We start from the raw sequence: 144,179 nt of genomic DNA, 5'->3' as shown, positions 1-144,179 counted from the left end.
GCGGGGGGGTTGTTGGATGGGGGGGTGTTGGGTGGGGGGGTTGTTGGGTGGGGGGAGTTGGGTTGGGGGGGTGTTGGGCGGGGGGGTTGTTGGATGGGGGGGTGTTGGGTGGGGGGTTATTGGATGGGGGGAGTTGGGTGGGGGGAGTTGGGTGGGTGGGAGTTTGGTGGTTCGCACTACTGCCTCACAGTGCCAGAGACTCGGGTTCAATTCCCGGCTTGGGGCACTGTCTGTGTGGAGTCTGCACGTTCTCCCCGTGTCTCCGTGGGTTTCCTCCGCGTGCTCCGGTTTCTTCCAAAGTCCAAAGATGTGGGGGGCGATTCTCCCAAAAAAATTCTAAGTGCCAAAGTTGTGTAAAAACTGGAGTAAATCCTGCTGGTTTTTCCAGCAGGATTTTCAGAATGAATCTCCTACATTCTGTGCACTGTAGAGCGCCCTAGCGTGAATCACGCTGAAAATCAGTGGACGGGGCCTATATCCGCTGGAGAGGCCTGCAGCATAGCCACTGCGGGCAACTGCGCATGCGCTGATCTGTCAGCACCCAGCCCCGCACTGCCGGCTTCCCACATCACTGGCCCCCCGAACATGTCCAGGTCAGCCTCCATACCCTCCCCGTTCCCAGCATGTCCCGATCCCCCCAGCAGCCCGATCTTCTCCCCTCCTCCCCTCCACCCGATGCCCAGCCTGATCACTGGGCTCCCTCCCTCTGTCACCAAGCCCAAATGCAGAGTTGCAGCGGGACCCCCCAGCCCCACCTATCGCCCCCACCTCCACCCAGAGGCCCTACCACCCCATTAGGTCCCATTCCCTTGGCACTGCCTGATGCCCAGTGGGCCTTGCCAAGATGCCCCTTGGGCAGTGCCAGGGGAGCAGGCTGGCACTGCCAAGGTGGCAATGTCCAATGTCCCTTCCCTTATCCGTGACCTCCTGGGGGGGCCTCGATGGCCTCCCTGCACTCCGGTGAAGTTGGGTCGCCAGCTCCCAGCAAGTGGGGGGCTGTTATAAACCCTGCTGGAGTGGAACACTCCCAGCAGAGGGGGTAGATTCGAACGGGCCGGTGATTTCAGTCCCGGGCCCACTAATCACATTGAAAATACAGTCAAACAAGAATTTAAGTAATTTATGCAGCTCCGTGCCGATTTCTGGCGTGGACCTGACAGTGCCGGAAATCTGGCTGACGGAGACTCATGGAGGCAGTCGCGCCCAGTGGGAAGCCCGCCAAATGGCTTCCGTTTGAGTCACCGCCCACTGCACTGCCTTTGCAGCACTGCATGCTGGGAGAATCACCCCCCCCCCGTGCAGGTTAGGTGGAGTGGCCATGGGAAATGCATGGGATTACGGGGATGGGTGGGGGTAAGATGCTTTTTCGGAGAGTCAGTGCAGACTCAATGGACACTGTGGGGAATCTATGCTGAAACTGTTGACGTGACTATAGCCATGCTTTCTTTGACTTTTTGATCTGATTGGGTTTCCAGCCTCTGGCTCTGTTGTTCTCTGTTTCTAAATGTCTTTTTAATCTTATAAATGAGCTGTCCTTGGAGAATACAACTGCTTCTTCCCAAGTTTCTTTATTTTTAAAAAAGCCTTTTGGATATTTAACCACCTCCCCTGCTTGTTCCATGTTCTCTGTGAACCCAGTAATCTTTCTGCATATGTGTGGATTGGAGAAGGTAACTTGTCCAATGCACTCACTATTCCTTTGGGATTTGCGGTTGTCTGTAACTCAGTCCTGGCCAAACTCATCCAGAAACCACACTTTCTTTGAAATTTGTCACCTTTCGCACAGGAATCATAGAATCCCTACAGCACAGAAGGAGGCCATTTGGCCCGTCAAGGCTGCACCGATAACAATCCCACCCAGGCCCTGTCTCCATAATCCCACGTATTCCCCCTGCTAGTCTCCCTGACGCTAAGCGCCAATTTAGCATGGCCAATCCACCTAACCTGCATATCTTTGGACTGTGGAGGGGAAACCGGAAGAAACCCACACAGGCACGGGGAGAATGTGCAAAAACCACACAGACATTGACCCAAGACTGGAATTGAACCCGGATCCCTGGCGCTGTGAGGCAGCAGTGCTAACCACTGTGCCACCGTGCCGCCACAAGTCTAGTTGATTGTCTGCACTGTTTACCTTGTGAATTGTGTGATGAATAGTTCAAAAAGAAACTTATTACAGAGACCGTGTATTTATTACTGAGTGAAACTAGTCTAGTCAGTTTATTTACTTTAGACAATATCTCGCCCAAGCTTCGGTTATTGCGATGCAGTGTCCAAAAACCAAAATGATCTAAAATCCAAAATCTCCAAGGGTTTCAGGTACTTGAACCTGAGAGCTGACTAACTCAGGGTCAAAACTTGGCCAAACTATCCAACCATCTCACTTTCTACAGGAGGTGTTAGCTCGTTTCTTGGTGGTTGCTTTCACAACAAATAATTGTTAGTCCGGTAACCATAACTCCACTGATCATCCCAAACGTTGTTCTAATTATGGCTTCATTACATTGTCTGGAGGATGTTAGAAGAGTTTAGGATAACCTGGACTAAAAAGACTAATCGATCAAGATAGACTAATTTAGAGTGAATATAGTATAGAAAAAGTACAAAGTACCTGCAGTTACAGGGGTACAGTTTACATAGAACATAGAAAAACTACAGCACAAACAAGCCCTTCGGCCCACAAGTTGCGCCGGTCGTGTCCCTACCTACCTAGGCTTATAAATAGACTTACCTATAACCCTCAATCCTATTAAGTCCCATGTACTCATCCAGAAGTCTCTCAAAAGACCCTATCGAGTTTGCCTCCACCACCACTGACGTCAGCCGATTCCACTCACCACCACCCTCTGAGTGAAAAACTTATCCCGACATCTCCTCTGTACCTACTCCCCAGCACCTTAAACCTGTGTCCTCTCGTAGCAACCATTTCAGCCCTGGGAAAAAGCCTCTGAGAATCCACCTGATCTATACCTCTCAACATCTTGTAAACCTCTATCAGGTCATCTCTCATCCTTCGTCTCTCCAAGGAGAAAAGACCGAGCTCCCTCAACCTATCCTCATAAGGCATGCCACCCAATCCAGGCAACATCCTTGTAAATCTCCTCTGTACCCTTTCTATGGCTTCCACATCCTTTCTGTAATGAGGCGACCAGAACTGGGCACAGTACTCCAGGTGGGGTCTGACAAGGGTCTTATAAAGCTGCATCATTATCCCCCGACTCCGAAACTCAATCCCTCGCACATATAACCACTGTTAGAGAATTTAAACATGCATTTTTTGAAAAACATTATATTCTGTATTAACAGTATACACCTTGGCTAATGACACTTGAAGGCATGATGTGATAGAGCTGAGCGAGAAGAATCACATTCCTTCAGTTACTGAGTGAAGCAAAAAGAACTCGCTTATCAGTGTGGGCTATAGAAAGTACAAGCTTCCCAGACAGTAGAATGAGTAGAATAATTCAATTTTCCTGATAAGGGGTTGCTAAGCAGACAGTGGGAAAAGAACTTTTGAACTCTATGGATCTATGTATAGGGGTTGCTAAGGAGACAGTGGGATGAACTTTAAAATTCTCATGCTGCCAGAGAGTAAAATGTCATTGGCCAAGGTAAATGATTCATACTAAAATGATTGGCTCACGACCGGCTAGGATGAACAAAAGAGGTGGGCAAATTATTTTTGAAAACTATAATTGTACTACTGATAACAATGCAATTTAGAATGATTTGGACTGCCCCAAATTGTTCTCCTATGTGCTTGGACCAGGCCTATGCAACAATAAAGTACATCTTCAACCACAATTACAGGCCGGAATTTTACCGCCTCACCCGCCCCAGAATCGGGATAGGCGAGGCTCGCAGAATGGAAATCTCCGTGGGCCTCGGGTGGGATTTTACAATCTCGCCCGAGTGAGGCCACAAACTCCCGCCCACTGTCTCCGTGAGTTCTTTGCATTTGCTGAGCTGTAATTAATAAAGAGAATCTTTCACATGAAAGCCAGCGCAGGTCAATGAAAAGCTCCAACAGGGGAGCAGAACAAAACCCTCTGAAAGGTCCACTCTCCACACCCTGTGTTTGCACAACCCCCACCCCAACCCACAATGCACTAAATTCAAATCCATTCCATAAATGAATCAAAGTGTGAATTCAGTTTCTCTCTCCATTGATGCTGCCAGTTCTGCAGTGCTTTACCAACAGTTTCTGTCTGTGTAACAGAGGCTATCAAGCAGCACTTACACACCAATAACCAGCTCTCTTTGGGTTCCACCATCGCCACTCAGCTCCTTGGTCTCATTAAGGCATTGACTTAAACATGGAGAAAAGAGGGGCGGCACGGTAGCACAGTGGTTAGCACTGTTGCTTCACAGCTCCAGGGACCTGGGTTCGATTCCCAGCTTGGGTCACTGTCTGTGTGGAGTTTGCACATTCTCCTCGTGTCTGCATGGGTTTCCTCCGGGTGCTCCGGTTTCCTCCCACAGGCCAAAGATGTGCGGGTTAGGTTGATTGGCCATGTTAAAATTGTCCCTTTGTGTCCTGAGATGCGTAGGTTAGAGAGATTAGCGGGTAAAATATGTAGGGATAAGGGGGTAGGGCCTGGGTGGGATTGTGGTCGGTGCAGACTCGATGGGCCAAATGGCCTCTTTCTGCACTGTAGGGTTTCTATGATTCCAGTGGTGAGGTGACAGTAATTACCCTTGACATCAAGACAGGATCTGACCAAGGTGGAGCCCTGGCAAATTGGAGTCAATGGGGATTAGGGGGAAACTCTCCACAAACTGGAGTCATAACTGGCACTAAGGAAGATGGTTTCAGTGGTCGGAGATCTCAAGTCCAGGACATCCCTGCAGAGGTTCCTCAGGGTAGTGTCCTAGGCCCAAAGATCTTCAACTGTTTCATCAATGACCTTTTTTCCATTCCAGCATCAGAAGTGGGGATTTTTAAAAATTAAATCATGGGACATGAGCATCATTGGCTGGCCAGCATTTATTGCCCATCCCTAGTTGCCCTTGAGAAGGTGGTGGTGAGCTGCCATCTTGAATCGCTGCAGTCCACATGCTGTGGGTTGACCCACAATGCCGTTAGGGACGGAATCCCAGAATTTTGACCCAGCGACTGCGAAGAAACAGCAATATATTTCCAAGTCAGGATGGTGAGTGGCTTGGAGGGGAACTTGAGGTGGTGGTGTTCCTATTTATCTGCTGCTCTTGTCCTTCTAGATGCAAGTGATCATGGGTTTAGAAGGTGCTGTCTAAGCATCTTTGATGAATTGTAGTTTGCTCAATGTTCAGACCCACTCACAACGCCTCAGAGGATGAAACAGACTGAGCCTGCATGCAGCAAGATCTGATTAACATTCAGACATGGATTGGTTTATATTAAATTATATTAAATAGTTTATATTAAACACATACCAGAACATGTCCATCTCCAATTCAGTGGCAAGCATCATTGAATCTCTCACCATTAACATCCTGGGGCTATTGTTGATTGGAAACTGCTGGATTGGCCAGTATAAATACTGAGACTACAAACCCAGTCAAAAGTTGGGAATTTTGTGGTAAGTAACTCATCTCCTGACATCCCAAAGCCTGTCCACTATCTCCAAGGCACAAGTCAGGAGTGTGATGGAATACTCCCCACTTGCCTGGGTGAGTGTGATCCATCAACACTCAAGGAGCTCAACCCCATCCAGGACAAAGCAGCCTGCTTGATTGGCACCCCATCCACAAACATTCACTCCCTCCACCACCAACGTACAATGGCAGTCGTGTGTACCATCTACAAATTATCAAGGTTCCTTTGACAATCCCTCCAAAACCTGCAACCGCCTGCATGGGAACACCACCACCTGCAAGCTCCCTCCCCAAGCCACTCACCATCCCGACTTGGAGCTTTATCCTTCACTGTCACTGGGTCAAAGCCCTGGAACTCTCTCCTGAACAGCACTGTGCCAACACCACATGGACTACAGGGGTTCAAGAAGCAGCTCACCACCACTTTCTCAAGGGCAGTTAGTGATAGGCAATGAACGCTGGGCGTTTCTTCTCCATGGTCAATTGTTCCATCTCCCCGGACATCTCCACCCTCACCTCCAACATCAATTGTGAGAAACTCATGGATTTTTTCATCGCGAAGATTGAGACCACGCATTCAGCTGCCTCTTCTGTTTCACTTCTTTCCCTTAACCGTCCAGGCCAAACTTCTCCCCCGCCATAATCCTGAACTCACATCTTTGTCTCATTTCTCTCCTTTTCTTTCTTATAGGGGCGGCGAGGTGGCACAGTGGTTAGCACTGCTGCCTCACAGTGTCAGGGAACCAGGTTCGATTCTGGCCTCGGGTCACTGTCTGTGTGGAGTTTGCACGTTCTCCTCGTGTCTGCATGGGTTTCCTCCAGGTGCTCCGGTTTCCTCCCATACTCCAAATATGTGCAGATTAGGTGGATTGGCCATTCTGTATTGTCCCTAAGTGTCCAAAGATGTGCAGTTAGGTGGATTGGCCATGCTAAATTGTCCCTTAGTGTCCAAAGATGTGCAGTTAGGTGGACTGGCCATGCTAAATTGCCCCTTGGTGTCCCATGATACGTGGGTTAGTAGGTTACATGGGATTATAGGGATAGGGCCTGGGTAAGATGCTCTGTCGGAGAGCTGGTGCAGACCTGATATGCTGAATGGCCTTCTGCACTGTTGGGGTTCTATGATTCCATGATTCTATGTCCTCCCTGAGGGCATTTTGACCATGAGACCCACTCCCTTACCCAATTTGCCTGCTGGCCTCCACATTAACAGTTTTCTCTCCTGAGCTACCCTCTCCACCCCCATTTAGTTCTGCCATCATCTTCTCACCTGCAGCAACTCACCAAGCTTGAGTTGCATCTTCTTTGACCACTCTGTGCTTTCAAACTACTGCCCCCTGTGCAACAGCCTTACCCTCCCCGAAGGCAGCTTTCCACCTTCATGTCCATCCCTCCTGGAAGTCCATGTGTGAGCCTCTCCATTCAAGTTTCTGCCCATGCGACAGCACTGAAAAGATTCTTCTCAAAGTCACAAATGACATTCCCTGTGACTGTCTGCATGGAAGAATCCATCCCTTCCCATCATCCTCAATCCATCTCTGTCCATTGACATGGGTTAACCCAGCATCCTCCTCCAAATAGTCTCCGTTGTTCACCTGGTGCCAGAGTCAGAGGACATTCTGCAATGGCTTATTCACCTGCTCCCACTCCATTTATTTTCATTCTTTCAGGGGACGTGGGCACTGCTGGCAGTCCAGCATTTGTTGTCCACCACTAATTACCCTTGACATAGGTCATTTCAGAGGGCAGATGAGAGTCAACCACATTGCTGTGGCTCTGCAGTCACATGTAGGCCAGACCAGATGAGGATGGCAGATTTCCTTCCCGAAAGGGCTTTAGTGAACCAAAATTGGTTTTTACAACAATCAATTTTTAATTCCAGATTTTTATTGAATTGGAATTCTACCATCTGCCGTGGTGGGATTTGAGCCTGGGTTCCCAAAGCTTTACCCTGGGGTCTCTGGATTACTGGTCCAGCTGCAATACCACTACGCCACCGCCTCTCCTATTTACCGCTGGAGTCTCCAAGGATCTATCTTTGCCCCCTTTCCTAGTTCTCATTTACATGCTGCTCCTCAGCGATATCATCCATAAATAAAACATCAGATTCCACATGTACACTGATGACACCCAACTCTACCTGATCGTGCTACACTCAACTCCTCCATTGTTTTGTCAGATTGCTTCATGGACGCGGAGTCTGAGATCAGTCACAATTTCCTCCAATTTTGGACATTGGGAAAATCAAAATCATCGTCTTCCTTCCCCATCACGAATTCCATTCCCTCGCTGATTCTACCCGACTCCACGGTGGATATTTCAAAATAAACCAAATAGTTCTCAACCTCAACATTCGATTTGGCCCCAAGATTTCAAATCCTTATCCTCCCCTTCACAAAGTTTACCTACTGCCTCCTTTGTAACAGCGCCCATCTCTGTCCCTACCTCTGCATAGCTGCTGCTGAAACCCTCCTTCATGTTTCTGTTAACCCCTGAATCGATGATACAGATGCTCCTCTGGCCAGCCTCCCTGCTTCCAGCCCTGTGACTTCGAGCTGATCCAAAATTCTTCCCCATATCCTAACTCTTTCATTCACTAGCTTGGTAAGGGGAGGTGGTGGTGTAGTGGTATTGTCATTGGGCTAGTAATCCAGAGACCTAGGATAAGGCTCTGATGACACCCAACTCTACTTGATCGTGCTACACTCAACTCCTCCATTGTTTCGTCAGATTGCTTCATGGACACAGAGTCCGAGATCAGTCACAATCTCCTCCACTTTTAGACATTGGGAATCTGACCACAGCAGATGGTGAACTCTGAGTTCAATAAAAAAAAGTCTGGAATTAAAAACCTAATGAAACCATTGTTGTAAAAACCCCATCTGGTTCACTAATGTTCCTTCGGGAAGGAAATCTGCTGTCCTTACCCGGTCTGACCTACATGTGACTCCAGAGCCACAGCAATGTGGTTGACTATGAAACATTCTCAGTTCAATAGCAATTAGGGACGGGCAATAAATACTGCCCCAGCCAGTGACGCCCACATCCCATTAATGATTTTTATTAAACAAGTGCTCACATTGGCTCCTGGTCTACCAACACTTTGGTTTAAAATTCTCATCCTTGTGTTCAAATCCCTCTATGGCCTCACCGCTCCCTATCTCTGTACTCTCCAGTGTTACAAAAGTGCAAATGTTTTTCCAGTCATGTCCTCTTGTTCACCCAACCCTTCCTTTACTGCACCATTGGCTCTTCGTGCAATCTGTTTTAAAGTTTAAAGTTTATTAGTGTCACAAGTAGGCTTACATTAACAGTGTAATGAAGTTACTGTGAAAATCCTAGTCACCACACTCCGGTGCCTGTTCGGGAACACTAAGGGAGAATTTAGCATGGCCAATGCACCTAACCTGCGCGTCTTTCGGACTGTGGGAGAAACCGGAGCACCCGGAGGAAACCCACGCAGACATGGGGAGAACGTGCAGACTCCACACAGACAGTGACCCAAGGCGGGCATTGAACCCGAACTTTACAGAAGTGATTCACCATGATGTTGCCTGGGCTGCAGTGTTTTAGCTATGAAGAGAGGCTGGAATAGAGAAGGCTGTGAGGCAGCAGTGCTAACCAATGTGCCACCATGGCACCCTATTGAAACATATCTCTCTAATGCTGTAACTCCCCTTGAAGACTGTCCCTCTGATACTGGAAAACACCAATTGAAACCTCCTTCTCTAATATTGTAACTCATCATTCAAACTAATCTGTCTTAGACTGTAACTCCCCCACTGAATTCCAGACTGTGGAAGGAAACCGGAGGAAACCTATGCAGACACGGAAAGAACATGCAGACTCTGCACAGACAATGACCCAAGCCAGGAATTGAACCTGGGTCTCTGGCGCTGTGAGGCAGTAGTGCGAACCACTGTGCCACCATACCGCCAAGGGTCCGTAATCCTGAAAATCACCCCCTCAACCTCCACCTCTCTCTACGTCTTAAAGCTACCCTTGCTGACTAAGCTCTTAGCCACCAATTCTAACATCACAGTCTCAGAATAGTTGAAGGCACAAGATAAATGTTGTATGTTCCTGTCAGGATTAAAGGCAAAGTAAATCGGAATAAGGAACCTTGGTTCTCGAGGGAGATTGTAACACTGATTAAGAGGAAGAGAGAGTTGCATGAAATGTACAGGCAGCAAGGAACAGATTAGATGCTCGAGGAGTATAAAAAGTGCAAGAAGCTACTTAAGAGGGAAATCAGGAGGGCTAAAAGAAGACATGAGGTTGCTTTGGCAGACAGAGTGAAGGAAAATCCAAAGAGCTTCTATAGGTATGTTAGGAGCAAAAGGATAGTGAGGGATAAAATTGGTCCTCTTGAAGACCAGAGTGGTAGACTGTGTATGGAACCAAAAGAGATGGGGGAGATACTAAATGGTTTTTTTGCATCCGTATTTACTGAGGAAACGGGCATGGAGTCTACGGAAATAGGGCAAACAGGTAGGGAGGTCATGGAACCGTTACAGATTAAAGGGGAGGAGGTGCTCGCTGTCTTGAGGCAAATCAGAGTGGATAAATCCCCAGGACCGGACAGGGTATTCCCACGGACCTTGAGGGAAGCTAGTGTTGAACTTGCAGGGGCCCTGGCAGACATATTTAAAATGTCAGTATTCACGGGGGAGGTGCCGGATGATTGGAGGGTGGCTCATGTTGTTCCGTTGTTTAAAAAAGGTTCCAAAAGAAATCCGGGAAATTATAGGCCAGTAAGTTTGACGTCGGTGGTGGGCAAGTTATTGGAAGGTGTGATAAGGGATAGGATCTACAAATATTTGAATAGACAGGGACTTATTAGGGAGCGTCAACATGGCTTTGTGCGTGGTAGGTCATGTTTGACCAATCTATTAGAGTTTTTCGAGGAGGTTACCAGGAAAGTGGATGAAGGGAAGGCGGTGGATGTTGTCTACCTGGATTTCAGCAAGGCCTTTGACAAGGTCCCTCATGGGAGGTTAGTTAGGAAGGTTCAGTCGCTAGGTATACATGGGGAGGTAGTAAATTGGATTAGACACTGGCTTAATGGAAGAAGCCAGAGAGTGGTTGTGGAGGATTGCTTCTCTGAGTGGAGGCCTGTGACTAGTGGTGTGCCGCAGGGATCGGTGTTGGGTCCATTGTTGTTTGTCATCTATATCAATGATCTGGATGATAATGTGGTAAATTGGATCAGCAAGTTTGCTGATGATACAAAGATTGGAGGTGTAGTGGACAGTGAGGAAGGTTTTCAAAGCTTGCAGAGGGATTTGGACCAACTTGAAAAATGGGCTCAAAAATGGCAAATGGAATTTAACGCAGACAAGTGTGAGATATTGCACTTTGGAAGGACAAACCAAAGTAGAACGTACAGGGTAAATGGTAGGACTCTGAAGAGTGCAGTTGAACAGAGGGATCTGGGAATACAGGTACAGAATTCCCTAAAAGTGACGTCACAGGTGGATAGGGTCGTAAAGAGTGCCTTTGTACATTGGCCTTTATAAATCGGAGTATCGAGTATAAAAGTTGGAGTGTTATGGTAAGGTTATATAAGGCATTGGTGAGGCCGAATTTGGAGTATTGTGTACAGTTTTGGTCACCTAGTTACAGGAAGGATGTAAATAAGGTTGAAAGAGTGCAGAGAAGGTTCACAAGGATGTTGCCAGGACTTGAGAAGCTGAGTTACAGAGAGAGATTGAATAGGTTGGGACTTTATTCCCTGGAGCGTAGAAGATTGAGGGAAGATTTGATAGAGGTGTATTAGATTTTGATGGGTATAGATAGAGTGAATGCAAGCAGGCTTTTTCCGCTGAGGCTAGGGGAGAAAAAAACCAGAGGGCATGGATTAAGGGTGAAAGGAGAAAAGTTTAAAGGGAATATTAGGGGAGGCTTCTTCATGCAGAGAGTGGTGGGAGTATGGAATGAGCTGCCGGATAAAGTGGTAAATGCGGGGTCACTTTTAACATTGAAGAAAAACTTGGACGGGTTCATGGATGAGAGGGGTGTGGAGGAATATGGTCCAAGTGCAGGTCAGTGGGACTAGGCAAAAAATGGTTCGGCACAGACAAGAAGGGCCAAAAGGCCTGTTTCTGAGCTGTAATTTTCTATGGTTCTATGGTTCTAAATGCAAGTTCTCATTGTGTTTGAATAAATTGAATCATTTGTAAAAGCTACAATGTATTTACTTCCATTCGGGAGCCATTTAGTCTTTTGGTTAATCAAAGTCTCATACCACCCCCGCCCCCCCCCCCCCCACCCCCCTGCCAAACCCCCCCCGACCTCTTTGTTTTGCTGAGTACAAAGCAATGAACCTGATTTCCAAAAGAATATTGGGCAATTGTCAATTCAAATAAAATCTGCACTTAGGAATCTCCGGGGAAGATGAGATCCCAACTTTGAACATGTTTTCCTAAGGAGCTGAGCTGCAGGAAAACAGCCGACGATGCCCAGGCAGCTTAGCCTTGCTCTCCAGAGGGACTCATGCCAGCATGTCATATGCCACACTGCATTGCCCGATCTGAAGTTGCAGCTTTGTTGGTCGATAAATCTTACTAACAGATTACAATCAAGAAAAGGCAAAATCTCATAGGATATTCTATCAAGGAAGTTCTCACTTACCTCGGTTCAATTTCATTATTTACAGAGTCACAGAGTCGTACAATGCAGAAAAGGCCCTTTGGCCCATCGAGCCGCCGCTAACAACCACTAAAGTCATGCTAATCCCATTTCTCTTGAATGTTATGATGTTTCAAGTGCTCTTCCAAATACTTTTTAAAGGTTGTACAGTTTTTGGCTTCCACTACCTTCCCAGGCAGTGCATTCCAGATTCCCACTACCCTCTGAGTTTTTTCTCAAATCCCCTCTGAATCTCCTGCCCCGCACCCTAAAATTGTGCCCCCTCGTGATTGACCCCTCAACCAAGGGGAACAGCTGCTTCCTATTCACCCTGTCCATACCCCTCATAATCTTATACACCTCAATCATGTCCCCCCTCAGCCTTCTCTGCTCTAGAAAAAACAATCCAAGCCTTTCCAGTCTCTCCGTATAGAAAAAATGTTCCGTCCCAGGCAACATGCTGGTGAATCTCCTCTGTACTCTCCCCAGTGCTATCACATCCTTCCTTATGGACAAAGAGATAAGGCAAAAAGAGAAATGAGGATGAGACTGACGCAATTAAAAAAACACAAAGAAACCTGATTTTATTGAGTGTCCTTTGTGACTTCAGAATGTCCCAAAGTGCTTTACAACCAGTTAAGTACTTTTGAAGTGTGCTCACTGCTGTATTGTGAAAACATAACACCCAGTTTAACACAGCAAACTCTTCCAGACAGCAGCGTGATAATGGCCAAAGGGTTTTCTTAATGCTGGCTGTGGGTTCCATATTGACCAGGGAGAACTCCCCCATCCTGCTTTGCAATGACGGGATTACTTGCATCCACCAGCCCACTATTAATAGGTTAATATCTCATCAAAAATATGTCACTTTCAGCAGTGTAGCACACCTTCAGTACTGCACTGAAACATCAGCTCAGGTCTTTTTCGTGTGAATCCAGAACAGTCTGACTCTGAGACAAGAATTGTGATACCTTATATATGAGAGAGGGAGAGAGAGCACATGAGAAAGAGAAATAGGGAGGGGGATAGGAGAGGGGTAGGGAGGTAGGCAGGCAGACAGACAGAGAGATAAGATAGACTGGCAGACAGACAGAGATAAGATAGACTGGCAGACAGACAGACAGTTAGTACATAGAAAGATAGATAGAGAAAGAGTGAAACATGGAGCTTTCTGTCAGTGATGAACTGTGGATATCTGGGGAATAATTTATACCCAATCTGTCCATCATTTATTTTCCATTTGCAGAAAGTTATGAGTGAAACAACAACAGAAAATGCTGGAAAATCTCAGCAGCTCTGATGGTATCTGTGGAGAGAGAACAGAGCCAACGTTTCGAGTCTGGATGACTCTCAGAGCTGATGAAGAGTCATCCAGGCTGGTTCTCTCTCCACAGATGCTGTCAGGCCTGCTGAGATTTTGCAGCATTTTCTGTTTTTGTTTCAGATTCCAACGCGCGCAGTAATTTGCTTTTAAGTTGTGAGTGAAAGTTGGTTAAGTTGCACAGCGTATTTACATTATGATGATCTGAGCTTGTTAAGATCATAGATGCATCATAGGGTAGACATTGCATTTAGCTTCACTGATTGAACAGGTGCGGAATTACCGCACATTTAATGAATCTACCTCATTAAAACTCCGGAACTCACATAAAATATTTAAATTAAAGACGTAACAAAACTTCCCAGCATCTAAGCTGACATTGTGCGTTCCGAGCCCATGTTCCATCATTTTTCGGGATGTTTCATTTCTGACAAAGTTTTTAAAGGGAGTTACATTTCTGTTTTTGTTAGTGTGATATTTTGCATATTTTTAGGACTGTGCTGTTCATATCGAGTGTTTCCAAAACTTTCACGTTTTTACCAATGTGCAGTTTTCGGATAATTTTTAATTCACTCACAAACAAAGCTTGTTTTTTTTTTACAGATCTGAAAATGTAGTTTATTGTTGCTCGGTGCCAGCACTGACTCACTCACGCCACTGAATCAGAAGTCACGAGTTCAAGTTCCCCTCCGGAGACTTTGGTACATAATCTAGGGTGACAGTTCAGTACCGAGGGAGTGCTGTGGGGTTGGAGTTGTTGTCTTTCATGCTAACGTACATGGAATTTTAAAGGGCTGCAAGACATAAGATCAGAGAAATGAATAGGCCACTCAGCTCCTCGGGGCAGCTCTGCTATTCAATGAGGTGATGACAAATCTATACCTGGCTCCATTTCCCTGCTTCTATTCCATACCATAGAATCCCGACAGTGCAGAAGGAGGACATCGGTCCATCAAGTCTGCACCGACCACAAACCCACCCAGGCCCTATCCCCCTAACCCCACATATTTTACCCTGCCACATATTTACCCTGCCAGTAAGACACTAAGGGCAATTTAGCATGGCCAATCAATCTAAACCGCACATCTTTGGACTGTGGGAGGAAGCCAGAGCACCCGGAGGAAACCCACGCAGACACGGGGAGAGTGTGCAAACTCCACACAGACACCCAAGGCCAGAATCAAACCCGGATCCTTGGCACCGTGAGGCAGCAGCGCTAATCACTGTGCCACTGTGCCACCCTTTGATAATCTCACCTAACAAAAGTTCATAAATCTCAGGTCTGAACGTTCTAATTCTCCTATCATCCACAGCTTTTTGCAGGGGAGGAGGAGGGAAGAGTTCTATAATATGTCCTGTGACAAAGTAGTTCCTAATTGGTTCCTAATTTTGCCCACCAAGGTTCCTTAGGCATTACCTTCCAGATCCATGACCGCTACCATCTAGAAGACAAGAGTAGCAGACACATGGGAACACCACCACCCAGAGGTTTCCCTCCAAATCACTCACCATCCTGACTTGGAAATATATCGCCGTTCCTTCACTGTCACTGGGTCAAAATCCTGGAACTCCCTCCCCAATAGCACTGTGGGTGCACCTACATCTCAGGGACTGCAGCGGTTCAAGAAGGCAGCCCACCACCTTCTCAAGGGCAAATGGGAATGGGCAATAAATGCTGGCCAGCCAGTGACGCCCACATCCTGTAAATTAATTTAAGAAAATATTGAGCAGCCTAGCTCTGATTTTAAGATTATTCACCACCCCCGGTTCTTCATTTCCCTCACAGAGGAAATATTTTCTACCCTGTCAAATCCTTTTACTATTTTGCACATCCCAATCAAACCACCCCTCAATCTCCTGTACTCAAAGGATTCCAAACTAAGCTCATGCAACCAATCCTCATAATTTAACCCTCAAACACTCTCAGCATCATTCCGGTGTATCTGTGCTGCACCCATTCCAAGGCCAATATACCCTTAATAAAGTTCAGCATCCCACTCTCAGTGTGGTAGCCGAGATCTCTGTCCAACTGAAAGACATTTGGGTGCAAGTTACAGTCTCCAGGGCAGATGAGAAATGAAGGTAAGGTTGATGATGGGGATTGGTTTGAATGTGCTTCAAGACAGCGGGATAGGACGAAACAAGGCAGGTCACTCACCATTACACCAACTCTCTTTAGTACACCAGGCTCCCACTGAATCAATAGGCTGCCCCCATAACCCCCTGATCAGGAGTCAACTGCAAAGCTTTGCCAACTCCTGCAAGGATGCCGCCAGTCAAAGTGAAAAGTCTGTCCCCATTTCAGCCTCTGGCTCATTCCATGTTGGCAAGATGGCATCAGTGCAAGTCCTGGCCACATGTCCATCAAACAATGGATGCAGAGCGCCATCAGGTCCTGACTGTAGCACATTGGGTTTACTGTTGTAGCTATGACTACCTGGAAAAGGCACAGATGTGCCTAGGGAGGCTAACACATAGCAAGGGGAGGCTGTGACAAAGTTGTTCCATCTCCATCAGGAACAGACAAAATTGCGTACCGCACTCCCAGTGCCTGTAATGTCGCCACTGCATCAATCGTTACATATTGGGTCCCTCCTTAGACCAGCACTGGGGTCACCTGCACTATAAGCATGTTCGGTTGGTGCTTATAGATGTACCAAGGAGATACGCACATCATGGAACAGGCCCAACACTGTGACTAAGAGGAGCAATGTACAGGGACAACACAATTCCAAAAAACAAGCAGACTCCCAGACAGTCATTGGCTGTACCTGTGTTGCATTTAACCCCCCAGTGCACACCATTGCGGTCCATGTGAGATAAAGGGGATTTTATTCATACAGCGGTCAGCTCTGGGTAACAGACTCAAGTTCCACGTTTGGGTCCCACAAGGATTGGGCTGACACTCCAGTGCAGTACTGAGGAAGTGCTACCCTCGCAGCGATATTGTCTTTCAGATGAGATGCTAAATCAAAAGACAAGCAGAGAAATTCTCCTCAGGGTCCATGTCGAACCCTTCCCCGGCAGCACAGTTCGGTTTATGGGACATTGACCAATGTAAGAAATGGTAGTTCTGAGAATATTATAGAATTACAAGAAAGGCTGGGCTGGGACTTTTAGCAATATGTTTCTCTCTCTCTCCCTCTCTCCCGCTTCAAGGAACTCCCCAGTACTCTGCGAGAGGCAGAAAAGACGCAGCATGTTCAAGATAGGTTTTGTAAGTCAAAGAAATGAGCACAAGTCTTGGTCACAAATACTCTGAAACCTGATAAGGTGGATCTCATTCTCAATATCTAAACAAAATGTCTTGCGTAAGGTTGACTTGATGTTCTAACAAGAGAGTAGGGTGACCCCCGTGGGCTAAGGCCTGGGATTGGAGAAGGTGAGACCCTCTGAGTATATAAACAGGCACTCAGAAAGAAAAAGGTACATCAGAATGGCGAGTTCTCCGAGTCGGATCCATGTTGGGGGTTTTGTTCTAACATCCTGGTTAACTCAAGAATGTCGAGAGCAGAAGAGACTGGCAGCTGAGGAGATCAGCTTACGGATGCACCAGAGAAAGCATCCTTTCCAGTTGTATCACAGCTTGGTGTGGCTCCTGCTCTGTCCAAAACCACAAGAAACTACAAAGGGTTATGAATGTAGCCCCGTCCATCACATTAACCAGACTCCCATCCATTGACTCCGTCTACACTTCCCGCTGCCTCGAAAAGCAGCCGGCATAATCAAGGACCCCACGCACCCCGGACATACTCTCTTCCGCCTTCTTCTGTCGGGAGAAAGATACAAAGGTCTGAGGTCACGTACCAACCGACTCAAGAACAACTTCTTCCCTGCTGCCGTCAGAATGGATCTACCTTATATTAAGTTGATCTTTCTCTACACCCTAGCTATGACTGTAACACAACATTCTCCACTCTATCCTCTCCTCCTCCCCTCCCCCCCCCCCCCCCCCCCCCCAATGTACTCTGAGAACAGTAAGTTTTCTCTGTATAGCATGCAGGAAACAATACTTTTCACTGTATCCCAATACATGTGACAATAATAAATCAAATCAAATCTATCCGCTCGTCTGAGCTAGGACTGGGAAACTATTCTCCCGTGTACTGGCTGGAGGTCAATTTTGCCTTTTCAGCTTTTTTTTATTGTATTTAAACAGTTGCTTCTGAACAAACTGCTTTAAACCACTTGTGATCTCAAAACCACCCCACCTTCCCAAACAGACAACCCCCCATGATCCCCAACCCAAATTGGACACACTAAATTGCAACAATGATGACAATGGTGCAGTGGGATTGTCACTGGGCTAGCAATCCAGAGACTCAGGGCAATGCTCTGAGGACCTGGGCTCGAATCCCACCACAGCAGATGGTGAAATTTGAATTCAGTAAAAAGTCTAGTGATGACCACAAAACCATTGTCGATTGTCGGGAAAACCCATCTGATTCACTAACATCCTTTTGGGAAGGAAATCTGCCGTCCTTACCTGGTCTGGCCTGCATGAGACTCTAGAGGCACAGCAATGTGGTTGACTCTTAACTACCCTCTGAAATGGCCTAGCAAGCCCCTCAGTCCAGGGCAATAAGAGATGGGCAATAAATGCTGGCCAGACAGTGATACCCATATCCTATGAATGAATAAAAAAATCTTCAGATGTACCCGATTGTCTGTAAAGTGATTTGCAATGTTCTGAAGGGGCTTTGAAAGCCTTCTTGTTTGCTCAATAATCAACTATGTAATTATGAGCAGCTTGTAAGATACATGAATGTCTCCTTCACATAGTGTTCTCACAATGCCCATTAAAGTCAATTATTTGACGTTTGGGAAAGTTGTACAAAGGCTTCAGAAATTTCAAGGCAATCCTTTTCAGCTATAACTCATAGCAACCACATAGCAATCACTAAACAAAAGCAGAGTGCAGCTAAGTGATGCTCAAACTACAGCCAGAATTATTACCCAATGTCTGAATCCTTCCAATCAGGTTTCCATTGGGTTGCAGCACCAAACTAGCTCTCATCCAAGTCACAAATTATACCCTCTGACTGTGACTATCATTCCTCATCCTTCTCAACCTGCCTGCAAGCTGCCCGACCTCTCCATTGTTGACCAGCTGGGTGGAACTGCATTCACCTGGTTCCATTCTTATCCTTCATGGAGAGTCTGACATTACGCTTTAAAATGATGTCGGGGTCGGGGCCGGGGGTGGGGGGGGGGGGGGGGGACAACACACAGATGACAAATAGGAGGGGTGCTGAGGACAGATCCTTGGGGGTCACTAAAGTCAATGATGTGAGAGTGGGGAGAAAAGCCAATGGAGGTGATTCCTTGGTTACAACGTTGACTCCATCCCTCTCTTCAGCAATGTCTGCGGCTCAACCAAACCATTCACAACTTTGATTTTGGATCTGAGTCAGAGAGGAGCATTGTCCATTTTAACTTTCGTTACATTGCCCGACTCTGTCCCTACCTCTGCCCATCAGCTGCTGAAACCTTCACCATGCCTTTGTTACCTCGAGACTTGATAATATTGCACTTCTGCTTGTACTTTAATCTTACACCCTTCGGCTTAACAGTTGTCCAATTCCTAAATTCCACCGAGACCCATTCACCTATCACCCCTGAGCTTGCTAAGCTACACTGGCGGTGCAGAAACCCTCCACATTAAAATTCTCATCCTGGTTTTCAAACCTCTGCAAGGCCTTGTCCCTCCTAATCTCTGTAAACTCCCCTAACCCCACAACCCTTCGAGATACAATTACCATCGAATCCTGGCCCCTTGTACACCCCCAATTTCAATCCCTCCGTCACCGGCAGCTCTGTCTTCAGCTGCAGAGTACCAAAGCTCTGAAATTTCCTCCCCAAAATCTCCACCTCTTTCCTTCTCTTTCCTTCTTTAAGATGGTCAGTAAAGCCAGCTCACATACCAACCTTTAGGTATCGCCTCGAAACATAGAATCATAGAATTCCTACAGTGTAAAAGGAAGCCATTCAACCCATCGAGCCTGCAGCAACAACAATCCTATCCAGGCCCCACGATCATACACTCACGTATTTAGCCTGCTAGTATTCCGAACACTAAGGGACAATTTAGCATGGCCAATCCACCTAACCTACACATCTTTGGACACTAAGGGGCAATTTACCATGGCCAATCCATCTAACCTACACATCTTTGAACACTAAGGGGCAATTTAGCATGGCCAATCCATCTAACCTACACATCTTTGGACACTAAGGGGCAATTTAGCATGGCCAATCCATCTAACCTACACATCTTTGAACACTAAGGGGCAATTTAGCATGGCCAATCCACCTAGTCTATACATCTTTGGACACTAAGGCGCAATTTAACATGGTCAATCCACTTAACCTACACATCTTTGGGCACTAAGGGGCAACTTAGCATGGCCAATCCACCTAACCAGCATGTTTTTCGGACTGTGGGAGGAAACCGGAGCACCCGGAGGAAACCCACGCAGACACGGGGAGAACATCCAAACTCCACACAGTCACCCAAGGCCGGGATCGAACCTGGGTCCCTGGCACTGTGAGGCAGCAGTGCTAACCACTGTGCCACTGTGCCACCCTCAATATAATACCTGCCTCAGAAGCACAGTTTCAAATCCTGTTTGATAACACTCCTGTAATGCACCTTGGGAACTTTTACTGTTCCAAAGGTGTTATATAAAGGCAAATTGTTGCTGTTGTTGTTGTTGTTGAAGTAGTTCTTCCGATATCTTAAACAATCAGGGAGTTTTACAGTACAAACAACTTCCCCCTTTCCCTGGCTTTATGATATGAAGCAGCCCATGTCTATATGCAGCAAGACCTGGACAACATTCAGATTTGGGCTGGTAAGTGGCAAATAATATTCACGTCACACAAGTGCCAATCAATGATCATCTCCAACAAGAGAGAATCTAACCATCTCACTTTGACATTCAATGGCATTACCATCACTGAATCCCCCACTATCAACGTATTGGGGGGTTACCATTGACCAGAACTGGACCAGTCACATAAATACTATGGCCACTAGAGCAAGGCAGAGGCTGGGAATCCTGTGAAGAATTCACCACCTGATTCCCCGAAGCCTGTCCACCATCTACAATGAACACATCAGGAGTGTGATGGAATACTCTCCAGTTGCCTGGATGGGTGCAGCTCCAACAACACTCAAGAAGCTCAACACCATCCAGGACAAAGCAGCTCATTTGATTGGTATCCCACTCACCATCACATTCACTCCCTCCACCACCGATGCACGTTGGCAGCCGTGTGTACCATCTACAAGATGCACTGCAGAAACTCACCAAGGTTCCTTCGACAGCACTTTCCAAACCCACGACCACTACCATCTAGAAAGACAAGAGCAGCAGATACCTGGGAACACCACCACCTGCAAGTTCCGTTCCAAGCCACCCACCATCCTAACTTGGAAATATATCAACCGTTCCTTCACTGTCGCTGGGCCAAAATTCTGGAACCCCCTCCCTAACAGCACTGTGGGTGTACCTACACCATAGGGACTGCAGTGGTTTAAGGAGACACTTCAGCACCACCTGCTCAAGGACAATTAGTCATGAGTAATAAATGCCAGCCTAGCCAGTAACGCTCACAACCCGTGAACAAGTTTTAAATAAAGGATCATCTGCTCTGTCTTCTTTCGATGAGGTGTACAAAGAGGGAGCAATGACTGGAAAGGAGAGGACTTAGCCAGGGAAGGGAGTGAAACTGGGATTAGGTATTTGCTTTTGCAGCAAGGAGGACTAACCGTCAGCCATTGATTCATGCTACCAAGTAATTCTGTCAGCTGAATGGGAAATCGTGCCTCAGGCCTCTGCCAACAAGGTCATGTTCCCAGTCAACACGGGCCAGTCTGTGGACACTCACCTTTGTGATTTGGATAGAAGGCACATTTGGAAGGAACTGAAAATGGTGACAGGTGTATCAACAGATAAGCGATAGGAGCATTAATAAACAGAACATGGAAAAACAAGAGAAAAACACAGATCGTTGAGGAGGGGCAGAAAGACTTGCATTTATATATCTCCTTTCACAACCTCAGGGCAGCCCATCGCACTTTACAGCCAATGAGGTATTTTCAAAGCGATGGTCACCATGTTAATGCAGCACAACAAGAATTCAAAAACAGCAACACAACCAGATCGCATGCTTTTGTAATGTCAATTGAGGAATAAATATTGGAGAGGACACCAGAGAGAGTTCCGGACCCCTCCTTCACAATCATGCCATGGGAACCTTTACAACCACTTCATAAACAGACTGAGTATATATACACACACACACATATATTTAATTTATACCTTTACAACCACTTCATAAACAGACTGAGCCTTGGTCTAACCAGGGAGGGAAGAGCTAGTCACATTGGAGGAACAGAGAGATCTTGGGGTCCATATCCACAGATCTCTAAAGGTTGCAGTCAAGTGGATAGAGCTGTGAAGAAGGCCAATAGTGTGTTAGCTTTTATTAACAGGGGGTTGGTGTTTAAGAGCCGTGGGGTTATGCTGCAACTGTACAGGACCTTGGTGTGACCACATTTGGAATATTGTGTGCAGTTCTGGTCACCTCACTATAAGAAGGATGTGGAAGCGCTGGAAAGAGTGCAGAGGAGATTTACCAGGATGCTGCCTGGTTTGGAGGGTAGGTCTTATGATGAAAGGTTGAGGGAGCTAGGGATGTTCTCTCTGGAGCGGAGGAGGCTGAGGGGAGACTTAATAGAGGTTTATAAAATGATGAAGGGGATAGATAGACTGAACGTTCAAAGACTATTTCCTCGGGTGGATAGAGCTCTTACAAGGGGGCATAACTATAGGGTTCGTGGTGGGAGATATAGGAAGGATATCAGAGGTAGGTTCTTTACGCAGAGAGTGGTTGGGGTGTGGAATGGACTGCCTGCAGTGATAGTGGAGTCAGACACTTTAGGAAAATTTAAGCGGTTATTGGATAGGCACATGGAGCACACCAAGATGATAGGGAGTGGGATAGCTTGATCTTGGTTTCAGATAAAGCTCGGCACAACATCGTGGGCTGAAGGGCCTGTTCTGTGCTGTACTGTTCTATTGACACAAAGTGAATAAGTGGTGCCATCCCTTTAAAGAATCAGCACCTCCAACAATGAAGCTCTCCCTCAGTACCTCAGTGGAGAGTCAGCCTAGATTATGTGTGATTCTCTATGAAATAGCCTTTGAACTCATAACCTGCCAATTGTGCACCTAGACAACTATCCAGTGAGATATAAATTAAATATATGTGTGTGTGTGTATATATACACAGCCCAGGTAAATACAACAAAACACATGGAACAAATAAACAGAGTGCTTAGATTGACAATGAGTACAAGTAGGTTTAGACAGTTCCCTAAACAGAGAAACACTTATATAGAGTAAAGGACAGATAGGCACCAAGAAAGTAAAGCATTACACGCATAGCTAAATGAGCTATTTTGATAATTAAGATGTTGAGTCCTATTTAACTCATTTGTCGATGTGCAGAAACTGAAAAGAATCATAGATTCACAGGTTGATGTAGGATAGAAGGAGGTGATTCAGCCCATCGTGACTGTCCCTGCACTTCCGTAGAGCTATCCATAGAATCATACAGTGCAGAAGAGGCCCTTCAGCCCATCGAGTCCACACCGAAACATTAGAAACACCTGAACTTCCACCTAATCCCATCTGCCAGCGCTTGGCCCATAGCCCTGAATGTTATGATGTGCCTAGTGCTCATCCAGACACTTTTTAAAGGATGTGAGGCATTCCGCCTCTACCATCCTCCCAGGCAGTGCATTCCAGACCGTCACCACCCTCTAGGTAAAAAAGCTTTTCCTCACATCCTTAACCTCCTGCCCCTCACGTTGAACCCATAGCCCCTTGTGAATGACCCTTCAACCAAGGGGAACAGCTGCTCCTTACCCACGCTGTCATAATCTTGTACACTTCGATCAAGTCACCCCTCAGTCTTCTCTGCTCCGATGAAAACAACCGAAGTCTACACAACCTCTCTTCAGAACTTAAATGTTCCACCCCAGGCAGCATCCTGGTGAATCTCCTCTGCACCCCCTCCAGTGCAATCACATTCTTCTGATGATGTGGTGACCAGAACTGCACACAGTACTCTAGCTGTGGCCTCTCCAAAGTTCTATGCAAATCCAACATGACTTCCCTGCTTTTCATAGAATCATAGAATTTCTACAGTGCAGAAGGAGGCCATTCGGCCCACCATGTATGCACTGACCACAATCCCATCCAGCCCCTATCCCTGCAGCCCCACGCATTTACCCTGCTAGGCCCCCTGACACTAAGGGGCAATTTAGCATGGCCAATGCACATAACCAGCACGTCTTTCAGACTGTGGGAGGAAACTGGAGCACCCGGAGGAAACCATGCAGACACGGGGAGAACATGCAAACTCCACACAGTGACCCAAGCCAGGAATCGAACCCGGGTCCCTGGCACTGTGAGGCAGCAGTGCTAACCACTGTGCTACCGTGCCACCCCAACATTAACGACACATTATTAGCTTTAAGCTGCTTTTAATGTCTTGATGTGGTGAAAGGTGGCATATATCCCATATTATCCATAGGATGGCGGTGAAACGTGGTACATAGAATCCCTACAGTGCAGGAGGCCAATCGGCCAGGAGGCCAATCGGCCCATCGAGTCTGCACCGACAACAAACCCACCCAGGCCCCATCCCCACAACCCCATGCATTTACCCTACTGGTCCCCCTGACACTAAGGAGCAATTTAGCATGGCCAATGCACCTAACCTGCACGTCTTTCAGACTGTGGGAGGAAACCGGAGCACATGGGGAGAATGTACAAACTCCACACAGGCAGTGACCGATGCCGGGAATCAAACCCGGGTCCCTGGCGCTGTGAGGCAGCAGTGCTAACCACTGTGCCACCCAGATTTTGTAATCTATGCCTTGATTGATAAAGGCAGGTGTCCCATATGCCTTTTACACCACCCTACAAACATGCCCTTCCGCTTTCTGAGATTTGTGGACAAACACACCAAGATCCCTTTGTTCCACAGAACTTCCTTGTGTCCTACCATTCATTGAGTACTTTCTTGTTAAATTACTCCTTCCAAAGTGTATCACCTCACACTTTTTAGGGTTAAATTCCATCTACCACTTATCTGCCATCCCATCTATACCTTCTTGTAGCCCAAGTCACTCCACCTCACTATTCACCACCCATCCAATCATTGTGTCATCTGCAAACTTACTAATCCTTCACCTCACATCGTCATCAATGTCATTTATATAAATGATGAATAATAGGGGGCCCAACACAGATCCCTGTGGTACGCCACTGGACACTGGCTTCCAATCACTATGTGGAGATGCCGGCGTTGGACTGGGGTAAACACAGTAAGAAGTTTAACAACACTAAAGCAGCCTCTGTCATCACCCTCTGTCTCCTACAACTGAGCCAATTTCGAATCCATTTTATAAAATTAGCCTGTATCCCATGTGAATTTACCTTCTTTACAAGTCTCCCATGTGGTACCTTGTCAAAGGCTTTGCTAAAATCTATATAAACTACATCGATCGCACTACCCTCATCTACTGACCTGGTCACCTCCTCAAAACGTTCAATCAAATTTGTTAGGCACGACCTTCCTCTGATGAAGCCATGCTGACTATCCCTGATCAAGGTTTGTCTCTCCAAGTAGAGATAGATGCTCTCCTTCAGCAGTTTCTCTAATAGTTTCCCTACCACTGACGTGAGACTCACTGGTGTGTAGTTCCTTGGTTTATCTCTACAACCCTTCTTAAATAGCGGACCCACGTTAGCTGTTCTCCAGTCATTTGGCACCTCCCCCATGGCCAGAGAGGAATTGAAAATTTGGGTCAGAGCTCCTGCAATCTCCTTCTTTACCTCCCACAGCAGCCTGAGACACAATTCATCTGGACCTGGAGATTTATCCACTTTTAAGGCTTCCAACACCTCGTCTTTCCCTATGTCAATTTGCTCCTCCCAGTGTTGTACATTTTTGGCCCCCATGTCTATCAAATTCTCTTTTGATTGTTAACACTGAGTACCTTCAGGCAGTGCATTCCAGATCACAACTCTCTGTGTAATAAGAATTGGTTCCTCATGTCATCGCTGGTTCTTTTGCCAATGATCTTAACTCTGAGTTCCACTCGAAACACTTCGGTATTTACCCAGTCAAAAGCATTCCAAATTTTGACCATCTCTATCAAATCTCCTCTTAACCATCTCTGCGTTATGGAGAATAATCCCAGCTTCTCCAAGAGGTGTGAACCTGCAGAATTCTTTAAATGCGCTCGGGAAAATTTCTTTTAGCTAGTACTTAGCAAGCAAGAGAAGGGGCAGCTCTGAATTTAGTTTGAGGGAGTTAAGATGGGCAGGGGGAGGCAGTGGCGCAGTGGTATTGTCACCGGATTAGCAATCCAGGATAACGCAGTTTCAAATCACACTATGGTTGATGGTAAATTTGAATTCACGAAAAAAATCTGCAAGGAAAAATCTAACAATGACCACGTGAATTATTACAATGGCCCCGGGGGATCATCAATAGATCTCCCCTTGGGCCACGTGGAATATGAGCTCCCCTATTAGGCGAGTGAAGGCTCACTCAACAGGGAAGGGGCAGCGAAGGAGTTTGAAACCAGCTGGTTTCACTCAGTCGTGATCGTGATTAGTGTTGTTAAGGCAAAAGGATAAAGTTCTAAATTGCGAGGGGTGGGGGGGGGGGGGGGTAACTTGGCAAAAGTGGACTGGAAACAGGTCAGAGCAGTGGGAGGCACTCTAGGAGGAGTTAAGCAAGGTTCAGAACAAAGAAAAAGAGTGGGACTCATGGATTTCAAAGGATAAGGCAAAAACGAAGCCGTTTCTCAGATGCCAAGGCCTCAGTACTGCAAAAAGCCTGAAATGGCACTGAAAGTGCAAAGGTGAAATTAACAAGGGAATTGGGGGAAGTAATGAGAAAGCACGAAAACAATTGGCAAAAATAATCAGGGAGGAACCCTGTTTTATCAATACACAAAAAGCAAGATGATGACGAAGGGAAGAATTGGGTTCATTAGAGGTCAGAAATGCAACTTGTGCGTGGAATCAGATGATGTGAGCATGGCTCTTAATGAATAACTTTCATCTGCCTCCACAAAAGAGAGGAGCAAAGCAGAAATTGCAGATAAGGTGGAGAGGAATGTGAAATATTGGATGGGATAAATGTAGTGAGAGGGGAAATATTGAACTGTTTGGTATCTTTGAAAGTGGACAAGCCGCCAGGCCCAGATTAAAATGTATCCCCGGCTGCCATGGGAAGGGAAGGAAGAAATAGCAGAGATTCTGACCATCATTCTCCAATCAATCCTCCCTGGCCACAAGCAAGTTGCTGGAGGACTGCTACAATTGGGCCATCATTTAAAAATGGAGGAAGGACGGGATTGGATGTTTGCAGGCCAGTCAGCTTAACCTTAGTGGTGGGTCAATAACTGAAAAAAAATTCTGAGGGACAGCAATCATCAATTAGAAATGTCTGAATCAATCATGGACAGTCAGTATGGATTGAGGTCACTTTCCACAATGATTCCCACAGCGACGGGACCAGAAAACCTCACCTATTATCTCTGTCAGCAGTTCAGAGAAGGTTCACTACGATGATCCCCAGTGTGAAGGGATTGTTCTATAAGGGCGGCACGATGACACAGTGGTTAACACTGCAGCCTCACAGCGCCAGGGACCTGGATTCAATTCCAGACTTAGGTGACTGTCTGTGTGGAGTTTGCACATTCTCCCCGTGTCTACGTGGGTTTCCTCCGGTTTCCTCCCACAGTCCAAAGATGTGCCGATTAAGTGGATTGGCCATGGGAAAAGCACAGGGTTATGGGGATAGACGGGGGGTGGGCCTGGCTGGGATGCTCTTTCAGAAACTCGGTGCAGACTCAATGGGCTGAATGGCCTCCTTCTTCTCTGTCCAGATTCTATGGAGTGGATTCTGCTCTGTACGGATTCTATGGTTCTATGGATTGGAAGTTCTCAATATCCGACAGCACACACTACAGTTTAACAACTCACGCACTCAGCTTGATCCAAAAGCCGTTACAAACACATTCAGGAGAATGTTTGCCTTTTGTGAATGGACAAGATCCCGGCACATTATAGCCCAGTGCCTGTTTAATGTGGCCACTCCCCCCTCCCCACCTTTCACTCTTCACTGTGAGCCAATGTGACTGGCTCTTCCCTCTCTCCCTTTCTCAAGCCAAAAAGGGGGGAAAAAAACTTTGTAGGAAATAATCAGCCAACTGTGTCACTGGCCAGGAACCCCTCCTCCCTCAGCGGTGCTGCTGCCTCTTGGTTTTGTACAACGTGAGGCAGGGAACTAAGTGCTGGAGGATGAGACCACAGTGTCAGGAGACCGGCTGCCTGTCAACAGGACCTCGATTGCACCGGGAGCGAGGGATCCATGGCTTCCTCGAATGAACCTGGAGTGATCGACCTGCCCCACCTCACAGTCACGGTAGGAATCCAGTCCTCCCCTCTTCACTGCTGTCCCCTTCATTCTAATGTAAATTCGACATTCCTCCCCCCCCATTCCTTGCGTGTTTTCAAACTGTAACTTGTGTAGCATCTGGAATGTGCATCTATACAAGAGATCTCTCTCTCTGTACAGTTCTTCACCCACCTGTCGATGATTATCCACTCATGTTAACATATGTCTTCACTGCTTTTCCACTGTGTTTCCAGTGTCATTTCCTTCTGGGGTTCTTCCTGCAGGCACTTTATTCAAACCAGACTTTGGTGCCTTACTTTAACACCCAAGCGAACTGCCAATGTTAGCAATCGGAGTGAGGCGCATCTAACAATCTGCTCACACCGCTTACTGAACTGACCTCTTTCATTTACAGATACCCGGGAATCTGATTTGTACATTTCCTACTCCCTGAATCCACCCTTTCACAACCTTCACACAACTTTGAACACTTTTTAAAATAATCTGACATTTCTCTTTATCCGCCCGTTACCTGCGAATGTTTTAAACATTTGAATCCACTTACTTGTTCAATTCCTGCGTTTTTCGTTTCCAGTTTATTTTCCATCCAGCGAGCATTTTTGTGCTTTTCTGTTCATCCTCAAGTCTCCCTTACCGCCTTCACTCCATAATTCTCTTAATTTCTGCTCGTCTGTGACTGCCTCATCACCTCAGTGACTCAAGGTGCCCCCACTCCTCCCACATACACACATTCCTTTGAACACCTCAGTTTCCCCCCTCCGCTCCCTTAACGCAGTCACAGAGAGTACAATCGACTAGTGGGGATTTCTAGTGCAAAACCATTCTGCACACTCTCTTTTCCTTCTCTGTGAACGGTATGCTTTGTCTGTATAGCTCACAAGAAACAATACTTTTCACTGTATCCCAATACGTGACAATAATAAATCAAATCAAATTAAATCAAATATTAAGCTGATCTTTCTCTACACTTTGCCTGTAACTGTAACACTACATTCTGCACCCTCTCCTTTCCTTCTCCCCTATGTACTTTTGTCTGTACAGCGCGCAAGAAACAATACTTTTCACTGTATACTAATACATGTGACAATAACAAATCAAATCAATGTAACAAAAATAAATCAAATCAAATCAAATATTGACTTTCTGCTCCCGCAAGCCCTCCCAGTATTTTACAATAGGCTCACAAACATAGTTAGTGAATTGGCTCCCAGTTTCTGGAATTCCAACACCGTCCACAAATGCACACATCTCTCTGAAAGCAGCTACAAGGTGAGGCAAACTCCTCTCCCCCACTCTGCAAATTTCAATCACTTTTCTAGACCAGAAACTGAAAACGTAAAACTGGGAGTTTTAAAACTTAAAGTGGATCTTACAAAGAAGTTTTAACTAATTTGGGAATTGATAAATCTATGGAGTAATTGACCAGATAGAAAAAGAGGAGCAAAATATTCGTGCATTTGAAATAACGGCAGACTGGTTGATTATCAACGGTTTGGGATTTGATCGGAGGATTAGAGAAATTGAATTTTTTTTATAGAAACCTTACAGTGCTGAAAGAGGCCATTTGGCCCATCGAGTCTGCACCGACCACAATCACACCCAGTTCCTACCCCCATATCCCTACATATTTACCCATTAACCCACGCATCTCAGGACACTAAGGGGCAATTTAGCATGGCCAAGCAACCTAACCCGCACATCTTTGGACTGTGGGAGGAAACCGGAGCACCCGGAGGAAACCCAGACACGAGGAGAATGTGCAAACTCCACACAGACAGTGACCCAAGCCGGGAATCGAACCCAGATCCCTGAAGCTGTGAAGCAGCAGTGCTAACCACTGTGCCACCGTGCCGCCCACGGCGCGGTACTTGGACTTCAATAGAAGAGTTAGAATATTAGAGGCGGGGACTTTGTTCCGGGGGGTGAGGAATGGTTATGGTATCAGAGAGATTGATTTCAATGGGAGGGTTTCAGTATTAGATGCTTCAGTCAGAGAAATACTGTATTGGAAAGATGAGTTCCAACGGGAGATTAACAGTATTAAAGAGAAGGGTTTCAATGAGTATTAGAGAGGTGGGCTTCATTGGGACAGTGATAGGATTAGAGCGATAGTTTTCAATGAGAGAATTACAATATAAGAGAGATTGATTTCCGTGGGAGAGTTAAAGGATTAGGAAGATGGGTTTCAACAGGAGAGTTATAGGATAAGAGAGATGGGGTTCAAAGGGAAAACTACAATATTACGATGGGATTCAGTGGGGTAGTTACAGTATAAAACAGATTTGTTTGAATAGATGAGTGACATTATTAGAGGAGGTTTCAATTGGTGATTTCCAGTATCAGAGGGACAGTCTTCAATGGGGGAGTTACAGCATTAGAAAGATATGTTTCAATAAGGTGGCATGGTGGCACAATGGCTAGCACTGCTGCCTCACAGCACCAGGAGCCCGGGTTCAGTTCCCACCTTGGGCCACAGTCTGTGCAGAGTCTGCACGTTCTCCCCGTGTCTGCGTGTGTTTCCTCCAGGTGCTCCGGTTTCCTCCCACAGTCCGAAAGGTCAGGTCCAGTGGCCATGCTAAATTCTCCCTCAGTGTACCCGAACAGGCGCTGAAGTGTGGCGACGAGGGGATTTTCACAGTAACTTCATTGCAGTGTTAATGTAAGCCTACTTGTGACACTAATAAACTTTAAACTGAGAGTTACAGTATTCATGTGTTGGGATCCAATGGGGGAGTTACTGTATGAGAGAAATGGGTTTCAATCAGTGATTTACAGCATTAGGGAGATCAGTTTCAATGGGAAAATCACAGGATTAGAACAGTTGTTTTCAATGTGGGAGTTAAAGTATTAAATGGATGGGTTTCACTGTGATAGTCTTAGTATTAAAGAGATGGATCTCAGTGTGAGAGTTACAGTATTCGAGTGATGTGTTTCAAAGGGACAATTTTTTTTACATCATTAGAGTGATGAGTTTAATGGGAGAGTTACAGTATTAGAAATATTGGTTGCAACAGAAGATTTATATTATTAAAGACATGGGTTTCAATGGAACATTTACAGTATTCGAGAGATGTGTTGCAATATGTGTGTTACAATATTAGGGAGATAGGTTTCAATGAAAGAGCCACACCTGGAATATTGTGAGCAGTTTTGGTGATCTTATCTGAGGAAGGATGTTCTTGGTATAGAGGGAGTACAGCGAAGGTTTACCAGACCGATTCCTGGATGGCAGGTCTGTCATATGAGGAGAGACTAAGTCAGTTAGGATTATATTCACAGCAGTTTAGAAGACTGAGTGGGGATCTCATAAAAACTTATAAAATTCTAACAGGATTAGACAGGGTAGATTCAGAAAGAATGTTCCCAATGGTGGGAGAGTCCAGAACTAGGGGTCATAGTTTGAGGATTAGGGGTAAACTTTTAGGACGGAGGTGAGGGTTCTTCACCCAGAGAGTGGTGAATGTGTGGAATTCACTACCACAGAAAGTAGTTGAGGCCAAAACTTTGTGTGATTTCAAGAAGAAATTAGATATAGCTCTTGGAGCTAAAGGCATCAAAGGATATGGGGGAAGGGGGGATCAGGATATTGAATTTGATGATCAGCCATGATCAAAATGAATGGGAAAACAGGCTCTAAGGGCTGAATGGCTTCTAGTTTCTATGTTTCTAAGTTACAGTATTTGTCAGATGGGTTTCAATGGGAGAGTTTCAGTATCAGTGAGAAGGGTTTCAATGGACAACTGAAGTATGCTAGATACTTGGGTTTCACTGGGAGAGTTACGGTATCTGATAGATGGATTTCACTGGGAGACTTACAGTAATAGCGAGATGGGATTCAATCGAAGGTTTATAGTATTAGTGAGATGTGTTTCTATGGATGAGTTACAGTATTCGAGAGATGGGATTCAAACTGAGAAATACAGTGTTAGAGAGATGAGTTACAATGAAAGATTAACTTTATTAAAGAGAAGGTTTCAATGAGAGTCACAATATTAGGGAGATGGCTTTCAATAGGTGTGTTACAGGAATACAGTGATGATCTTACAATATAGAAAGACGGGTTTCAATGGGACAGTCACAAAATTAGAGAGATGGTTCTGAATGGGAGAGTTACAGTATGAACAAAGAACAATACAGCACAGGAACAGGCCCTTCGGCCCTCCAAGCCTGTGCCGCTCCCTGGTCCAAACTAGACCATTCTTTTGTATCCCTCCATTCCCACTCCGTTCATGTGGCTATCTAGATAAGTCTTAAACGTTCCCAGTGTGACAGCCTCCACCACCTTGCCTGGCAGCGCATTCCAGGCCCCCACCACCCTCTGTTTAAAATATGTCCTTCTGATATCTGTGTTAAACCTCCCCCCCTTCACCTTGAACCTATGACTCCTCGTGAACGTCACCACCGACCTGGGGAAAAGCTTCCCACCGTTCGCCCTATCTATGCCTTTCATAATTTTATACACCTCTATTAAGTCTCCCCTCATCCTCCGTCTTTCCAGGGAGAACAACCCCAGTTTACCCAATCTCTCCTCATAACTAAGCCCCTCCATACCAGGCAACATCCTGGTAAACCTCCTCTGTTCTCTCTCCAAAGCTTCCACATCCTTCTGGTAGTGTGGCGACCAGAACTGGACGCAGTATTCCAAATGCGGCCGAACCAACGTTCTATACATCTGCAACATCAGACCCCAACTTTTATACTCTATGCCCCGTCCTATAAAGGCAAGCATGCCATATGCCTTCTTCACCACCTTCTCCACCTGTGACGTCACCTTCAAGGATCTGTGGACTTGCACACCCAGGTCCCTCTGCGTATCTACACCCTTTATGGTTCTGCCATTTATCATATAGCTCCTCCCTACATTATTTCTACCAAAATGCATCACTTCGCATTTATCAGGATTGAACTCCATCTGCCATTTCTTTGCCCAAATTTCCAGCCTATCTATATCATTCTGTAGCCTCTGACAATGCTCCTCACTATCTGCAAGTCCCGCCAATTTTGTGTCGTCCACAAACTTACTGATCACCCCAGTTACACCTTCTTCCAGATCGTTTATATAAATCACAAACAGTGACATTGGTTTCAATGGGCGTGTTACAGTATTAGAGAGATGGGATTCAATGGGCGAGTTTCAGTATTAGGAGGGTGAGTTTCATTGGAAGATTGTCAGTATTAAAGAGAAGGATTTAAATGAGGATTTGTGTATTTGAGAGATGTGTTTCATTGGGAGAGTTTCAATATTAGAGAGATGCGTTTCACTTTGAGAGTTACTGTATTCCAGGGATGGGTATAAAAGGGAAAATTACAGGATTAGAATGCGGGGTTTCAATGGGGAGTCACAGTATTCGGGAGATGAGTTTCCATGGCAGAATTACATTATTAGCTAAATGGATTTCAATGGGTGTGTTACAGTGTTAGACAGGTTTCAAAGGGAAAATTAGGATTAGCGTGATAGGTTTCAATATTGGAGTCACAATATAAGAGAGATGAGTTTCAACAGGAGATATGGTATTGGAGAGATTGGATTCAATGGATGTGTTACAGTATCAAAGTGATGGGTTTCAGTAGGGGTTTGACAGTATTACACAGATGGCTTTCAAAGGGAGAGTAACAATATAGGCAGCTTGATTTCAATGGGTGAGTTACAGGATAAGAGAGATGGGTTTCAAAGGAATAATTACAGGATTAGAACAATATTTTCAATGGGGGAATGGGGGAATGGGAGTATTAAAGGGATGGGTTTCACTGTGAGAGATTCAGTATTCAAGAGATTGGTCTCAATATGAGAGATTCGGTATTCAAAAGATGCTTCAATGTGAGAGTTACATTATTTGAGAGATGGGTTTAATGGAACATTTTACAGTATTAGAGAGATGGGTTGCAAAGGGCGACTTACAATTTTAGAGAGATTAAGTTCAATGGGTGTGTTACAATATTAGTGATATGGGGTTCAATAGGGGAGTTACAGTCTGAGAGAGATGGGTTTCTACGGCATAACTACAGTATTAGAGAAATGGGGTTCAATGGGAGAGTTACAGTATTAGTGAAATGGGTTTCAATGTGAGTGTTATAGTATTAGATAAATGGGTGTCAATGGGCAAAGTACAATGTTAGAGAGAATCGTTTCAATGGGTGAGTAAAAGTATTGGAGAAATGGGTTTCAATGGGAGAGTTACAGTCTGAGAGAGATGAGTTTAAATGGGAGAGTTACAGTCTGAGAGAGCTGTGTTTCAATGGGAGACTTACAGTCTGAGAGAGATGTGTTTCAATGGGGGAGTTACAGTCTGAGAGAGATGGGTTTCAATGGGAGAGTTGCAGTCTGAGAGAGATGGGTTTCAATGGGAGAGTTACAGTCTGAGAGAGATGGGTTTCAATGGGGGAGTTACAGTCTGAGAAGGATGGATTTCAATGGGGCAATTACAGCCTGAAAGAGATGGGTTTCAATGGGAGAATTACAGCCGGAAAGAGATGGGTTTCAATGGGAGAGTTACAATCTGAGAGAGATGGGTTTCAATGGGAGAGTTACAGCCTGAGAGAGATGGGTTTCAATGGGAGAGTTACAGCCTGAGAGAGATGGGTTTCAATGGGAGAGTTATAGCCTGAGAGAGATGAGTTTCAATGGGAGAGTTACAGCCTGAGAGAGATGGGTTTCAATGGGAGAGTTACAGTCTGAGAGATAATGCTGGAAAATCTCAGCAGTTCTGACAGCATCTGTAAAGAGAGAAGAGAGCTGACGTTTCGAGTCCAGATGACCCTTTGTCAAAGCTTTGTCCAGATGACAAAGGGTCATCTGGACTCGAAACATCAGTTCTTTTCTTTCCTTACAGATGCTGCCAGAACTGCTGAGATTTTCCAGCATTATCTCTCAGACTGTAACTGGTTGGTCCACCTGGTTGGTTAATTACCAATCCCCAGGGAGCTCATATTCAACGAGTGCTACTGGGAGGCCCATCAGTGAATCCCCATGCACATCATGGGGGTTATCAATGTGAGAGTTACAGTATTAACAAGATCTGGCAGCGGCGGCACGCTAACACAGTGGTTCGCACTACTGCCTCACAGCGCCAGGGTCCCGGGTTCAATTCCGGCCTCAGGTCACTATCTGTGTGGGGGTTTGCACATTCTCCCCTTGTCCATGTGGGTTTCCTCCGGGTGCTCCGGTTTCTACCCACAGTCCAAAAGATGTGCGGGTTAAGTTGATTGGCCATGCTAAATTGACCCTAGTGTCAGGGGATTAGCAGGGTAAATATGTGGGGTTACAGGAATAGGGCCTGGGTGGTATTGTGGCCCAGACTCGATGGGCCAAATGGCCTCCTTCTGCACTGTAGAGATTCTATGATTCAAAAGGAGAGTTACAATATTAGAGAAATTCCTTTCAATGGGAGTGTTACAATCTTCTAGAAATGTGTTTCCATGTGAGAGTCACAGTTTTGGAGAGATGGGTTGCAATGTGGGAGTTTCATAGAGATGTGTTTCAATGGGTGAGTTCCAATATTGGAGGTATAGGTTTCAATGGGACAGGTCCACTGTTAGAAAGAAGACCTTCAATGGGGGAGTTACAGTATTAGAGAAATGGACAACAACACTTCCTTCACGATCATCCTCAACACTGGTACCCCACAAGGCTGTATCCTTAGCTCCTTACTATACTCCTTACACACCAATGACTGTGTGGCCAAATTCCTCTCCAACTCGATTTTCATGTTTGCTGATGACACCACCGTAGTGGGTCGGATCTCAAACAATGATGAGACGGAGTAGAGGAAAGAGACAGAAATCTGGTGAACTGGTGTGACGACAATAATTTCTCCCTCAATGTCAACAAAATATAAGACATAGTCATCGACTTCAGGAAGCATAGTGGAGAATATTCCCCTGTCTACATCAATGGGGACCAAGTGGAAATGGTCGAGAGCTTCAAGTTTCTAGGTGTTCAGATCACCAACAATCTGTCCTGGTCCCTCCACGCCGACACTATAGTCAAGAAAGCCCACAAATGCCTCTACTTTCTCAGGAAGTTACAGAAATTTGGCATGTCTGCTATGACTCTCACAAACTGTAACAGATGCCCAATAGAAAGCATTCTTTCTAGTTGCATCACACCTTGGTATGGCTCCTGCTCTGTCCAAGATCGCAAGAAAGTACAAAGGTCATGAATACTCTCTTCCACCTTCTTCTGTCGGGAAAAAGATACAAAAGTCTGAGATCACGTACCAACCGACTCAAGAACAGCTTCTTCCCTGCTGCCATCAGACTTTTGAATGGACCTACCTCGCATTAAGTTGATCTTTCTCCACACCCTAGCTGTAACTGTAACGCGACATTCTGCACCCTCTCCTCTATGAACGGTATGCTTTGTCTGTATAGCACACAAGGAACAATACTTTTCACTGTATAGTAATACATGTGACAATAATAAATCAAATCAAATCAAAAGGTGGGTTTCAATTGGGAGTTACAGTATGAGAGCGATCGGTTACAATGGCGGAGTTTACAGTATCACATACGTTTCAATTGGAGATTTACAGTGATAGAGAGATGGATTTCAATGGGAGATTTAGTGAGATGGGTTTCAATGGGAGATTTAGTGAGATGGGTTTCAATGGGAGATTTAGTGAGATGGGTTTCAAGGGGACAGTCAGATGTAGAATATATTAGATAGATGGGTTTAGAAACATAGAAACATAGAAAACTACAGCACAAAACAGGCCCTTCGGCCTCACAAGTTGTGCCGAACATATCCCTACCTTTTAGGCCTACCTATAACCCTCCATCCTATTAAGTCCCATGTACTCATCCAGGAGTCTCTTAAAAGACCCTATTGAGTTTGCCTCCACCACCACTGACGGCAGCCGATTCCACTCGCCCACCACCCTCTGTGTGAAAAACATTTTCCACTCCATCTGACGAAGGAGCAGCGCTCCGAAAGCTAATGGTGTTTGCTACCAAATAAACCTGTTGGACTTTAACCTGGTGCTGTTAAAACTCTTACTGTGAAAAACTTCCCCCTAACATTTCCCCTGTACCTACCCCCCAGCACCTTAAACCTGTGTCCTCTCGTAGCAGCCATTTCCACCCTGGGAAAAAGCCTCTGAGAGTCCACTCGATCTATGCCTCTCAACATCTTATATACCTCTATTAGGTCTCCTCTCATCCTACGTCTCTCCAAGGAGAAAAGACCGAGCTCCCTCAGCCTATCCTCATAAGGCATGCCACTCAATCCAGGCAACATCCTTGTAAATCTCCTCTGCACCCTTTCAATCTTTTCCACATCCTTCCTGTAATGAGGCGACCAGAACTGAGCACAGTACTCCAACTGGGGTCTGACGAGGGTCTTATATAGCTGCATCATAATCCCCAGACTCCTCAACTCAATCCCTCGATTGATAAAGGCCAGCACACCATATGCCTTCTTAACCACCTCCGATGCGGGGCCGATTTTAGAGTCCTATGGACCCGGACCCCAAGGTCCTTCTGATCCTCTACCGTACTAAGAGTCTTTCCCTTAATATTGTACTCCTTCATCACATTCGACCTGCCAAAATGGACCACTACGCATTTATCTGGGTTGAAGTCCATCTGCCACTTCTCCACCCAGTCTTGCATCCTATCTATGTCCCTCTGTAACTTCTGACATCCCTCCAGACTATCCACAACCCCACCAACCTTCGTGTTGTCGGCAAACTTACCAACCCATCCCTCTACTTCCTCATCCAGGTCATTTATGAAAATGACAAACAGCAAGGGTCCCAGAACAGATCCCTGGGGCACACCAATCAGAGAATTACAGGATTGGAGAGATGTGTTTCAAAGCAAGAGTTATTATTAAAGTTTTAAAGTTTATTTATTAGTGTCACAAGTAGGCTTACATTAATATTGCAATGAAGTTACTGTGAAATCCCCTAGTCGCCACACTCCAGTGTCTGTTTGGGTACACTGAGGGAGAATTTAGCATGGCCAATGCACCTAATCAGCACCTCTTTTGGACTGTGGGAGGAAACCGGAACACCCAGAGGAAAATCAGACATGGGGAGAACATGCAGACTCTGCACAGACAGTGATCGAAGCCGGGAATCGAACGTGGGCCCCTGGCGTTGTGAGGCAGCAGTGCTAACCACTTTACCACCATGCTACCCCCCATTTGGCAGATATATTAGGCAGATGTGTTTCAATAGGTGTGGTAAACCACTGTTAAGCTTATTGCCTGTGTGTGTGTGTGTGTGTGTGACATGCCTGGGCATGCCCCTGCCGGCCCTGCCTGAGACTCCTCCCCCCCGGTCCAGGTATAAAGGTGACTGCTCCCAACCCCCCTGCCTCAGTCGCCGGACCAGTTCATCAGCATGGGTGTGCTCCAAGTCTTTTGCGAGTAAAAGCCTATTTGTTCTTGCATACAAACTAGTCTTTGCTTGATTGATAGTGCATCAATAGGTGAGTTACACTATTAGAGAGATGGATTTGAATGAGAGGGTTTCATTATTAGAGAGATTGGTTTCAATGAGAGAGCTCTGGTATTAGTGAAATGGGTTTGAATGAGAGAATTATAGCATTTGCGAGATGGGTTTCAACAGGTGAGTTACAGTATTAGACAGATGGCTTTCACTGCAAAAGTTACAGTATTAAGCAGGTGCGTTTCAGTGGGTGAGTTACAGTATCAGAGAGATGGATTTCAATTGGACAAATGCAGTGTGTTTCAATGGAAGTTTAACAATATTAAAGAGAGGTGTTCCAGTCAGAGTTGCAATATTATAGAGATGTGTTTCAATGGGAAAATTACATTATTAGAGCGATGGGTTTCAAAGGCTGCAAAGAGACATAGATAGGATGCAAAACTGGGCTGAAAAATGGCAAATGGAGTTTAACCCTGATAAATGTGAGGTGATTCATTTTGGTAGGACTAATTTAAATGTGGATTACAGGGTCAAAGGTAGGGTTCTGAAGACTGTGGAGGAACAGAGAGATCTTGGGGTCCATATCCACAGATCTCTAAAGGTTGCCACTCAAGTGGATAGAGCTGTGAAGAAGGCCTATAGTGTGTTAGCTTTTATTAACGGGGGTTGGAGTTTAAGAGCCGTGGAGTTATGCTGCAACTGTACAGGACCTTGGTGAGACCACATTTGGAATATTGTGTGCAGTTCTGGTCACCTCACTATAAGAAGGATGTGGAAGCGCTGGAAAGAGTGCAGAGGAGATTTACCAGGATGCTACCTGGTTTGGAGGGTAGGTCTTATGAGGAAAGGTTGAGGGAGCTAGGGATGTTCTCTCTGGAGCGGAGGAGGCTGAGGGGAGACTCAATAGAGGTTTATAAAATGATGAAGGGGATAGATAGAGTGAACGTTCAAAGACTATTTCCTCGGGTGGATGGAGCTATTACAAGGGGGCATAACTATAGGGTTCGTGGTGGGAGATACAGGAAGGATATCAGAGGTAGGTTCTTTACGCAGAGAGTGGTTGGGGTGTGGAATGGACTACCTGCAGTGATAGTGGAGTCAGACACTTTAGGAACATTTAAGCGGTTATTGGATAGGCACATGGAGCACACCAGGATGATAGGGAGTGGGATAGCTTGATCTTGGTTTCAGATAAAGCTCGGCACAACATCGTGGGCCGAAGGGCCTGTTCTGTGCTGTACTGTTCTATGTTCTATGTTCTAAAGGAGAATTGCAATATTAGAGAGATAATTTTTAACAGGAGAGATTGGTTACAATGGGGAGTGTTAAAGCATCAGAGAGAGAGGTTTCAATAGGGGAGTTACAATATCAGAGAGAAGTGTTACAATGGAGTGTTGGGTTATTAGAGAGATGAATTTAAATGGGACAGTTACAATACGTCAGAAGATGGGTTTCAATGGGAGATTTACAGTATTCGAGAGGTGGGATTCAATGGGATAATTATGGTATTAAAGAGATGGGTTTCAGTGGGTCAGTTGCAGTATTTGAGAGATGGGTTTCAGTGTGGGAGTTACTGTATTAGAGAGACCTATTTCTAAGGGAGAGTTACAGTATTGGAGAAATGGCTTTCAGTGGGAGTGTTACTGTCTTATAGAGATGTGTTTCCATGTGAGAGTCACAGTTTTGGAGAAATGGGTTTCAAAGGGGAAGTTTCAGTATTAGAGAGTTGTGTTTCAATTGGTGAGTTACACTGTTGTGGGTGGTACAGTGGCACAGTGGTTAGCACTGCTGCCTCACAGCGCCAAGGACCTGGGTTTGATTCTAGCCTTGGGTCACTGTCTGTGTGGAGTTTGTGCATTCTCCCCGTGTCTGCACGGGTTTCCTCCAGGTGATCCGGTTACCTCCCACAGTCAAAGATATGCGGGTTGGGTGGATCGGCCATGCTACATTGCCCCATGGTCTCGGGGGGATTAGCAGGGTAAATACGTGGGGTTGCTGGGAATAGGGCCCAGGAAGGATTGTGGTTTGTGCAGACTCGATGGACCAAATGGCCTCTTTCTACACTGTAGGGATGCTATGATTCTTCTATGATATTGGAGAGATAGGATACAATGGAAGATTTCCACTATTATAGAGATGGTTTTCAATGGGGGAGTTTCAGTATTAGAGAGACCTGCTCAATAGGTGAGTTACAGTATTAGAAAGATTGGTTTAAATGGGTGTGTTACAGTATTAAAGAGATTATATTTGGTGGGAGAGTTAAAAGTTAAAGTTTGTTCGTCACAAGTAAGGTTTACATTAACACTGCAATGAAGTTACTGTGAAATTCCCCTAGTTGCCATTGTTCGGGTCAATGCACCTAACCAGCACGTCTTTCAGACTGTGGGATGAAACTGGAGCACCCGGAGGAAACCCACGCAGACACAAGGAGAACGTGCAAACTCCACACAGACAGTGACCCAAGCCGGGAATCGAACCAGGATCCTTGGCGTTGTGAGGCAGCAGTGCTAACCACTGTGCCACCATGCCGTCCGGTTACAGTATTAGGATGGGTTTTAATTGGAGAGTTTTGGTATTAGGGAGATGGGTTTCAAAGGGAAAGTTACAGTTTTAGAGAGATTGGTTTCAATGTGTGAGTAACAATATTAGAAAGATGGGTTTTGATGGAAGAGTTACAGTATTAGAGAATTAAAGAGGTGGGTTTTAACGGTTGGGTTATAGTATGGAGATATGGATTCAATAGGGGAGTTACAGTATTAGAGAGATGGGTTTCAATGGGACAGTTACAGTGTTAGAATGATGGGTTTCCATGGGGGAGCGTCAATATTAAAGAGGTGTGTTTCAATAGGATAATTATAGTATTAGAGAGAATGGTTCGAATAGGAGAGTTACAGTATTCAATAGAAGGGTTGCAATGAGGGAGTTATTGTGTTAGAAAGAGTTGCTTCAATGTGAGATTTACAGAATTAGAAAAATGGGTTTCCACGAGTGATATCCAGTATGACAGATATGGGTTTCAATGGGTCAGTTACAATATTAAAGAGATGAGTTTCCATTTGGGAAATAAGTTTCAATGGGAGAGTTACAGTTTTAGAGTAATGGCTTTCAGTGGGGAAGTTAATCTGAGAGATATGGTTTTCAATGGGGACTTACAGTATTGGCTTGCTGGGTTTCAATGGGAGAATTACAGTATTGCGGAGAACATCTTTTCCAACAAACCTTGTTGTTACTTTGAATCCATGTGTGCAAGCCACATTATTTTCTTTTTGTTAATTGTTAAAACCCACAACCCTTAACATAGTTGGAACATTACAAAATGAAAATTGGCAACGAGTTGGGTGTTTTTCACCGCGAACATCAAGAAAAGATCCAAATTGAAGAGAAAGACATTGTGGGTCTTCACACTGAATATTGGAAAGTTAGTGAGAAGCAACAACACAATTACACATTGAAATGCCAGTGCAAGAAGACAAGACAAAGCTCTCTGCTTGGTTTTAAAAGAGGGGTTTCTTTCTAATCAGAGAAGGGTGAGGTTTCAGGCAGTAACTGGTATATTTGAAAAGAGTGGATGCTTTGCTGTATGGCTGGAGTCATGTGAAAATAATACATCAAATCAATCATCTCCAGAGTAAAAAGGGGATTACTGGGAGGCAGTAACAAAACATTTACTGAGCAATCTTGATTACTAGTGCCTGCAAGATGAATGACAGGTCGATTAATAGAATCATAGAATCATAGAAACCCTACAGTGCAGAAGGAAGCCATTCGGCCCATCGAGTCTGCACTGACCACAATCCCACCCAGGCCCTACCCCCACATATTTTACCCACTAATCCCTCTAACCTACACATCCCAGGACTCTAAGGGGCAATTTTTTAACCTGGCCAATCAACCTAACCCGCACATCTTTGGACTGTGGGAGGAAACCGGAGCACCCTGAGGAAACCCACACAGACACGAGGAGAATGTGCAAACTCCACACAGACAGTGACCCGAGTCGGGAATCGAACCCGGGACCCTGGAGCTGTGAAGCTGCAGTGCTAACCACTGTGCTACCGTGCCGCCCTAGATTAGGATCCGTTGGGTCCATTAGCAGTAGAAATTGCAGTGTCAATGGAACTGGCTGCTAAAGAGGCTTCACAATTTGGTGTACAAATGAAGATCCACAAGTTGGGAACTGCCCATAATAAGTCAAAACAGCAACAGTCCTTTCACAGATATGCCAAAATGGGCCATTCAGTGAGTGAATGCTGGAGCAAGGATACTCAATGCAAGAATAGTGGCAAAATGGGTCACACTGCAAAAGCTTGTTGCGCTAAACCAGCTTCCCCTGAGAAGAATATTCAGAAGAAGAATCTGGGTACTTTCAAGAAGAACAAGTTGCATTCTACAAAAATAATTTACAACATGTAAGAAAAGAATTATGACAGTGAAGAGGAGAATGTTCAGAAAGATGATGAAAAACTCTGACTGAATGTCTTATCCATACTGGATTAATCACATAGATTCTGGGTGATTCCAAAGTTAAGTGGACAGCCTATTAAGATGGAGGTTGATACCGGTGCTGCTATATTTTTAATTTCTGAGACTTCACATCAACAAAAGCTGAAGCATCTTCCTTTAAAGCCAACTGATGTGATTTTAAGGACATACACAAAGAGATTGTGAAGGTTACATCATGGTCAACGTAGAATGGAGTGGACAAGCAGTGGAGTTGCCTCTCCATGTGATCCATGGTAATTTTTCAGCTCTGTTTGGGAGATCATGGTTGGAGAAGATCAAACTTAACTGGAGTGCTGTCAACAGACTGGTCAATGTCAAAACAGACTTACAGCACCTTCTGGATAAATACAAGAGTGTATTCGAAGATACACTTGGCTCAATGAAGAGAATTCAAGTGAAATGCAAAATAAAGCCTAATAGTTAATCAAAACGTCTCAAAGCAAGAGCGGGGCCATATGCAATTCAGCCCAAGGTCAAAGAAGAATTCGTACGACTTGTTAACACTGGTGTGTTAAAACCGGTTACAATGAGTGACTGGACTACCCCCATCGTACCTGTCATGAAACCTAGCTAATTCCATTTCCTTACTTCTCGAAATAATGGATCTAGCTAACCTGACTCGTGTACTTAGATGCATTGCTATGCTTTCAGTTACCCTCAGCCTTCTATGGCTAAGACTACTCCCATTTTATCACTTTGCCAATTTCATTACTTTGGTTTTAGCACAATTTTCAAACTTACTGCAGCTATAATGTATACCTCCAGAAAGATCAAGCGAGATAAAGAGCCTTTTTTTGCAGCTGCCTTACCTTGAATAACATGTTCTCACTTATTTCCATGTGTCTTCACTCTCATTAAATTAAAAAAGTCAAAAGTCCCCTCAGCCCAAGGAACTAATCTATTTAGGATCTAGGGCTCGAGTCACCAATTTTCTGTCATGAAGCATGCTGATGTCACCTGAGAAGCCGTCCTCACTTGAAACACCAGTTCGTGGTGGTGTATAGTTCTATTTTTGGAATGGTGTGAGGAGTCTTGTGAGACCCCAGTAAGAATAACAGTCCAGTCATTGTATAACAATTTTTAAAGACTTTTTATTAAACTGAAGAAAAGACAAAACACACAAAAAGCCTACAGTACTCTAAAACAATTAAGTATATGAATCACTAAACACACAGTTTATGTAGAAATTACCCCAAAATATATCTATGATCCCTGAAGTGCTTAAGACTTCCCCTTTCCCAAACAACATTCAAATTAAATAAGTCCACAAGTCTAATCGAGTTTATAGTTACCACACAATACATCAAGCATCAAGTCTGGGAAACATATTTTCCTGGTCCAGTAAAGATATTTAAACTGCCTTTATGAACAGTAAGAAGTCTCACAACACCAGTAAAGTCCAAAAGTGACTCCGCACTCACCTGAGGAAGGAGCAGCACACCGAAAACTTGTCATTCCAAATAAACCTGTTGGACTTTAAACTGGTGTTGTGAGACTTCTTACTGTGCCCATCCAAGTCCAATGCCGGCATCTCCACATCATGCCTTTATGAAGGGAGTGAGTTGTGGCTATGAGTTGTGGACTGGCCTCTCAGGCTGTTAGATATGAACTAGACTCTCAGCTATTAGATGTAAACTGGCCTGCTTGCTTCTGAGGGTGTTGGCAATTATATCATTTTTCCTCTTTCATTCTTCATTCTGCGCATTTGGCTGTTTGCATGTCTCAAATTCCTGGACTCTAGAAACGAGCATGTGTATGCCTCCAATGAGCTCTCAGTCATCTAGGTAAGCTGTTTCCCTAATAATAGGGCAATTTACACCTGCTTCTATCTAGATGCATGATAATGGCATTACTGGTAAAATCACATAATTAGACTGCTGGCTCCTGCTGTTGCGAGGCAGATTACTACTTGTTGCTACTACTTGGCAGACCATACCCTATCATGCCTTGTTAAATGTTTGTTGTTACTAGGCAGATCTTTGACAGAGTTACATTACTAGAGAGATGGGTTTCAATGGGAAAGTTAGGGCATTCAAGAAATGGGATTCAATCGGGGGAGTTACGGTATTTGAGAGAAGGATTTCAATGGGAGAGTTACAGAATTAGAGAGATGGGTTTCAATGGGAGAGTTACAGAATTGGAGGGATGGTCTCTGATTTGAGACTTACAGTGTTAGAGAGATGGTTTCTGACGTGAAGGTTTCAATATTAGACAGATGGGCTCTGAATGACCGGAAGGCCATTTCTGCTTCCTAACATTTCAATCACATTCAATCCTTTTTCTGATTTCAGGGTCAGAATCTTATTTGTTCACTTCTATTTTTGGTTAACATCTGCTTTTCATTATAAATTGGTGGACTTCATGTTTTCATTCTTTATTTTACAGCTAATTCCAATCTAATGTGTAAGGCTGTCTCTTTTCAGTTTTTTTCTAATTATCACTGGAAAATTCCCAGAACTGGAAATCAACTGTAATCAACCATTATGGATTTTCACCCTGAAGATTACTCATACCTCAGACTTGTCATCCCATGTGAACTCATGGAGACTTCTGGTTTCTGCGTACTATGTTTGGTACAGTTGGTACTTGTCTCCTCGGGAATAGAAGTATGTGATTTCTGAGCTCTGTTTTAACCTTGGCTAACACCTCAATGCAGTACTAAGAGAGATGCAATGTTAGGGATGAAGTCTTTCAGACAGTATGGTCAATGGCTTGTTCAGGTGGACATAAAACGTACTGCGTCATTGAAGTGCCAGGAATTTTTCTGGTGTCCTGATCAACAATCTACCATCAAGGGAGCTTCCTGTGCACTGATAGGCTGCTCTGATGGCAGGCATAATGTGGGCATGGGAGAGGGGATGGTGTGCAAAGTGGTCATGAGTGGAGGAGGGTCAAGGAAGTAATCCAACATGGCCTTAACTGGTGGTTGAGGCAGTAGGGTTAGGGAGGTTAGATCAAGAAAAGACAGTCATTGATGTGGTCTGTCGTGTTTACTGTTACCTACCTTTCAGAACTAGCATCAAAATGAGGATTAAAATATCTGTTTACATTTAAAGTAGAAAACTTTGTTTTAAAAAAAGCTATAAAACTGACAAAATTGGACAGATGGAGGCATAGTTGTAATGTCACCGGCCTAGTAATTCAGAAGCCCAGGTTTATGCTCTACGTGAGAGCTAGGAGCAGAAGTAGGCAATTCATCCACTCGCATTTGCCCTGCCAGTCAATGCTCTGGGGACATTAGGTTCAAATCCCACCATGGCAGCTGGTGGAATTTAAATTCAATTAATAAATCTGGAATTAAAAGCTAGTCTCGGTGATGGTGAGCATGGAAACTATCATTGATTGTTGTATAAAAAAAAACATCTGGCCCTAATGTCCCTTTAGGGAAGGAAACCTGCCATCCTCACCTGGTCTGGCCTACGTGTGACTCCAGAGCCACTCTTAAATGCCCCTCTGAAATGGCCGAGCGAGTCACTCAGTTGAAGATCAATTAGGGATGGGCAACAAATGCTGACTTTGAGAGAGAGAGAGAGACAACCACATCCCATGAAAGAATAAATATAAATAAATGTGACTTCAGATGCCGTGCTAGCCTTTTCCTGGTAAATTAATTTCCACACAAGGGATAATATTTTGTCTTTAAAAATAGAAATTGGTAAATTATCAAGAAATTATCAACTGGGAGTGAAGAGCCTTCTTTGCACTTTTATGTGACATTTATATCTGTCTATCCAGATCTTCCTGCATTGAAGAAAGATTAAACTCTTGATATTTTTGGGGTGTCCGTATAATTTATTTTCTTTGTCTCCATTTATAGGAGGCGTCGGTGACTGATGTCCATTACAATCAAGTCTTTCCTACGGTGGATGTACCGGATCATGCCCACTACACTATAGGGGCATTCATTCTAGCAGTGGGCATCACTGGCATGGTGGGCAACTTCCTGGTCATCTATGCATTCTCCAGGTACAAGCGCAATGGACCCTGAGGTTCATGTTCTTCTGCTATGCGATCGCGAGCTCCCCAACATGCCCGGGACACAGGCAAGGTTCTCCATTGTCAAGATTATACCCTGAAAATAATGAGTAGCATTTAATGGAGACGATGGGAGGGGTTTGTCCACCAATTGGAGAGCAGGCAAGAGTTCCACATTGCCCATCTTACAAAAGGTCAGCCAAATTAAATGCCACTCAGGCACTTAACTGGGCTGCAGCGGGTCTTCTCTGGGATCAATGACCTGGGCCGGGGTGGTGTTATGGATCTCTCGCCCAATACAGCTCTATTGAATAGCAGCTCCACAGCAGACACGATGGGCCGAAATGCCTCTCTCTGAGCCGGAACGATTCCCAAACAGGAAAGTTTATGAAAAGGAGGTTGATTTCAGCTGTAGTGTCAGTGCGAGCCTTTGGAACAACTTTCTCAGGTCAGAAGCAGTACGCACCTGTGAGCCAGAGGTTGTGATTCAAGCTTCATTTGGAAATTTGAGCAAATAATCCATGCCTATCCATCCAAAGCAGTACTGAGACTAGAGGAGCGTCCTGGCCTCTGTCACATGGAATGCTAAATTGATTTCCCTTCTGCCCTCTCAAGGATCCCATATTCAAAGAAGAATATTCTTCCAGGTGTATTGCCCAATATATTTCCATGAAGGAACATCACTATAAAACTGACTATCTGATCACTTTAATTCTTTGTTTTTTGTAGCACCTGGCTGTGTGAACATTCCTGCATTTCCTTTTTTCAACATTTATTTGTTCATGGGACATGGGTGTCAATGACTAGGCCAGTATTTATTGCCCATCCCTCATTGCCCTTGAAAAGGTGGTGGTGAGCTGCCTTCTTGAATCGCAGCAGTGCATCTAGTGTAGGCACACACCCACCGTGCTGTTAGGGATGGAGCTCCAGGATTATGACTCAGTGACGGTGGGGGGAACAGCGATGTATTTCCAAATCAGGATGGTGAGTAACTTGGAGGGGAACATCCAGGCGGTGGTGTTCCCATGTGTCTGCTGCCCTTGCCTTTTTAGATAGTAAAGATTACTGTTTGAAAGGTGCTGTCGGAGGAGCCTTGGTGAGTTGCTGCAGTGCACCTTGTAGATGGTACACACTGCTGTCTCTATGAGTTATGGGTGAAAGGAGAGAATGTACAAGGTGGTGGAAGGGGTGCCAATCAAGTGGGCTGCTTTATCTTGGGTGGTTGAGGGAGGGCTAACCACTGCCACCCTGCCGCTCCAATGCAGGTTTATTTTTCTTTTTTAAGCTTCGGCAGAACTGGGGTTTTGTGGATTCGTTGGGAGCTGTTGAGCTAAAGGGAAATGGAAACCAGACTTCTTCAAACCAGGTTTAGTACTGGAGGAAATGTGAGAGTTCAGCTTGAGATGAAAGATCATGTGCCTAAGCAAATCAATCGATGTATGGAAGGAAACGAGACCTATTGATGGACTTGCCAAAGGCAAGAAAGAAACAGGGTTTTGAACTGACTTGTTGAAGACAGGAAGGAGAGCAAGATGTTATGTCACATCGCTTCAGCTTGCACATAATCCTTGAAGCCATTTAGCAAAACAGAGCATGTATTTGGCTTTATTTCTGGAATTAAAAAGTAGGCAAGTTACGTTAATTCTTGGTGAGGGTATAGTGTGCAGTTCTATGAGATATGGGCATCGCTGTCTGGGCTGGCATTTATTGCACATCCTTAATTGTCCCTAAATTGAGTAGCTTGCTGGGCCATTTCAGAGGGTAGTTAAGAGTCAACCACATTGCTGTGGATCTGGAGTCACATGTAGGCCAGGCCAGGTAAAGATGGCAGATTTCCTTCCCTAAAGGTCATTAGTTCTGCTCAGCTCATTACGAAAAGGGTACAGAAACAATGGAGAGAATATTTGCAAGGATGATACCAGGATTGCGTGGGTCTACATTTCAGACAAGGCAGGACAGGCTGGTTCTTGTTTCTCTTGGGCGAGGGTGACCGAACGGAGGTCTTTAAAGTTAGGAAAAGTTTTGATTGGGTGGCTATAGAGGGAATGCTTGCTCTAGTGGCTATCAATATAAGATCATCAGCAAGGAATCCAGTTGGAAATTCAGAAGGAACTTCTTTAACCAGAGAGTGCTGAGAGCATGGAAGTCACTCCCACAGGGAATGGTTCGAGTGATTAATGTAGATGTATTTAAGGGGAAACTAGACAAGGGCATGAAGAAGGAAGGGAACAGCAGGTAGACACAGATGAGGAAAGATGGGAGGAGGTGCGAGTGGTGTATAAATACCATCACAGACTGAATGGGCCGAATGGCCTGTTTGTGTGCCGTATATCCTATCTGCAATCCCATATAATCCCATGATATATAAATCACCAGCACCAATACAAAAATACAAAAAAGGAAAAGGGTTATGGGCAGCAGAGTGGCCAGGTTAGAATGAGTGATTTTGAGCAGGTATTAGGGTTGTAAATGTGTGGAAGATAATTCCATCATACACTCAGCGCTGTTAAATGTTTTGTCGCCTGAGTTTTTAACTAAATTTAAAATTTAAAAAAGAACTTGTTTGAAAAATGATGTTCATTTTTATTTCTTAAACTCTCATCTTCTCCCCGTTCTCTCCCTCCTTCCCCACAGAAGTAAGAGTCTGCGGAGTCCGTCTAACACTTTCATTATCAATCTAGCCATCAGCGACTTCCTGATGTCAGTCACACAGGCTCCCATCTTCTTCGTCGCAAGCCTGCACAAGCGCTGGATCTTTGGCGAGAAAGGTGAATTTCATCTTTCTTCCTTTCTGTCTTGCCTTTCAGGTTGCCCTCGGATACCTGTCCAAGCATCAGCCTGCAATGCCCAAACTGTACCTTCCCATTCAGTGAAAACTCAGGCTGTGGACCCAGTTCATCATGAGGACATTGTCGTTGTTGGAGTGTTTTGATCTTTTCATGATTGCTTCACTGCGTTAACTGATGAAGTGGTGGAATGAATCCTGTTTTTAAACCGATTGTATTTGCATTGCGTCTGATCTTACTCCCAGGGCACTTCACAACTGAACAACAAATTCATCCAATTCTTTTGAAATGTTGTCATGCTCTGCAGGATTCCACAAACAGCAAATGCGATGAACATAAGGACATAAGAAATAGGAGCAGGGGTAGGCCATTTGGCCCTTCAACCACCTTCGCCATTCAATGAGATCATGGCTAATCTTCTACTTCAATGCCATTGAGATGCAAGAAGGATTTTGCCAATGGTGGAGGTGTCCAGAACCAGGGGTCACAGTCTGAGGATACAGGGTAGATCGTTTAGGACAGAGATGAGGAGAAATGTCTTCCCCCAGAGAGTGGTCAGCCTGTGGAATTCATTACCACAGAAAATAGTTGAGGCTAACATGTATGTTTTCAAGAAGCAGTTAGATATAGCACTTGGGATGAAGAGAATCAAAGGATATGGGGGAAAGGCGGGATCAGGCATTTGAGTTGGATAATTAGCCATGATCATAATGAACGGTAGAGCCAGCTTGAAAGGCCGAATAGCCTCCCCCTGCTCCTATTTTCTATGTTTCTATTTTCCTGCACTGTTCCTCTGTCCCTTGATGTTTTTAATGAGTAGAAATATAACGACCTCAGAACACACTCAATGACTGAGCCTCTAAGGCAGAGAATTCCAAAGATTCACCACTCTCTGCGGGAAGAAATTCCTCCTCATCTCAGTCCTAAATGGCCTGCCCCTTACTTCTGAGACTGTGTCCCTGTTTCTAGACCCTCCCCAGCCAGGGGAAAGATCCTTCCTGTATCTACCCTGTAGAGACCTGTAAGAATTCCAGGTATTAATTTAGTAAACTTTCATCGCACTCCCTATATCTTTCCTAGGTAAGGAGACACCTGGGGAAAGATATAGGGAGTGCTAAATTAATTCCTACAGATACTCCAGGTGTAGTCTCACCCAGGTTCTATGTAATGGCGGTGGGACATCTTTACTCCTATCCTCTTGTAATAAAGACAATATATCTTCCTTGTTAACGACTTGCAGTACAGGCATGTTAGCTTGCAACGTGTGATCTTTTACATCCACCCAAAAAGGCAGACAGGGCCTGAGATTAACATCTCATTTGATAAACAGGACTGTCAACCCTGCAGCACTCCCTCAGTGGGTGCCAGCTGCAGAATGGTCAATTAGCAGCCGTCTGGTGAGTAGGAGACCAATCAGAGGTGCAAACAGGTGGACGGGGAGGCTCCACACCCAATCAGGAGTCTAGGCCGGGGCTTCAGCTGGCAAAGGGGTCATGCTAGAAACTGCCAGTTGACCATAGCTGTAGATTTAAAGGTCCCTTGCTCTCTGAATCCTCTTTAGTTTGTATTGATGACTTTAAGAAGTCAAAAAACGGACTCAGAAATCATACAGATGCTACACAATCTGCTGCTACCAACAGCCATGGGCCCACTGAAGGCCTTTTCTTCCACGCTTGTGCTGCCTCGTTACAGATGCCCCAAAGCACTCCAAAACATTTCCCTGTCGATGCTCAGAAAATGCAGCATGCATTTACAGTCTACAGTTTGCAGTCTACATTGCATAGAGACGGTTCTTTAAGAGGCTCAATAGTTTGTTAATTGGTGATTTAAAATGGTGGTTGGGTAGGCTTCTGATTTCGACACCACTCGTCTTTTGTGATGATTCCATGCTAAACCAAGACCCTCTTTGGTGGACATAAAAGGTCCCATGGCACTCTTTCGAAGAAGAACAGGGGAGTTATCCTCGATGTCCCAGCCAATGTTTCACCCCCAATCAACATAATGACTAAACATTATCATATCACTGTTTGTGGGAGCTTGTTGTGCCCAAAATGGCTGCTGCATTTCCCATAAGACAACAATGACCTCAGCCAAGGCTTTTAAGATTGGTGGAATTTCCCTCCCCCCCCCACCCGCCCAATCGCAGGAATTGGTGGCAGACTCACTCAGGAAGAAGTCCTACCTCACAGAGCTGCTGGCCAATCTGATTGGCCAGTAGCTCTCTCATCACAGAGGCTGCAGTGGACAGGACTGGGACTGCAAGTCTCAGGAGTCTGGGACCAGGAAGATTTTGGGATGCATCTCAGGGTGGGGAGGGGAGGTGAGGCCCATGGTGGTGGGCTTGAGGATGCTGGTGGAGACCAAGGTGGGTTGAAGGGAAGGCCTGACCTGGTGGGGGGGGTTTGGCTGGGGGGGGGTGCCCGGTGTTAAAGGAGGCTGCTGATAGAATTTTCCTCCCCTCAACACCACTTCCTGCCCAAGGCCCTAACCTGGTTAAATGTCAGACATCTCCCCTGCCCTAGACCTCCTCATAGAATCAAAGAATCCCCACAGTGCAGAAGGAGACCATTCGGTCCACAAAGATTGCACTGACAATAATCCCACCCAGGCCCCATCCTTGCAACCCCATGCATCTACCCTGCCAATCTCCCTGACACCAAGGGCCAATTTAGCACAGCCAATCAACCTAACCTGCACATCTTTGGACATCCTCCTGCCAGTCTGAAAAATGAGGTTGGTTGGTTAAGGAGCTCAAATCGGGTAAGGTTTGAGCCATGCAAACGTAAAATTGCTGAGAGGTCGGAGCAAGCGGGAATCTGCTGGAAGACCATTGGAGAAATTTTACCCTCATCCTACAAATATCTACAAACCCGCCAGCGAGGGAGCATAACATTCTACCCAACATTTCAAAAGTTCAGAAGCATTTCATTGGCTATAAAATGCTCCGAAACATCCAGTGATGGTGAAAGGCACTATATAAATTCAAGTCTTCCTTTCTGATAAATCAGCAATTGCCTTATCTTTCCTTATGTTTGAAAAGTTACAATTCTTGACTTTTACACGAAAGGGGTTATATTTTCCGGGCCATCGCGCCGCAGGAATCATCGCAGGTGGGATGGACAATTTGACGGACCATTGAAAGGTCATTGAGCTCGGGAGATAATTTCTGGTCTCGGGACAGGTGAAGCCAGAAAATACCACCCTAAATCTCTAGACTGGTTTCCCCTGATTTATGAGATGGTGGGATTGACGTGCCTGATTTCAGACTCCCCCAGAACCTACAGCATCAAAAAACCAAATCGTTCCTGGTTGTAGGTGCCCCCACTTTGTACCAATTTTCTTTGTAGGATTTGGTTTTCCTCTTATTTTCCTCCTGTTTTGCTTTTGGGCAACAACTGTTCATTCATCCTGCACCTTCTCTAGGCACATATTTTCTTTCTTGTTTCATTAACCCTCCCTCTGACCCCGCACCACTAACTCTTTTGTCATTTAATCTCCCATCTTCCACCTGGTCACACACTTTCCTTTGTGTCCTTGCTCCCACCCTTCCCACTTTTCCTTGCTTTCAGACCAATTACTTTTCCCAGTTCTGATGGAAGGTCAATTCTGTTTCTCTCTTCACAGGCGCAGCCAGACCTGCTGGGTATTTCTGGAACTTTCTGTTTTTATTGTCATTATCAGTTATAACCTGTGCCCACCACCGACCCAAAGGGCAAAATTTTACAGTCCCAGCTGGAAAATACGGCGAGCCATTTGAAAGTCCATTGACTTCAGCGGGACCGGAATATTCCGCTAGTGGGAAGCGCTGGAAAATTCCTGCCTTTCTGTGGGGATTCACGAGAGCAACCTTCACTGATGTTCAATGGCTGCCTCCGTTGTAATATTCCAAGCACTCACATACATTGTTAAATTAACCCAACGTGAATCAGGTCTGAAACTGAACATGAACCTTGAAATAGATGTAAATTCTTCAGTATCTGATGCTGCCCTTTCCCCCCACCCCCTCCTCTTCTTGCAGGTTGTGAGCTGTATGCTTTCTGTGGCGCTCTCTTTGGAATCTCCTCGATGATTACGCTGGTTGTCATTGCGGCCGACAGGTATTTCGTGATCACTCGGCCTCTGGCCTCCATCGGAATGCTGTCCAAGAAGCGAGCTGTCTTCATTCTGCTGGGAGTCTGGTTGTATTCTTTGGCCTGGAGCCTCCCTCCTTTCTTTGGCTGGAGTAAGTCTCACTGAGAGATGTTGTGAGGGAAATACCGACATTCAAATGTTTTCTAGGATATGTGATGACATTCCCACACTCTGTTACACTCTAGCATGTTAGGCCTCTGCACTGGACAGATATCTTAGGCCTCATTTTCAACTAACCAGAGTGCCAGGATACCATGAGGGTAACCCTCTGACTGGAACATTTCTATAACAGGATAGCTGGCCCACGATGCAAGTTGTCCACTCCAGTGATCAACCGAAAATGAGCCTCTTTAAATCCAGGATAGGTTCTCTTTCTCTTTCCCCAGGGGCTGAATTTTAACATTGGGGCTGGGAATCAAAATCTGCAACTGTTTCTGGGTCCAAAATGTCCCTGAATGGGGAAGGGGGGGGGCTCACTCTTTGGGATTAAACCAGGGATCTCCCTTAATTGACCTGGAGACAGTTTTCCTGTTCAATTCAGTGCTGTTGGTGGGCTCTCGAATCTGCAGCGTCAGTCAGAGACCTCCCAGCCTGGTTTGTAATCTTAATCACTAATGGACTGATCATCTCCCAGTCCGAGTCTCACAGTAGGTTGCAGAGTTAAAGGGAAATTTTGCAAGACACAGCGCCTGTCATTGCCCCAGTTGTTCCAAAGTGTTTCATGGTCAAATGAATCATTTTGAAGAATAGTCACTGTTGTTGTGCAGGTGAAACAATAACCAGTTTTTACACAGCAATGTTCCATAAATAGTGTTACACTGCTTTAGCTTGGACAATGCACCCTAACCAGCCTGTGGGAGGAAACCGGAGCACCCGGAGGAAACCCACGCAGACACAGGGAGAATGTGCAGACTCTGCACAGACAGTGACCCAAACCAGGAATCAAACCTATCTACTCCCGGTTGGTGGTTAGCAGTGCGCTGTGAGGCAGTAGTGACTGTGCTGCCCTAGTACAGAAGGCTGTGCTTACCAGGGTGATCCTCCCAGCCTGCTCCCTGATTGGTTCCCTGGGTCATGTGATCCTTACTCTGCAGATTGATCCTTAAAGGGACAATCACCACATGGTGCAGGGCCAGCATTTGTTGTCCATCCCTAATTCTCCTTAAAGTAAGTAGCTGATGAGGCCATTTCAGAGGGCATTAAGAATCAACCACATTACTCTTGATCTGGATTCACGTGTAGGCCAGACCAGGTAAGGACGGCAGGTTTCCTTCCCTAAAGGACATGAGTCAACCAGATGGGTTTTAAAAAATAGTTTCATGCTCACCATTACTGAGATTCGCTTTCAATTCAAGAATTATTAATTGAATTTCAATCCTACCAGCTGCCGTGGTGTGATTTGAGCACATCCACCTCCCTCCCACCCACCACCCACCTCCCAGGACATTATTGTGGACCTCAGGGTTACTAGTCCAGTGACACTACCACGATACCACCCAACTCCCTCCACTATTTTAAGAACTATACTAGAATTTACTAGAACTATACCACAAGACTACACATTTGTAAACAAAAACAAACTTCAATGTGTGAGAAAGACTTGAATAAAAGAAGCACCATTAACTTAACAACAGTATGAATCATGAGGTTAAACTTTACTCACATTCTACACAATGTATAATGAAGTTACTCTGCTTACAGTACCGGCCGGACTAATTGTCATTACTTTGGCTATCTTGTTTCAGTGAGCCCACTACACACAAATTCCAAACTGCAACTAAAAAAGCTCTCTCAGCAAATGCCCAAATAAATTGAAACCATAAAATCTCTCTAATTAACACTGATGTCCACGACAATGTGGCATGTTCTAGGATGTCCTCAAATGGATCTTTAGATTAAAGGGGCGGCACGGTAGCACAGTGGTTAGCACCGCTGCCTCACAGCGCCAGGGACCTGTGTTCGATTTCCAGCTTGGGTCACTGTCTGTGTGGAGTTTGCACATTCTCCCCGCGTCTGCGTGGATTTCCTCCCACAGTCCAAAGATGTGCGGGTTAGGTTGATTGGCCATGCTAAATTGCCCGTTAGAGTCAGGGGGACTAGCTAGGGTAAATGCATGTGGTTGTGGGGATAGGGCCTGGATGGATTGTGGTCGGTGCAGACTCGATGGGCCAAATGGCCTCCTTCTGCACTGTAGGGATTCTATGATTAAGTTCCTCAATTAAAATTCCAAGTTTGGTTTGAAGAAATACATTGATTTTACAAAGCTTCAGGGTTTACTGCTTGCTGTTGAACTAATTTTAGCTCTGACTCCTAAAAGGAAGCCACCTTTCTGGGTTTCTCTTATTACAAAAAGTGCTGATGTCATGTCTCCAGTTCTTTAACTAAGTAAGCCCGTACACTGTTTTATGATCTTACCTTTCTAAGTGGTAATATCTTAAGTCAATATGACCCCACGTTTTAAGTGTTGTAAACTTCATGCTTGTTTGAGTTGCATTTGCTGTCGAGTTGCTCATCAATCCCCAATCAGATGCTCCTTTCACTCCAGTCGAAACTTCAATTCCTGAAACCATAAGTCGAATTCTAAACCACAGGAACCATGAACTAAACAGTCATGTACTTAATCTGTTTAATTGGCAAAATAATTGAAGGCTCGATATTGACCAGAGCACAGAAGAATTCCCAGCACTTTCTTGAATAGTGTTTTATATCCGAACAGACAGAGGAGACATCAGTTTTTCATCTAAATACAGAACCTTTAATAATGTAACATTACTGCATCGTTGCACTAGATATCCGACTAGATTATATGCTCAAGTCTCTGGAGTTGGGCTTGAACCAACAAACCTCTGACTTAGAGCGAGTTGCGGTTGTATAGATGGGCAAGGCTTTTGCCCACATATTTCTGTTTGTTTATTTATTAATGTCACAGGTAGGCTTACGTTAACACTGCAATGAAGTTACTGTGAAAATCCCCTACTCGCCACACTCCTGGGCCTATTCAGTTACACCGAGGGAGAATTTAGCATGGCCAATGCACCTAACCAGCACATCTTTTGGACTGTGGGAGGAAACTGGAGCACCATGAGGAAACCTTTTACAGACACAGGGAGAACATGCAGAATTCGCACAGATAGTGACCCGAGCCGGGAATCGAACCCGGGTTCCTGGTGCTGTGAGGCAGTAGTGATAACCACTGTGCCACCGTGCCGCCCGGAAGACGTGATTGGTGGCAGTCGGGCTACTCACTACAAGCAGTGGGTGGCGAATTAAGGAAGTTAATGGTCTATTAAGGCCAATTGTGAGAGGCTGTTGCTGCCCTTTCCCCCTCTCCTAACAGACTCTGAACTATGGAGCTTTCTGAGGTGCTCTCTTTGGAACCTCCTCACTAATCACAGAGGTTGCAAATTGGTATCTGGAACCTCCTATCACCCCCAGCTCGCCTACACAACAACTGAATTTCAAGGACGAGTTCACTTACCTGGAGGGAGCCTCTCAGCAGCCAGAAGTCCAGGCAGGCCTACCCTAACGGCCTGACCACTGCTGCAGATACAAGCTGCCCTGTGGAGGGATTCCTCCTCCACACTGGTGGCTCTGCTGCAGGGGCCATCTTTAAATTTATTCTTAAAACCTGCCAAGGGAGCACCTCAAAATGGAGAACTCCCCTCCATGCCCCCCCCTCCCCCCCCCCTCCCCCCCCCGCCCTTTCCCAAATCGCAGACTGCAGCTCCTTCAGGGTAGGTGGGCCCCTGGTTGGCTCTCTGACTTTGAGAGCCCTCTCTACCATTCTTAACTGTATGTGAAACCCACCCTCTGGCCATGAATTAATTCAGGAAAAATCACTGACGGGTGACTGTTCTTCACACAGTGTGGGGTCACAAACCCCATTTGACCGCAACAACAGGGTCCTACCTCAGAGCCTTAAATCCTCTCCTTTGTTTCTAATGAATCGCTTGGGGGAACTAGAGGTCACACAATCTGAAGTTATGTAAGATTAGATATAAGGACATGATTCTTTTCGCAGTTAGTAGTGGATCGAACACTGATTCACTGAATGTTTTTCAAGCAAGAGTTAGGCTGGTTTCTAACTCTCGAGAAAATCATACAGACAAGAGACAAATACCATGAATCAGGGCAGAGTACTCTCCTCAGCTGGTCTGAATGGTCCGAGCGGCTCAGGAAGGATTCCCAAGTATTCTTTTTGGCCTAGGAATTTTACCTGGGCCGGGATTCTCCAACCTCGTTCGCCCACCACTGCTGCCGGTGAAAACGGAGAATTTGGCACTCAGCCAAAACTCCATTCACTGCAGCGCGACTGAAGAATCCCAGCGTGAGCGAGATCCGAGAATTGCAGCCCTGGCTTTTCGACATGGTTTTCAGCTGGGGGTGGGAGTAGTGTTAGTGATGGAGGCGGCAGTGTGGGATAGACTGTCCATCATTGTTCATATGAACCAATGAGAACATCCACTGAACCAAGCTGGCACTTTGTTTAGGCAATCAAATGGTCCTATAAGTTGTTTAATTCTTGGCCATGTTTAGATGTAGAAAGATGCCACAGAACACAAGCAAATTACAGACATTATTACAACAAGCGGTAAAGATGATGGCTAGTGACACTGTAGGGCACATTGCAATGTACTGAAACTCCGCCAAAAGAGGCACACTAGTGTTCTTAGAAGTGCCATCAGGCACCCAAATTGCCAGATAGTGTTATTTTTAGGAACTGCTGTTTTTGCAAAGTGTCTGAAAGTACTGTGGAGTGTTTCTGGAGGTATTGTGGTGAGTTTCTGGATTTTCCAGAGAGCGATGAAAAGAGGGTATAGAGAATTAGGGAGACAGCTGAGAAGGAGGAAAGCAAAAGTAGTAATCTCAGGATTGCTGCCTGTGCCACGGGAAGGTGAGGGCAGGAATGGAGTAAGGTGGAGAATGAATGTGTGGCTGAGGGACTGGTGCAGGGGGCAGGGATTCAGGTTCCTGGACCATTGGGACCTCTTTAGGGGCAGGTGTGACCTGTACACAAAAAACGGGTGGCACTTGAATCCCAGGGGGACCAATATCCTGGCGGGAAGGTTGGCTAAAGATACTGGGGAGAGTTTAAACTAGATAGGTTGGGGGGAGGGGATCGAGACGAGGTGACTGGGAGTGAGGAAGTTAGCTCGCAAACAGAGAAGGGTTATAGACAGTGCAAGAGGGAGGATGGACGGGGGATAGAGAAGGAGAGAGCTCAGACCAAAGGATTGAGATGTGTTTACTTTAATGCCAGGAGTATAGTGAAGAAAGGGGATGAGCTCAGAGCGTGGATCGATGCCTGGAAGTGTGATGTGGTGGCCATTACGGAGACTTGGATGTCTCAGGGACAGGACTGGATACTCCAGGTGCCGGGATTCAGATGTTTCAGGAAGGACAGGGAGGGAGGCAAGAGAGGGGGTGGAGTGGCACTGCTGATCAGGGATAGTGTCACAGCTGTAGAGAAGGTGTATGCTGTGGAGGGATTGTCTACAGAGTCTCTCTGGGTGGAAGTTCGGAGTGGGAAGGGGTCGATCACTTTGCTGGGAGTTTTCTATAGGCCACCCAATAGTAACAGGGAGGTGGAGGAGCAGATAGGGAAACAGATCCTGGAGAGTTGCAATAATAGCAGAGTTGTTGTGATGGGAGACTTTAATTTCCCAAACATAGATTAGAATATCCCTAGGGTAAGGGGATTGGATGGGGAGGAGTTCGTTAGGTGTATTCTGGAGGGTTTCCTGACACAGCATGTGGACAAACCTACAAGAGGAGAGGCTGTACTTGATCTGATACTGACCAATGAACCTGGACAGGTGTCAGATCTCTCAGTGAGAGAGCATCTTGGGGATAACGATCATAACTCTATCTCCTTTATGCTTGCATTGGAAAAAGAGAGGATCAGGCAAGCTAGGAAAGCGTTTATATGGAGTAAGGGGAAATATGAAGACTTAAGGCAGCAAATTAGAGGAGTAAATTGGAAGGAGGTATTCTCGGGGAAATGTACTAAAGAGAGGTGGCAGTTTTTGAAGGAATGTCTGTCTAGAGTTCTACAGGTCTATGTTCCGAGCAGACAGGGAGGAGTTGGTAGGTTAAAGGAACCGTGGTGCACGAAAGCTGTGCGGGACCTAGTCGAGAAGAAAAGGAAAGCGTACAAAAGGTTCCGAGAGCTTGGCGAAGATAGGGATCTAGATGAGTATACGGCTTGTAGGAAGGGACTAAAGAAGGAAATTAGGAGAGCCAGAAGGGGTCACGAGAAGGCCTTGGCAGGTAGGATTAAGGCAAACCCTAAGGCGTTCTATAAATATGTGAAGAGTAAAAGGATGAGACATGAAGGAATAGGGCCTATAAAAGGTGAAGGCGGGAAAATCTGTACAGAACCAGTAGAAATGGCAGAGGTGCTTAATGAGTATTTTGCCTCGGTTTTCACAGAGGAGAAGGACTTGGGTGGATGTACTGCGGGCTTGCGGTGGACTGAAAAGATTGAGCATGTGGACTTTAACAAAGAGGTTGTACTGGAATCTTTGAATGGCATCAAGATAGCTAAGTCGCCGGGTCTGGATGGGATCTACCCCAGGTTAGCAACAGGACACAATGTCAGCGGTTGTCCGGTTAGCAATAGGACACAATGTCAGCGGTTGTCCGGTTAGCAATAGGACACAATGTCAGCGGTTGAGTTGTAGTCTGTTCAAGCAATGTGCCTATCATAGCTGAATAGCTGGAGTTGTGTGAAGAGGTGGGTTTGAGGCTGGCAGCATTGGTAGTTGGGTGCAGTGGAATCTCTGGATGTTTGCAATAAGTCCTGAGTGCCAGGGAGTGCTGTTGGACAAGTGATGGGGAAAAGAGTTCAATTAATAGCAATTGGAAGCTTAATTGTGGTGGGTATTAATTGGGACTCTATATGCGGGGGGGGGGGGGGGGGGGGGGGGGGGCGGGGGGGGGGGGGGGGGGCGGGGGGAGAGAGGTGGGCAGGGGGAAGGTGGGGGCAAGGGGCAGTAAAAAGAGGGTTTGAAGCAGGAGGTGTCAGAAACGTTAGCACAGGGATAACTGGCTTGTGGCAGCCAAATGGTCATAGCGACATCGCTTTTGGATCCTTCGATGTCGGCTCTGCCTATCATTGTGAAGCAGAATCCACCAAGCCTTGGATTGTTGACTCACCAGTAGGGAACGCGAACTGGCTTTAGATCATCGTGAGCTAGGTTAGTCTTTCAAGGCTGAGATCGCTGAGCAAAGGTGAGTAAATGGAGTCGAGAGTGCGTGATCTAATTGAAATGGCGGATCGAGTTCGAAGGGCTGGACGGGACTTCCTCCTTACTCCGGTTCCAAACTCTTTCACAAACCATGGGTTGCAAACGTATAATTCCAAAGTCTCGATTACCCCTATTAAGTGTAATTATCCACAGATCACTGGTGACCTTTCTGAGAGAATGAGAATGCTGCCAGTAGTGTCCCTGTTCCTGGGAGGTCCTGACAACTCGGCACAATAGGCCAATCATTGCAAAATCTCAAATGTGCTTCCTGCAGTATTTAAATCCTACCCCCTCACGGGGTGAGTTTTAACTTTCTCTGTGCCCTTGGACATGGGCTCACCTCATTTCAAATAAAATATTTACAAGCTCAGCATGTCAGCCACCAGCCCCTCCGCTGTCCTCAAGTAGTTTGCTGTGGTGAGGGGGGCCGGGGGGGACGGGGGGGGGGCGGGAATGACGATTAGTTCAAGTCAACGACCCAGCGCTCAATCTCAGTATTTTTGTGTAGAAATTTTGAGATGCATTTGGTGGAACAGAAACACTCTGAGAATTGGAGCCAATTTGGAGGCACTGGCAGCCATGTGTACCATCTACAAGATGCACTGAAGGAGCTCACCAAGGCTCCTTCGTCAGCATTTTCCAAACCCTCGACCTTTACCATCTAGAAGGACAAGGGCAGCAGAAACCTGGGAACACCACGACCTGGAGGTTCCCCGCCAAGTCACTCACTATCCTGACTGGGAAATATTTCAGCCATTTTTTCACTGTCGCTGGGTCAAAATCTCTCCTTACACCCCAGGGACTGCAGCAGTTCAGGAAGGCAGCTCACCACCACCTTCTGAAGGTAACTAGAGATGGGTAATAAATGCTGGCCAGCCAGTGATACCTATGTCCCATAAATGAAAAGAAAATGAAGTTTCCAAGTTACAGAGAATTGTGAGTTACTGACGATATTGAGGGAAGGAGAGAGGGAGTAAAGGCTAAAGGGAGTAAAGCGATTAAGAAAGAAAAGATAGATTATGAAACTAAACTAGCTCAAAATACAAAAAATGATAGTAAAAGTTTTTACAAGTATATAAAAAGGAATAGAGTGGCAAGAGTGAATGTTGGACCCTTGGAAGATGAGAGGGGGGATTTAATAGTGGAAAACGAGGAAATGGCTGAGACTTTAAATAAGTTCTTTGTGTCGGTCTTCACGGTGGAAGACACAAATAGTTTGCCGAATATTAGAGATCGAGAGTTGGTGGGAGGGGAGGTCCTTAATACAATTATTGTTACTAAGGAGGTGGTGCTTGGTAGACTAATAGGACTGAAGGTAGACAAGTCCCTGGGCCCGGATGGAATGCATCCCAGGGTACTGAAAGAAATGGCTGAGGTAATAGCAGATGCGTTAGTAGTAATTTATCAAAATTCGCTGGACTCTGGGGTAGTGCCGGCTGACTGGAAAACAGCTACTGTTACGCCGCTGTTTAAAAAAGGAAGTAGACAAAAGGCGGGTAACTACAGGCCGGTTAGCTTAATGTCCGTAGTTGGGAAGATGCTAGAGTCCATTATTAAAGAGGAAATAACAGAGCACCTGAATAAGAATGGTTCGATCAAGCAGACGCAGCATGGATTCATGAAGGGAAAGTCGTGTTTGACGAATCTACTGGACTTTTATGAAGATGTCACTAGTGCGGTTGACAGAGGGGAACTGGTGGATGTGGTGTTTTTAGATTTCCAGAAGGCGTTCGATAAGGTGCCTCACAAAAGGTTGCTGCAGAAGATTGGGGTACACGGAGTTAGGGGTAAGGTGTTGGCGTGGATTGGGGATTGGCTATCTAACAGGAAGCAGAGAGTTGGGATAAATGGGTGCTTTTTTGGTTGGCAGTTGGTGACCAGTGGCGTGCCGCAGGGATCGGTGCTGGGGCCTCAATTGTTTACCATTTACATAGATGATCTGGAGGAGGGGACTGAATGTAGGGTATTCAAGTTTGCTGATGACACGAAGGTGAGTGGGAAAGCGAATTGCGTGGAGGACGCGGAAAGTCTGCAGAGAGATTTGGATAGGCTGAGCGAGTGGGCGAGGATCTGGCAGATGGAATATAACGTTAGCAAATGTGAGGTTATCCACTTTGGAAGAAATAATAGTAAATTGGAATATTATTTAAATGGAGAAAAATTACATCGTGCGACTGTGCAGAGGGACCTGGAGGTCCTTGTGCACGAATCGCAAAAACTCAGTCTGCAGGTGCAGCAGGTGATCAAGAAGGCGAATGGAATGTTGGCCTTTATCGCGAGGGGGATAGAATATAAAAGCAGGGAGGTCTTGCTGCAACTGTACAAGGCACTGGTGAGGCCGCAACTGGAGTACTGTGTGCAGTTTTGGTCCCCTTATTTGCGAAAGGATATATTGGCCTTGGAGGGAGTGCAGAGAAGGTTCACCAGGTTGATACTGGAGATGAGGGGTGTGGCTTATGAGGAGAGATTAAACAGATTGGGTCTGTACTCGTTGGAGTTTAGAAGGATGAGGGGTGATCTTATAGAGACATATGAGATAATGATGGGGCTGGATAGGGTAAAGGTGGAGAGATTCTTTCCACTTAGAAGGGAAACCAGAACTAGAGGGCACAGCCTCAAAATAAGGGGGGGCCGGTTCAGAACAGAGTTGAGGGGGAACTTCTTCTCTCAGAGGGTAGTGAATCTCTGGAATTCTCTGCCCATTGAAGTGGTGGAGGCTTCCTCGTTGAATATGTTTAAATCACGGGTAGATAGTTTTCTGATCGATAAGGGAATTAGGGGTTATGGGGAGCAGGCGGGTAAGTGGAACTGATTCGCTTCAGATCAGCCATGATCTTGTTGAATGGCGGGGCAGGCTCGAAGGGCCAGATGGCCTACTCCTGCTCCTATTTCTTATGTTCTTATGTAAAGTGATTGTTCCCATCCGAATTGATGCTCCTGTTGGTTAATAACAGTCCTTATTGGAACATCTATATAACAGTTGACCCTACCCTTTGTTGGAGGGCATTTCTGGCAGGAAATATTAGAACATAACATAAGAAATAAGAGCAGGAGTAGGCCATCTAGCCCCTCGAGCCTGCCCCGCCATTCAATAAGATCATGGCTGATCTGAAGTGGATCAGTTCCACTTACCCGCCTGATCCCTATAACCCCTAATTCCCTTACCGATCAGGAATCCATCTATCCGTGATTTAAACATATTCAACAAGGTAGCCTCCACCACTTCAGCGGGCAGAGAATTCCAGAGATTCACCACCCTCTGAGAGAAGAAGTTCCTCCTTAACTTAGTCCTAAACTGACCCCCCTTTATTTTGAGGCTGTGCCCTCTAGTTCTAGCTTCCTTTCTAAGTGGAAAGAATCTCTCCACCTCTACCCTATCCAGCCCCTTCATTATCTTATAGGTCTCTATAAGATCCCCCCTCAGCCTTCTAAATTCCAACGAGTACAAACCCAATCTGCTCAGTCTCTCCTCATAATCAACACCCCTCATCTCTGGTATCAACCTGGTGAACCTTCTCTGCACTCCCTCCAAGGCCAATATATCCTTCCGCAAGTAAAGGGACCAATACTGCACACAGTATTCCAGCTGCGGCCTCACCAATGCCCTGTACAGATGCAGCAAGACATCTCTGCTTTTATATTCTATCCCCCTTGCGATATAGGCCAACATCCCATTTGCCTTCTTGATCACCTGTTGCACCTGCAGACTGGGTTTTTGTGTCTCATGCACAAGGACCCCAGGTCCCTTTGCACAGCAGCGTGTTGTAATTTCTTTCCATTTAGATAATAATCCAATTTGCTATTATTTCTTCCAAAGTGAATAACCTCGCATTTGTTAACGTTATACTCCGTCTGCCAGATCCTCGCCCAATCACTCAGCCTGCCCAAATCTCTCTGCAGACCTTCTACGCCCTCCACACGATTCACTTTTCCACTTATCTTTGTGTCATCTGCAAACTTTGTTACCCTACACTCAGTCCCCTCCTCCAGATCATCTATATAAATGGTAAATAGTTGAGGCCCCAGTACCAATCCCTGCGGCACGCCACTAGTTACCATCTGCCAACCAGAAAAGCATCCATTTATTCCGACTCTCTGCTTCCTGTCAGATAGCCAATCCCCAATCCACGCTAACACCCTACCCCCAACTCCGTGTGACCCAATCTTCTTCAGCAACCTTTTGTGAGGCACCTTATCAAACGCCTTTTGGAAATCCAAAAACACCGCATCCACCGGTTCCCCTCCGTCAACAGCACTAGTCACATCTTCATAAAAATCCAACAAGTTCGTCAAGCACGACTTTCCCCTCATGAATCCATGCAGCGTCTGCTTAATCGAACCATTCTTATCCAGATGGCCTGCTATTTCTTCTTTAATGATGGATTCCAGCATTTTCCCAACTACAGACGTTAAGCTAACCGGCCTGTAGTTACCCACCTTTTGTCGATTTCCTTTTTTAAACAGCGGCGTAACATTAGCTGTTTTCCAATCCGCCGGCACTACCCCAGAATCCAACGAATTTTGATAAATTGATGAAGGGAAAGCGGTAGATGTGGTTTATATGGATTTTAGCAAGGCATTCGATAAGGTCCCCCATGCAAGGCTTCTCCAAAAAGTGAGGGGGCATGGGATCCAAGGGGCTGTTGCCCTGTGGATCCAGAACTGGCTTGCCCAAAGGAGGCAGGGAGTGTGTATAGATGGGTCTTTTTCTAACTGGAGGTCGGTCACCAGTGGTGTGCCCCAGGGATCTGTTCTGGGACCCTTGCTGTTTGTCATTTTCATAAATGACCTGGATGAGGAAGTGGAGGGATGGGTTGGTAAGTTTGCCGATGACACGAAGGTCGGTGGGGTTGTGGATAGTCTGGAGGGATGTCAGAAGTTACAGAGGGATATAGATAGGATGCAAGGCTGGGCAGAGAAGTGGCAGATGGATTTCAACCCAGATAAATGCGTAGTGGTCCATTTTGGCAGGTCAAATGGGATGAAGGAGTGCAATATAAAGGGAAAGACTCATAGTACGGTCGAGGATCAGAAGGACCTTGGGGTCCGGGTCCATAGGACTCTAAAATCAGCTCCGCAGGTGGAGGAGGTGGTTAAGAAGGCATATGGTGTGCTGGCCTTTATCAATCAAGGGATTGAGTTTAGGAGTCCGGGGATAATGATGCAGCTATATAAGACCCTTGTCAGACCCCACTTGGAGTACTGTGCTCAGTTCTGGTCGCCTCATTACAGGAAGGATGTGGAAAAGATTGAAAGGGTGCAGAGGAGATTTACAAGGATGTTGCCTGGATTGAGTGGCATGCCTTATGAGGATAGGCTGAGGGAGCTCGGTCTTTTCTCCTTGGAGAGATGTAGGATGAGAGGAGACCTAATAGAGGTATATAAGATGTTGAGAGGCATAGATCGGGTGGACTCTCAGAGGCTTTTTCCCAGTGTGGAAATGGCTGCTACGAGAGGACACAGGTTTAAGGTGCTGGGGGGGTAGGTACAGGGGAAATGTTCGGGGGAAGTTTTTCACACAGAGGGTGGTGGGCGAGTGGAATCGGCTGCCGTCAGTGGTGGTCGAGGCAAACTCAATAGGGTCTTTTAAGAGACTCCTGGATGAGTATATGGGTCTTAATAGGATGGAGGGTTATAGGCAGGCCTAAAAGGTAGGGATATGTTTGGCACAACTTGTGGGGCCGAAGGGCCTGTTTTGTGCTGTAGTTTTCTATGTTTATATGTTTCTAAATAACCACTAACGCATCCACTATTACCTCTGACATTTCTTTCAGTACCCTAGGATGCATTCCATCCGGGCCTGGGGACTTGTCCACCTTCAGTCCCGTTAGTCTACCAAGCACTGCCTCCCTGGTAACATTAATTGTATTGAGTACCTCTCCTCCTACCAACCCTCTATCGTTAATATTCGGTAAACTATTTGTGTCTTCCACCGTGAAGACCGACACAAAAATCTTATTTAAAGTTTAAGCCACTTCCTCATTTCCCACTATTAAATCCCCCCTCTCGTCCTCCAAGGGTCCAACATTCACTCTTGTCACTCTATTCCTTTTTATATATTTGTAAAAGCTTTTACTATCATTTTTTATATTTAGAGCTAGCCTAGCTTCATAACTTATCTTTCCTTTCTTTATCGCTTTCTAAGTCGTTCTTTGTTGTTTCTTAAAGTTTTCCCAATCTTCCGATTCTCCACTATTTTTGGCCACTCTGTACGCATCGGTCTTTAATTTAATACTCTCCTTAATTTCCTTCATTATCCACGGCTGGTTATCCCTTTTCTTACAGTCCTTCTTTATCACCGGAATATATTGTTGCTGAGTACTGAAAAGGATCTCCTTAAAAATCCTCCTCTGTTCCTCAGCTGTCCTAGCTACCAGTCTGCTCTCCCAGTCCACCTTAGCTAATTCAGCCCTCATCCTATCGTACTTCCCTCTGTTCAAACAGAGGACAGTGGTATGGGACCCTACTTTCTCCTTTTCCATTTGTATCAGAAATTCGACCATATTGTGATCACTTGACCCAAGTGGGTCCTTCACAAGAACATCCTTAATTCCACCTACCTCGTTACACATTACCAGATCTAAGATAACTCGTTCCCTCGTCGGTTCTGTAACATACTGTTCAAGGTAACTATCCCGACAGCATTCTAAGAATTCTTCCTCCATCCCACCCCTTCCAACTTGAGTCAGCCAATCAATATGAATATTGAATATTGAATCATGAATGATTACAGCACAGAAGGAGGTCCATTTGAACCCTAGAGTTGGCCCTAGCTCTTCCAAACAGCAACCCAGTTGGTCACACTCCCTCGCTTTTCCCCCATATCCCTACAACTATTGCTTCTAGTATTTATCCCATTCCTTCTTGACAGTGACTGAATCTGTTTTCATCATCCTATCAGGCAGTGTATTCCAAACCCTAACCATTCATTGCATATCAATTATTTTTCTCATGTTGCCTTTATTTCTTTTCTCCAACACCTGAGATCCATGCCCTCTTGTTATTGACCCTTCAAAGATTGTAGCCATGATGTGGAGATGCCAGCGTTGGACTGGAGTGGGCATAGTAAGAAGTCTCCAAAAGCTCGTGATTCCAAATAAACCTGTTAGACTTTAACCTGGTGTTGTGAGACTTCTAACTGTGCCCTTCAAAGATTGGAAACAGTTTCTCTTTATTTACTCTCTGTAACCCCCTGATGATTGTAAACAGTTCTATCAAATCCCCTCTCCCAAAGGAAGTTGGATAGATAACAGAAGGGGATGAAATTGCAGGGATACAGGGAAGAAGCGGGGAGTGTGGGACTAATTGGATAGTTCTTCAAATCTCCTCTTAACTTTCTCTGTTCAGAGAAGGGAGATATGGAGAATTATGAAGATGACAGTGTGAAAGAACATGATCATTTCTAAACAGTAGTTATATTCTATTGAATTGCCTCATGATCTAAACAATACAAAGAGCTATTGTCTGCATCTTGGTTTTTTCTTTTTAGATTGTTTGTACTTGATGACTGCTGGTTAGAGGCTGTAGAGGAGCTGTCAGTTAGTGGAGACCTTCTGAACCTGTGTCAACTTGAATACAACACCATGATGGAGGTCACTTGTCTTTTCACAATGTCACTGGAGTGAAAGATTATGGCTGGCAATATTCTCAGAGTGTTTCTGTTCCACCAATGGCAAAGGGGTTATGGGAAGTTATGGGGACAACTGCAAGGAAACATCTTGACTGCAAGGCTGGGATTTTCAATTGCCAATGGAGTTGGGAAGGAATGTGGGCATGATTTGAAAATCGGATTCTTGGAGGGTGGCCATGCTGTCTCCAGAACATGATGCAATTTTCAAAGTGAGGGTGGTGCAAGGGAATGGGGAACCCTCCCACCTTCAGTGAAAGGCCCATGAAGCTCCTTGAGTAGCTTGTTAATAGGATGGGGAGGACCAGCAGGCAATTTTCAAAGTTGAAATCGATGATCCTTTACAGTCTGGTTAGTGCACAGCTGTCAAAGTCAAAGCAGGCTGACGTTGAAGGATTTATCATGTGGAAAGATGTCAGAAGCTGAGGCATATTGTGCCAGACCATGTGCTTTACCTTCTGTTTAGCCGCTTTTGTGCTCTTTGAGGCTACTGGCCCTCCAAGGTGCTGCCTCCTCTCCTCTGCAATGGTCACTATGGTCACCTCCATCATGGTCACTATCTGACTTTGCTGCTCACGCTCTGCAGGCAGTTCCTACCTCCTGGTTATGCCCAGTGCCACTGATTAGGGGCAAAACACATTTCCTGCCCACTTAGGACATACACAGTTCAAGATGGTGATGCACCAATAACCCAGCTATGGTGAGGTGTTGGGACTCAGGAAATTACCCGTGCATCATGTCCCTGGCCTTGAAAATCACGCTTCAGTAAGAGAAATTCCATTTAGAATGGCTGCCCACAGACTGCTGCTCAATGCATTACCAAGGGGTCATTTATCTACAATTTTGGTCTCCTTACGAAGGCAATAATTACAGTGGAAGCAGTTCAGAGAATATTCTCTGGATTGATTCCTGGGATGAAGGAATTGTTTTATGAGGAAAGATTGAGGTGTTGGGCTTACACTCATTGGAGTTTAGAAGAGTAAGAGGTGGCCATATTGAAATATCTTTTTGGGCGGAGTGGGGGTCTTGACCATGTAATAGCCGGGACTGTGTTTCTCCTTTTGGGAGAATCTGGAACTCAGGGGAACAATTTACAAATAAGGGAATTGAATGTTAACTAGTGTTTGGAATTCCACAGAGAGCAGTGGAGATTGGGTTATTGAATAAATTGAAGGCTGAGTTAGATAGATTTTTGACCTAAAGGGAGCCAAGGGTTATGGAGGTCAGGCAGCAAAGTGGAGTTAAGGCCACAGTCAGATTTGCTATGATATTATTGAAAGGCAGGGCAGGTTCGATGGGCTGAAAGGCCTCCTCCTGTTCCTATTGGTTATGATCTTATGACACCAGTCAGTTTACTGATAACAATGAGGAACCATGAACCAGTTGTTGCAAGCCCAAAATGGCACAGGCTGGAGGGCAGGGAAGAAACCTGAGCAGGTTAAAGAGCAACGGCATTGTGTGTAGCACAGGGAATGGACAAGGGATTTGGGTGTAGGACGGAGGGGGGGCTAATGAACAAGGGATTTGGGTGTAAGATGGTGGCGGGGGGGAGGGAATGAACAAGGGATTTGGGTGTAGGACGGGGGGGGAGGGGGAATGAACAAGGAATTTGGGTGTAGGACGGGGGAGGGGGGAATGAACATGGGATTTGGGCGTAGGACAGGGGGAGTGAACAAGGGGTCAGATTATAGTTCTAGTTCTATTGTTCCCTTTGTTGCTGCTGAAAGCTCCAATTAAAACTGTTTAAACAATCAATCCACAACAAAAGTTAAGAGAAAAAAAGGATTTATATTGAAATAAATCTTTTAAAGCGTGGTGATATGGAGCTTGAGACTGGGGCAGGCAGAAGCTCTAAAACCAGGAGCTATGTAGGTAAATGTCAATTTGCAAGATGTGCCCTTCATTTCCACTTCGCAGTGCTGTTATCTCCCCATTTCCTCTTATGAACAGCTGATTTGCCACATTTCCACCTTATTTTATAGAGTGAGTGGTTAAGTTCTGGAATGCACTGTCCGCGAGTGAGGTGGAGGCAGATTCAGGCCTGGATTTTAAATGGGAATTGGAACATTACCAGGGAGACGACGGAGAAGTAAACTCACTGAGTTGTTATAACAGAGTGCTGGCACTGACACACTGGGCCAAATGGCCTCCTTCTGTGCTGTTACCGTTCTATAATTCCGTCATGCTTTAGAACTAGGCCCGAGTTCCCATGGTAATTTTAATCAAATACACCTAGAGGGAATAGAACCTCCTTCCCCATCTCGCCCACTGCCCGCATCCCCATGTCCCCCGCTAATTTGACTTTCTATTGATGGATGGCTGATCCAAATTGTGGCAGGTATTCAGTGGACTGATAAGTCACATTTTGTTTTGAGAGTTGGCAGTGTATTGAATCATGAGGTCAGTGCGCCTGGGCCTGGTTGAGCCCTCGGTCGTCATCTAAACACAATTGTCCAGTGATTATTATGAGGCGGAAGCATCTAAAAACAGCCATGTGAGAGTGAAAGAAAAATAACACTTCAATTATTAAACTTAAGTGAGGCGACCATTGCTCTAATTTTGGCAGAACGCTTTGTTGGAGTCTAATTATAGACTTGTGAACCCTAATGGACAATTATTCATTGACCGAATATCCTGTTGGGCATTTACGGTCAAGTTAAATATAAAATATATTAAGTGTTCCTTGAACAGAGGTGGCCTGTCACTGACTGAAGAGCTGCAGGGAAGTAACCCTCCTTTAGGAAGTGTTTATAAATAACTATATCAGATTATGCAACACAGAAGGTGGCTATTCAGTCCATTGTGTCAATGCTAGAATCATATGACTGCAATCTCATTTAGAGGCCATTTTTACACAGTTAATTGAGGTTATGTTTGGTTCTATATGCAGGTAGGTCACCCATTAAACTGATCATCATTAATAACACTGGTTAATAGATTACGCATTTTGTGCATTGGTTCTGTGACCCCTGCCTCTAACCCTGCAGGTTCAGGGGTCAAGAGCAACAAGATTTGACAATAGCCTAAGTTTGTGCAAATCTTTCCAGAACTCGACAGTATTTGTCCCAGAGCTAAAGTGTGCAGATATTGAGATAACAAACTCATATTTGGTCCCACGCAACGGCCTCGATCATGAATGTTCTTCACTCCATCGAATATCATTCAAAGTATGTATGAGTGGGTAGGGAGAGGCAGACAGTAGGAGCATTCTCAAAGCTTTGTACATCAAAGTGTTTGACATCAGATCTCCATACCAGTGAGAAAGGAGGAAACCCCATATAGAAGCCAGACTCTGAACCCAATTGGAGTATCAGAGCTTTCTCAGATGAGTGAAATTTTGAAACTTAGAACAATATTCCTTCTCCATTGGATTAGGATCCAACCTGCAGTGAGAGGATCAATCCTCCCCTTCCCTCCCTCCCTCCACCTCGGTTTCTCATGCTAAATGCACACAAACATTGTACCATGCAAAAATAATATATTCCTCTGCTGCTAAAGTGTGGTTGAGTGTCCCTTTACATTTATAAAGTGCAATTGCAGTTCGGGCTTTTGCTGCAGGTCAGAATCAAGGCTTTTTTATGGGGTGATCAATTAAAAAGCTGAGAATTTTCTGATTCCAACACTGTGCGAGGTACAAAAATTAGCATTTTGACTACATCTGGCTTCTGTAATTTTGAAATACGTTTATTGATTGACAGGCAGACAGTTTGGGAGGCAAAGAGACAGACAGAGATAGCTAGATGAACATGGAAACAGACAAACAGACAGACATATAGACAGATAGACAGGCAGGCAGATATACAGACAAATGTGGAGACAGACAGACAGATGGACAGACAGGCAGACAGATATGGAGACAGGCAGGCCGATGGGCAGACAGGCAGAAGGTAGACAGATATGGAGACAGACAGGCAGACAGACAGATAGGTAAACAGACAGACAAATAGATAGACAGATAGATTATCAGGCAGTTAAACAGACAGACAGATGGACAGAAAGGCAGACAGATGGACAGAAAGATAGACAGACAGATAGGTAGACAGATAGACGATAGGCAGACAGATAGACAAAGAGAGAGACCGATATGGAGGCAGGCAGTTAGACAGACAGACAAATAGATAGATAGATTGACAAACTGACAGACAGATATGGAGACAACCAGACGGAGAGACAAGCGAATATGAGTAGGCAAAAACCACTTTGGCATTTAGCCTGGATATAAGAATCACTGTTATAATTGCTTACCATTGTTCAACAATATTCTATTGACACCACACATTTGAAATGCAAATTAAATATAAATTCATGGTTTTTAAAAATTCCAGTTATCATGCTTTCTCTTGAGAGAACTCACGTTTGCCAATTGCCCTCTTTACATCATTCAAGCAGCCACTCTTTCTCTGTGATCCTCAGCAGTAAATGTTGGTCACTTCATTCGCTCCATCAGTTGAATCATTCCATCCAGAGATACAGGGCAGCAGGTGTTTGGAAACTTCACCCCTTTGAGGTCCCCCTCCAAGTCACACACCATCCTGACTTGGAAATATAACACCATTCCTTCACTGTCCCTGGATCAAAATCCTGGAACTCCCTCCCTAGCAGCACTGTGGGTGTACCTACACCACATGGACTGCAGCGATTTAAGGTGACTCACCTGCACCTTCCCAATGGACAATAAATGCTGGCCTTGCCAGAGACACTCAAAGCCAAGAATAAATAAAATAAATTGCCTGAAAGACAAATTACTCACAGTGTCTACAATGTTGTTTCTGCTTGCATCTAGGTGCCTATGTGCCTGAAGGATTGATGACCTCCTGTACCTGGGACTACACAACATTCACCCCATCTGTCCGGGCTTACACCATGCTTCTCTTCTGCTTTGTCTTCTTAATTCCTTTGGGAATCATCATCTACTGCTATATCTTCATCTTCCGGGCCATCCTATCCACCAACAGGTCAGACCAGCATGCTTCATAATGAGCTTCTTAATATGTTTTCAATTCATGTTGGGAGGGTATTTAACATTTTGCCAGGTATATATATTTTTTTCATTTCACTGTTTAACATCTTCAGGATTTATTTTTGGGGAATCTATATTCTCTACGTTCTCTCTGAAATGCAGTCGTCCAGTCCCCGTTACAAACAATGCTTCCAAGTTCCATTTCTTCAATTCACGGCTGGACTTCCCCAGCCGAGCATATTACTCTAGAGAAGAGCATGAGCCTGTTTTGTGCTGTAGTTTTCTATGTTTCTATCATGGGACTTAATAGGATGGAGGGTTATAGGTAGGCCTAAAAGGTAGGGATATGTTCCGCACAACTTGTGGGGCTGAAGGGCCTGTTTTGTGCTGTAGTTTTCTATGTTTCTATGTTTCTAAGAAAGTAAGTTTTAGAGTCATAGAATCCTACAGTGTAGAAGGATGCCATTCGGCCCATCGAAAAAGGAGCAGGAATAGGCTGCATAGTCCATTGAGCCTGCTCCGCTATTCAAATAAGATTGTATCTGATGTGGCCTTAACTCCACTTTTCCTGCCTGACTCCATGATCCTTGACTCCCTCTTGTCAATCAAAAGTCTGTCTAACTCAGCCTTGAATATATTCAATGACCCAGCCGCCACTGCTCTCTGGGTACGGCACGATGGCACAATGGTTATCACTGCTGCCTCACAGCACCAGTGACTTAGGTTCGATACTGGCCACACTGTCTGTGTGCAGTTTGCACATTCTCCCTGTGTTTGCATATGTTTACTTTGAGTACTCCAGTTTCCTCCAAAGATGTGCAGGTTGGATGGATTTGCCATGCTAAATTGCCCCTTAGTGACAGGGGGATTAGCAGGGTAAATAAGTGGGGTTACGGGGATAGGGCCTGGATGGGATTGCTGTCAGTGCAGGCTCGATGGGCTGAATGGCCTCCTTCTGCACTGTAGGATGTAGGACTCTATGAAGAGAATTCAAAAGATTCCCCGTGACCCTTGACTCCCCTATGGATTGAGAATCTGCCTATCTCAGCCCTAAGTGTATTCAATGTCTCAGCCTCCGCTGTTCTGTTCAGCAGAAAATTCCAATGATTCAGGCCCCGTAGAGAAAAAAAAATCCTTCCCATCTCCGTCAAAAATAGGAGACCCCTCATTTTGAAATTATGCTGCTTGTTTTAGATTCCCCCATGAGGGGGAACATGCTCTCAACATCGACCCTGTCAAGCCCCCTTAGATTCTTCTGTGTTTCCACAAGATTACCTTTCATTCTTCTAAACTCCAGTAAATACAAGCCTGCTGAACAATTTCCATAAGGCAATCTCTTCATTCCAGGAATCAGCCTAGTGAACATTCTCTGAATTGCCTCCAATGCAAATATTGAGAGGGTGTCTCAGTCAAACATATAAAATTCTGACAGGGCTGGACAGACTGGATGCAGGGATGATGTTTCCCTGGCTGGGAAGGTATAGAACATGGGGACACAGCCTCAGGATACGGGGTGGGCCATTTAGGACTGAGACGAGGAGAAATTTCTTCACTCAGAGGGTGATGAATCTGTGGAATTCTCTACCAAGAAAGCTGTGGAGGCCACGTTACTGCATATATTTAGGATAGAAATAGATAGATTTCTAGACTCTAAAGGTGTCAAGGAGAATGGGAGAGAACAAGAGTATGGCATTGAGATAGAGATGCCGAAATCTTGCTGCTGTTTACATGACAGGATCTTACAGTCCAGCCAATGACATACCTCCACCATGGGTTTCACGATGGTGAGAGGAATGTTCAACAAGAAACCCCGTTGACAATGGCAGGACCATAAGATCCCACCACCAGCATGCAGCGCGCAGCCTCCCACTGCCGCAAAAGAAGTTGCGGAGAGGGAGGAATGGTGGATTGGATGGTGGAGTAGAATCAATGGGCCGAATGGCCTAGTCCAGTTTCTGTTTCTATCTCTCCATAAATAAGGAGACCAAACTGTGGGCAGCACAATAGTGCCAGAAGTTTCTGGTCACGTACATCTCGCTACCGCTGCCAGTGAGAAGAGAGAATTTGACGCTCAGCCAAATCTCTGTTCACTGCAGCGGCACTGGAGAATCCCGGCTGCGGGTGAGGTCAGAGAACTTCGGCCTAGGTGTGGCCTCACCAATATCTTGTAGCAAGATTTTTATACTCTATCCCCTTTGCAAAGGCCAACATTCAATTTCCCTTCCTAATTCTGTATCTGAATGCTAACTTTTCTGATTCATGTACAAGGACACCGAGATCCCTGTGCCCCGAACTTTGATAAGGAGAAATTTTAAACTTTCACTATAACTGAGCTTTTGCTGTGATAACTCGATTTTCAAATCGTTGAAACTTGTTTTTCAAACTTACTGCAATTCGATCTGAACTCAAACTCATTTGAACTCTCTCTACTCTGTCCCTCTTAAACAACCCTATCTCTGGACATCCCGACAAAGTGTTCTGTGACACTCTGGATTTTGAATATCTGTAAGGGTTTTAACAACACCAGGTTAAAGTCCAACAGGTTTATTTGGTAGCAAATGCCATTAGCTTTCGGAGCGCTGCCCCTTCGTGAAATGTGAAATTTCCACTCCATCTGACGAAGGAGCAGCGCTCCGAAAGCTAATGGTGTTTGCTACCAAATAAACCTGTTGGACTTTAACCTGGTGTTGTTAAAACTCTTACTGTGTTCACCCCAGTCCAACGCCGGCATCTCCACATTTTGAATATCTGACATGTCAAATTTACAAAGATCAGTCGAACTTAACCAATCACAAACCATTGTTCATGCTTGAATTATGTAGTAATCTCCCTCAAGCCAGTAGCCAATGAAACTTGCAACATTGCATTGGGGTTGATTGGATGGTTTTAAATGCTGAACTCTCCCTGCGGAATGATTGGATTTGAAGGGACAGCAACCAAACCAAAATCGAAACAAAAAAAGATAACTTCTTGCCACAATATAATTGAATTAAGAAGGGATGAAGGGACCAGGGTTCCAATCCAATAATTTAAATTCAATAAAAATCTGGAATTAAGAATCCACTGATGATCATGAAACCATTGTCGATTGTCGGAAAAACCCATCTGGGTCACTAATGTCCATTAGGGAAGGAAATCTGCCGTCCTTACCCGGTCTGGCCTACATGTGACTCCAGAGCCACAGAAATGTGGCTGACTCTCAAATGCCCTCTGAAACGGCCTAGCAAGACACTCAGTTCAAGGGCAATTAAGGATGGGCAACAAGTGCTGGCTTCGTCAGCAATGCCCACATCCCATGAATGAATTTTTAAAAAGGCCCTTGGAAAACAGTGGATTCTGCCCAGAAGTTTCACAATCAGTGATCCAGGTCCAAATTTCACCCAAAATTATTGTAGTTTTCAGAGGTACCTTTCCTGTCGTGTTTCTGCTGAAATCCACATACATAGTCGGAGATTTTAACTTTTGCAACATTAACTGGGACAGCCATAGTATTAGAGGGTTGGATGGAGAGAAATTTGTTGAGTGTATTCAGGAGGAATTTCTCATTCAGTATGTAGATGGCCTGACTAGAGAGGGGGCAAAACTTGACCCTCTCTTAGGAAATGAGGAAGGACAGGTGACAGAGGTGTTAGTGAGAGATCACTTTGGGACCAGTGACCATAATTCTATTAGTTTTAAGATAGCTATGGAGAATGATAGGTCTGGCCCAAAAGTTAAAATTCTAAAATGGGGCAAGGCCAATTTTGATGGTATCAGGCAGGAACTTTCAAAAGTTAATTGGGGGAGTCTGTGGGAAGCAAAGGGATGTCTGGTAAGTGGTAGGCTTTCAAAAGTGTGTTAACCAGGGTTCAGGGTAAACACATTCCTCTTAGAGTGAAGGGCAAGGCTGGCAGAAGTAGGGAACCCTGGATGACTTGGGATATTGAGGCCCTGGTCAAGAAGAAGAAAGTGGCACATGACATGTATAGGCAGCTGGGATCAAATGAATCCCTTGAAGAGTATAGGGGCTGTAGGAGTAGAGTTGAGAGAGAAATCAGGAGGGCAAAAAGGGGACAAGATTGTATTGGCAGATAAGGCAAAAGAGAATCCAAAGAACTTCTACAAATACATAAAGGGCAAAAGAGTAACAAGGGAGAGAGTAGGGCCTCTTAAGGATCAACAAGGTCATCTATGTGCGGATCCGCAAGAGATGGGTGAGATCCTAAATGAATATTTCTCATCAGTATTTACTGTTGAGAAAAGCATGGAAGTTAGGGAACTTGGGGAAATAAATAGTGATTTCTTGAGGAGTGTACATATTACAGAGAAGGAGGTGCCGGAAGTCTTAAAGCGCATCAAGGTAGATAAATCCCCGGGACCTGATGAAGTTTATCCTACGACATTGTGGGAGGCTAAGGAGGAAATTGCGGATCCCCTAGCCGAGATATTTGAATCATCGATAGTCACGGGTGAGGTGCCTGAAGATTGGAGAATGGCAAATGTTGTGCCTTTGTTTAAAAAGGGCTGCAGGGAAAAGCCTGGGAATGACAAGCCAGTGATCCTCACATCTGTGATGGGTAAGTTGTTGGAAGGTATTTTGAGAGACAGGATATACAGGCATTTAGAGACGCAGGGATTGATTAGGGACAGTCAGCATGGCTTTGTGAGTGGAAAATCATGTCTCACAAATTTGATTGAGTTTTTTGAAGGGGTAACCAAGAAGGTAGATGAGGACAGTGCAGTTGATGTTGTCTACATTGACTTTAGCAAGGCCTTTGACAAGGTACCGCATGGTAGGTTGTTGCATAAGGTTAAATCTCACGGGATCCAGGGTGAGTTATCTAAATGGATACAAAATTGGCTTCTTGACAGAAGCCAGACGGTGGTTGTCGAGGGTTGTTTTTCAAACTGGAGGCCTGTGACCAGCGGTGTGCCTCAGGGATCAGTGCTGGGTCCACTGCTATTTGTCATTTATATTAATGATTTGAATGAGAATATAGGAGGCATGGTTAGTAAGTTTGCAGATGACACCAGGATTGGTGGCATAGTGGACAGTGAAGAAAGTTATCTCCGATTGCAACAGGATCTTGATCAATTGGGTCAGTGGGCTGACGAATGGCAGATGGAGTTTAATTTAGACAAATGTGAGTGATGCATTTTGGTAGATTGAACCAGGGTAGGACTTACTCAGTTAATGGTAGGGCATTGGGGAGAGTTACAGAACAAAGAGATCTAGGGGTACATGTTCATAGCTCCTTGAAAGTGGAATCACAGGTAGACAGAGTGGTGAAGAAGGCATTCGGCATGCTTGGTTTCATCGATCAGAACATTGAATGCAGGAGTTGGGACGTCTTGTTGAAGTTGTACAAGACATTGGTAAGGCCACACTTGGAATACTGTGTACAGTTCTGGTCACCCTATTATAGAAAGGATATTATTAAACTGGAGCAAGTGCAGAAAAGATTTACTAGGATGCTACCGGGACTTGATGGTTTGGGTTATAAGGAGAGGCTGGATAGACTGGGACTTTTTTCTCTGGAGCGTAGGAGGCTGAGGGGTGATCTTATAGAGGTCTAAAAAATAATGAGGGGCACAGATCAGCTAGATAGTCAATATCGTTTTCCAAAAGTAGGGGAGTCTAAAACTAGAGAGCATAGGTTTAAGGTGAGAGAGGAGAGATACAAAGTGTCCAGAGGGGCCATTTTTTCACACACAGGGTGGTGAGTGTCTGGAACAAGCTGCCACAGGTAGTAGTAGAGGCGGGTACAATGTTGTCTTTTAAAAAGCATTTGGATAGTTACATGGGTACGATGGGTATAGAGAGATATGGGCTTAGGGGTTTAAAAAAAAGGGCAGCATGGACAAGTTGGGCCAAAAGGCCTGCTTCCATGCTGTAAACCTCTATGACTGTATGACATTTATAACAAGACCACTACCTTATGAATAACCACATTTTAAATGAGTGAAAATGATTTTAACAAAGTTCTAGAATCAGTTACATTAGTGTACAGTTTCTTAGTAAATTAAAAATACATGGATACATTCAAAAATTTGTAAAACGTTCCTATTAGCATCTTTGCACCTAAAAAGCTTAATTTCCCATCTCCACTACAGACTGTAAATGGATGCAAAGATGAGATATATCGGGTTGAATTTTACAGGGAACTGTGGTCACACACCCCCCCCCCCCCACCCCCCCCCCCCCCCCCCCCCGTGCAGTTGGTTGGCGGTGAGGGGGGTGGTGGGGTAGGACGGAGCCTCCCAAAGGCTGCCCCACACCAACATATTGGTCAGAGCAACATTAATTGCTTTAAGGCGAGACTTCCACCACTTTCTCAGGAGGAAGTCCTGCCAACGTGTGTCCTGGTGGCCACTGCTGGGATGACAAGCAGTCCCCAATGTGGAGGAGCAGGGCTGGTAATGTTGCAGACCAGTGAAAGGTAGGTGCTGGGAAGGCAACAACCCACTGGATTTTACAAGCTGCCTCCCTTTGCTGGCTGCAGTGGGGAGGGGGCATTGAATCCAACCCCAGAAGGAAAAAGCAGCACAAAGGAGGGAATAAGATTACTGGTCTGAACTGGTCTTGTATACCTTAAAGTAGAACAGCAGTAGAGAAACTGGGAAACAATACTGGTCGGAACTGGGACAATTTTGTGGGGTAGGCGTGGGGAATACTGTGTCAAAGAATAAAGCAAAGCACAGCCACCCCCCCCCCCCCCCCCCCGCACCAAGCCCATGCCTTTCACTTCTTTGCTCCTTATTTCCCATCATTATCATTCCTTGTTTCCTGTCATTATTTTGGTTAAGTTTGGACCAGGCATTGTGACATTGCTCTTACTTGGGCTGGATGATACCCAATGTTTAGATTGTTGACTGTTTCCCTCCTTACAATCTGCGATTGGTTGTGAGCCAAAGACATTTTATTCATAACAAGTATACGTATAAACCTCTAAATCTCTGCAGTTCTGTCAATCTTTAACAATTCCCTGCATTCACTTCCACCTTATTAATTTAATTCCAACTCTGTCAGCCTCATTAACTTCTTCCATCTGGTTAGCTACTCAAATTCCAAAGTCCAGCACTTTGTATGCCCTTTCTTGAGAGAGAGCTCAATTATATTCAGTGTAGATTGTCTGGACCATTCAATTGGACTGAATTCTCTGCAAGTCATCATGCTCGACTTCCAGCTGACTTGGTGGCTCAATGGCAGTGCTAAGTTTAAATTGGTATTGCCTGCAAGTGTGGAGCAAGGATTTCATAATCTCTCGCTTCATATTCTTTATATATGATTCTGATGCTGGAATATTGGTTAGAAGCCCAGTTCTTAATGCTGCTGAGTCTGATATAGAACTGGGGGGCAAAGTTAACCTGTCTTGCCTGTAATGACTTTCATTTCATCATCACAGAATCCCTACTGTGCAGAAGGAGGCCATTCGGCCCATCGAGTCTGCACCGACACTTTGAAGAGTATCTTGCCCAGGCCCCCTCCCCCGCCGTATCCCTGTCACCCCATAAATTTATCATAGCTAATCCCCCTAATCCACATATGTTTGGACACTAAGGGGGTAATTTAGCACAGCCAATCCACCTAACCCGGACATCTTTGGACTGTGGGAGGAAACCAGAGCACCCGGAGGAAACCCACGCAGACACGAGGAGAACGTGCAAACTCCACACAGAGGCAGTTACCTGAGGCTGGAACTGAACCGGGTCCTTGGCACTGTGAGGGAGCACTGCCAACCACTGTGCCACTGCACTGTGCTCAGAAATGGTCTGATTCACTTATCAAATTTCTTCAACCTACGAATGGGTACACATTGGAATAAGATAAGGCCATTTATTCCCTCATATCCGTTCTTCCATTTAGTGAGATCATGGCTGATGTGTGATCTAATTCTACATAGCCACCTATTCTCCATATTCATCAATATCTTAGGATAACAAAACTCCATCCATCTCTGATTTAAAATAAACAAACTACCCAGCACCAATTGCCATTTGCAGAAGAGAATTCCAACCTTCTACTGCCTTTTAAAGGCATGTTTCCTCATTTCACTTCTGAAAGGATTATTCTCCATAATCCTAGATTCCCCAACCAGCGAAAGCCATTGCTCTCTATGGACTCTATCTGTTCTCCTAAATATCTTGAAAACTTTGATCAAATCGTCCATTAACCACCTAAATTCCCTAAAATACATGCCAGGTTTGTGTAATCTCACTTCATTATTTAACCCTGGGAGGCCAGGTATCATTCCAGTAAATCTACACTGCACTCCCTCAATCTAGGGTATTCCTGCTAAAGTTTGTTGCCCGGAACTGTGCGCAGTCCTCCGGGTGTGATATAACGAGGGCTTTGAACAGTTGAAACCCAACTTCTATCCCTTGCATTCGAGTTTTCTGAATATAATTCCAAACATTCCACTTGCCTTTTTGATTATTTTCTGTAATTGTTCATGACCTTTTACACCGAATGCAGATCACACTCTGCGTTTGTTCCATTTCTTCCAATCTCCCCAATCTTTCCCCTTAATATCTTGAAAATTTTGATTAAGTCTACCCTGAGCCTTCCACATTCCGGGGAAGACAACCCTGGTTTGTTTAATCTGCCCTTGTGGCTTATTCCTGGTGTTTTTCCCAGTAAATCTATACAGCACTCGCTCAATGGCCAGCATATCTACAAAATAAACTTACAGAATACTTAAAGGAATAGGCAAGGTAGATGTGGGTAAGATGTTGTGGAGTCTAGAACCAGGGGCACAATTTCAAAATAAGGGGGAACCACTTAGGATCGAGATGAGGAGAAATTTCTTTACACAGAAGACTGTGAACCTTTGGAATTCTGTACCCCAGAGAACTGTGGCAGCTCAGTCATTGAGTATTTTTAAGGTAGAGGTTGATAGATTTCTAATTAACAATAATGCAAAGGGTTATGATGATAGTGTGGATAAAAGGCATTGAAGTGCCCGATCAGCCATGATTGTATTGAATGTAGGAGCAGGCTCAATGGGCTGAATGGCCTACTCTTGTTCCTATACTCCTATATCCTTCCTAAAGTGTGGTTGAAACTGCTCACAGGAATCCAGGTGTGGCTGAATCAGGGTTTTGTACATAACGGAAGCAAGGACAGCTACCGCCACCCACCCCCCGCCCCCGCTGAAATTTGGCTCAAACCGAACAAACTTGTTTTCAACAGGGATGTGCAGAAAATTGGAGGAAACACGAACAAGGAATCCCGGAAACGATTTCAGAGGATAACGAATGAGTGGAAGATGGCCAAAATTGCTTTGATAGTCATTCTGCTTTACATCATCTCCTGGTCCCCATATTCCACAGTGGCCCTCACCTCTTTTGCTGGGTACGTACATCCACTGTTGTGTTTTATTCCTGCTAACTGCTAGAACGCTAGGACTGTATTTACACTCCAACTTTATTATTTACCGGAAGTGATTTCAACTCAGTGTCAATGTCTAACTGGCTCTTGACTACTCTCTGTATCTACAGGTATTCCAGTATCCTTACACCTTACATGAACTCTGTTCCAGCTGTGATTGCTAAGGCCTCGGCCATTCACAATCCAATCATCTATGCCATCACCCATCCCAAGTACAGGTATGGTTTCTAAAATAAAAGCAAAATACTGCAGATGCTGGAAATAGAACCATAGAATCCCTACAGTGCAGAAAGAGGCTATCCAGCCCATTGTGTCTGCACTGAGCCTCCAAAAGAACATCCCCACCCAGGCCCACCCCTTTGCCCTATCTCCAGAACCCTGCACATTTAACATGGCCAATCCACCTAACCTACACATCTTTGGACACTAAGGGGGAATTTAGCATGGCCAATCCACCTAACCTACACATCTTTGGACTACGGGAGGAAACCGGAGCACCCGGAGGAAACCCACACAGACACAGGGAGAATGCGTAAACTCTACACAGACAGGTACCCAAGGCTGGAATCGAATCCTGGGTTTCTGACGCTGTGAGGCAGCAGTGCTAACCACTGTGCCACCCCTGAAATCTGAAATAAAATCTGAAAACACTGGAAAGAAAAATAGTTAACATTTTGAGTCCATATGATTCTTCATCAGAGCTCTGGGGTAGATGGGAAAGTGGAATTTAAAACACAAACAGATCAGCCATGATCTTATTGAATGGTGGAACAGGCCCAGGGGACCGATAGGCCTACTTCTGCTTCTATTTCGTTTATTCGTATGTGGCCATATAGAGTCGAAACGACAGCACGGTGGCACAGTGGTTCGCACTGCTGCCTCATAGCGCCAGGGGCCCGGGTTCGATTCCAGCCTCGGGTCACACTGTCTATGTGGGATTTGCATGTTCTCCCCATGACTGCGTGGGTTTCCTCCGGGTGTCCGGTTTCCTCCCACAGTTCAAAGACGTGCGGGTTAGGTGCATTGGCCATGCTAAATTGACTGTAGTATCATGGGGATTAGCAGGGTAAATGTGTGGTTACAGGAATAGGTCCTGGGTGGGATTGTGGTCGGTACAACTCGATGGGCCGAATGGCCTCCTTCTGTACTGTAGGGATTCTATGATTCTATGAAACATTCACCTTGACCAGGATTTTATGGTCTTGCCGTGGGACCAGAAATTAAAATTAAAAAACCCACCCAAAGTTAACAGACCTTGGCTGATCCATGGAATTCTCCATCCCACTCGTGGTAGGCAAGACTGGAAAATCCGAGCCTCTGTTTTTATCTCCATAGATGTTGCCAGACCTGCTGAATTTTTCTAGCATTTTCTGTTTTCATTTTTTAAAAATATGTTTTGTAGTCCGGGTAAGGCTGAACCCAGTGGGTATTGGTAGCATAGTGATTACGTTTCTAGACTAGTAATCCTGAGCGAGTAATTGATGAAACATGAGCTCAAACACCATCGTGAAAATTTGAATTCAGATTTTTTGTAAATGTAATATTTGGAAAATAGAAAGCAAGACTCAGTAAAGAGGAACAGATTTAAAGTAATTCGCAAAAAAAGCAAATATGATGTAAGTTTTTTTTCACACAAGTGTTTCAGATGAGGAACGCACTGTCTGGAAGTGTGGTGGAGGCAGGTTCAATCGAGGCATGGAAGTGGGCACTGGATGATTATTTGAGTAGAAACAATGTGAAGGGGTATGGGGAATGGCACTAAACCGTGATGCTCATTCGGAGAGGCGGCGCAGACACAATGGGTCGAATGACCTCCTTCTGCGCTGGAACAATTCTGTGATTCCGTGGGGAAAACCCAACTGGTTCACAAGCGTCCTTCAGATATTGAAACTTATGATCTTTATCTGGCCGAGTCAAAATGTGACTCTAATTGCCACACTACTGTTACTGAGTCTGCAGTGGCCATAGGAAGCTACATAGTTGTATTAAACAATTATGCAGAACAACCACATGGACTCCCATCACCATCTACAGGGCAGTAAATGTCGGTCTCTCCAGAGGTGTTGGGTAATTATCTTTTGAAAAATGAAATTAGGATGGTCCAATCAAAAACAAAAATAGTTCGGAAGCTTTTGATTCAATAACCTAGTTCTCAATTTTCAGTTCCAATTCTAGCAGGTTTGCTAACTGTTTTTCTCTTCACTTTCAGAATGGCAATTGGGAAATATGTCCCTTTCCTGGGCTGCTTACTGAGATTGTCTCATAAGGATTACAAGTTAACGAGCAGCTACTTTTCCACCAGACAATCCACCATGACCAGTCAAACTTCAAACTCAAGTAGCAATCTCCGGCCTAAGAGTCGCATGTCTGCTTCAGATAGCGAGTCGGTAAGGGAACATTACTTAACCAATACCAGTATCTGAGGGTCAAAGGAACAGACGTCCTCCGCCATTCATAGAGATCATGGCTGGCCTGTGTCTTAACTCCTTCATTTCAGATCCTTTAAAATCCTACCCGAAGTGAATTGAACTTCTTCAACCCACTTAGAATTGGCTGTTGTGCATCTGGTTAATTTACAGCATTGGAGACATCATTCTTTAAGGGCAAAATTCTCCAGCAGTTCCGCAGGCAGGATCCTCCAGTCCCGCCAAAGTTGAACCCACTGCGGGCTCCCCGATGGCGACACAGGCGAGGAATGTAAATTGCCATCAATTTCAGCGGGACCGGAAAGTCCCGATGGCGAGCCACCACTGCCACAGGGGGAGATGGGGGTTGGGGGGGGTGTGGGGGGGGGGGGGGGGGGGGGCGCGGGGGGGCTGGTAAAGTATTCCACCCTCATCGTCAGCTGTGGCTGAGGGTCTGAGTCAAAAGGTCAGCAGTTCAACTGTCACTCAGGAGAGTTGAGCCAATAATCTAGGCTGACACTTCACTGAGAGAGTGGTACATTGTTGGATATACGGGGCAGGATTTTCCAGCCTCGCTCACCCCGAAAGGTCAACAGACCTCTCCATGATCCTCCTCTTGCTCGCTCCGATTCCCGTGGCAGGCGGGATGGTAAAATTCGCCGCACTATCTATCAGGGGATCCATTAAATTGAGGCCTCGTTTGGTCTCTCAGGTGGATACAAAAGGTCATGTGGCATTATTTCAAAAAAGAGCAGCCACGGGTCCCCAATACTCGTGACAATATTTATTCATTCACCAATATCACTGAAAAGGGCTATCTGACTATTATATCTTTGCTGTTTTTGGGACCATGGTTGTCTTTTGTTACATTAATGCAACAGTGATTACACATTCAAAAGAGCTATCTCAATGGCTGGGATGCTCTGAGATTATAAAATGCACTTTATGAGTGAAGTTAGCACAAATAAAAACATTCACTTGGCAATAAAGAACTTGAACATTGCTGAAAAAGGAGCCATGTTGTCAAAGGTTTTCATCTTGCACTCATCAGGATAAACGCAAGAATGCCAAATTTCAAGCACTCACGATTTATACTACAAGAGAAAAGGGTGTTGATTGGTTGGCAAGTCAACTCTGATTGGCCAAGGCATTGCCATGGAGAAAGCAATGAGGAACTATATGTTGCCAAGGCTCCTGGGTAATTCAAAAAGGCACATAGTTTGAACTTGTACCTTTTGTTTGCAGAGTGTGAGTCTTTGTATGTGAATATACATTGCTAAGCAAACATAGTAAGTAAAAATCCAGAGAGATGTAAAATGAGCTGTCACATCTCTTGTTTTACATGATGGGCCCGATTTTACCAAAACTTCGCGTCCGAAATCGCGGTAAAGTTGGGCGTCGGGCCTATACCGCGATCTGCACCCGATTCCGAGCAGATCGTGGCTTTACCGACACCCGATTCGGGCGCGGGCCGGGCGGCCCGACGATTTAAATGCATTTGCATGCATTTAAATCAACTTAATGAACCGCGCGCCCAACCCTACCGCCAAATCCCACTTTACCGGCTTCTGGCCCGTTCCGCATCCGCGCTGTAAGCGACCTGCAAATTAAAAGTCTGAAGTCGTCGCTGCAGCTTCCGAAGAGCGGGATCAGAGCCTGCAATGGCTCTCTGACCCAGGTCATCCTCTGGTTGGGGTGGGAGGTGGGGGGTGGCGGGGGCCGGGGGGGGGGGGGGGGGTGGGGAGCCAGATCATCCTCTGGTCGGGGGAGGGGGTCCGCTGCCACTCTGCGGGCGATCCCTCCTCCCCACTGGAGGAACGAATCCCTCCTGCCGGAGTGGACGTGCGGCCATGCCATCCCACAAAACCTTCAGGATGAAGCGATTCCTCGCTAAGAAGATGAAGCAGAACCGGCCGATTCCACAGTGGATCCGCATGAAAACTGGCTACAAGATCTGTACAAGTCCAAGAGAAGACACTGGAGAAGGACCAAGCTGGGCCTGTAAAGGGATACACCATCACTGGTACACTATCAGCCATAGCCATCTCTCCCACTCTCTTGCCCCTGCAGGGAAGAGTAATCTGTGGCTGGTAGTGTACGTGGGAACACCACCACCTGCAAGTTCCCGTCCAAATCACTCACCATCCTGACTTGGAAATTTATCACCGTTGCTTCGCAGTTGCTGGGTTAAAATCCTGGAATTCCCTCCCTAATGGCATTGTGGGTCAACCCACAGCGATTCAAGAAGGCAGCTCACCACCACCTTCTCAAGGGGCAACTAGGGATGGGCAATAAATGCTGGCCCAGCCAGTGATGCCCATGTCCCATGAATGAATTTAAAAAAACAGCAAGGAGCAAAAACTGCATTGACTGAATAGACTGAGCTCCTCAATGGAGGAATTGGAGCCTGGTAAAATATCCCTGAACCTGATCGGAGAAACTTTCCATTGTTATTGACTGTCGGAGACTGGGTAGATGGTAAAGCAAACTTAATCAGATATACTAGTTGATGTTGAGTGAGGTTGTAGGAGGATTTTGTACAGCCAGCATCTTTTCATAGCATTTTCAGAGACAGTTAACCTTCCCAACAACATGACCGTTGCAATACCGAGCGTTCACAGTAATCAGGAAATCACAGGACAAAGGAGGAAAAGGTCACTGAGCTGCACAATGTGCAGTTCCTCAAAGCAGCCACAATGCAAAGAACATTACTTTTACTTGAAAAGAGGCTAATTTCAAGTTAAGTGCAACGAAGTAAAGTATTTCTGCCAAACAATGTGAGCAAATTCACATCAGGAATGCTTGACAGCCTTATAGCAGCAGAAAGAAGTGGTTCGAATCCACGTTAAAACCCCGTAGCTTAGGTTTGCAAAAAAAATTGTTCTTTCCTTAAATGGAGTTCTTCGGATTTGAAGCTCGGGTGTGTCACATGCGGGGCTTGAACAACAGCTACCCTGTGCCAACGTTAGATATCAGTGGCTCACACTGTTGCCTATCACATGTATCCATACAAGCACCGCATTCTCACCATCTCAAACTACAACACAAATCGAAAAAGAATCCCATTGCTTTTCTGCCTCGCGCAAAGGAAAACTTTCAAGAATGCAGCCGGCGTAAGTTATCTTTTGAAAATAATTCACAATATGCTGGTTTATGTGAGGGCAATTTTCATCTTCAGCACTCCCAGTAGCACAGCTAGGCATTAGAGATTGGATTTACGCTCCCATGACTTTCTGTCCAATAAAATTAATGGATGAAAATAATGGCAGCATGTAACTGAATTGCTAATATGTAATCTCAGCACATGAAACACAGCGCCAGGAGGAGACCAGATAAACCACGGAAAGTTTCATATGTGAAAGATGCAAGACAGAAATGTTGCATGTCAGCGTACTGCCTCTATCACTTTCATAGTGTTTGACTATGGTCCATCGTTCCTCCTTGTCCAGTATCCTTCCACAGAATTCGACACAGCTGATCTTGCCACCCTCTAGCAGTGCCTCTCCTAGGATGTGCACATTTACGGGATTAGCTGTTTGGACGGAGCCAAAGCATCTCCAAGAATGTCTTCTCTTCCATTCCCCCCACCCCCAGGGCATCAATTCCTGATGCTTTCCTCTCTCATATCTACATTCCACCCCTTGGTAACATTCACTAGTCACCACATTTGCACTGATAATCTCCATTTCTGCCTCTTCGTGGTTTCATACACTCGACAACTTCAATGTTGTCAGGTTGCTTGTTTGACATCCTGACGTGGATAAGGGCATAACATCTTTCAACTCAACCTTGGGAAGAGCGAAACCATTGGTCTTTCAGCCCCCTCAGTGCAAGCTCTGTTCCTTTGCCATTCACTCCATGCCATCCTCTCCTGCCTTCATCTCAAGATGAAACACACTGGCATCCTGTTTGCCACAGAGACCATCTCCTCCCACCGCTGCCCTGCTTCACATTGTCTGGTCCTGAGGTCTCCATACATCGCTTCATCACCTCCATTCAACAATTCCATCTTTCCCTTTCAGTCTACCTAACCTCCATCTTCCACACCTCTGTTGGGTGCACCCTGTGCCACTTCCCTATCCTCACAGAGTTACATTGGCTTCCATTCAACAACATCCCCTTTGTTAATTGCTGCTTCAGCCTCAGCTGACTCTGTCTCTGTAATTTCCCCTTGAGTTGTAATTCTGCCAAACATTCTGTTCATCTGACCCCGGCCTCATATGTGGTCTCCTAGAATCATAGAATCTTCTACAGTGTAGAAGAAGGAGGCCTTTCAGCCCATTGAGTCTGCACCAACTCTCAGACAGTGTATCCCACCCATGCCCTATCCCCATAACCCCATGTATTTACCCTGCTAATCCGCTAACCTATACATCTTGGGACACTAAGAAGCAATTTAGCATGGCCAACCAACCTAACATGCACATCTTTGACTATGGGAAGAAACTGGAGCACCCGGAGGAAACCCACGCAGACATGGGAGAATGTGCTAACTCCACACAGACAGTGACCCAGGGCTGAAATTGAACCTGGTGCTCTGAGGCAGCAGTGCTAACCACCGTGCCACTGTGTCACCCCTTTCCTTCACCTTTAAATTAGAGCTGTTAGCCCCCTTGATCTTACCCTTTGTGATCTTCTGTTTAAATTTCTTCGCCTCTGTACCTTCTCTCAAGAACCTCCCCAAACCCTACGCCTTCAGCCAAGTTCTCTGCCTTTCCTCCTCACCTCGCTCCTCTTGGCCCAGCATCTGTTGCTCTTACACTAATTCTGTGAAGTGCCTTGGGATCCTTTGTGCATTAGAATTGCTGCACGAAAGGAAAGTGTTGATGTTGTAAGTGATTTGTCCTTCTTTCGCCCTCTGGGAAAGCATTGAACTTTCCCTGGCTGTATTCCCTCAGTGACATGAGTAGCACAGAGCATAGTTGCTCCTGTTTGCTCATCTTAAACAAGTAACTTCCAAAACATTGAGGGCTAAAAATTGGTCTGCATCTGTATTTGCAGTTTGCTTCTGTTGAGACAGACAGCACACAAACTCTGTGCTGCCCCCTCATTTCCTGGTCATATCGTGCAACTAAATGAGATCCACACTGCTGGCTGGCTGATTGCTCAACAGGGACTTATGGTGTATGAGCTAGCACATGTTCAAGCCTAGCCTCCAACTCTTAAAGTCAGCCTGTCCTTCATAAAGGAGAGCTGCACTGATTGAAAGCAACCAGTTACTGATTGCTTGTACCACTATTGTATACAATTAGAAACAAATGAAATGCACCTTCGGGGATTAGAGAGGGATCCCATGTTCACAGATATAGAGATCTTAGTCATGCAGGTAGAGAAAAGGAGTGAGACTAATGTTTTCCAGAGGGCCAGGAGGCCATAAAGGGATGTCCTCCGAAGGGAATGGATGAAGCTGGCCAGAGAGATTAATGCATGGAGTCTGGCACTAAGAACCCATCTGCAGTGCTGGAAAAAGTTCACTGACCTCACACGGGTAGTCAAGGTCACCGAATGAATCTTCAGAGGACATCTGCTTTTCACCACACCACCAATCCCTCATGCTGTCCGCTGCACTATAGCCTCATCACTCACCCATCAGCTACCCCTAGCACTCAGTACTCATGCCAAACATCCTGATACTCCATCTCCCCCTCTAAACATGTCAGCCATGCACCCATCTCTCACTGCCACACTCCACCTGCCTCAAGCAATTCCCCCATGGCAGGCACATCACTCAAACACAGTGCAACACAATCACCAACATTCTTCCCTCTCTCTTGTAGCAGAAGATGGTTTGAAATGGAAGGAAGTGTAGCAGAAGTGGCAGGGAATAGGCATCTCCTGAGCCCTGTGGGGCAAGTGGGCCTCCTAATCCTGGCTTCTACTGCAACAGAACTCATTGCTTCTGGCATCGCTGAAGACATTGAGGATGATGGCACATTCCTGTTTAATTGCCCTTCTCAACTCCCAGCTCACCCTTATCTGCCCCCGGCATAAAGTGCAAACTGCAGATGGTGTGACCGTGGACATCTTACTTTCCACCCCATTCTCCAACTCTCACTCTACCGTCCCCCTTTCCGATTTTCCTCTTTCAGATACCCAAGAACTGACTCTCTGCCCAGCTACAGCCTCAGGAGGAAGAGAGAGAGAGAGAGACAGTGAGAGAGAGAAAGAGTGAACCACATCACAGATGAAGAAGTCTTGTCACGTGATCTGATGCCCTCAACCACCAGCTCAGATACTGGCACTACTGCATGAGCTTAGGAGGCTGGTACAGAGACAGGATCAGCAGATGCTGAGTCACTGGACATAAGTGGACTACATGCAAGGCCAGGGGGAGAGGGTGGCTCATCTGCCAGCTCCCCGGAGGAGAGGTCACAGACGATGAGGGATGGGTTTGATGAAGCGTCATATAGGAGAAGGCTGAGAAGCAGGCACACCAAGATGCTTGGTACATTGGCTGGCCTGCCAGAGACAGCCTCCTTTCATTGGCAAGGGGCAAGGAGGAGTCGAGCTCTAACATGGCATCGTGCAAAGTTTGGAGTCCATCCTTTCCAGGGTGGGTGGTAGCCAACTCGATGTGGACACTTTCAAACCCCGAAGTGATGCAATTATCAATGCAGGTTCTATTGCAGCCCAGGCAGAAGCAATCAATATCTGAGTGCTACAGCAGGAGTTCAGAGGGAGGTCATGAGATCCACGCTCACTCAGACTGCTGCTGGTATGGCTGCGGATCTCAGTGTTCAAAGGAGCAACTCAGCAATCTGCCCTCCAGCAGGTTAGTAGAATTACTGAGGTGTCGCACCGTGGGAGTGACAGTGGCTCCATGGAGCATGAACCTGCTGTTCTCGCTCAGGATTGCAGTATTCATGCACGTCAATGAAAGACTCTCCTACTTACTTCTGGATTAATAGTCTAGCAATAATATCACTAGACCATCAGTGACATAATCTGACATAATCCGACCACTCCTGGCACCAGCAGTGGGAGTAGGGGAGACTCACCCTTCCCAGCATCAGAAGTGACCAGCAGTGTGAACCGTCCCAATTTAATGTTTTCAGGGCTTGCACAAAGTGGCAGCACCAGCAGCACCATGGAACCAAATTTCTCAGGCTGTGAACCTGTAGCTTGAAGAGGCGGTGAAGGGAATGCTTGTGGTAAGGTTACTGATGTCTCAATATTCAGGATATTACTACAGTGCCTAACCTTTGACTGTGTTCCTGTTCCAGGGCTGGACCGAAAACGAGTTGGATATTTCCAGTATAAATTCCAGGTCTTTCAGCAGAACTGTTTCCTGTGAGTTCAACAAAGATACAACTGAGCAAAATGACACCAAGGAGAAATCGAAACAGAAAAGTAATGATTTGAGCGTCTTTGAGAAGGTAATGACTCAATTTGAATAGCAGCAGCTAAGGATAGTGGCGTGATAGTGGCGGGACCTTTGGGTAAGCTCTTACATGGAGTATTTGTCTCACTGGTTGAAGTCAGTCGTTGTCAGCAACATGAGATGATAGGCTCATGGCGAATCAACGGTGGATTTCCACCAGGCTCGATCTTCCCTTCCAGAGGAATTTACGCTCTGACAATGAGGGTTCGAGCTGTTTTCTGGACACTCATGTCTTCATTTCTTACTCGATTCACGATGAACAATTTTTTCCAAATCTAGAGAAAGCCAAAAAACTTAACAGAGTGAAAAATCTGCTGCTAATTGGTCACAAGCCTGTTTTTCACAGCTGACAGAAACCAATTTCACCCCCCAGTGGGTTTTTGTTATTCGTTCAGGGGATGTGGGCATCGCTGGCTAAGCCGGCATTTGTTGTCCATCCCTAATTGCCCCTTGAACTGAGTGTCTTGCTGGGCCATTTCAGAGGGCAGTTAAGTGTCACTCTTATTGCTGTGGCTCTGGAGTCACATATAGGCCAGACAGGATAAGTTCGGCAGGTTTCCTTCCGTAAAGGACATAAGTGAGCCATATGGGTTTTTACGCCAATCGAATCATGGTCATCATTAGATAATGCTACTAGGCCACCACCTCCCCAAATACAATAAAGTGGGCAAATTAGACTTTGGTCAATAGTGTGAAACACGCAAGATCATATCTACACATCTACATCAATATCTCTCAGAATTTTCAGCAGCAGTGTAAATGGGCTGATCCTATAAGCTATAAAGCCTATTTTACACCATTGACCAAAGACTAAAGTACGCCCAAAGAGTGAGAGCTGCAAAGGGACATTTTGTGAAAATTCAGTAGCTCCATGAACAGCGCAAGAAACTTGAATACTGCCTGAAGTAATAACTGATAACAATATCAACTTGCAATGTTGAAAAGTACACTTGGCTCTCTGGGTTTATACCAAAAGTTTAAAGATTGACATTTCTTAAAGGTTCTGTTAGTTTCCCATCTTAACAGATGTCATGGGAAACCAGAGGATTTATATTCATACCAGGGCCAGAGGGCTTTGACATGGACCTTCCACATTCCAGCCAGAATCAGCCAGTCAGCCAGTCTATCAGTTGGTCAGTGAGTCAGTCAATCAGTCTGTCAGTCTGTTAGTCCATCAATCAGCCAATCAGTCACTCATTCACTCACTCAGTCAATCATTCTGTCAGTTGGTCGGTTGGTCAGTCGGACGGTCAGTCCATCAGTCAGTCGGACAGTCCGTCAGTCAGTCTACCCGTCAATCAGTCTGTCAGTCAGTCCATTAGCCAATCTATCAGCCAGTCAAGCCGACTGTTCGGATAGGATTCATTGGAGCTTGACAAATACAGAGACCTTCCCGGGACCTTGCTGCATCATTTCACCTCTTCAGGAAGAACTGGAAAGCCATCCGAAGAAGTAAGTAGGAGAGTTTTTCACTGTTGTGCAAATGACTGGAAAAAAGGAGAAAAGGTCCAAGGGGAAAGTTTTAGCACCTCGTAAAACCCCAGCTCACTGCCATCTGGCTTTTGTTCTGCTATTTTGGAACATGTGTAACAGGCATCTCAGAATAAACTGCCAGATCATTCCTTTCAGATGCAAAGTGCATCGAGCAGTTTGAGACAGGAAGAGAAAGAAAACTAAAGTAAAGACTAGGCTGAGCCACACAGTCCAGAAGGAACTATCACCAACAAAAGTTCAATTAATTAGATAGTGCCTTGGCTATACCGAAAGAAAGGTACTGTGTGGTAATGGTAAGAAGGAATATAGAGGTTTCTTGGAGAATAAAGTTTAAGGTATGATTTGGATCACTGAGTGATTTGCAACCAAACTGCAAAGGATCAAAATTCACTTAAGGTTCATGGTCCCGACCTTTGCTATTTTCACTAACCTGCATTGCTTTCATTTCAGGCATCATCTGAAATGACCAACATCTTGCTGGTTGATGTGAATCCGAGAAGTGATGGGAGATTCCCTCCCAAGGTACATACCAACCTATTCCAGTAAAGCTGGATCTGCATATATTGTCAATAGGGAGCATGTTCTAGAATGTTCTGAAGGGGAAAGACAGACAGCAGTATGTATGAGGCCAAACCTTTACTGCCATCAAATTCAAAATCAAACAAAAAGTCTTACTAGCTAGAGTCTTCACTGATTTAATCACAAATCATTATCTTTGACTGTTGCATCCACACTGTTGCTAACACACTTCCTGTGTATAACCTGTATCATGATTTTTGCACATTGCCTACGCACAGATGGCACGACTGTTCCACACAGATTTGTTTTACAACTGTGCTCCTTATTCTTATGTCTATTAGTTCGGAACTTGTAAATTACAACATGCTAACATGGAGTGATGGTGCTAAAATAGTATTTTGAATCATCAGCAGCTGCTGCAATGAGATTTGCGGGAGTTTTACTAACTGATTATTCATAAGAACACCATAAGCAGTAATTCTACCTAATTTCTAACAGTGAGATGCAACGTACACTAATGGCGAGTTGTTAATCCCAAAACCAATGTTTGGGATTATTTACTAACAAATACATAACACTTTTCACAGAATCATTGAATCCCTACAGTGCAGAAGGAGGCCATTCAGCCCATTGAGCCCGCACCGACAACAATCCCACCCACACCCTATCCCTGTAAACCCACGTATTTACCCTGCTAATCCCCCTGACACTAAGGGGCAATCAGCCTAATCTGCACAGCTTTGGACCGTGGGAGGAAACCAGAGCACCCGGAGGAAACCCAAGCAGACAAGGAGAGAATGTGAAAACTCCACACAGTCACCCAAGGTTGGAATTGAACCTGGCTCCCTGGTGCTGTGAGACAGCAGTGCTAACCACTCTGCCACCATGCCACCCACTTTTGGCTGATATTCCGCTGCCCTTTGTTTTAACACAGGACTCGAACCCATTTACAGACCATTCACTTCAGTGATTGTTGAGATGTGGAGGCCCCGTGTCAGTAACACGGGATTCACAATACAGGGCACACTGCACAGGCTATTGGGCGAAATATACTGTGACTTGGCAAATCCCCAGCAATAACATTAACTTGAACCAGACTGCTTGTTGCTGCTTTTATGCACTTAGTGCATGTCTCTATCATTGTCCCAATGTTGTATTCAAGAGGCATCGCAGTACTACATCAGAGATTACCAGCAGCCTTATTACTTTGATAACTATTGATGTACATTGCTCGTCACGTTCAAATTTCTATTTCAGCTGAACTTGACACAGAAAATAATTGAATATAATTCACCACAATTGGCTAACTGTGAACTGTGATATTTTTACAACATGGCATTTTTAAAAAAACTCCACATTGGGATCTGGGCAAAATTGGAATTTATTGCCCATCCTTTGCTGCCCTTGAAAAGGCCACCTTCTTGCACCACTGCAGTCTGTATTGGGTAGATGCTTGAAGGTTTGTTTGCCCGGCTGAGGAATCTATATCACGGGGGCACAATCCCAGGATAAGAGGGTCATTGGTTTAGAACTGATATGAGGAACAAATTCTTCACTTGGAAGAATTCTTCACCCTCAGAGCGTTGTGAATCTTTGGAACTCTCTAACTTAGAGGGTTGTGGATGCTCCATCATTGAATATATTTAAGACTGAGATAGACAGATCATTGATCTATCCAGGAATCAGGAGATAGGAGCAGTGGATGAGAAACTGCAGTTGGAGATGATCAGCCATGATCGTATTGGATGGCAGAGCAAACTTGAGAAGCTGCCTGGTCTGCTCCAGCTCCTATTTCCTATAATCTTATATTTGTATGGTAAAGGTTCTGCCAAAGAGGTCTCAGGCGGCATGGTGGCACAGTGGTTACACCGCTGCCTCACAATGCCGGGAACCCGGGTTCAATTCCGGCCATGGGTAACTGTCTGTGCGGAGTTTGCATGTTCTCCCATTGTTTGCATGGGTTTCCTCTAGGTCCTCCGGTTTCCTCCCACAGTCCAAAGATGTGCAGGTTAGGTGGATTGGCCATGGTAAATTTCCCCTTAGTGTCCAAAGATGTGTAGGTTAGGTGGATTGGCCATGGTAAATGCATGGGATTAAGGGAATAGGATGGAAGATGGACCTGGATAAGATGCTCCTTTGGAGAGTTGGTGCAGACTCGATGGGCCGAATGGCCTCCTTCTGCACTGTATAGGTTCGATGGTGAATTTCTGCATGCCAAGCTTTAAATAAAATACACTGCACCGTGATGTGCTGGTGGTGGAGGGAGTGAATGTTTAATGGTCTCAAAAAGCCTTCTATCAGATAACATTCTCCCTCTGAATAACACCTATTGCACCTTCTAATCGCGACTCCTCAGATACTGAAGCAGTACATGTCCAAATGCAGCAAGACCTGGTACAAGATCCAGGCTTGTGCTGACAAGTGGCAAGTAACATTCGTGTCACATCAGTGCCAGGCAATGACCATCTCCACAAGTGAGAATCTAATCATTGCCGCTTTGACACTCAATGACATTACCATCTCTGAACTCCTGCACTATCAACATCCTGGGGGTTACCATTGACCAAAACTGAACTGGACCAGGCATATAAATACTGTTGTACAACAGCAGGTCTGAGGCTAGGAATTCTGCAGTGAGTAACTCACTTCCTGACTCCCAAACTCTTGTCCACCATCTACGAGGCACAAGTCAGGGATGTGATGGAATATTCTCCATTTGTCTGGATGGGTGCAAATTCAACAATACTCAGGAAGCGCAACACCAACCATAATCTAACACCTCATCCACAAACATTCCGTCCACCACTGAGCTACAGTGGCAGCAGTGTTTACTGTCTACAAGATGCACCACTCCGACAAGGATCCTTTGACAGTACCTTCCAAACCCATGACCATTACCATCTAGAAGGACAAGGGCAGCAGCCACATGGGAATTCGATTATCTGGAAGTTCCCCTTCAAGCCAGTCACCATCCTGACTTGGAAATATATCGCCTTTTCTTCATTGTTGCTAGGTCAAAGTTCTGGAACTCAATCCCAAACAGCACTGAGGGTGTACCCACACCACATGGACTGCAGGGGCTCAAGAAGGTGTCTTACCATCACCCATCAAGGGCAATTAGGGATGGGCAATAAATACTGGCCTAGCAATGATGCCAAATCCTGTAAAAGAATTAATGTTGAAAAATATTCATGTAAGGAATGGAGATCAAATGAAGAATTTTAATTATTTATTGGTGTCACAAGTAGGCTTCCATGAAGCCATTATGAAAATGCCCTAGTCGCCACACTCCAGCGCCTGTTCGGGTACACTGAGGGAGAATTTAGCATGGCCAATGCACCTAGACAGCCGTCTTTAGACTCAGAGGTTCTTCAGAGCAGGGCATATTTTGGATTGTTAACTAACTTGCAATGAAACATTGACCAAATTCTCTTGCTTGACTCATTGTTGATTCAGGTGGTTGGAAACCTGGATGCTATTGGACCGAGGAAAGTGGAAGTTGCATTGGCGAAAGCAGCCCAGATCCCCAGCATCGTAATTACTCACACCAGCAGCACTGGCAGTAGCCAATCTTCAGTAGCCAATTTAAATCCCATGTATGAAGCAAGCCTGAATGGGGACCAGTGACCCTGTCTCCCAAACCAGTAACAGCAAAATTGCTGCAATTACCACTGAAACTGTCATCCACCATTCAAGTTAGCAGCAACCGGTGTCTTTCCATAAAAGCACATAAGATCAGGGCAGTCTTTGTAGTGCAGTGTAATAGACATTCAATATATAGCTTTAAGCTTATTTGTGACATTCCAATGACCGCATCACTGATTGAATGGGGCATCTTTCTTTGCACAAAACCCAAAACTGAATAGTTTATCTCCTAAAGTATTAGCACAGAATGAGGTGCCCGCTGTGGTAACAATACATTTATGATTTACATGGGAACTCAGGTGAAGGAGCCAGAACAAAGATCATGACCAAGGTTCACAAGATCAGGGAAAGAAGAGTAGGTTATGATTAGGAGGCAAAGTTTGGGTTTTCTAGATTGTAGAAGGAAAGCCTTCAGAGATTTTGTTTGGAGAGGGAATTAGAGTAGGAATTGATGGGGTCAGTGTTATTTTGAGTATCGGGAGGAAGTGTACATTGGTGTATTTGGAACATCAGACAACAATACCAATGCCCTTCTCCCACCCCTAATGATCATAGCTCAGATCCCATGATCCAATTATAAAAGGATCATGAGGGTTCATGTAAATAACAAATTATTAATGCAGTCGCAAGTGAGGATCTTAAACTGAATGTTTGGCAACATATTTGAACAAGTGATTAAGTAGCTGCCAGACATTTTAAAATATTGAACCCACTTGTACCTTGTAAAATATTTGACCCACTTGACCGACTTTTTTAAGATCCAATGAGTTTGGATCAATGGTTCATCCTACATTCATTCCGTATAGCATTCATTCCACCCGCACTCATTAACTTGTGCTTAATGTCAGTGTGGTCATTCTTTGTACTGTTCCCTTTAGGTTTATTGTATACAAGAGCCATTAATATTCCAGCCCAATGTCTACCCATATTAGCTCAACATCCACATATTATTTGCCAAGCACACACCCAACTACCTGATAGCCACCCAACCACCAATCCTATCTCTGTACAGCAAGAGTCAGCTAATAGTCACATGAACTGTTGGGATGATGAATCCTTTTCAAATGTTGCATTTCAATGTGAAGAGAGGGAGTTGGACCCCTTCCATAGAGCCCGTGTTTGTGTTCAGCACCAATGAGAAGTTGTGTACATATTATTGCAATCTTTGGTCTGCCAGGGTTTGGGCTGAAGACTCAGTTGGATATTTGCGTCATAAATTGTACCAGTGGAATAATCCCTGAAGTCATTATTGCAGCCATGTTGACAGAAGCCAGAGGGTGGTTGTAGAGAGTTGTTTTTCAAGCTGGAGGCCTGTGACCAGCAGTGTGCCTCAGGGAGCAGTGCTGGGTCCACTGTTATTTGTCATTTATATTAATGACTTGGATGAGAATATAGGAGGCATGGTTAGTAAGTTTGCAGATGACACTAAGATTGATGGCATAGTGGACAGTGAAGAAAGTTATCTCCAATTGCAACGGGATCTTGATCAATTGGGCCAGTGGGCTGACGAATGGCAGATGGACTTTAATTTAGACAAATGCGAGGTGATGCATTTTGGTAGATTGAACCAGGGCAGGACTTACTCAGTTAATGGTAGGGCATTGGGGAGAGTTACAGAACAAAGAGATCTAGGGGTACATGTTCATAGTTCCTTGTAAATTGGAGTCACAGGCGGACAGAGTGGTGAAGAAGGCATTCGGCATGCTTGATTTCATCGGTCATAACATTGAATACAGGAGTTGGAATGTCTTGTTGAAGTTGTACAAGACATTGGTAAGGCCACACTTGGAATACTGTGTGCAATTCTGGTCACCCTATTATGGAAAGGATATTATTAAACTAGAAAGAGTGCAGAAAAGATTTACTAGGATGCTACCGGGACTTGATGGATTGAGTTATAAGGAGAGGCTGGATAGACTGGGACTTTTTTCTTTGGAGTGTAGGAGGCTGAGGGGTGATCTTATAGAGGTCTATAAAATAATGAGGGGCATAGATCAGCTAGATAGTCAATATCTTTTCCCAAAGGTAGGGGAGTCTAAAACTAGAGGGCATAGGGTTTAAGGTGAGAGGGGAGAGATACAAAAGTGACCAGAGGGGCAATTTTTTCAGACAGAGGGTGGTGAGTGTCTGGAACAAACTGCCAGAGGTAGTAGTAGAAGCGGGTATAATTTTGTCTTTTAAAAAGCACTTAGATAGTTACATGAATACGATGGGTATAGAGGGATATGGGCCAAATGCAGGCAATTCGGATTAGCTTAGGGGTTTTAAAAAAAAGGGCAGCATGGACAAGTTGGGCCAATGGGCCTGTTTCCATGCTGTAAACCTCTATGACTCTATGTTCAAGGTTGGGGTATTGAAAGAATTTGCAAATGGGATTTTAGTTACATCAACATCTTACCCAGTATTGCTGCTTTTAGCCTTCTCCATGACAGAGGTTAGAAAGGGAGGGAGGTGCTGTTGAGGTAAGTTTGTCGAGTTGCTGATTTGAGCATCTGAGGTATTAAATTAATACTTTCCATCTTTACCAAGGAGGTAGTTGCTACCCAGGACATAAGATCATAAAAAATAGGGAGAGGAGTAGGCCGTTTGGCCCCTCAAGCTTGCTCTGCCATTCAATAGGATCATGGCTGATCCAACATTCCTAACGTTCACTTTCCCTGTTTACAGACAAGGAAACTCAGTCTCTAGAAGGGTTCAAAATTGATTAGTAGGAAATGTTAAATAGCCTGCCAATACTGAAAGTTGACAAGGCACTGGCAACAGATGGGACGCATCCAAGGATATTGAAGGAAATGAGAATGGAAATTGCAAGGGCACTGGCCATAATCTTCCAGTCTTCTCCAGACTCAGGGAAGATGCCAGAGAACTAAGAATTACAAATGTTACACCCTTGTTCTAAAAAATATTGCAAGGATAGCCCCAGAAATTACAGACCAGTCAGTTTAACATCAAGCTTCCAGAAACAATTACTTGTGATAGAATTAGTAGTCACATGAGAAAAATGTGGGTTGATTAGGAAGATTCAACATGGATTTCTAAAGGGGAAATCACATTTAACTAACTTGCTGGAGTTATTTGAGGAGGTAACAGAAAGGGTCGATGAAGGTAATGCTGTTAATGTGGTGTACATAGACTTTCAGAAAGTATTCGATGTAGTGCCACATTATTTATTTGTCACAAGTATGCTTACATTAACACTGCAATGAAGTTACTATGAAAATCCCCCAGGCGCCACACTCCGGCGCCTGTTTGGGTACACTGAGGGAGAATTTAGCATGGCCAATGCGCCTAACCAGCACATCTTTCAGACTGTGGGAGAAAACCGGAGCACCCGGAGGAAACCCACGCAGACACAGGGAGAACGTGTAGACTCCACAGCGACATTGACCCAAGCTGGGAATCGAACCCGGGTCCCTGGAGCTGTGAGGCAGCAGTGCTAACCACTGTGCCACCGTGTCGCCCTTAAAAAGGTGATAGAAGGCACCATCCTTTCCAAGGAGACGTGGTGAAACTTAATTAAGAAATACGTAGTCATATGTTGAGAAATACGAACTTGCGCAGGGAACCCCCAATGGATTTCCAGTCCATCGCCCTAACCACTCAGCCATAACTACACTTTGAGAAATGTTATAGCTCATGGAATAAAAGAGATAGGAGCAAGGTGGATATAAAATTGGTTGAACAATAAGAAGCAGAGAGTAATGATCACCAGATAGTTTTAAGGCTGGTGGAAGATTTGTAATGGTGTTCCCCAATGGTTGATATTGGGACTTGCTTGTCCTGATAAATATTAATGATCAAGATCTTGGTGTGCAGGGGACAATTTCAAAGTTTGCGGGTGACACAAAACTTGAAAGTATTGTAAACTGTGAAGAGGACAGTGTAGAACTTCAAAAAGATATAGACAAGTTGGTGGAGTGGGCAGATATGTGGCAGTTGACGTTCAATATGGAGAAGTGAGGTGATTCATTTTGGTAGGAAGAACATGGAGAGATAATATAAAATAAGAGGTAAAATTGTTAAACGGGTGCAGGAGCAGAGGGAGCTGGGTGTACACATGCAGAGATCATTGAAGGTGGTAGGACAGGTGGAGAGAGCAGTTAATACACATATAGTATTCTGGGCTTTATTAACAGGAGCATTGAGTACAGGATCAAGGAGGTTATGCTGAACTTGTACAAGATCCTAGTTAGACCACAGCTGGAATATTATGTACAGTTCTGGGCGCCACACTACAGGAAGGATGTGAATGCATTGGAGAGAGTGTGGAAGAGGTTTACAAGAATGGTTCCAGGTATCAGAAACTTCAGTTATGAGGATAAATTGGTGAGGTTGGGACTGTTCTCCTTGGAGAGAAGAAGGCTAAGAGGAGATTTGATGGAGATGTTCAAAATCATGAAGGGGCTGGACAGAGTAGACAGGGAGAAGCTGCTCCTGCTCGTAAAAAGAGCAAGAACAAGAGGACACAGACTTAAAATGATTTGCGAAAGAAGCAAATGTGACATGAGAAAAAGATTTTTCACACAGCAAAGGGGTTGGGGTCTGGAATGTTCCGCCTGGAAGTGTGGCTGGAAGGTTCAATCGAGGCATTCAAGAGGGCATTAGATGATTATCTGAACAGACGCAATATGCAGGGGGATGGGGGAAAAGGCAGGAGAATGGCACTAAGTTATGATGCTCACTCGGAGAGCTGGTGCAGAAATGATGGGCCAAATGGCCTCCTTCTACACTATAACAATTCTGTGATTCTATGAGATTTGATTTGATTTATTATTGTCACATATACTGGGATACAGTGAAAATTATTGTTTTCTGAGCGCTATTACACAGGGGAGAAGGAAAGGAGAGGGTGCAGAATGTAGCATTACAGTCATAGCTAGGGTGTAGAAAAAGATCAACTTAATTGTACATACTGTAGCCACACTGCATTGACAATGGAGGGTGTGGATATTAACTCTAGGGCATTGACCGAGCAAATTACTGTGGCCTGGATGAGGGTGAGCTTCTTAAGTGTTTTTGAGGCTGCATCCATCCAGATGAATGATGAGTATCCCATCACACTCTTGACTTCAGCTTTGTGGATGGGGCAAGATTCTAAGGGGTATAAAAGCAAGAGACTCTGTGCAGACCACCCAACCTCTGCCCTACTCTTGCAGCAATGGTGATTAATATGTTTGACCCAGCAGAGCTTATGTGGTCAATGAAGAACCAGACAATGTCAATGATGAGGAGTTCAGTTGACAGTTGAGGGCTTTAGTTTATGTAGCTGAGTGCAGCCACAATAATATTGAATAAGCTCAATGCCATCCAGAGCAAAACACTCCTATTCACCAGCTTCAACAACCTTTCCCTCCATCACTACTATACATGGGTTTAATGTGTATCTTCAACAGGATGTACTGCAGCAACTCATCAAGGCTTCTTCAATGTCAACAATCTGGTTTTACATAGCACCTTTCATGTAGCAAACTGACACAGGTGCATTATAAACACAACCTGACATTGCGCCAAATAAGGACAGCTGACCAAAAGCTTCGTCAAAAAGGTAGATTTCAATGAGCATCTTAAAATGGGTGGAGTGGTTTAGGGAAGGATTTCCACAGCTTGGGGCCTTGGCAGCTGAAGACACAGCCACCAATGATGGAGCAATTAAAATGGAAGATGCTCAAGGTACCAGTATTGTAGAAGTGCAGATGCGTCTGAGAGTTTTGCAGGAGGTGATATAAAGATAAGGAGGGGCAAGGCCATGGAGGGATGAGGTGTTGCTTAACAGGACCTTCTGTAGGGCAGTAAGCACAGGGGTAAAGCATGAATGGGTTTGGGACACAGGAACAAAGCTTTGGATGTCCTCATGTTCATAGAGAGTGGAATGTGGGAGGCCAGACAGGAGGGTTTAGACAAATGAGAGGTGGACTGAGGCAAGAGTGAAGGCAGGCTATGTTATGGAGGGGGATATAGTCTTAGCAATGCCCTGGCTATGGGCTCAAATATGACACCAAGATTGCAAACCGTCTGCTTTTGACTCAGACTATTGCCAGAAAGCGGGATGAACTCAGTGACTTGGAAACAGTCAGTGACTTGGAAACTTGCTGCCAAAACCTCCTGGAAGGGCAAAGGCATGGGTGGGAACTAAATCCCAAATTAGACAGATTTCCCCATTCCTTCATCATCACTGGGTCAAAATTCTGCAAAGACCTGTCAAACAGTGGTGTGGAAAAACCCAAATCACACGGACTGCTGCAATTCAACAAGACCCAAGCACCATCTTTTCAAGAGCATCTCGTATTGGAAAATTAACGTCGGCCTTACCAGCAATGTTCACATCGCAATAAGGAGTGCTTAAAAATTCTTACCTCCTCTCCCTCTCCCTTTTGTGCTTTCTCTCGTACTCACACTCTCTTTACCTCTTCCCTACCCTGTCTCCTTGTTCTCTCTCTTCTTTCCATCCACTCTCTCCACCTCACTGACTTTAGTTTTGTGCTTCACCTCTCCCTTCACCTTGTCTTTTTTTCCTCTCGTTCCGTGTCCACTTCTTCACTATCTCTCCTCTCCCCCCACACACCCTCACTTCTCTTGCCCTCCTCTCCCCTTCACTCTCCCTCCTTGTGTGGTACTAACCCAGTAGGAGTTACCACTGGGTTCAGGAAAGTGGATGACTCACGTTCTGTGGATAGAGTTTGTTGGTTCAGTTAAAAACGTTTTGTTTCAAATGACCTGTCTTTCTCACAGGCTTGAGTGGTGTCTTGGCCTTGGGATAGAATTTGGACAATGTTCTGAGGGGAAGGCAGGAGCATGGACACTACTTGGGTAGATCTATCTCGTTCATCCAAAAACCAGTGGACCAATCAAATTCAACAAAATATATCCAAATAAAGGAATTAAATAATCAAATCACAGAATCGGGCTTAGTGTTCAATTGTTAACCATTAACTATTCTAACTGGATGTGACAGGATGGGTGTAGATAGGAGTTTCCCCTGGCCAGAAAGCCGAATACAGTAAGAAGTCTAACAACACCAGGTTAAAGTCCAACAGGTTCAACGCCGGCATCTCCACATCAGAAAGCCGAAAACCAGGGGACATAATCATTTAGGACTGAGATGAGGAGAAATTTGTCACTCCAAGATTGATGAATCTTTGGAATTCTCCACCCCAGAGAGCTGTGAAAGATCATTCATTGAGCACGTTGAAGATAGAAATCGATAGCTTTCTGGAGATTAATGATATCAAGGGGTATGGAGATAATGCAGGAAAATGGCATTGATGTAATTGGTCAGCCATGATCTAACTGAGTGCTGGAGCAGGTTCAATGGGCCGAATGGCCTACTCCTGTTCCTTTGTTCCCTTTTAACCATCCCCAACTGTCTTGAGGTATTTTTATATGGTTAAAAAAAGACTTCCATATATAATATATATGTAAAACTTACAAATATATATATATATAAATATAACACCTTTCACAACCTCAGGACATTCAAAAGCACTTTATAGCCAATTAAATTCTTTTGAGGTGTAATCATTTTTATAATGTAGGAAAATTAACTTTTAGCTTTTGCCTGTTACGTGAGTCCCTGTTGAAAGAATTAAAGTGCAATCATCAAACAGGCTTGCTCTATTCTATTAATTATGGATGTAGTGAAGACCACTGCTCAGCCGAGTCAATTAAGATACATTCCCATCAGAGAGCTTTACTTGGTAAAATTATTGTGCAGACACAGAACAGATAGAAAAACTCCCTGTGCTTGGAGTCCTTTAAGATAAATACCTGCCTGAGAAAGCTCTGGTAAGTTAGGGAGTGTGAAAAAACAAGGGTGTTCGACAAAAAGGACTCATTCAGACTAAAATGATTGAGAAGAGGCAAAGGGGAATGGTTCTGGGCAATGCAGAGAATAGTTTGTCTCATGGCACAGCTAGGGGAATAAATGTGCAGAGAAAACGAATTGCAACATGTGCTTTGGAATTTAAAGTTCTTGACCAAGCATCTTGAGCTCGGAACTGTAATGTGTTTGAGTTTCTCATATGAAAACCCACAAAGACTTTGTCATAAGTGCTGCTGTGAATGTATGTTCAATTATTGTCAATATTTACTGTATGCTTAATAAATCTGTGAACAGCTGATATTCACTGCTGGAATCCTTATTATTTTGAGGAGTAACTCGTAAGCAACATCAAACGGAAGGATATGTGGAAGGATCGTCTTTCTAAAATTGTTATTAATGCAGGTAATTTTCCAGGTTCACTGTGCTTTTGATTTGCCGATATAGCTGGTGTCGAGTGAGGTTTTTCCACGCGAGGGAGTGATTACCTGCCTACCTCTGTTTAACTTTTGTTTAACTAAACCAACATCAGCCCGTTTGAGTGTAAGGGTTGTTTAATATTGAGAAACAGCAACTTGCACTTACACAATGCTTTTAATATTAGAAAATGATTCACAGGAAGGTAATCAGACAAACATTGACACTGGGCCAAAGGAGAAGACATTGACTCCTTGGCTCCCCAGTGTCAGATTTGGGAGAATTCCCCAAATCCTTCTCGGACATTCCCAGATAGGTTTTATGTGGCAACTGTCCAGAAGCACTAACTTCCCTGGACAATTGCGCTGGGAACCATCTGACAAGGCAAGTTAAATCACTAACTTCAATGATTCTGCCAGTTTTACACCAATCGCTACTCTGAAAGAGTTAGAAGAGGAAAAAAACTTCTAATTCAGCGTAACTATTTTAAACATCCCAGACTAAGACCTGCATGAGATAACCCCCACACTCTGGAAACCCAAGCCCCTGACTAATCAACCCCTGGGGCTTTACTCAACTCAAAACATTGGCTCTATTCTCTCTGCACAGATGCTGTCAGACTTGCTGAGTTTTCCAGCATTTTCTGTTTTCGTGTTAATAAATAATTCCAGTTAGTTTACTCCCATTTACCTCGTGGTCTTTTATTAGTCCATATTAGACCTCATACATAATAAGTATTGTGCAACGAGATAGGATTAATTGATAACTTCATAGTGAAGTCATAATAACATAAGAATTAGGAGCAGGAGTAGGCCATCTAGCCCCTCGAGCCAGCCCCGCCATTCAATAAGATCATGGCTGATCTGATAGTGGTTGAGTTCCACTGACCCGCCCGCTCCCCATAACCCTTAATTCCCTTGTTGATCAGAAATCCATCTATCTGTGACTTAAACATATTTAACGAGGTAGCCTCCACTGCTTCAATGGGCAGAGAATTCCAGAGATTCACTACCCTCTGAGAGAAGAAGTTCCTCCTCAACTCTGTTCTAAACTGACTCCCCCTTATTTTGAGGCTGTGTCCTCTAGTTCTTGTCTCCTTTCTAAGTGGAAAGAATCTCTCTGCCTCTACCCTGTCTCGCCCCTTCATTATCTTATATGTCTCTATAAGATCTCCCCTCAGCCTTCTAAACTCCAACGAGTACAGGCCCAATCTACTCAATCTCTCCTCATAAGCTAACCCCCTCATCTCCGGTATCAACCTGGTGAACCTTCTCTGTACTCCCTCCAAGGCCAATATATCCTTCCGCAAATAAGGGGACCAAAACTGCACACAGTACTCTAGTTGCAGCCTCACCAGTACCTTGTACAATTGCAGCAAGACCTCCCTGCTTTTATACTCCATCCCTTTCGCAATAAAGGCCAACATTCCATTTGCCTTCTTGATCACCTGCTGCACCTGCAAACTGAGTTTTTGCGATTCATGCACAAGGACCCCCAGGTCCCTCTGCACAGTAGCATGTTGTAATTTTTCACCATTTAAATAATAGTCCATTTTACTATTATTCCTTCCAAAGTGGATAACCTCACACTTGTCAACGTTATACTCCATCTGCCAGATCCTCACCCACTCACTTAGCCTATCCAAATCTCTCTGCAGACTTTCCGCATCCTCCACGCAATTCGCTTTCCCACTCACCTTTGTGTCATCCGCAAACTTTGTTACCCTACACTCGGTCCCCTCCTCCAGATCGTCTATGTATATGGTAAACAGTTGAGGCCCCAGCACCGATCCCTGTGGCACGCCACTAGTCACCAACTGCCAACCAGAAAAGCACCCATTTATTCCAACTCTCTGCTTCCTGTTAGATAGCCAATCCTCAATCCACGCTAACACTTTATCCCCAACTCCGTGTACCCTAATCTTCTGCAGCAACCTTTTGTGAGGCACCTTATCGAACGCCTCCTGGAAATCTAAAAACACCACATCCACCGGTTCCCCTCTGTCAAATGCACTCGTTACATCTTCATAGGATGAGGGATGAATTGGCTAAGGTAGACTGGGAGAGCAGGCTGGCAGGTAGGATAGCTGAGGAACAGTGGAGGATTTTTAAGGAGATCCTTTTCAGTTCTCAGCAAAAATATATTCCAGCAAAAAACAAGGATTGTAAGAAAAGGGAGAACCAGCCGTGGATAACGAAGGAAATAAAGGAGAGTATTAAAATAAAAACAGCTGCGTACAGAGTGGCCAAAAATAGTGGAGAAACAAGTGATTGGGAAAAATTTAAGAAACAACAAAGAGAGACTAAGAAAGCGATAAAGAAAGGAAGGATAGACTATGAAGCTAGGCTAGCAATTAATATAAAAAATGATAGTAAAAGTTTTTATAAATATATAAAAAGGAATAGAGTGGCTAGAGTGAATGTTGGACCCTTGGAGGACGAGAGGGGGGAGTTAATAGTGGGAAATGAGGATATGGCTGAGTCTTTAAATACGTTTTTTGTGTCGGTCTTCACGGTGGAGGACACAAATAGTTTGCCAAATATTAACGATAGAGGGTTGGCAGCAGGAGAAATACTTAATACGATTAATGTTACCAGAGAGGCAGTGCTGGGTAGACTAATGGGACTGAAGGTGGACAAGTCCCCGGGTCCGGATGGAATGCATCCCAGGGTATTGAAAGAAATGTCAGAGGTAATAGTGGATGCGTTAGTGATTATTTATCAAAACTCGTTGCATTCTGGGGTAGTGCCGGTTGATTGGAAAACGGCTAATGTTACGCCGCTGTTTAAAAAAGGAAGGAGACAAAAGGCGGGTAACTATAGGCCGGTCAGCTTAACGTCTGTAGTAGGGAAAATGCTGGAATCCATTATTAAAGAGGAGATAGCAGGGCATCTGGATAGAAATGGTTCGATCAATCAGACGCAGCATGGATTCATGAGGGGAAAGTCGTGCTTGACGAACATGTTGGATTTTTATGAAGATGTGACTAGGGCGGTTGATGGAGGAGAACCGGTGGATGCGGTGTTTTTGGATTTCCAAAAGGCGTTTGATAAGGTGCCCCATAAAAGGCTGCTGAAGAAGATTAGGGCACACGGAGTTGGGGGTAGTGTGTTAAAGTGGATTGGGGACTGGCTATCCGACAGGAAGCAAAGAGTCGGAATAAATGGGTGTTTTTCCGGTTGGAGGAAGGTAACTAGTGGCGTGCCGCAGGGATCGGTACTCGGGCCGCAACTGTTTACCATTTATATAGATGATCTGGAGGAGGGGACGGAGTGTAGGGTAACGAAGTTTGCAGACGACACAAAGATAAGTGGAAAAGTGAATCGTGTGGAGGACGGAGAAGATCTGCAGAGAGATTTGGACAGGCTGAGTGAGTGGGCGAGGATATGGCAAATGGAGTATAACGTTGATAAATGCGAGGTTATACACTTTGGAGGAAATAATAACAAATGGGATTACTATCTCAATGGAAACAAATTAAAACATGCTACCGTGCAAAGGGACCTGGGGGTCCTTGTGCATGAGACGCAAAAGCCCAGTCTGCAGGTACAACAGGTGATCAAGAAGGCAAATGGGATGTTGGCCTATATCGCGAGGGGGATAGAATATAAAAGCAGGGATGTCTTGATGCACCTGTACAGGGCATTGGTGAGGCCGCAGCTGGAATACTGTGTGCAGTATTGGTCCCCTTATATGAGGAAGGATATATTGGCATTGGAGGGAGTGCAGAGAAGGTTCACCAGGTTGATACCGGAGATGAGGGGTTTGGATTATGAGGAGAGGCTGAGGAGATTGGGTTTGTACTCGTTGGAGTTTAGAAGGATGAGGGGGGATCTTATGGAGACTTATAAGATAATGCGGGGGCTGGATAGGGTGGAGGCGGAGAGATTCTTTCCACTTAGTAAGGAAGTTAAAACTAGAGGACACAGCCTCAAAATAAAGGGGGGTCGGTTTAAGACAGAGTTGAGGAGGAACTTCTTCTCCCAGAGGGTGGTGAATCTCTGGAATTCTCTGCCCACTGAGGTGGTGGAGGCTACCTCGCTGAATATGTTTAAAGCGCGGATGGATGGATTCCTGAGCGGTAAGGGAATTAAGGGTTATGGGGATCAGGCGGGTAAGTGGTACTGATCCACGTCAGATCAGCCATGATCTTATTGAATGGCGGGGCAGGCTCGAGGGGCTAGATGGCCTACTCCTGCTCCTATTTCTTATGTTCTTATGTTCTTATAAAGATCCAGTAAATTTGTCAAACACGATTTTCCCTTCATGAATCCATGCTGCGTCTGCTTGATCGAACCATTTTTTTCCAGGTGTCCTGCTATTTCTTCTTTAATGATGGATTCCAGCAATTTCCCAACTACGGACGTTAAGCTAACCGGCCTGTAGTTACCCGCCTTTTGTCTACCTCCTTTTTTAAACAGTGGCGTCACATTAGCTGTTTTCCAATCAGCCGGCACTTCCCCAGAGTCCAGCGAATTTTGATAAATTACAACCAACGCCTCTGCTATTACTTCTGCCATTTCTTTCAGTCACCCCTCGATAGCAGCGATCACAACAGGATTGAACTTTACATTTAGTTTGAGGGAGAGAACAGTAGGTCCAAGATTAGTATTTCAAACTTAAATAAGGGAAATTATGCAGGCATAAAGTGAACTGGGGAAGTAGGTTAAGGAATAGGTCAATAGAGATGAAGTGGCAAACATTTAAGAGAGTATTTCAGAATACATAAGATACATAATTCCAACAAGAAAAAAAATTCCAACGGGAGAACCCAGCATCTGTGGTTAACTAAAAAGAATAAAGATAGTATAAAACTTCAAGCAAAAGCACATAATTGTGCAAAGCTGGATGACAGGACAGAAGATTGGACAGAACACAAAAGACAATAAAGAATGACCAAAAGATTGATAAGTAAGGAAAAGTGTGAAAGAAAGTTAGCTAGAAATATAGAGACAGATAGTCAGTGTTTCTATAATTACTTAAAAAAGAAAAGGTAACAAAATGAGCTTTGGTCCTATAGAATGTGAGTCTGGGGAGTTATTAATGGAAAATAAGGAGATGGCGGATGAATTGAATAGGTATTTTGCATTGTTCTTCACTCACCTGATGAAGGAGCAGCACTCCGAAAGCTCATGATTCCAAATAAACCTGTTGGACTTTAACCTGGTGTTGTGAGACTTCTTACGGTGCCCACCCCAGTCCAACGCCAGCATCTCCACTTCAAGTTATTGGACTTCTTTGAAAAAGTAACGTGGGCTAAGGTTAAAGGGGAACCGGTAGATGTATTGTATTTACAATTCCAGAAGGCATTTGCTAATGTGCCACATCAAAGGTTATTGCAGAAACTAAAAGCTCATGGTATAGGAGATAACATATTGGAGTGGATAGAAGATTGGCTATTTAACAAGAAACAGTGTTGACATAAATGCATTCTTTTCTGGTTGGCAAGATGTAACAAAAAGTATGCCACAGGGATCAGAGACTTCAATTTTTTTTACAATTTATATAAATGATTTGGATGAAGGGACCTAAGGTGTAGCTGTTAAATTTGCTGATGACACAAAGATAGGTAGGATAGCAAGATGTGTAGAGGATGCAAGGAGGCTACAAAGATATACAGAGTGGGCAAAGACCTGGCAAATGGAGTATAATGTGGGAAAACGTGAAATTGTCTATTTTGGCAGGAAAAATGAAAAGAAAGCATATTGTCTAAACTGTGATAGATTGCAGAGTTCCGATTTGCAGAGGGATCTGGGTGTCTTAGTGCATGAATTGCCAAAGGTTAGTATGCAAGTACAGCAAGTAATTAGGAAAGCTAATAGAATGTTATCATTTATTGTGAGGGGAATTGAATACAAAGGTGGGGAGATTATGCTTCAATTGTAGAGGGCATTGGTGAGACTACATTTGGAGTATTATGCATAGTATTGGTCATCTCATTTAAGGAAGGATGTAAATTCATTGGAAGCAATTCAGAGAAGGTTTAGTAGACTAATACTTGGATTGGGTGGGTTATCTTATGAGGAAGAGTTGGACCGGCTAGGCTTGCATCCGTTGGACTTTAGAAGAGTAAGAGGCGACTTGATTGAAACATATACAATCCTGAGGGATATTGACAGGGTGAATGTGGAGAGGATGTTTCCTCTTGTGGAAGAATCGAGAACTACGTGTCACTGCTTAAAAATAAGGGGTCATTTAGGACAGAGATGAGGAGAATTTTGTTCTATCATAGGGTAGTGAGTCTTTGGAACTCTCTTCTTCAAAAGGTGGTGAAAGCAGAATCTTTGAATATTTTTCAGGGAGAGCTAGATTCTTGATAAGTAAGGGGGTAAAAGGTTATCCGGGGTAGGCATGAATGTGGAGTGTAGGGACCAATCAGATCAGTCATTTGAATGGCGGAGCAGGCTACAGGGGCTGAGTGACCGACTCCTGCTCCTAATTTGTATGTTTGTGTGAGGCTCCATCTACCCTCTCAAGTAAACAATCCCATGACACCACGCAAAGAATAGCAGGGAATTTCTCCATCATGCCCTAGTGAAAGGTTATCCCTCATCCAAGATTGTTAAAGAACAAATTATCATTATTTCATTGGTGTTGTGTGGGCGATTGCATGTGTGATGCGCAATTAAATCACTCGGGAGGCTGGATCGTACCCGGGAAATAAAGGCTTTTATTACTAACAAGAATGGAGCATACTATATACAATACAATCCCAGACTAAAGGGTCACCAGGCAGTGCAGTGACCTTTATACTCCTCCAGGTAGGCGGAGCCAACTGGAGTTTGCCACAGAACAATATCAACAGGTAGAACACCCCCAACCCTAACCCCAACAGTGACAACAGTAACATATCTACAAGTACCCATAGTGCTGACCATCTATGGTTCAGTACTCATAGTGGTAACCAACTATGGTTCACCACAATGTGCAAATTGGCTGTGGTTTCCTGCCTAACAATGGTGACTACACTTTTAAAGTACCTCATTGACTGTGAGCATTTCGGGGCATTGTGAGCGAGCGAAAGGCACAATAGAAATGCAAGTCTTTCTGTCTGACCAGGACTCGCAAACTCAATGCACTGTGGGGGATGGTAAATTCTCACCACTCCACACTCCTTCACGCTCATTTATCAACTTTACACCTACAGCTATATTCAGTCAATTGTTCCGGCTAATTCCACTGGTGGCTCAATAATAGGAATTAGTAAATTACATAAACCCATACTCGTTAATTTGGGGACTAATTAAAAATAAGCCATGATTGAGACTGCATGCACTTAGTGACTGAGAAACTTTGATTGTAAAGGCAGGTTTATGAACTTAATGGTAGAATATCCGCTTCATAACAGTTGAGTGGCAAAAAATTAAAACATAAAACTTTAATACTTATTCTGGTAAGAGGTTTAAATATCAAAAGCATGAAGTGAGATGATCGGGCCTCTTTCTAGTTTGAATTTCTAGACAGGGAGTTGAATGTGTTGGAAAATCACAAGTGAATTCTGTCAACTCATCTCAAATGACAGAAAATCATGATCAATGTGCTTACAATTTTCTCATGTGTGTGTCCATGGGGTAGACTGCCCAGCAATAGTGCCAACTCAGATAATAACCTCTCCAAATAAATCACTACCATTAAAACTGTTGTTTTAGATGAACATCCTGCTTAAATATATGTGTCATATGTTAGCTGTATCAATAACTAGGGATGGACAATAAATGCTGGCTAGCCGGAAATGCCCAGGTCCTGCGATGAAATAAAAGAAAGGATGCATCAGCTGTCACAGAATTCTGAGGTTGGCAGATAAGTTGATGGTGGGGTGGGAAGGGGTGAGTATTGTTGGGGGATGGGAACACGGGATGAGGAAAAGCTGAGACGAACCATGCCACAGATCAGTGCTGGGACTCTGCCTCTTCTGGTTTCCAATTTTCATCAGCTGCTTGGATTCGAAGGCGCGATGCCAGTTGGCTACATGCATAGCTGACACTAAGGTGTCAGAGAATGAGTTAGGTACAATAGACCAAGAGGTGAGATGTGGACAGAGGAAGAAAAATGGATGGCGTAACCACATAAGAGATTAGCGTGTAAAATTAAAGTACATGGGATTGGGGGGCTAGTGTGTTGAGATGGATAGAAAAATGGTTGGCAGACAGCAAACAAAGAGTAGGAATAAATTTCCGAATGGTGGGCAGTGACTAGTGAGGTAACATAGAGATCAGTGCTGGGATCCCAGCTATTCACTATATATATTAATGATTTAGATGAGGGAGATAAATGGATGGCATGGTGGTACAGTGGTTAGCATGGCTGCCTCACAATGCCAGGGACCCGCATTCGATTCCTGGCTTGGGTCACTGTCTGTGTGGGTTTCCGCCAGGTGCTCCGGTTTCCTCCCACAGTCCAAAGGATGTGCTGGTTAGGTGCATTGGCCATGCTAAATTCTCTCTCAGTGTACCCGAACAGGCGCCAGAGTGTGGCGGCTCGGAGATTTTCACAGTAACTTCATTACAGTGTTAATGTAAGCCTACTTGTGACACTAATAAATAAACTCAAACTTTAAAAAACTAAACGTAATATCATCAAATTTGCAGCTGACCCAAAGCTGGAGGGTGAGCTGTGAGGAGGATGCAGTGATCCTTCAGTGTGACTTGGGCAAGTTGAGCGAGTGGGCAAATGAATGGTAGATGCAGTATAATATGGATAAATGTGAGGTTATCCACTTTGGTAGAAAAGAATAGGAAGACAAATTACCAATTGCCTGGCCATAAATTAGGAGAGGGGAATGTGCAACGAGATCTGGGTGTCCTCGTACATCAGTCACTGAAGGTAAGCATGCAGGTGCAATAGGTGGTAAAGAAGACAAATGGTATGTTGGCCTTTAATAGCAAGAGTATTTAAGTACAGGAACAGGGATGGCTTGATGCAATTATACAGGGTCTTGGTGAGGCCACACCTTGAATATTGTGCGCAGTTTTGGTCTTGGTCTCCTTATCTGAGGAAGAATGTTCTTGCTATAGAGGGAGTGCAGAGAAGTTTTACTAGACTGATTCCTGGGATGGCAGGACTGATGTAAGAGGAGAGATTTAGTTAGTTCGGATCGTATTCGCTGGAGTTCAGAAGAATGATGGGAATCTCATAAAAACCGATAAAATTCTAACAGGACTAGACAGGGTAGATGCAAGAAGGATATTCCTGATGGTGGGGGTGTCCAGAACCAGGGGTCACAGTCTGAGGATACAGGGTAGATCATTTAGGACAGAGATGCCGAGGCATTTCTTCACCTGAGAGTGGTCAGCCTATGGAATTCACTACCACAGAAAGTAGTTGAGGCCAAAACATTGTATGTTTCCAAGAAGCAGTTAGATATAGCACTTGAGTCGAAGTGGATCAAAGGATATAGCGGGGAGATGGGATCAGGCTATTGAGTTGGATGATCAGCCATGATCATAATGTATGGCAGAGCAGGTTTAAAGGGCCGAATGGCCTCCTCTTGCTCCTATGTGGTCAATTTCAGTCAATGTTACAATGCCATGATACTGATAAATATATGAAAAGATGTATTTGTTTGATTTAATTCTGCTTTTAATTATGATATTGGCTATTCTGAGTCAATAGTTAATTCAGTTATTTGTGCGTAAGGCATTTTGAAGGAGTAAATTCCATTTACTATTTGAAAGTTTTTAGAAAATTGTCTTTGACCATCTTTGAATGAGCTTTGGATTTGGTCCATTACCCATCTCCAAGATGGTTGTGAACTGTAATCATTTGCCTTGTTTCAGCTGGTAGCACTTGGCCCCGAGTCACAAGGTTGTGAATTCCGGGTCTGCTCCAGTAACTGGGGCTCAGAATCTAGGCTGACATTCCAGTCCAGTACTGAGGCAGTGCTGCACTGTCAGAGGGCTGCATAACGAATGACATTGAGTCCTCAACTGACTTCTCACCTGAATATAAAAGATCAAACAATATTATGTGAAGACAAATTGTCACATTCTCTTGTTACCCTGGTATGTTTATCCCTCAATCCCCTCAACCAACATCTAAAATGAGATAAAAACAGAAAATGTTGGAAAATCTCAGCAGGTCTGACAGCATCTGTGGAGAGAGGATACAGCCAATGTTTTGAGACTGGTTGACAGCAGTTCATGAAGGCGGCTCACCACCATCATCTTAAAGGCAATTAGGGATGGGCAGCAGGTAATGTCCATATCCCATGAACAAATACATTTTTAAAAATCCAGCCTTGCATATATGAAACGACACAGCCTCCACTGCTCCACTTCACCTCATTTCCATCATAAATGGGAGGCACTTACATTTGAAACTATGCTCCCGAGTTTTAGGTTCCCCAACAATTGGATAAGTCCTCACAGCAGCTACCCTGTCAATTCTCCTCAATAAGATCAACTCTCATTTTTCTAAACTCCAATGAATATAGGCCGAACCTGCTCATCCCTTTCTCAGAAACAGCCCTTTCATCCAAGGAATCAGCTTGGTGAACTTTCTCTGAAGTACTTCAAATGCAAAAGTATCCCCCCGGCAGAGGGTTAGAGAGGAAATTCAAAAGCAGAGGGCTTCGATAGCTGAAGGCTTGGACTACCAGTGGTGGAGTGATGATAACCAGGGCTGAGCAAGAGGCCTGAATTGGAAGAGTGCAGAGCTGTTGGCGAGTGGCATGGCACAGCGCCAGGGGCCTGGGTTCCGATCTTGGGTGACTGTGTGTGCCGAGTTTGCAAGTTCTCCCCGGGTCTGCGTGGGTTTCCTCCAGGTGCTCCGGTTTCCTCCCACAGTCCAAAGATGTGCAGGTTAGATAGATTGGCCATGCTAAATTGCCTCTTAGTGCCCAAAAATTTATAGGTTAGATGGATTAGCCAAGGTCAATGAATGGGGCTACAGGAATAGGGCAGAAGGGAGGGCCTGGTTGGGATGCTCTTTCAGAGAGTCGGTGCAGACTCAATGGGCTGAATGGCCTCTTTCTGCACTGTAGGGATTCTATGTTTCCATGGTTGTAGGACTGGAGGACATTACAGTTACAGGGAGGGTTGAGGCCATAGAGGAATTTGATTAAAAACTAAAACAATGTCCGAGCAAAGAATCAACACTCACAATGAGCTTTCTTTACAGTCCTGACCGACCTGCTGTGCATTTCCCGAGCTTCCTTTTTATTTCCACCTCTGTAAAGTATGTTGGTGAGCGCACTGTAATTGGCTTGCTTCACTTTTCAAGAGAACATTAATTGTTATATCAGGGGTCCTTTCTCAGGGGAAGTGCATTGTAAATCACTGAACATTTCTCTGGAATTTATTTACCTGCGCTGTGTGAAATTCAATGAGCTGTGAAACCTATATTCCTTTTTATCATTTGTTAAAGCCTGCAGTTCAAAAGAATCAGTCACGTGGAGGTTGATCACACAGACTGATAAGTGATCCAAAAATGAACAGATCTCAAAGTCAGGCAAGGAAAGAATAACAGAAAACAAGCTTTTATGGCAAAGCATGTCAAGAACCTCACTGAGCAGATCATCTGTGCATTGAGTCGAAGATCAGGCAGCACAGCTGTGTGTTTTTGTGCATGCATGTGTTAGTGTGCACACATGTCACAGGGTACGTGTGTGTGCGTCTGTGTGTGTGTGTGCATGTGTGTGTCTGTGTGTGCATATGTATATATGTGTGTGTGTTTCTGCGTGTGTATGTGTACGTGTGTTAATCTGTTTCAGAGATGTTGTTTGAGATGTTCCTTGATCTTTCTCAGATAATACCATGGGATTGTTTCCTTCTACCTCAACAAACAGCCTGAGTCTTTGGTCTGATTTCTCACAGGAGGGTTTTCCAATGGAATATGTCCCATGTAATTCAGTTTAAAAGCACTGTTCTATGTGCAGTTGCTTTAATTTAGCCGCCCATTAAAAAGATAAATGGTCTCCGCGCCACCGCTTAGTGTATTTCTATGCATTGCCATCTATCATATCTTGCATTCTGCTTTATAATATAGCGTGTACGAATACACATTCCATTGCTGGGTTATTTGGCTGATCTTGTTTATAAATTCCACTCTCCTCTTGCCTGGGTGAGAGTAGCTGCAATGCCTCTCAAGTAACTTGGAAATCCAGGACAAAATAGCCCACCAGATCGACACTCCATCTTAAACAACCATTTCCTCCATCAGCATGCACCATGGCTGCAGTAAGTACCATCTACAGGATGCATCAAAGCAATTCACCAAGGCTCCTTCACAGCACCTTCTACACCCACAATTTCTTCATTCTCCCTGGAAGGACAAGGGGAGCTGGACCATGGTAACACAACCATTTCCAAACTCTCTTCCATCACTTAGAATCCCTACAATGCAGAAAGAGGCCATTCAGTCCATAGAGCCTGCAACTACAACAATCCCACCCAGACCCTATCCCCGTAACCCCATGTATTTACCCTTTGCTAATCCCTCTTGACACTAAATCAAAATTCAGCATGGCCAATCAACCTAACCCGCACACCTTTGGTGTGTGGGAAGAAATCGGAGCACCTGGAGGAAACCCACGCGGACACAGGGAGAATGTTCAAACTCCACACAGACAGTGACCCAAGGCCGGAACTGAACCCGGGCCCCTGGTGCTGTGAGGCAAGTTGCAGATTCTCCTGAGTTGGACATGCATCACCAATTCATTGTCACTGGGTCAAACTCCTGGAATTCCCTCACTAACCAGGGAAGGAACTTCACAGCGTGGACTGAAGCTGTTCAAGAAGATCAAACCCCATCTTCTCAAGAACAATTAGAGATGAGCAGTAAATGTTGGCTTTGACAGTGACTCTCATATCACCAGAATGAATATTATCTATGTGTCGATAGGCTACACAAGGTCTTGTACAATCTTATGCTTTAGAAGTACACACAGCGGGACACTCAATATATCACAGCCTTTCATGTCATTGGGGGGGATTTTCTGTTCTGTTTACGCTCGCCATTAGCTATCAGCAGGATTTTCCAGTCCCGCCAATGTCTACAGCACTTTGTGTGGCTCACCCCGCACCCCACTCCCTCCCCGCCCCCCCCCCTCCACTGCTGGGGAACCCACCATAGACGGTCTCCTTCGGCAGGACTGGAAGATCTCACTGGCGGGAAGGGCTGGAAAATTCCACCCAGTGGAATTTCAACAGATCCAACTTAAAACCAGAACAAGTTCAAGTCCGACACAAACCTGTACTTCTTCTGTTCCGCTGTCTGTGTAAACTCGCAACATCAATTCCAACCTCCTACCAATGGTGACACTGCAGCATCTTATTTGAGACAGTAAGGAAAGCGTAATAGGTTTACATAGATTTAGATATAGAATTTATAATGCAAAAATTGGAAGCAAGTACTATAATGATTATGTCAAAGAGCAGCTATTTCATTTTTTGAATAACTTGTATATTTTAGTGGGGTATTTGGGAGGCACAGAGTGTTTGAGGGTGATGTTCAGGGCACAGCCCATTGTTGACTAGAGGCATTGACATTCTGTGACATTGTTGCTCCAATGACTCCAGTAAGGATTAGAACCATTGATCTGTACTCATCAGCTTCAATCAACACCAGTGAAATCCAACTGGGTTAAAAGCTTTCTGCACAGACGTGTCACTGACCTACATTGGCAGAATGGGGGACTGATGGAGCTGCCATCCTGTTTGTTTCACAGCTGCTAAATATGGCTTCAACCAAAGTATTAACTTTCAAGGACAGTGGACTCCTTTTGACGTTCAGAAAAAAATGAACGATTCAAACCTTTTTAAAAATAATAAATATCTTGAATGAAAGGAGGTAGGGCAGCTATGTATTCTCCAGGCCACCCAGACAGATCTGTCCTAACAGCTATTATGATTAGCCTTGCATTGCCCAGTCACACTTAATAATCTCTCACATCCTCATAGGCCAGCACAGATTTGCTCTCGGATATAGTTTCACTCTTTGGACCAATATTCTTGGACCCAAACACTACTCACATGAATGGAAACTCCTGGCAAAGTCCAATCGTGTCTGATGAAACACCTCTATTTAGAATGTTATGTGAACAGGGAGATGGGGGTTGACTTTAATGTCCCTCTACAGGACATCCACCAGCCTACTCCCTCTCCAGATATAGGTGCTGAGTTGAACCATTTGTACTCTCCTGATTAAGTGAAGGTGTTTGTGTTTACTCAACTGCTTGGTTGCTGATTCCAGCTATGCCAGTTATGCTCAAGTGACCAATGAAGTCCCAGAGGAATGAGATCTATAACAACTGCAGAGGCTGAAAGTGGTTACTGTTCTGAAGTCACAATGTCATATCAGTGAAATGATGGTCTGGCTATTTGAAGATTAAATTCTTATTGTACGATTTCTGTGAATGTACAGCACAGAGTGAGAGTTCCGCATTGTTAAATATCCACCGTGCTGCCAGAATGTGAGTGAAGGCAGCAAGGTCACTTTATTTAACTCTGTCACAAGATGGGGATGTCGCTGGCTAAGCCAGCATTTATTGCCCATCCCTATTTGCCCATGAAAAGGTGGTGGTGAGACACCTTCTTTAACCCCACATGAGGTAGGTACACCCACAGTGATGTTTTATTTTCCATCCCCAATCGTGCCACGAGATAATGGCATTGAACTTTTCCTTGGATACTGATTGTTGTCCACTTCAGAGGTCACTAAGAGGTCAACTAGACTGGACTCACATGTGCAGCCGAAGCAGGATCTAGTGGAAGGTTCCCTGAGGATATCAGTGTAGCAGGCAAGTATTGAACCTCAACTAGCAGCTTTCATGGTTCATCTTTTACACGCCCTTCCACAAGTTTTACTGCCAGTTAATACGATTGTTAGTTTGAGTTCTGATGTGTAAGATTTTAGGTGTACCTACCTCACATGGGGTTCAAGAATGTCAAGAAGGTCTCTCACCACCTTCTCATGGGCAAATTAGATGTTACAAGCCGCACTAAAAGAGCCATTGTCTGACTATGTCCTGTAGGCCTGGGTCCTGTAGCCAACTGTGGTTGGATGTGTTCATGGAGGTTCAATCACATGTTCTGCTGTCTCCAACTGCCCTCTTCCCACCAAACAGCGTTTTCTTAACCTCAATATTTTTGTAACGAATAAAATACTATAAAGAAAATATCCTTGTGATTTCTGTCCTGTGTTACTTGCAAATGGCGCCCAGGAGATTGCTCTTTATTTCCACAAGGCTCCAGGGCAATTCTGGAAAGTTGGCAACCTGCCTTCCTGTCAGGTGGTGGAAAGTCATTGGCTGGGTGACCCACGATTTGCGAATTTACATGGTTCCTCTCCGGCAGTGCACTCTAGTTAACCCAAGCCCTCGTGGAATGGTTGTTATCTGTTACTGGTTGCAATCTGTTAGATTGCGAAAGGTTGTAGAATGACTGAATAACGGCCAATGTGTTTGTCATCAGCACAGTGTTGAACTCAGCAACGTGAGATATTTAATCAATGTAATTTTGGGTTAGTATTCTTGAATTAAATTTTTTTTTTAGGATTGTGTTCGGCGGAGTTCAAAAAAATGAGGGCGGATCTCATAGAAACCTGTAAAGTTCTCACACGACTCGACAGGGTAGATGCAGGAAGGATGTTCCTGATGGTGGGGTGTCCAGAACCAGGGGTCACAGTTTGAGGATACAGGGTAGACTGTTTAGGACAGAGATGAGGAGAAGTTTCTTCACCCAGAGAGTGGTAAGTTTGTGAAATTCGCTACCACAGAAAGCAGGCCAAAACATTGAATGTTTTCAAGAAGCAGTTAGACATAGCACTTGAGGCGAAAGGGATCAAAGGATATGGGGAGGGGGGGAGGTGGGATCAGGCTATTGAATTGGATGGTCAGCCATGATTAAAATGAATGGCAGAGCAGACTCGAAGGGCGGATGGCCTCCTGTTTCTATTTTCTGTGCTTTTGTGTTTTGATTCGTGATATTGAGCATAGATGCTCTCTCTCTAATAAAAATTCCCCACATAAAATATGTTTTGGCCACTCTCCACACAGTACCTTGCCAACAGAATGCAAATTGGCAGTAATTCGCCTCTGCATGGATTAACCTAACGTGCCAGGCCTTAGAAAAGGCTGGTAAGATGAACTAATTCATCATATTGCGCAGATAAGGGTAGCTTTCTATGCTTATATGGTTCAGAGGCATTGCTGAGGTAGATAAACCTCTTAATGCACATCAGAAAACAATCTTTCTTTTCACAAATCCACTTCACTTTCATGGAAAAACAAAATTCCTCAGGCAGCGCTTCCAAACCCATGACCGCTCCCATTTAGGAGGACAAGGGCAGCAGACACCACCACCTGCAAGTTCCCCTCCAAGTCACTCACCATCCTTACTTGGAAATATATCACTGTTCTGTTACTGCCCCTGGGTCAAATTCCTGGAAACCCCTCCCTAACAGCGCGGTGGGTGTACCTACACTGTGTGGACTGCAGCAGTTCAAGCTACCAACTTATCAAGGAGCAATTAGGGATGGACAATCAATTTTGGCCGGACATCCCATGAATGATATTAAAAAAAGGCAAGTTACAACGGATGCTGGAAAGTTAAAACAAAAAACGCTGGAAATAGTCAGTGAATCAGGCGCAATCTGTGGAGGGAGAAGCAGAGTTAATGCCTCAAGTAGTGACCTTTCATCAGAAGTTCTGATGCACATTCAGGTTTGTGAAACTGGGCTGGTGGGGGTCCAACAGATTTTAAAAAGTGGGGGGATGTGTTGGTAACGACCGGAAAGCGGACATGTGGAAACAGTACGGTCTAGGAAGTCAAGGCAGAAAAGAAATTGTGACAATATCAGACTTGGGCAGTCAGTGGAACTGTTAGATTCAGAGCTTACTGCCTGTTACCGAGGAGCAATGCGGATGCACAGCCACTCAGAGGTATTGGCTACGTGTGATTCACTGTGCCATATGGTGCATAGTCCTAGTGACCAGGAAGACCACTGACTAGGTTCATGAACTGCGCTGAGTTAGCCAATCCCAGCCAGGAATGCATCTGGGCCTGGAATCAAAATCATGCAATACTGATCAGTGCCGGGGAATCACTGGATGTAACATGGAGATATGACTGGGCTCAGTGCGCTGCCTTCCATGGTTAAAGAGCTCCAGGCTTACAAATTTTAGAAACAATCAATTAAGAATGAATTATAAAATCCCTACAGTGCAGAAGGATGCCATTCGGCCCATCAAGTTTGCACCGACTCTCTGACAGAGCATTCCTCCCAGGCTCTATTCCCATAATCCCATGTACTTACCCCACTCATCCCCCTAACCTACATATCGAGGGACACGAAGGGGCAATTTAGCATGGCCAATCCCCTATCTAACCTACACATTTTCGGCCTCTAAGGGGCAATTTAGCATGGCCAATCCACCTAACCAGTGGGAGGAAACCAGAGCACTCGGAGGAAACCTACGCAAACATGGGGGGGTGATGTGTAGACTCCATACAGACGATCACCCAAGGTCGGAATTGAAGCTGGGTCCCTGGCGCTGTGAGGCAGCAGTGCCACCGTGCCACCCAGAGGTGTGAAGCCTAAGGTGTGTGACGAGGTGAATGCCAGTCAGGAGAATTAGTGAAAGGAAATACTGGGGTGAAAATCCAACCTTACCGTACTTTATTTTCGACTGGGAGGAGAAGGGACTAAATTTGCAATGCTGGAACCTAATATTGCATCAAATGATTTTTCAGTCAATCCTGGAAGCCAACGAAAGCAGAAAATTTGCCCCTTGCACATATCAACGCGCAGCCTAATGGCTGTTCCTGGCCCTGTTCCTGGAATTGGTGTTGCCCTGAACAGAGTGAATGCCAAGCCAGGCCAGACCCATGTTGTCCGGCTTTGGATGTGCCTAACGAGCGAACCAATGAAAGATAAAATAAACTTTCATGTGGAGATAGGCAATCGCACTCCTACCAATTTCCCATCACCCACCATTCACCCTCCCCTACCATTCCATCCAGCCTCCACCTCCCAGGATTTACCTGAAGGATAGTTAGGGTTGCCAACTGTGATTAAAGATATATATCTGGAAGTTTCATCATGTGACACCACCCTCCCCACCATTCCACGCTCCAGCCATCAGTCAGCCAACACATCAATCGTTGTGACGCACAGCCTTCCTACACCAATTGGAAAGCAAAAAGACTCATTATCCAATTGGATGACAGTCGAGCAGCCTTTATTCTCCCCCATTTCCAATATTTTTATACCTGGTGAAGAAAAATGTTCCGGGAAAATGACAAAAAGAGAACAATGTCCCGAAGACTTTTCTCCAGGGTCACACACAGCAGTGTCCTGGAGATTGAACTTCAATTGCTGGAAGACTCCTGGCCAATCCTGGAGGGTTAGCAACTCAGGGGCTAGTGAGGCAGGTGGCACAAGCTGAATGGTCTGTAAAGGGTGATATGCCTGTCGATGTGGGACAGGCTGACCCCAATTAATAAGTTACAGGTGGATGCGCGACTTCTAGGTGGCTTTGTGGGCTTCCTGTTTTGTGACCTGCTGCATACCAAAATGTAGGCCTGTTACTAACTTCCGCCTCAGTGCGTTTCACATAAACACAGGCTCTCGGATTTGATAGCGTGTGATCTTAAATTCGGCGTCATTCAACAAGCCTCTGGATTTGTTCAAAGTTGGGAATTTGTCCAAAATGCCGTTTTGTTAGAAAGAAGTCGACCGATTTCACTCATTGATTTCAGTTGATGCTAAAACCAAATGAATCCAGCAATCAAAGTAATTAGCCGGCAGGTTTTGAAATTTGCAATGCGGCAATCAAACAGAGTCAGTCAATTAATTACAATTAGCCTGATGGGAGAACACAGGAATATAGGAGCAGGAGCAGGCCATTCGGTCCCTCAAGCCCATTCCGCCATTTCACTAGATCATGGCCGATTTGCTACCTCCATCCCTCCGCCTCTTCCCAAACTGTCCCCGTATCCTTTGATGTCGTTGGTATCCAGAAATCTATCAACATCTGTCTTCAACATCTGCCTTCAACATAGGTGAGCCTTAACAACCCTCTGGGGTAGAGAATTGCAAAGATCCATCCTCACTGCCTGAAGAAAGTCCTCCCCATTTTACATAGAAACATAGAAAATTGGAGCAGGAGAAGGTCATGATCATAAGGAATGATGGAACAGAGTCGAAGGGTCTTCCAGTCTGTGCCTTCATTCCTTACGATCATGACTGATCATCCAACTCAATAGCCTGATCCCAAATTCCCCCCCATATCCTTTGATCCCCTTCGCCTCAAGTGCTATATCTAACCGCTTCTTGAAGACATTCTATGTTTTGGCCTCAACTGCTTTCTGTGGTAACGAATTCCTTAGACTGAACATTCAGTGGGTGAGGAAATTTCTTCTCATCTCTGTCCTTAACAGTCTGCCCAGTATCCTCAGATTATGATCCCTGGTTCTGGACACCCCCACCATCAGGAACATCCTTCTTGCATCTACCCGGTCTCGTCCTGTTAGAATTTTATAGGTTTCTATGAGATCACCCCTCATTCTTCTGAAATCCAGCAAGTACAATCCTAACCAACTCAATCTCTCCTCATTCTTAAGTCCTGCCATCCCAAGAAACAGTCTGGTAAACCTTCTCTGCACTCCCTCTAGAGCAAGAAGATTCTTCCTCAAATAAGGAGACCAAAAGTGCACACAGTATTCCAAATGTGGGCTAAACAAGGCCTTTTATAATTGCATCAAGACATCCCTGCTCCTGTACTCGAATCCTCTCGCAAAGAAGGCCAACATATCATTTCCTTTTTTACTGCCTGCTGAACCTGCATGCTTATCTTCAGTAGCACATTCCCCTCTCATAATTTATGACCATTCAGATAGTAATCTGCCTTCCCGTTTTTGCTACCAAAGTGGATAACCTCATATTTATCCAAATAATACTGCATCTGCCAATCATTTGCCCACTCACTCAACTTGTCCAAATCACATTGAAGGATCTCTGCATCCTCCTCACAGCTCACCCTCCCATTCAGCTTTGTGTCAGCTGCAAATTTGAAGATCTTAAACAGTCTGTCCCTTATTCTGAGATTGCCTCCTGGTCATCGACCTACTCAAACCTTCCTGCATCTAACCTGTCGGACCCTGTAAGAATTGTGTACTGCCCCGCCCACCACAGGAATTGGAGCGGGCGAAGGGCAGAACTTGGAAAGGTCTGTTGACCTCGGCCGAGATTTTATGGTTTCCAGACAAGCGAGGCTGTAAAGTCCCGCCCAATGAGATCACCTTTCATTCTTCTAAACTTTAGAGAATCCAGGCTCACTCTCCTCAATCTCTTCCTCATAGGGCATTCTGCCATCCCTTGGATCAGTCTGGTGACATAGGGCATTCTGCCATCCCTTGGATCAGCTTGCTGCACTCCCTCTATGGCTATCATATTCTTCCTTAGACAAGGAGACCAAAATTACACACAATACCCCAAGTGTGGTCTGACCAAGCCTCCATACAAGGAGGTAAAATGAAAATCAACAATTCAAATTTTACACCATTTTGAAATTTGGAATTCTGCCCTGTTGTGCTGCGGAACTGCAATCTCAGTGAATCAAATTAAGAATATTTTTCTGCAGTGTTTGACAGCATGTTTTCCTCGTCAATCTTGTCCTGCTTTTTGTGTACAGGACATACCTGGGCAATTTTCCACATTGCAGGGTAGATGCCAGTGTTGTTGCTGTACTGGAACAGCTGGCTAGGGGCGGTGCAAGTTCTGAAGCACAAGTCTTCAGTGCTATTGCTGGAATATTGTCAGGGCCCATCGCCTTTACAGCATTCAGTGACTTTTGCTGTTTCTTGACATCTCGTAGAGTGAATTGAATTAGCCAAAGACTGACATCCGAGGTGCTGGAGACCTCTGGAGATGGATCATCCACTCAGCACTTCTGGCTGAAAATTGCTGCGAATGCTTCAGCCTTATCTTTTGCACTGGTGTGCTGGGTTCCTCCAGTATTGAGGATGGGGATATTTGTGGAGTCTCCTTTTGCAGTGAGTTGTTTAATTGTCCACCACCATTCACGACTGGGTGTGGCAGGACTGCAGAGCTTAGATCTGTTGATTGTAGGATTGCTTAGCTCTATCTATTACTTGTTGTTTATACTGTTTGGCATACAATCAATCCTATTTTGTAGCTTCACTAGGTTGACATCTCCTCATTTTTAGGAATGCCTGGTGTTGTTCCTGGCATGCCCTCTTCACTGAACTAGGGTTGATCCTCTGGCTTGGTGGTAATGGTAAAGGCAGGGATATGTCGGGCCACAAGGTTGCAGATTGTGGTTGAGTACAATTCTGCTGCTGCTGAAGGCTCACAGCAACTCGTGGATGTCAAGTATTGAGCTGTGAGTTCTGTTTGAAGTCTATTCCATTTATCACAGTGGTTCTGCCACACAACACGATGATGGGTTTACCCAATGTGAAGACGGGACTGTGTCTCCACAAGGACTGTGTGGTGGTCACTCATACCGATAATGTCATGGCATCTGCAGCAGACAGCTTGGTGAGGGTGAGGTTAAGTATGTTTTTCCCTCTTGTTGGTTCCCTCACCACCTGTTGTAGTCGCAATCTAACAGTTATGTCCTGTAGGACCCGGCCAGCTCTGTCTGTGGTGGTACTACCGAGCCACTCTAGGTGATGGACATTGAAATCTCCCACTCAGAGTACATTCTGCACCCTTGCCACCCTCAGTGCTTCCTCCAAGTTGTTCAACATGGAGGAGTACTGATTCATCAGCTGATTGGGACGGTATATGATAATCAGTAGGAGGTTTCGGATGCAATGAGATTTCAGGGGGCCCAGAGTTGATGTTGAGGACTCCCAAAGGCAACTCTCTCCCAACTGTATGTCACTGTGCCACTGCCACCTCTGCTAGGTCAGTCCTGCCGGTGGGGCAGGACATTCCCAGGAACAGTGATGGCGATGTCTGGGATTATCTGTAAGGTATGGCTGTTGTTTGACTAGTCTTTGTGACAGTTCTCCCAATTTTGGCACAAGCCCCCAGATGTTAGCCAGGAGGACTTTACAGGGACAACAGGACTGGGTTTGCTGTTTCCATTTCTGGTGCCTAGGTCAATGTCGGGTGGTCCATCTGGTTTCATTCCTTTATGTTTCCTTTATAGCGGCTGAAAACAACTGAGTGGCATGTTAGGCCATTTCAGAGGGCATTTATGTGTCAACCACATTGTTGTGGGTCTCAGCTCCATTCTGGAACTGGACAGCACGGTGGCACAGTGGTTAGCATTGCTGCCTCATAGCACCAGGGATCTGGGTTTGACACCCCGCTTAGGTCACTGTCTGTGTGGTGTTTGCACATTCTCTCCGTGTCTGCATGGTTTTCCTCCGGGTGCTCCGGTTTCCTCCCACAGTCTGAAAGATGTGCTGGTTAGGTGCATTGGCCATGCTAAATTCTCCCTCTGTGTACCCAAATAGGTGCCGGAGTGTGGCGACTAGGGGATTTTCACAGTAACTTTATTGCAGTGTTAATGTAAGCTTACTTGTGACAAAATAAATAAACATTAACTTTAACATTCACAACACCTCAGATAATTGATCAATCAGCACCAACATGCAGTAAAACCTGGACAACATTCAGGATGAGACTGGTAAGTGGCAAGTAACTTTTTATTGTTCTTTCATGACATGCAGGCATCATTGGCTAAGCCAACATTTATTGCTCATCCCTAATTGCCCATCCCTAATTGCCATTGAGAAGGTGGTAATGAGCCACCTGTTAGACACACTGCAGTCTATCTGGTGTAGGTACACCCACCATGCTGTTAGGAGGGAGTTCTAAGATTTTGACCCAGTGACAGTGTATGAACAGCGATACATTTTCAAGTCAGGATGGTGAGTCTCTTGGACAGGAACTTGCCACACGAGTGCCAAGCAATCTCCAACAAGAGCTAATCTAACCATCTTTCCTTGACAGGCAATGAATCTCTCCCCAACACCCTGGAGGTCACCGTTCACCAGAAACTTAACTAGATCAACCATATGAGTACTGTGGCTGGAAGATCAAGTCAGAGGCTTGAAATTTTGCAATGAGCTTCTTCCCTCCGACTCCCCAAAGCCATCTCCAAGGCACACAGGTCAGGAGTGTGATGGAATACTCCCACTTGCCTGGATGAATGCAGCTCCAGCAACGCTCAAGAAGCTCAACACCATCCAAGACAAAGCAGTCTTCCTTGATTGCTATCCGTTCCATAAGCATTCAATCCCTCCATTACCGACGAACAGTGGCAGCCATGTGTACCATCTACAAGTTGCACTGCAGGAGCTCACCAAGGCTCCTTAGACAGCATCTTCCAAGCCCATAGCCACTATCACCTAGAAGGACAAGAGCAGTAGACACATGAGAACAGCACTGCCTGGAAGTTCCCCTCCAAGCCACTCACCACCATGACTTGGAAATATATCGACTGTTCCTGGTGTCGTTGGGTCCAAATCCAGGAACTCCCTCCCTAACAGCATTGTGGGTGTACCTACACCACATTGACTGCAGCTGTTCATGAAGGCAGTTCACCACCACTGTCTCATGGGCACTCAGGAATGAGCAATAAATGTTGGCCTAGCCAGCAACGCCTCCATCCCGTGAATGAATAACAAATGAAAAATCTGAGAGGGTAGATGGGGGCCTTTGTTTAACATTTCATCTGAAAGCCAGCACCCAGATGGTGCAGCAGCTCCTCAGCACTGCCCTGAAAGGTCAGCCTGGATTACACAATCCAGTCCCTGGCTTGAACTCTCAATCTTGTGACGCAAAGGTACAATTTGGCTGATTGCCCTTTCTCATGAACAAACACACCAAGAAATTGGAGATGCTCAAGATATACCCACTCACATTGTCTGCAACCCCCAGTGTCCTTACTGACCATTTCGGGGACCAGTGGATGACCCATTCATGACCTTCAAGGATATGAATTAATCACCAGCGTGAGCACTGTCTCGGGTACTTAGATATCCTAGAAGGATGTCAGGAAGACATGTCATGGCTCAAAGATAGTTGTGATGGACTCAGAGATGTATAATGATAGACACAGAGAGACAAATCGGAAAGGTTCCAGTTTTTAATCAATGGCAAACTTTGACCTTAACTGAGATGTTGGTAAGAGTTAATATAAATTCCTATTGATAACCATCAAATGGATCTCTTTGTAGTTGAATAGCTTGGCAGCACCTATTGTCTGAGCTCCTTGATGAGGAATGGCCACCTGGGCAAAGTGTCCAATGGCTATTGACAGCTATGGAACAGCAGTTATATGAGCCACTGCACTCTAGATGGGATGTACAATGACCATGGCAGTCGCTAAGCTGAAGCTCTATTGGCAGCACTCTTAGCTCTGGCTCAGAAGGTTGTGGGTTCAAGTCTCCCTCCAGAAACTTAAACACCAGGAATTTAGGTTACCATGCCAGTCGAGTGCAGAGGCTGTCCTACATTGCTATCTTACAGATGAGACCTTGGGCAGAGACCCTGTCTACTCCCGTGGCTCTACTTCAGAGAAAAGCAAAGGTAGTCTTCCTGGTGTTTTGACTGGTACTTCTCACTCAGCATGACTACAGATGATCGGGTTGCTATCATACATTTCAATTTGTGAGCTTACTGTGCACAAACTGGTTGCTGTGTTTCCTACATTACAGCAGTGACAACACTTCATTGGCTGGCAAGTGCTTTTGGACATCCTGGAGTTGTAAAAGGCACTATATAAATGCAAATTTTCTTTTCTTTACAAGCAAAGTGGGAGGGCGAGGGGGAGGGGAAATTGATACAACAGTGCAGCGCACTCCTACAAATTCAATCTTGCTTCAATTTTGCTTCAACTGTTTACGAGAGTCAGTTGGGAACAGAAATTCCTCCAGAAACATCTGCACTTTTATAAGGAATAATTCTGGAATTGGGCATAGCATGAAAGTGACATTATGAAATCCGCACTGATTAAAAACAATTGCCTCACATTACCAATGCTAAAACAGGACTTTAAGTTTCTGTGCCATTGAACTTTTATAATCAGCTGTTCGTAGCATGCATAGCAGATTATTTTAAATGATTGTTTGCACAAATGTTTATACTAAATCAATAACAGAACTGCACAAAGAATTCAATTTACTCCTGGTATTCCCTAGTTCACTGAGTATGTATTCGAGTTAAACTTGTAGATTATCAAACAACGAGATGGGATGTACACTGGCTATTACAGCTACTATATGGCAAGGCTACAATTCTGTGTTTAGGCTTTTCTGAGCATAGTCATTTTTTAACTGAACAAGAATTACCAAAAAATTGGTGCACAGTTTACAGGCAAGCCTTGGTTATTGTTTGAAGGAAGGTTGTGCAAAAATAATTTCAAGATTTCAGTCTGCTGTAGTTCATGCCATGAAAGCCTGTGTAGTAGTGTCTGTCCGCCATTTTGGGGCTTGAAGTGTATGTGTAGTGCCTGAAAAATGGCCACTATACCTTCCAGTCTCCAGCCATGGCCTGTCATCAGCAGACCTTGCTTTATTGCCTAACAGGCAAAATGCATTTCTTTTGTAACTGCCAGCTAAAACCTTTCCAGGAATAAATGTGTGCAGCAAATTGAGGGAAATACCTTGGGGAATCTGCCTAAAACAGGTGCCAACGGAAAGACCCGGCCAACGTTCATGGTCAGGATTCATTTCCATATCGTTTCCCATTTCAATCCACGTGCTAATTGAGAAACAGCAGCCAGGTGGCTCGGGCGTGGAGCTTGTCTGGTGTAAGGAGGTGAAAGGAAGAAAGGAAGCAAACATAGGGGAGTGTGTGGAGTGACGTATATCCCCAGATTGGTGTTTGAGAGGGTAGGAGGGACACTCATCACTCAAAAGTTGATTTGGTAAGCTTGAGTTGATTTGTGTTTTGCGCAGTTGGCTGCAACTCTTTTAAGAACTTAAGATGGTCTCTGTGCCTGGTGTCCCACTCGAGCCATCGGTTCTGAAAATTATAAACAGAGATGTACAATCCACGAAGGACTCTCCAATTTCAGTGGCAATTAGCTCCCCGCCAGATTCAGGTGAAGCTACTGAAGGTCCATTCGACGCCCTCTTCAGCAAGGTGCTGGCATTGTCAGTCCCTCGAAATGACGACAATGTCTGCCAGGTTTCACAGGAACAGAGGAACATGGGAGCAGGAGCAGGCCATTCAGCCCATCAAGCCTGCTCCGCCAATCAAACAGATCATGGCTGATCATCTATCTCTTCCAGTGCTTCGGACAGAGAGATTGCCTGGAAGATGGAGGTGGGGGTGCTTCTAAAACCTGTGTTTTGTCCTCTCTCCCATTTTCCTTGCCTCTCCACAGCAGAGTTTATGCGGTCAGCTTTCGATTGTGCCGTGGCTTGTTGGATGGGATGCCGCCATATGAAATGGCTTTATGGAAAGTTCCTCCCACTCACCAATGTCAATTTGTCTCCTTTTGAATGAGGGCTTCAGAGTGTCCTCAAAATCCTTTCTCTCTGTCCTCCTTAAGATTGAGGGTCATCCTTAAGTTGTGAAAAGAGGATCTGAAGATGATATCTGATGTGTGGATACTGTGTTGAGACCAGTGGAGCTGAATTTGCATGACCATGGTTTCAATGCTGGAGGAATTGGCTTCAGTGAGAATGCTGGAGTTTATTCACCTGCTCCCACTTGACTTTGAGTATCCTGTGGAGACATTCTCAACCTTTCCAACCCTGTGTGCAAAAATGTTGGTCTCTCACTTGGCATCAGCAGGACTCAAATCCACCAGCCCTGCCCCCAGGCTAAGCGCCTACATCTCTTGGCATTGGTATTGGCAGGGGGGGAATTTTAGAAGTTGTTGAACACTTCTCCTATCTCAGCCACTGCTTTTCTCAAAAGATGTCCCTCAAAGAGGTAATCCAACACAGAATAACCTGTGCAGGTGGAGCCTTCCAAGCATTATGTAAGCAAATCCTCAAAAACAGCAATCTCCATTAGAGGATAAAGGTTTCAACTCACAAAACTGTTACCACTTTCATGGGGCAGTGAGACTGTGATGACTTCAGCCAGGCTAATGAGGTTGGCTTGCTAGAGTATGAGCTACCTGATGAGTCCAGTTCGTTTATTTGGTTGGTATCAAAAGACATACCTGATGAGTCTCCCTGGAGAGGGAGCATGCGGTGTCCACGGGCGCAGTTGACGCCTTCCGCGCCCGCTGGGCACCGCAGGGGCTGGGGTGTATTATCGACCCTGATAATCACCTTTTGGTTTGATGTTTTAAGTTTCCTTTCAACTTTGTTTTTGGTTTGGGCTGTTCCCCCTTCCTTTTGGGGAGCTACCCCCTTTAATTTGTCCCTAAGTTAATTTGAGTTTGTTTATTTGGTTGGTGTCAAAAGAAATACCTGATAAGTCCTCACAAAAAGAACTACCTGATGAGTCTTAATGGATGGTTAAATCAGGGAGCCTCATGCTCCCTATTTAAAGCAGGTCTGTCAGACTCTCAGCCTGCATTCAGCAGGGAGCAACTGGAGAGCTGGCTGTGTACAGATGTATGGTGTAAATAAAGTAACTTGGTGACGGGACTTTCGCCTCCATGGAGTTATTACAGAAACCTCTGGGAACTGGAGAGTTTCCAGTCAGTAAGTAGCACACTTCCTTCCACTATCCCTGATCACACCACTGTGCATAGAGGATTGCACCATTCAGGTTCCTGCTCATGTCCTGTCTTCCTAACGCTGAGGCTGAGGCTTTGTTTGTCCTCAGTAGCAGGTTGCAGTTTGTTGATGATGTTGTTCTCTGCACAATAACTGCTCACCGGCCGTTATAAGTATTATTACAAAGGTTCCATGCAGATTAACACTTTCTAATACTGTGGAGCCATAATTGAACTCCAAAAAAACAGATTTGGTTTATTTTTGTGTAATTCTGCAATTTGTTGAATATTTGTCAGAGAGAATCAGTCTCCACATTTGTAAAATTATTTGTTTCGGGAACAGAGAGGTTCTTCAGCAACAATTGTGACTTAATATGCCATTAAAAGCTCAGATACTCCTGACTGAACAAAGTTAAACATTTCCATCAGTCCTCACAGTGAGAACAGTGTCTACACAAGTGAGGTTCACATCAAATCAGTGATTGTGTGTTGATGCCATGTATGAAGGCTGCAGCAGCAGACCTGATGGAAAAGCAGGCTAACACTGACAGTAACATCTGGATTTCAATATGTGGTACAGATGCCAGAAGTTGTTGTTAATATTAACAACTGCACGTGCTGGAAGTTTCTCTTGTATTACATCTGCAACATCCGGGCAATTACATGGAATTATTAGACTGAACATATGTGGAATAATGGAACAGGATATACCTGGAATAGTAGGACTGCAAATCTAAGGAATAATTGGACTGCTTTTACATGGTACGCTGGACATTTAATTTGCGACAATGTGATTATGTATATTGAAAAAAATGCAACTCTACATAGTGTAAATAATTCCAAGTTGCATTCTTTGACCACAGACCACAAATCTCCAAGGATTCTGTCTTTAATAAATGATGAAGCTGTGTCTCCTCTTTCACCATTGGAGATTGACTGACAAATTTCGGCTGACAAATCTGGTAATTGTTAAGAATTGGGGAAAGTTAAAATTTAAAAAAGTAAAAGCAGGGGGTTGATTAGAGGCAGATGGCTAGAGAAATTATGAGATGTGAATTAACATATCAGTGGGAAATAAATATTTCACATACGTGACTAGAAGAAGCATAGCTGTGCAGTAGCGAGGACCAGGTGCCAATGCCACGCCAGAGGGTTTGGAAGCCACTGAAGCATTTGGGTGATCAGGGCATGACTAGGCAGTGCCCACCAAGTATCCTGGCAGTGCCTGTTTGACACCATAAATGTGCCAGGGGCAGTGCCTAGGGGGTGGGACCTGAGTGGGGGTGGGGCCATGATGGGGGGGCATGCATGATAATGGGGGGGAGGCTTATACAGGGGGAGCTCTGTGAGGTGGTGGTCGGCGGGGGGGGGGGGTGCTCTGCAAGGAGGACTATGCAAAGGGGGCTTTGCAAGAGGGGACGATGCAAGGGGGGTTTGCAAGAGGGGACTATGCAAGGGGTGCTATGCAAGGGCACTGCCAGGCCCTGCCCCTGACAATCCAGGGGCTTCAATGGCCTCCGATTCCACCCCATGCAAAGCCATCATGTCTGGTCTCCACCGGTGGAGACCAACTGTGATTCTCGCCGCTGGGAAGCTCGACCAGCGAGGTGGTTAGCGCTTTACGTGCGTATCATTTCAGTCATATTGGTAGGAAAAAAACTATGCAGATGGAAATCTATGGGATATGGCAACCTCACACATGAGCAACCGTCAACAAAATGTCTCATGGGGCCACACTCAGAACCCGGATGGTAAGTAGGTTATCCATGGTGATTGCCCATCACTTCATTAGGGGGACATCTAGAAATAAGGAAAACACAAGTGAAGCTACAGAAACAGTTTTACCAGCCAGGACTACTTAAAGATGTGGACCAGAATGTTACGGCCATTCACACTGGTGGAATTTTCCCATCCCACTGCAGAGATTCAGCTGGGCACCAAATTCTCCAACCTCGCTGCAGTGGGAGCATGGTGTGAACGGCCGGTAAGAGCATACCTATAGTTTAATTTTGTCAAACACATCATACATGGTGGCACAGTGGTTAGCACTGCTGCCTCACAGTGCCAGGGACCTGGGTTCGATTCCTGGCTTGGGTGACTCTCTGTGTGGAGTTTGCACATTCTCCCCGTGTCTGCGTGCGTTTCCTCCGGGTGCTCCGGTTTCGTCCCACAGTCCAAAGATGTGCGGGTTAGGTTGATTGGCCATGCTAAATTGACAATGATTTCAGGGGGATTTGCAGGATAAATATGTAGGGTTACGCGGATAGGGTGGGATTGTTGTCGGTGCAGGCTTCATGGGTTGTATGGCCTCCTTCTGTACTGTAGGGATTCTATGATTCTATGTCAAGTAATCGGGAAACCTTTGATCCCTATTCCAGCTTTCAAAGAACCTTTTACAAGAGTTCTAGTCGACTATGTAGGACCATAACACAAAGTGGTAATCAATACTTGTTAACTATTATGGATATATCCACCATTACAGTCAAGGGAATGGTAGAGGAATTATCCATGTTATTTATTAGATACGGCTTACCAAAAGGGACAATCAGAGCAAGGGTCAAATATCATGTCAGGATTATTTAAAGAGGTCATAAATAGCCTGGAAATAAAACAGTACAAATCATCGGCGTATCATTTAGAGTCACAGAGGGCATGAGAGAGATGGCACCAAACTTTGAAAACAATGATGAGAACATATAGTCAAGAATACCCGAAGGATTGGGACAAAGGAATTCCATTTTTATTATTTGCCATTAGGGATGTACCACATGACTCGACCAGATTTAGTCCTTTGGGATTGGACATGAAGTTAGGGGACCGCTAAAATTATTCCAAAAAAGTTATTAAGTAAGAAATCAGAGAGTACACTTTTGGACCAAGTATCGAATTTCTGAGGAAGTCTGACTGGGGCTTGTGAGGTGACACGGAAGCATTTAAGATAGCACAGCAGAGAATGACTGATCGGAAAGCACTGATTGTAGATTTGTAGCAGAGGAGAAAGTGTTACTGCTATTACCTGTGTCGGGCGAACCACTAAAAGCTAGATTTAGTGAACCATATCAAATTGAAAGAAAACTGAGTGAAGTAAATTATCTGGTATGCTCACCAGATAGATGTAAATCCCACAGAGCATGACATATTAACATACTTAAAAAGGTATTGGGATAGAGGAAATGAGGGCTAACATGAAGTCTTGCTCATAATGAAGCAGGAAGAAGAACAAGGGTTAAATTCTGACAGTGACTTCTCTCTAATTCATTTGGTGAATGAGGAAGTACTGAAAAATTTCAACCACTGGTTAGGTTATCTTCCAGATAAGAGCCGAGATGAATTGGAAGAGTTATTGCACTCTATAAATGTATTTGTTGAAAGAAATTAGGTAGAACAGAGATAGCAATCCTTGATGTAGATGTGGGGGAAACTGTTCCAATAAAGCAACATCCATGCTGGCTAAATCCTGCAAAGTTACCACAAGTACAGAAGGAAATTGAATATATGCTCCAAAATGACATTATTGAATTGAGTTCCTGAAATGATTGAAGATTTCCTATCATAATGGTGCCACAGCTGGATGGGGGCAATCTTATCAAATAAATCCGAAGTCCAAGACAGGCGGGAAAACAAAATTTCCGATCCATTTTTTTGGGCAAGTTCAAATCTGCTATCTTATCCACTCAGAGCATGAGAAAACAGCAGAAACGGTTTCTCGCCTGTAGAGGGAGAGGGGGCGGGGCTCAAGTCACCCAAATGCTGGCTGAGAGCAGTAGAGGGCGGCATTGCGCATGCGTAGGTTGCTAGCACTCAGCCTCTGCTGCTCTCAGCCAGCCTCCATGGCCTCCACAAAGCACATCCCTCCCTCCTCCAGCTACCAATGGGCTCGCAGCATATTGTGACCACCCAGACTGATTCCCCCCCCCCCCCCCACATAATCAGCCACCCAACCTCCCCCCCGCCCCCCTCCCATGGCCAGCTCCAACTGTTCCCCCTTCCGTCTCCATACCGATCCCAACGCAGAGAGACAGCAGATCACCTCTCCCTCCCCATACTGATTCCAATGCAGAGTGCACATCCCCTTCCTCCCCCCGCCCCCCCCCCCCCCCCCCCCCACAACTGACCAGTCTGGATCTGTCCCCAATAGTCCTGTCCCCTCAAGCCCTGCCCCTTGGCACTGCCAAGTGCTTGATGGACAGTGTCAGCATGCCCAGTGGGCATTGCCAAGGTGCCAGGCTGGCATTGCCAAGGTGCCAGGCTGGCACTGCCAGGGTGCCAGGCTAGCACTGCCCAAGGAGTACCTCCATTGCCCCCAACCTCCCCGGGGGGAGGCCTCAATGGCTTGCATTTCTACCGGTGAGGCCGTCATGACTGGTACCAGTTGCTGAGGACCAGCTGTGGTTTTTGCCAGAGAGACCCTTTCCCCATGTGGTCACACAGGCAAGTGAACCCAGACAATTGAGTCCCAGGCTCATGAATTCAATGCAAAAACAGAATTAAATGCATTTAAATAAATTATTCAGCCTCTTGACGGAAATGGGCGTGAAGCTAATCACGCCGGATATTTGGTGCTGGTAAGATTGCGACAAGTGAGAAATCGGGTGTAGACCTGATTTCCCAGCTCTCATGCGATCTTACCAGCTCACCCCATCATCGACCAGTCGGGTACAACGGTAAGATCACCCCCGAAGACTTTGCCTGGATTGCAGGAGAGTGAATGTTGTCACCAAAAGGAATTTGTTTCCTATATCACAGTTGGAGGATTGCATTGAAAGAGTTGTACAGTCCAAATTAATCACAAAAATACTTACTAAAGTGCTACTGGCAAGTATCTTTGACTGAGAGGGCAAAGGAAATCTCCCCATTCATGACGCCAAATGGACTTTATCAATCTAAAGTTACGCTGCTTGGGATGAAGAACACACTTGCAACATTTCAGAGACTAACAACTAAAGTTAAACAACTAAGTCACTGCAGTGTACCTTGACAATTTAGCGGTGATTAGTCAAAGTTGAGCTGAACAACTGCAACACTTAAAAGAACTGTTTGAAATGACTAACCTCGGTCTGAATTTGGCAAAAAGTGAATCTGTTAAAGCTCAAATTTCATGTTTAGGACATACCGTGGGACATGGTCAAATGGTCCCATGTGATGTGAAAATACAGGCCATTTGGGATTTTCCAGAACATAAAACAAGAAAAGAAACTTTAAAGTTGCTGGGAATGGGTGGATTTTAGTGTAATTACTTACCAAACATTAGCAGTGTGGCAGCATCATGAATAGAACAAGTAATTTAACTGGACAGAGGACTGTCAAACTGCGTTCCAACATTTGAAAACTATGCTGACGGCAGCCACATCAAATTATGAGCAACAGTTTAAACTGGCTGTGGATGCTCGAGTGACATTGGTGTGGGAACTGTACTTGAGAAGCCTGTGAGATATTTCTCAAGGAAATGAAATTGTCACCAACAGAAGTATTCTACAAGTGAACAAGAGACTTTAAGTTTGGTATCGGCATTGCAACATTTTGGGGTTTATGTTGCCAGTAATCCAGCAGAAACTATCATAATCCCTTTAATATTTCTGGAGAAATCTAGATTGGAACATCAGGTTATTTCAATCGAACTGGTTAATTTAAAAATCATTCATCTGGCAACGGAGAGAAAACGTGATTGCGGATGTTTTATCATGAGGATGAAAGAGACAATTGGGGGCATTGGATATAAATACTCTGGGGTTAAATTTTATGTTAACGCGTGCTTTTAAATCTTTGTAATGGTTGATAAGGTAGAGCGGCTAAAAAAGGTTGAGAAATGAAATCGTCTTTCAAATTAGGACGTTTTATTTTTGAAAAGAAGGGAAGTGCTAAGAATTGAGGAAAATTAAGATTAAAAAAATATTGTCAAAGCAGGGAGCTAATTAGAGGCAGACAACTGGAGAAATGATGAGATACAAATTAATCTATCAGTGGAGAACAAGTATTTTACATAAGTGACCAGAAGAAACAGTGGGGCTACAGAGGGGGTCATTTGAAAGTGGAGAGATAAGGAAATTGACACATACCTGCCAAAAGCCAACTCCAGAGAGGGATAAAATCAAAGGGAACCAGAAGACTGTTTCCCAGACATGGCACCTTAACCTGGTTGTGGTAATTATTTGTTGGATTTAGCTCATAAAGTTCCTTAATATTGGATGTTTTTTGGGAAAAAGGTTGTCTCAGAGTTCGGATAAAACATCTTGGGGACCAAGGGATAGTTTCATGTAAAATTATGGGCGTTTAGCCATCAGTATACTCAAGTGTCACAGAATATTATAGTCCTTCTTGTGTGTATTTTTGCTTTTAAGTTAATAAATATTCTTTGTTAATAGCTCACACAGCGGCTGGACTGTTTCCTCACTGGGTTGTACATTATTCTTCACATAATACCAAAAAACCACAAACACCACTGCGGACTGGCTTTCCAAATTACCATTCTGGCTTTTGGAATACCCTTGCATTCAACATCAGCATGGTTCATAACAGTAATAGGGAAGGGCAAGTTGTACATCATAGGGACATTTCAGATCAAAAGAAGAGGCTTCATATTATGAAACCGTGAGTGTTTGCTGAATGAAAGAGGCAAATAAATATTGCGTGTATTTTGGAGAGTGAGGGATGGACAGACAGACAGAAAGAAGCTTAATGTAAGTGTGAAAACAAGGACATCTATTCTTTCGGGATCGCTCTGGCTTAATAAGAATTCTGCATGGCAAAATGAAACCAAGGGCAGTAGAGGCCTCCACAATGAAGGACCTTCGCGCGAAAGCAGGATCAATAGAATATTGATCTCACCACCATTCCCCATGTTGAAGGGAACAGATTAGCATGTGGGTAACAACAGAACAAGACATATTCCAAGAGGAAAGAATTCTTCCCAACAAAGAGATTGGTGTAGACCGTGTGGTCACCTGATGATGTAATTACGTAGCAGGTCACGTTACAGAAGCGCAGGAGTTTTCCCTGGTGCGTAGGCAGAGTACAAGCATATAATAGCTGCTCAGACTGGCAAATAAACAATTGCTTGTTATAAGTCCTTGGTTGCAAGTCTTTCAGAACTCAGCACATGGACAGCAAGAATATAGTTTTGCCCCCACAGACCACTCTCTGAATTTCAATCTTTAACGCATTACTGAGGGAGTGTAGAACTGTCACATCAGTCTTTCAAACAGAAGTTGCATTTATAAAAAACCCTTTGCAACTTCAGACTGCCCCTCAGTGCTTTCCAGTGAACAAAGTCCTTTTAAAGCAGAGCGGCACGGTGGATTTACAGCAGCTCCCCACTAACGGAGAGCTGGTAGGCTAACCGCGCTGGAGTGATGAGAGGCCATGGAGGCCCCCCAAGAGGTCAGGTGTAAGGGGGGACTATCTCCTGGGTATTACCAGCATGGCAGCGCTAGCCTGGCACAGCCCAAGGGGCAAAGTGGCAATTTCCAAGGGGCACCCTCGCACAGCCCATTGGGCATCGAGCAGTGCCAAGGGGATGGGGCCACGGGGGTGGTGCCTATGGGGGAGCAGGGCCTATGGGGGAGATCGGTGGGGGTGGGAGGTCCCGCTGCTAATCTGTGCTTGGAATTGGTGGCAGAGGGAGGGAAGGGGCTGATTGGGGCTGGCCATCGGAGTGGGGCTGTGGGGTGGGGGACGGGGAGATCGGGACTGTGGATGTGGGTGGCTGGGGGGGGGGGGGAGAGATCGAGGGGGGGGTTCAGGCTGGCCCGGAGACATCTGGGAGGCCAGCGATCGGGGAGGAGGGGCGGGGTGGGGGGAATCAGAGGGGCAGCGTTGGGTGGTTGCTGTGCTGGCCAGCAATCGGGAGGGCGGCAATGCGGGGCTAATACTTATGCGCCAATCTCGGCACTGACAGATCAGCGTGTGCACAGTGGCCCGCTCAGCACTATGCTACCGCCCACAGATTTTTATCGTGATTCACACTAGGGCACTCTGCAGTGCAGAGTGTAGGAGATTCATTCTGAAAATCCCACTCAAAAAACCAGCGGGAGTTACTCAGTTTTTATGAGAATTTGGTGCGTAGAATTATTTTGGGAGAATTCCAGCTGTGATGCTGTCCATTTGTGATTCTGAGGGGGCTTGACTGTAGATGCTGAGGAGATGTTTCCCCTCATGGGGGAATCGAGATCTAGGGATCGCAGTTTCATTATACGGGGTCTCCCATTTAAGGTAGGGTTGAGGAGAAATTTCTTCTGTCTAAATTTCATTTGAGATTTGGTAAGTCATGATGTGGAGATGCCACCGTTGGACAGGGGTAAACACAGTAAGAAGTTTAACAACACTAGGTTAAAGTCCAACAGTTTTATTTGGTAGCAAAAGCCACAAGCTTTCGGAGCCTTAAGCTCCTTCTTCAGGTGAGTGGGAATTCTGTTCACAAACAGGGCATATAAAGACACAAACTCAATTTACAGAATAATGGTTGGAATACAAATACTTACAGCTAATCAAGTCTTAAAGGTACAAACAATGTGAGTGGAGAGAGCATTAAGACAGGTTAAAGAGATGTGTATTGTCTCCAGACAGGACAGCCAGTGAGACTCTGCAAGTCCAGGCAAGCTGTGGGGATTACAGATAGTGTGACATGAACCCAATATCCCGGTTGAGGCCGTCCTCATGTGTGCGGAACTTGGCTATCAGTTTCTGCTCAGCGACTCTGCGCCGTCCTGTGTCGTGAAGGCCGCCTTGGAGAATGCTTACCCGAATATCAGAGGCCGAATGCCCGTGACCGCTGAAGTGCTCCCCAACAGGAAGAGAACAGTCTTGCCTGGTGATTGTCGAGCAGTGTTCATTCATCAATTGTCGCAGCGTCTGCATGGTTTCCCCAATGTACCATGCCTCGTGACATCCTTTCCTGCAGCATATCAGGTAGACAACGTTGGCCCGAGTTGCAAGAGTATGTACCGTGTACCTGGTGGATGGTGTTCTCACGTGAGATGATGGCATCTGTGTCGATGATCCGGCACGTCTTGCAGAGGTTGCTGTGGCAGGGTTGTGTGGTGCCGTGGTAACTGTTCTCCTGAAGGCTGGGTGGTTTGCTGCAGACAATGGTCTGTTTGAGGTTGTGCAGTTGTTTGAAGGCAAGAAGTGGGGGCGTGGGGATGGTCTTGGCGAGATGTTCGTCTTCATCAATGACATGTTGAAGGCTCCGGAGCAGATGCCGTAGCTTCTCCACTCCGGGAAAGTACTGGGCGACGAAGGATACTCTGTCCCTTCGTTCGTACGGCATCTCCTCTGGAGCCTTCAATTGATGAAGACGAACATCTCGCCAAGGCCATCCCCACACCCCCACTTCTTGCCTTCAAACAACTGCACAACCTCAAACAGACCATTGTCCGCAGCAAACTACCCAGCCTTCAGGAGAACAGTGACCACGACACCACACAACCCTGCCACAGCAACCTCTGCAAGACGTGCTGGATCATCGACACAAATGCCATCATCTCACATGAGAACACCATCCACCAGGTACACGGTACATACTCTTGCAACTCAGCCAATGTTGTCTACCTGATACGCTGCAGGAAAGGATGTCCCAAGGCATGATACATTGGGGAAACCATGCAGACGCTGCAACAACGGATGAATGAACACCGCTCGACAATCACCAGGCAAGACTGTTCTCTTCCTGTTGGGGAGCACTTCAGCGGTCACGGGCATTCGGCCTCTGATATTCAGGTAAGCGTTCTCCAAGGCGGCCTTCACGACACAGGACGGCACAGAGTCGCTGAGCAGAAACTGATAGCCAAGTTCCGCACACATGAGGATGGCCTCAACCGGGATATTGGGTTCATGTCACACTATGTGTAATCCCCACAGCTTGC

The 144,179-nt window shown here is 45.1% G+C and overlaps 1 protein-coding gene across 1 annotated transcript; it reads left to right on the top strand.

Moving 5' to 3' along the window:
* Positions 1–46,768: 46,768 nt before the first annotated feature.
* Positions 46,769–98,485, top strand: opn4a (opsin 4a (melanopsin)). Its single transcript, XM_078199322.1, is given in 10 exon segments — positions 46,769–46,905; positions 49,549–49,682; positions 53,719–53,922; positions 73,492–73,663; positions 82,841–83,002; positions 83,149–83,256; positions 85,248–85,425; positions 92,667–92,819; positions 94,769–94,840; positions 98,294–98,485. Coding segments are annotated over 10 exon segments (1,413 nt in total). The 5' UTR covers positions 46,769–46,867.
* Positions 98,486–144,179: the final 45,694 nt, after the last annotated feature.

This window comes from Mustelus asterias, chromosome 28 (assembly GCF_964213995.1).
Source record: "Mustelus asterias chromosome 28, sMusAst1.hap1.1, whole genome shotgun sequence".
NCBI lineage: Eukaryota > Metazoa > Chordata > Chondrichthyes > Carcharhiniformes > Triakidae > Mustelus > Mustelus asterias.
The sequence above is the reverse complement of the archived record's forward strand: the minus strand, read 5'-3'. Positions and strand labels throughout refer to the sequence as shown.